A 126,500-nucleotide genomic window follows, 5' to 3' on the forward strand; every position below is an offset into this window, starting at 1 on the left:
TTTAGGTCTTATCTCTAAAAACCTATACCTTTCTGTACTGTTTGAAGCTGCCTTTTGCCTGCTGGAAGAGATGCTGCCCAAGTCACAAATCACTGACTGAAGCCAATAGACCTTACAGTGTCTTAGACTTAATTTTTGTTGTTTAACACGGACTTCTGTATTCTTCCTAACCAATTCCAAACTGACTATAACGTTTCGGGATACAAGCATTGATGAGCAACATCTTTCCAGCTATGTACTTTCATTTAATATATCTGGAGTGCTGTACGAAATGACATGTAATTTACCTAAATAAAAGGATTTGAGAGCATCTAAAATAATAGTGTCTTGGAAGCTGACCGAACTTCCAGGAGTCTGAAATTATGACCCTTCGCCTTTAACAAGAAGTGATGCTAGTCCCTCTGGGTAGCAGAAGCACTTTCCTGCAGCCCTCAGGATGCCACGTGACCTCCGCACCAGTACTACCCGGAAGAGGACCCCCCCGCCCCCACCGGAGGGTGCCTGAGCTCTCGGAACTACACCACCCGGAAGAGCCTGGGCACCGAAGGCGCACGAGGGGCCAATGAGGGCACAGGACGCGGCGTTACTACGCGGGCGCAATCCTCGGGGGCGGGACTTCCCGCCTCATCTCGCGTAGGTATTTTGCCTCTGGTTGAGTCCGTTTATCCTGTAAGGTTTGGGTTCAGAGTCGGGGTGACTAACCCTGAACACCCGAAGGCACGTGCTGTCTTCGTCGCACCCAATGGGGGCCGGGCCCCGGACCGCCTCTCGAGTCCAATGACAGCGGCCGCGCCCAGGGCCCCGACACAGTCGCTCATCCCCCGGACCCTCCCCGCGCTCCCTGCACCCAGACCCCTAAGGCCCGAGCGCGGGGCGCCTGCTCCTGGCCCTACGGCCCCGGCCCCGCCCCGGCGTTCCGGACAGGGAGGCGCCGGTGTGCGGGGTCCCCGCGGGTGAGCGCCTGCGGGCTGTATTGCTGGAGCGGGCAGCAGGGGAGGGGCGGGCAGGGGCTGACTGCGGGGTGGGGGTTCGTCAGCAGCGGGGAGCTGCACGGGTCCATTCTTTCTGTCAAAGCAGGTGCCGCGCGGCCAGTGAGCCTGCGCCCTCGCTGCCTGACGGGGCCGTCTGTCTTGGCGGTGCTGAGAGGGGGGCGACCCGCGTGTACATAGGCTTTATCTGGCCGCAGAGAAGGGCACGCCCCGCGGGGGTAAGCGAGGAGGAGGGACTCGCAGCAGTCGGTGGATTGTTGATGGACTCCGTGGCCAGTGGACGTGGGTGAACCGGTTGACCGGTCTATGTCTTGAGAAGGGCCGAGGCCGATTGTGGGTGTTGCAGGTGAGAAAAGGAAGGGAGGAGTCAGGGCAAACCCCAGGGCCTTCGTTACGCGAACCTTAAAAAGTGCCAGTTCCCCGCAAAAATGGATTGATGTGGGAGCGAAAGAGAACTGCGGTTTCCAATAAAGCAGCTGAGTCAAAATAGCGGGCCAGTGTGGAGAACAAGAGAGAGGTAGTCTATTTTAAGGGGAAAGGGGGGAAGTTGGGGAGGCTGTTGTAAACTACAAGTCCACAGGAGTAAGTTGGGAGTTGCGGCTTCTCATTGGCTGAGGTCTTGGGTGCGGTGATCAGGAAAGCCTGTCTTTTTGGGGTCTGAGGTAGTGAAGTCGGGTCCCATATAAGGTCAATCCCATCGCTTTCTGTTGGGCCTGCAGTTGATCACATTGGTAGTGCCTGAGAGCTCCCCGAAGTGCAACCTCCCGACTCCAGTTTAGTGAGGTTTTCCGTTATGAATAGCAGCGGAAGGGATTGAAGCTCCCGTGAACCTGATGGAAGTTGGCAGTATGTTGATTATCCCTTGGGGTGTCCTAACTTGTCTTGACATGGTTAAGCATCTTAGATGTCTTAGGGAAGTGTGAGTGATGGTGTGGAGTGGGCAGCTGGACAGGACATTTTGGGAAACTGGGGGGAAGTTGCAGATTGGAGGCTTCCCAAAGTGATGGCTGTTGTGCGGAGCAGGGGGAGAATTGGGTCCCATTTAGGAAGGGCATGCAGGGACGCCTGGGTGGCTCAGTGGTTTAGCGCCTGTCTTCGGCCCAGGGTGTGATCCTGGAGTCCCGGGATGGAGTCCCACATCAGGCTCCCTGCGTGGAGTCTGCTTCTCCCTCTGCCTATGCCTCTGCCTCTGTCTCTGTCTCTGTGTCTCTCATGAATAAGTAAAGAAAATCTTTTTTAAAAAAAAGGAAGGGAATGCAGAGAATATTGGCAGTGCTATTAGTAGGTCACCGGGTCCTACTAAACTGTGCTGAAGAGTGGTTCTGTTGTTCAGCGTGAGTTTGTATAGTTGCTGGGCATTGCGAACACAGGTGAAGGTAGAGAGAATGATCTGGCAGTCAGATGGGCAAGCCTTCCACGGGATGATGGATGGAACAAGAGATAGCAGAGGACAACTGGGAGTTTTGGAGTTTTTTTGTTTTTGTTTTTGTCTGTCTGTTTTAAGGCGGCCCCATGCCCTTGTGGAGCCCAAAATGAGACTTGACCTCTGGACTCTGAGATCAAGAGTCAAATGCTGAACCTACGAGTGTTTGGGAAACAGGGGCTACTATCTTACCAGTTTTGTAGGGCTTCACCAGAATTTTGGGATCAGCTTTTACCATATTTGGGGTCTTTCAAAGTCTTGCTGCTGGATAAGGTCTGGGCAGATGTGATCATTGCTGCTTCACTGTGCCTGGCAGGGAGACCTTTAGTGCTGGGGTCTTCACAACGGTTCAGTGGACAGTGCTGGGTTCTGATGGTTGAGGGACAGCATGGGCAGCACAGAAGTAGAAGAGGGTCTGTGAGTATCCTAAGTTGACATGTGCTTGTGAGTGCCTGTCATTGAAGGGAGGATTACAGGCAGGTTGAGGAGGGCTTCTCAGCAGCATCTGAGGCTTTCCCTCAGTTGGGATCCATGAGAGTCCTGGGGTGGTAGTGGAGCCATCAAACATCCTTTGGATGACCTGTGACGAGTACAAGAGTGAGTGGTGGGAGAATCGTGTGGTGTGGGGGCAGGAAGGCGTGGGCGTTCATCTGTGGGGTCTGAAGACAGGAGAGAGGTACAGTCTACAGAATCATGTGCACATGGATAGGAAGTGTGAGCCAAGGACCTCAGGGTCCTGATATTGAGGACTCTCTGGTAAAGCCAGGGCCCATACCTGGCTGTCTCAGGGCATAATCTGGGAGAGCCTGCATTGGGAATATCGTGACAGGAGGATGGGACCTTGCAGGCCACGCCCAGAGCTTAGATTGCACCTACATGTCCCGTGTCTGTTACTACTGAGGACTGAACAGTGATTGACGGGAAGGTGAGAGGAGTGCAGCATTAGCGGCACCAGGACCTGGCATTTATCTTACAGTGGGGAGCTGAGGTGGCAGGGGAGACTGGGGTGCTGTGGGGGGGGGGGTTGGGTTGTGGGTTTTCAGAGAGAGAGAGAATTTTCATGGTTCCATCTGTCGCTCTCCTGACAGGGTGGCGTGACCTTTGAGGACATTGCCGTGTACTTCTCCTGGAAGGAGTGGAGACTTCTGGATGAGGCTCAGAGACGGCTGTACCACCATGTGATGCTGGAGAACTTTACACTTATATCCTCACTGGGTAAGGCCTTCACCGTCCTCATTCACCTGGAGTAGTAGACTCTGTATTCCACATCCCCCTCCTCTCTTTTCCAGGGGATGGTTTGTCCTTCTCATGTGTGGCCTGTGGGCACTGCTTGCTTCCCCAGCTTTCTGGGTAGTTGCTTTTGTGGCTAGCTCTGAGTTGTTGGTGTGCCCTTTCCTCTGCCCTGCAGTCCCCGTACCCTGTGTACTGAACCCTGAGGGTGACATTGGAGGTCAGTAGTCCTGCAGTGAGGCTGATGGATTGCACCTGGCTTGTCCTCAGCCCAGCTGGGTACATGTGTTCAGATCCGTGCCATTTCTGTGGCCCGGCTTTTGATGCCTTGTTTTAGGTGACATTTCCTTGTGCCTGCCTGTGCCTGAAACTGCGGGCATTGGCATGTTTACTTCTTAAGTGGACCATGGGCTACTTCTCAAGAGTGTCCTCTATGGTTCTTTCTGTGGCGTTTACATCTCTTCTACTCTCCGCCTTCCCTTGAGCTTTAAGATATTATTGACAGATAAGATTATATCAATGAAATTACATTATATGATGATTTTTGGTATACTATATAAGATTGGTGTAGTTTTTTATAGATTTATGTATTTGAGAGAATGAGAGGGAAAAAGTGTGTGTACTTGTACTTGCACTTGCAAGCAGAGAGTAAAGGAAAGGAAGAGAGAAGCCTAAGCTGACTCAGTGCTGAGAACAGAGCCTATGGTGGGGCTCGATATGAGGACCCTGATATCACTACCTGTTCAGAAACCAAGAAATTGGATGCTTAAACCACTGCACTACCAGGCACCCCTACTTTATGAAATTATTAACAAAATGAGGGACACCTCGGTGGCCCAGGTGTTGAGCATCTGCCTTTAGCTCAGGGCGTGTTCCCACATTTCCAGGATCGAGTCCCACTTCGGGCTCCTTGCATGGAGTCTGCTTCTCCTTCTGCCTGTGTCTGTCTCTCTCTCTTTCTCTGTCTCTCATGAATAAATAATTCTTAAAAAAAAAAATGAAGCTATAACACACCATCACTTAACATAATTATCTTTTTTGATCGTGATAGTGAGTCAAGAACTTAATATCTATCCTGTTATCAAAATCAAGTGTCGAATGCAATATTAATGACTGTAATCAACCTGTTGTACATTAGAATCTCGGAACTTCCTTATCTTGTAAGTGAAAATGTGTATCCCTCACCAACATCTCCCCATTTCCCTGAGTCCCTAGCTTCTGGGTTTTTTTTTTAATTTTTATTTATTTATGATAGTCACAGAGAGAGAGAGAGGCAGAGACATAGGCAGAGGGAAAAGCAGGCTCCATGCACCGGGAACCCGGCGTGGGATTCGATCCTGGGTCTCCAGGATCGCGCCCTGGGACAAAGGCAGGCTCTAAACCGCTGCGCCACCCAGGGATCCCTAGCTTCTGGCTTTCTACTTTGTTTACAGGAGTTTGATTTATTTCTTTTTTATATAATACTTAGATAAGTGATACCCTACAATGTTTGTGTTTTGCTGTGTGCTGTTTTGACTTTGCATAATGTTTTCCAGGTCCATCTGTGGAAAGTGACTTGTTGCCTTCTTTTTTTTTATGGCTGAATATTCCTGTGTGTGTGTGTACTAAATTTTCCTTGTCTCTTTATTTCATTTATTCATTTAAATACAATTTATTTTTTTGGGCTGCCCCAGTGGCTCAGTGGTTTAGTACTGCCTTCAGCCCAGGGTGTGATCCTGGAGACCCCGGATCGAGTCCCACCCACATCAGGCTTCCTGCATGGAGCCTGCTTCTCCCTCTGCTTGTGTCTCTGCCCCCCCCCCCCCACTCTCTCTTTCTGTGTCTCTCATGAATAAATAAAATCTTAAAAAAAATTATTTTATTTTTTACATATACTCCATATACAGTGTGGGGCTTGCACTTATAATGCCAAGATCAAGAGTCACATACTTTATGGACAGAGGCAGCCAGGCTTGCCTCCCTTGTCACTTTAAACATTCATACACACTTACTGATGTTTCCATTTATTTACTGTTACGAATAATACTTCAGTGAATATCCATGTTCAGATACTTATGGAGATACCGATTTTGTTTCTTTGGGATACATAACTAGAAATGGCAATGGTGGACTATATGGTAATTGTATTTTTTTTTTAAGATTACTTATTCATTCAGAGAGTGAAGAGAGAGGCACAAAGGCAGGCTCTAAACCGCTGCGCCACCCAGGGATCCCTAGCTTCTGGCTTTCTACTTTGTTTACAGGAGTTTGCCTATTTTTTTATTGAAATATTCAGATTTCACAACAGTATTTTATTATTATTTTTAAAATACATTTTTTTATTTGAGAAAGAGCAATTGAATGCATGCACAAGGAAGGGAATGCCAGATGGGGAGAGAGAGAAAATCAAGCAGACTCTGACCTAAACACAGAGCATGAAGTTGGGCTTGATCCCACAACCATAATAAGATCACCACCTTGGCTGAGACCAAGTGTCAGATGTTTAATTAACTGTACCACTCAGGCGCCTATTTTTAAAAAATATTTTGCTTATTTATTTTAGAGAAAGAGAAAGAGGGACAGCAGGGAAAGGCTGAGGGAGACGGAGAATGATTCCAAAGCAGATTTTCTGCGGACCATGGAGTCCGATGCAGGCTCCATCTCACAACTGTGAGTTCATGATCTGAGCCGAAACCAAAAGTCGAACACTCAACAGACCGAGCCACCCAGGCACCCTTCACAATGGTATTTAAAGATTTGTTTATTGGGGTGCCTGGGTGTCTTAGTCGGATAAGCATCTGTCTTTGATTCAGGTCATGATTCCAGGGTCCTGGGATCAAGCTCTGCATCACTTCTCCCACTCCTCCCTGCTTGTGTTTTCTCTTTTTATCTCTGTTTCTCTCTCTTAAATAAATAAAGTCTTTAAAGAATAGTAATAATAGGGGGATCCCTGGGTGGCTCAGCTGTTTGGCGCCTGCCTTTGGCCCAGGGCGTGATCCTGGAGTCCCGAGATCGAGTCCCGTGTCGGGCTCCCGGCATGGAGCCTGCTTCTCCCTCTGCCTTTGTCTCTGCCTCTCTCTCTCTCTCTCTCTCTCTCTCTCTATGTCTATCATAGGTAAATAAATAAATCTTAAAAAAAAAGAATAGTAATAATAGTTAACTTATTTTTTTTTAAGATTTATTTATTTATTTGAGAGAGAGAGACCAAGATAGGAGAGGCAGAGGGAGAGGAAGATAGACAATCCCAAGCAGCTCCTAGCTAAACAATGTGGAGATTGCTCTCACCACCCTGAAATGAGAACCTGAGCTGAAACTAGGAATTGAAGCTGAATCAGCTGTGCCACCCAGGCTCCCCAGAGATTTCACAACATTATTAAAGAGATTTTTCTGCCCCATTGTGGGTTTTTGGCATAATTGTAAACAATTAGTTGACTATATATGTGTGTGTTTACTTCTGGGATTTTTCTTCTATTCCCATTGTCTGTTTTTAAGCCCGTACCCTATTATTTTGAATACTATAGCTTTATAATCTAGTTTTGGAATCGGAAATGTCCTGCCTTCAGATTTGATTTTCTTTCTCAAGATTGCTTTGGCTTGGAATATTACTCAGCCATTAGAAACGACAAATACCCACCTTTTACTTTGATGTGGATGGAACTGGAGGGTATTATGCTGAGTGAAATAAGCCAATCAGAGAAGGACAAACATTATATGGTCTCATTCATTTGGGGAATATAAAAAATAGTGAAAGGGAATAAAGGGGAAAGGAGAGAAAATGAGTGGGAAATATCAGAGAGGGAAACAGAACATGAGAGACTCCTAACTCTGGGAAACGAACAAGGGGTGGTGGAAAGGGAGTTGGGCGGGGGATGGGGGTGACTGGGTGACAGGCACTGAGGGGGGCGCTTGATGGGATGAGCACTGGGTGTTATGCTATATGTTGGCAAATTGAACTCCAATTAAAAAAAAAAAAAAGATTGCTTTGGCTTTAGCCTTTGGTTGAATTGGTGACAGTGATACTAGTGTCCCCTGTGGAGCAGGCAGCTGGAGTCTCTGTTGAGCAAGGATTCCAGTAGTATCTGCCCTGTGGCTGATGGAGATAGCCTCAGCCCTTATTTCCCACCCATCCCCATTTGTCTCTGCTAATACACTGTCCGGCTTTCTTTTCTGTGTCCTTGTGCCGTTTTTAAGCTCCACTGTGTACTACCCAGTCTTAATGGCACTTTTGAGCTCCCTGAGATAATGCTATTCATAGATGACTGTTGAATTAATTTTTCTTGGGGTGAAAGATGGTATCTCCTATTCTACCATCCTCTTTGGGACAGTTTGGTTGTCCATGTGCCTATTTTCCTACAGTATTTTTTTTTAAGATTTTATTTATTTATTCATGAGAAACGGAGAGAGGCAGACATAGGCAGGAGGAGTAACAGGCTCCTCGCAAGGAGCCTGATGCAGGACTCGATCCTCGACCCCAGGAAGATCCAGGATCTGAGCCACCCAGGCATCCCTCCTACAGTATTTCTATCATCATGGTACCGTGTGGTTTTCAGCTTGAGCTTCCAGGGTAGAATCCTGTGTGTATCATAGTATGGACATGCAGCAGACATGACAGGTGATCTCCTACGGGCCCTGTTTTTGGCAAATCTCAGCTGGGAAAGGCGTGAAATTAGGCTTCTATTCAGATCATACTGGGCACCTTTGTTCATCCAGAGTTTGGTGTGATTGCTGATGGACACACCCCTTTTCCATGTTTTCTTCTTTACTCTTGACAATTTGTGAATTCTGGGTTCTAATCCTTTGGTAACTACATAACTTCCGGTACAGGAGTAATTGGTGCTCCTCAGGCCTCCACATCTCATTCATTCCTCTCACTGGTCTTTCTGTGTACTCTAGCATTCACTGAATGTTTTACCATGAGACATTCACATGTCCTTATTTTTAAAAAATTTTTTCTAAAGATTTTCTTTATTAGAGCACAAGCAGGGCAGGGATCAGAGGGAGAGGAAGAAGCAGGTTCCCTGCTGAGCAGGGAGCCCAGTGTAGGGTTCAGTCCCACGTCTCTGGGACCATGACCTGAGCCGAAGACAGGTAAATAACTAAGCTACCCAGGTGCCCCATTTACCTGTTCTTAAACTGATATTGAACAGCTGCAAATTTAGTGTGATTGAATTCTTCTACAACTTTGTACTTGGATAAGTATCACCAGCAGAAGTGGTCCCAAACTAAGTTGTGGGAGGAGAAGTAAGGTTTAATTTTTTTAATTTATTTATGATAGTCACACAGAGAGAGAGAGAGAGAGAGGCAGAGACACAGGCAGAGGGAGAAGCAGGCTCCATGCACCGGGAGCCTGACGTGGGATTCGATCCTGGGTCTCCAGGATCGCGCCCTGGGCCAAAGGCAGGCGCCAAACCGCTGCGCCACCCAGGGATCCCGAGAAGTAAGGTTTAGACCCCTTGGCTCTCTTCCTTGTGTCATACCCTAGTTTGATATCCTTCTAGTGGGATCTCCATAACAGTTTGACTTTCAAGGCACAACAATGCACAGCAGCCACTCTTTCAACTGAATTTCATCTCCAGTGTCTGGAAACCATGCCATACACTCATTCTCAAGTGAGACAGTGGCATGTATATGATATGTATGTGACTGTCATGTATGTGACAGTGGCATGTGATAGGATGAGCCCCCTGCTATAGTCAACACATATTTTACCAGCATTTCCTTGCATTCAGGTTGCTGCTGTGGAGCAAAGGCTGTAGAGGCACCCATTGAACAGAGTGCTTCTGGAGGCGTGTCACAGACCAGGACACCCAGGGCAGCTCTGTCTTCCTGGATGACCCACCCCTGTGAAATGTGTGGTGCAGTCTTGAGAGACATTTTCCACTTGGCTGAGCATCAGAGAAAAGAAAAGAGTCAGAAACTGTTGAGGTGCAGGGCATGCGGGAAACAATTTTATTTCAGTATAAAGTTTCAACAACAGGAACATCACGTGAAACAAAAACCATAAACATGGACACAGTATCTTTTGTAAAGAGCTGGGGACTCCATGATTCTGGGAAGTCCTTTGCCTGTGTGGAGGTTCAGAAGGACTTCCTGTCTGGCTTAGGGCATCTACAGCAAGAGGCCACTGAGTGGGGAGAAGCCAAACACAATTACACAGTGCAGGACATCTTTACAAAGCAGAAAAAGTCGTTATCCTTGGGGAGAATGCAAGAATGCCTTCGGTTACAAACATTCACATATTCAGGACCAGAGTGTCCACCTTGGAAGACAGTACTTTATGTGCAGTGACTATGGGAAAATGTTCAGGTACACATCCTTATTTGTGATACACCAGAGATTTCATATTGGAAAAGGACATTATGAATTTGAAAAATATAGAAAATCCCTTTGGCAAATGTCAACCCATAGTCAAAATGGAGATATTCACAGTGGATCCAAGCAGTACACATGCAGCAAATGTGGGAAATCCTTAAACCACAAATTTGTCATTTATCCCCAGAAATGGCACAATGGGGTGAAGAGTAATGATTGCGTTACATGTGCAAAATCTTTAATCCATAGATCAGGTTTTATTACTTACAGGGTTCAGCCTAGAGAAAGGTTTTATAAGCGTAGTGGCTCCACAAAATATTTTACATTTATGTCAGCCCTCCATTATCATCAGAGATCTCACACAGGGAAAAGACTTTATGAGTGCAGTGAATGTGGGAAATCTTTTACCACTAATTCTGTCCTCCATGCTCATGGGAGAGTTCACACTGGAGAAAGACCTTATGAGTGCAGTGAATGTGGCAAGTCCTTTCTGTGAAAATACAGCCACAAAGTACATATAAATGTTCATTCAGGTGAAAAGCCTTGTAAGTATAATGAATGTGGCAAATCTTTTAAGTGGAAGTCAACACTGATTAAACACCATAGAATTCGGGATCCCTGGGCGGTGCAGCGGTTTGGCGCCTGCCTTTGGCCCAGGGCGCGATCCTGGAGACCCGGGATCGAATCCCACGTCGGGCTCTCGGTGCATGGAGCCTGCTTCTCCCTCTGCCTGTGTCTCTGCCTCTCTCTCTCTCTCTGTATGACTATCATAAATAAATAAAAAATATATTTTAAAAAAAAGGGTTTAAACACCATAGAATTCACACAGGAGAAAGGCCTAATGAGTGCAGTGAATGTAGGAAATCTTTTATCTATAGCACTCACCTCCATTATCACAGAATTCACATTGGAGAAAGGCCTTATGAGTACAATGAATGTGGCAAGTCCTTTATCTGATGAAATATCCACAGGTACACAGAAAGATTGACTCAGATGAAAGCCTTTATAAGTGAAATGATTGTGGGAAGTCTGTGAAATGTAAGTCAACATTGATTAAACACCAGAGAATTCACACTGGAGAAAGGCCTTATGAGTATAATGAATGTGGGAAGTCTTTTACTACTAATTTGGCCCTTTGTTAATCACCATAGAGTTCACACTGGAGAGAGACCTTATAAGTGCAGTTGAATGTGGCAAGTCCTTTGTCAGAAAAAATAGCCCGAGTATATGCCTAAAGGTTCACTCAGGTGAAAAGCCTTATAAATGTAATGAACGTGGGAAATCGTGGAGGTGTAAGTCAACATTCATTCAACACCAGAGAATTCACACAGGAGAGAGGCCTTATGAGTGCAGTGAATGTGGGAAATCCTTTACCAGTAGATCTGCCCTTCATTCTCACCAGAGAGTTCACACTGGTGAATGGCCTTATGAATGCACTGATTGTGGGAAATCTTTTACTACTACTTCTGACCTTCATTCTCACAAGAGAGTTCACAATAGTGAAAGGCCTTATTTGTGCAGTGAATGTGGCAAGTCCTTTATCCAAAGAAACACTCTCAATGTACACGAGAAGGTTTATGCCAGTGAAAGTCTTTATAAATGTAATGAATATGGCACATCTTTGAACTATAAGTCAACATTGATCCAACACCAGAGAATTCACACAGGAGAAAAGCCTTATCTGTGCAGTGAATGTAGGAAGTCTTTTAGTTATAGCCGTACCCTCCTATATCATTGTCAGAGTCACCTTGCAATAAGCCCTTATGATTGTAGTGAATGTGGGAAATCTTTTACTTGTAGTTCTTCTCTTTATGATCACAAGTGAGTTCACACTGGAGAAAGGCCTTACAAATGACACGAATGTGGGAAGTCTTTCACTGCTCGTTCCCTCCTCCGTTCTCACCAGAGACTTAACACTGGAAAAAGGCCTTATGAGTGCAGTGAATGTGTCAGGACCTTCCAAAGAAATATCCTCAATGTACACATAAAGGTTCATTTGGGTGAAAAGCCTTATTAAGTGTAATGAATGTGGGAAATTGTTGAAGTATAAGTCGACATTCGTTCAACACCAGAGAATTCACACAGGAGAGAGGCCTTATGGTTGCAGTGAGGGAAATCTTTTATTAGTTACAGTGCGCTTAGTTATCACAGAGTTCACAATGGAGAGAGACCTTAGGAATCCTGAAGATGTGGGAAAACTTTCAGCTAAATTTTTTTTAAAGGATTTTATTTATTTATTCATGATAGACGCAGAGAGAGAGAGAGAGGCAGAGACACAGGCAGAGAGAGAAGCAGGCTCCATGTAGGGTGTCCGATGTGGGACTTGATCCTGGGACTCAAGGATCACGCCCTGGGCTGAAGGCAGGCGCTAAACCGCTGAGCCACCCAGGGATCCCCTTCAGCTAAATTTCTAATCTCATTCAACTTGAGGGATCCCTGGGGATCGAATCCCACATCGGGCTCCCAGTGCCTGGAGCCTGCTTCTCCCTCTGCCTATGTCTCTGGCTCTCTCTCTGTGTGTGTGACTATCATAAATAAATAAAAATTTAAAAAAAATTTCTCATTCAACTTGAGAAAGTACACAGTAAAAGTTCTTAATAGGTGATAATATGAACTGAATGGTTATGTTCACTAATGGTGACATGTCGAATCCCTGTCCTCTAATGCAGTAGGAGTAGTAGGTGCTGTCTTTTGAAGGTAATATTTATTAGAATGGGTCATGTGTGTAGATCCCTAATGAATGGTATTGATGTTTTATAAGAATCTGAGATAGCTAGCTTCCCCTACCAATCATGTGAGGACCCTTTGAGAAGATCTCCAATCAATCAGGAAGCTGGTCCTTGCCAGACACAAAACCAGACCATATGGGGAATGTTATGTGAGGTATCCAGCTTCCATAACTGAGAAATAAATAAATGTTGCTTACAAGCCACCCAGTTTATCATATTTTGTTAGAGCAGCCTGCGCTCAGACAAACATGAAGAATATGGGTAATTCTTCGGGCAAAGATACTGTTTCAGAGAAATCAGAATACACCCTGGAGCAAGGCCACATGATTAAGGTGAAGGACACCATTCCTTTCACCAAACTTCTGTCTTTATTCCACATCTGAGAGTTCACACTGCAGAAAGGCTTTAAAATGGCAGGGAAGATGATATTTCCTTCCTTAGTATATGATGCTGAGAACCTTTATGAGGCAGCCATCTTCCCAATTTGAGCTTTGTTCACCTGAATGTCCACAATGGAATGACTTCCTTAGGTTCCAGGTATTTGAGAAAAATTTGGAAGTTGTACTCTGTGATCTGATGTATTCAAAGTCCTTGCTGGAAGTCACTGCCAGATCCTGTGGCAGACGTCCTTTCACCTCAGCCACCTTGATGGTCCCAATAGTGAACTTCTGTCACCACCCATATGCTCAACACCATATGCATTATCCATTAGTGATGCTGACCTTTGCTTTGTCATTTGCTGATGGCAATTATGGGTATTTGGAACTCCTTATTCCCTGCTATTTTAGGGCATGGATGTGAGCCAGTGTTGACCCTCAGTACCTCATCAATATTCTGCGTGGTGGTTTGCCGAGAATGAGTAAATCTGGTAGGGGCATTGTTGGTCTCCTGAGGATTGTGATAAATCTTTGTGGCTTCCAAGTCAGCAACACAGGAATTAGGTGCTAAGTGTTGCTCTCCTTTAGGTATTGCTAACTGTCTTTTTGATTGAATTACCATGAATCTTAGGTATCAGATTCACACTAAGGGGTGGTTTGAAATTAGAATTGGGCTCTGCCAGCACATAGGAGATTAATTGTCTCCCAAATTTACTTATCTCCGAACGGATGATTGCAAATAAATAATACATATGTACGTCAGTTCTACTCTTCAGCTTGGGCCTCAATTTGTTTTTTGTTTTTTGTTTTTTTTTTTTAAATTTTTTTTTTTTTTTTTTTTTTTTATTTATGATAGTTACAGAGAGAGAGAGAGGGAGGCAGAGACACAGGCAGAGGGAGAAGCAGGCTCCATGCACCGGGAGCCCGATGTGGGATTCGATCCTGGGTCTCCGGGATCACGCCCTGGGCCAAAGGCAGGCGCCAAACTGCTGCGCCACCCAGGGATCCCTTGGGCCTCAATTTGTATTGAAACTCAAGACCTTTGTTATGGGCTGAATTCTGTACCTAAAATTCACATGTTAAAGTTGTAACCCCCAGTACCTCACAATATGACTTTAGTTAGAGACTCTTTAAGGAGATGGTGAAGTTGATGGGTTATTAGGATGGACTCTTATGAGATATGACTGGCTTTGTGATAAGAGGAGATGAGGATACAGGCACACACAGCTGACCATGTGAAGATAGGGAGCCCCTCTATAAGCCAAGGAGTGGAGTCTCAAGGAGCTAACCTTGCTGACACCTTATATTCTATTTCTAGACTCCAGATTTGTGGGAAAATAAGTTTCTCTTATTTTCCCAGTGTGCAGTACTGTATTATAACACTTCTAGGAAATACAGCCTCTTAGGATCCACATCTGGGTTTTATGTTCTGGATGCCAGGAAGTTTTGAGTGCTCACAGGTCACCCTGAAGAGGGAGCAGCTGAGACCATCTCCAGTGCTTGTGGAGACCATGTGAATATTTTGCTTGTCCACAGCTGATAGCACATAGTGCCTTCCACTGTTGAGTGGAATTCTACCTCAGATCCTTCAGAGGAGTTATGTGACCTGATGTACAGTATTCACCTGTGACACCACAGGGGAAGGGGAACTGTAAGTGGTCATCTAGATGACTACGTAATTAGGTAATTAGAGGAGATATCAGGCCCCTAGTGGAGTACATATGGTGTCAAAGTGTATCCACAGATGTAGTGAGTAGCTGGGCAGGAACAGTGTGCACAGAAATTCATCACTTCAGACACAGGTATCCTGTGTAACAGATCATTGTCATAAAATAATCCAAAAGTCTCTGAATTATCCTATTTTCTGGGGTGCTTAACGTGTCCAGGCCATTGTGCAGGCAGGAAAAAGCTAAAGACCAGGGAGAACACATAGTCCAGGGAAGTAGCTTTTGTGACCCAATGGAGGGGAGGGGGGGACATCTTCCTTCCAGGTACACCCTAGCATCTACAGCAGAAAAAGGAAATGTTACTGGAGGTGGTGCAGAGGCCTACTCTTGCTTGGTCAAGATAATCAGTCCCGATGTCCATAAACAAACAATTTCTCCAAGGTGGACTTCTCAGCATTTTTCTCTGGTCTGAAGGCTTGGAGGTGGTTTTGCAAAGATGTCCTTTTAGTCAACACCCTTTTCTTCTTTGGACATATACCAGTATTGATCTCTTCATGTGTTTGAAACATTTGGGTTATTTCCAGGATTTGGGTTATTTTCAACTTTTGACTTTCACAAACCCCTCTGTATATTTTCATTACATTTCCTTATGCAGGGCATGTTGGTGGCTCAGTTGGTTAAGTGTTTGCCTTTGGCTCAGGTCATGAATCCATGGTTCTGGGATGGAGACCCCATCAGGCTCCCTGCTCAGCAGGGAGTCTGCTACTCCTTTTCCCTCTGCCCCTTACCCTACTTGTTTTGTCCCTTGCTCTCTCTTTCAAATAGATAGGGCAGCCCAGTGGCTCAGCGGTTTAGCACCGCCTTCCGCCCAGCGTGTGGTCCTGGAGACCCGGGATCAAATCCCATATCGGACTCCCTTTGTGGAGCCTGCTTCTCCCTTTGCCTGTGTCTCTGCTTCTCTCTCTCTCAGTGCCTCTCATGAATAAATAAAATCTTTTTAAAATTCCATATGCAAATAGTCTTCATTTCTCTTCTGTTAAAACTCAGAGCGTAATGCCTAAGTCACAGGTAGGTCAGTGTTAACATTTTCATGAATGGGGTCAATATGGGATTCTAAACTTCACTATTGTATTCTTACCAGGCATGTATGAGAGTTCCAGTATTTCCAGTCCCTGTCAATACCTGGTACCGCCAGTCTTTAACATCCGCCTTTTTATTATGTGTGTAGCACTGTGTTCTAATTGCATTTCCTAGGGATTTCTGATGTTGAATATTTTTTCATTTGTTTATTACCTATATGACTTCCTGGGTAAAATTCCAATTTGTATCATTTGCCTGTTTTCTCTCTCTCTTTCTCTCTTTTTTAAAGATTTTATTTATTCGAGAGAGAGAACATGTGAGAGAGAACACAAGCAGAGGGAGGGGCAGAGGGAGAAGCTAACTTCCCACTGAGCAGGGTGCTGGATACCTGGCTTGATCCCAGAACCCTGGGATCATGACCTGAACTGAACTCATGTGCTTAACCAGCTGAGCCACCCAAGTGTCCCTTGTCTATTTTCTTTTATGTGAGTTTCAGCTAGTTCCCTTTTCAATTACAAAAACTATATACATACGGGCAGCCTGGGTGGCTCAGTGGTTTAGCGCTGCCTTCGGCTCGGGTCGTGGTCTTGGGGTCCCAGGGTCGAGTCCTTGTCAGGCTCCCTGCATTGAGCCTGCTTCTCCCTCTGCCTGTATCTCTGCCTCTCTCTCTATCTCATGAATAAATACAATCTTAAAAAAAAAGACTATATACATACAACAAAGATAAATGTTAGAATTTTCTCATTCTTCCATGGTGTGACATTTTTCTCTATGGAGTCATGGTAATACTGGAAGGCTATTTCTTCATCATTTTTCCAGATTTTTTGTGTTTTGCTCAATATCATGGCCCAAAACACCTTACATGTATAAATCTAGGGTGCATTTTTACCATGACAGCGTCATTTTCTTAAGTTTAGGCATTCAGAAAAACAAAAATTCATCCCTGATGTGTAGTGTTTGCCAATATCCAGAGTGTAAATCCCACCCCACCCCCCCCTTATGAGAACAGGATATGCTCAGAGAAGGTTCTTAGAAACTGCATTTGGGTGTTTGGTAGGAAACCACTCACTGTGGAGGCTGCACGCTGGCTGGAGGTGTGTAGGAGCATCACAGGCAGGATAAATTAATCCTGACAGGCTGGAGGGACCTCCTTGAACACTCAGGGGTGACTGTAAGGCAGGGGTGTGGGGGACACACCCACACCCACTGGGTTCAGAGTTGCTTCCTCTGATCCCACCTGTACATTGGAAGGATTTCCCACTGTGGAGCACCAGCCTCCAATTAATTTAATTCCTTCTCTTTCTGTAATAGTTGACTGCTGGTCCCCAAAGAGTCGACATTCCGTGCATCTCACCACTGCTCTGGGCTTTGTTTCCAGACCACTGTCTCGGGAAGCTTGCAGGGCTGGCCACTTCCAGCCTCCCCTTGGCCGGAAAGGACTGAGAGACAGGTGGGACAGGGACTGTCCTGAGAAAGACAGGGATTCCCCCCTGGGCAAGACCTCACCCAGAACATCCGTATCAGTGCTGACCTCCCTCTCCACCTGAAGGGCCGGAGTCCAGGCAATATAGGGCCTTTACCATAAAGAAAAGGTTTCCTTGGTCAGGCTTGCAGGATCTGCGGAAGCCTTTTATTTCTTCCACACACACTTGGGATCATGGTCTCATCTAGCCAGGAAGGGGCTTGTGGGGTGGTCTGCTGCTGGGTGAGAGGGCAGGAGTGGCACAAAGACAAGACACCTGGCAGTTGTTGGAAGAACCCTCTGGGTTGAGTACCCGTAATTCACTGGAACTGACGTTTTCACCATCAATCCTTGAGGCATTGTCCTGCCCAGAGCTCTCTGGCCATTCTTGCTCTCCAGGGACACAGCACAGTCCACAGGTGATCCTACATTCCTCCCACATGCTCTATCGTGACCACTCTGGTACCTCCTGGCAGTGACGGGGTGTAGATGCCTGGACTAACTCAGCAGATTAGGTTGTCCACAATTCTCTTAAGGGGAAAAAAACCTCAGGAGCTGGTTTGTCAACAAATTCTGACTTCTGACTTTGCTGTAGTTTCGGGGCACAGGGGTGCGAGAGCACCTAACCTGGGAGTGCTTTGTTTGACAGATTACCTTTGGCCACTCTGTGGTGACAAAATCCAATGGCAGAGAAAGTTGTGGTGGTGAAACAAGAAAAGGAATCTCTTTCAGCCTGACCAACACAGGAAAGACAATGGACTAGCCTTTCAAAGACTGACTCCAGAGTGATGAACAAGAGTTTGAGGTTCACATAAGGAAATATGGGGCCAAGGTGGATAGGTACATGCAAGAAGGCAGTGAACATCAAACAGATCGTTGTCTTGGAGTCAGTGGATTGAGTTTGCTGGCTCAGGGCAATCATTAGTGGTTGAGGGGAGTAGTTTGGGTTCTCATCAGGGGATGCTTTGCCATAATGGTCAATGGTCTGCATCATGAGACCGCTGGAAAGAAGAACTCAACTGGAATGTGAGCTCAATCTGGTGGCAGCTGAGATTCACTTTTCAGTACTAAGAAAAACAGTATGTATGGTTGAAGCCACCTCAGGCCCTTGGGTGACCTAGTAATCTTACAGTTTAACAAGCATCCTTAGCCTACATGATTAACTTTTTGTTTATCTACAGATCATGCATTCTCTCCTAGAAAGAGCTGAGCACTTCTGCATGCCACAAAGCAAAACAGACCCTCTTGCACACACCCTTGCACCACTGCGATAACATCTATAACTAGAACCATCAAGTCTGCATGTTGTCAAAAAGTGTTAAGGACTGCTGTGCTCCCTTTACTGGCTAACTGCCCTAGAATCCTTTAAAAACGCCTGGGAGGGCAACCTGGGTAGTTTGGGCCACGGCATGATCCTGGAGACCCAGAATTCGAGTCCCATGTCGGGCTCCCTGCACGGAGCCTGCTTCTCCCTCTGCCTGTGTCTCTGACGCTGTCTCTGTCTCTCTCCTGAATAAATAAATGGAATCTTTAAAAAAAATAAAGAATGGTTTAAAAAATAATAAAAACTCCTGGGAGAGGTAGAAACCTTGAGGTTGATCTTTGTACAAGAGTCCACCTTCTCCCCAGGTGGCCAGCCTTCTGAATAAAGCTCATTTTCCTTTCCAATCAATACCTCTCTCTTGGGCAGCCCCAGTGGCGCAGCGGTTTAGCGCCGCCTGCAGCCCAGGGCGTGATCCTGGAGACCCTGGATCGAGTCCCACATCAGGCTCTCTTTATGATGCCTGCTTGTGTCTCTGCCTCTCTCTCTCTGTCTCTATGAATAAATAAATAAAATCTTTAAAAAAAAAAAAAAACCTCTCTCTTGAATATTGATTTCTGTAGTGCTAAGCAGCTGAAATTGGGATTTGGAAATATGGGATGTATGTGAACACAGGCACAGACAGAGCAATCCATCTGTGTGCCAAAGCAATTCTAAAAGGATATCATACGGGGATGCCTGGGTGGCTCAGTGGTTGAGTGTCTGCCTTTGGCTCAGGTCCTAATCTCGTGTCCTGAGGTAATCTGCCACATGATTGGGCCCTGTTACCCAAAAGTTGAGGCATACCCCTAGTAAGACTATTTTGCCTCACATTAAGGCGCCCTCACCTGATATAATCCTTTTTTTTTTTTCCTGTTTATAATGTATTTGTCCTATCTTTAAAAACCATTCTGGGGATCCCTGGGTGGCGCAGTCGTTTGGCGCCTGCCTTTGGCCCAGGGCGCGATCCTGGAGACCTGGGATCGAATCCCACGTCGAACTCCCGGTGCATGGAGCCTGCTTCTCCCTCTGCCTATGTCTCTGCCTCTCTCTCTCTCTCTGTGTTACTATCATATAAAAATTAAAAAAAAAATCTTAAAAAAAAAAAAACATTCTGGGTGCCCTGATGGCTCAGTCGGTTAAACATCTGCCTTCAGTTCACGTCATGATCCTAGAGTGTAGGATCCACCCCACATCCAGCTCCCTGCTCTGTGGGAGGCCTGCTTCTCCCTCTGCCCCTGCTCATGCTCTCTCAAATAACTAATTTTTAAAAGAACAACAAAAAACCCTTTCCCTTTCTGTACTGCTTCCTTGAGGCTGCCCTCTACTTGCTAGATGGGATGCTGCCCAAGTCAGAAATCGCTGAATAAAGCCAACAGCCCTTTAGGAGGCAGTGTTGAATTTTTATCATTTGGAAGGGAGGTTTCTATTGTTTTCTATTGTTCCTAACTACAAAACGTATTCTAATGCTTCAGGGCGCAAGAATTGATGAAAAACAACACCTCTCCAGCAACTCAAAACACACCTTTCTTTCTGAAGTACCTCAAGAAATGATAGGTCATTTACCTCTGCGAAAGGATTGGAGATTTGAGAGCATCGAAAATAATAGTTTTCTCCTTTGAAAACTGTTATGGAGTCTGAAATTATGGCTCTTCTTCACCCTTAATAAAGAAAAAAGCTGGTCCCGCTATAGAAGCAGGATTTCCCGGCAGACCTTAGGATGCCACCAAAAAAAGCCCTGAACCTCCAGGGTGTAGGACCCACTACCGGCGACAGCCAGACCTTCTGGGAACCACACCGCCTGGAAGTGCCTGGGCACTGAGGGAGCGGCGAGGAGCCAATGAGGGAATAGGAAGCGGCGTTTATGGGCGGGCGCCGGCCCCGGGGCGGGACTTCCGGCCCATTACGACCTTAGGCTTCTTTTTCCGTTTGTTTACTTTGCCTGGGTTCAGGAAAGCAATTTCGGAAGGATTACTGATCGAGAAGAGGTAAGGGCAGGCTGTCGCTCCAACGCAAGACTGGGGTCCGAGGCTCCGCAACGCTTCTCATGATGAAGCCTGGAAAAAGAATGATGGTCCGGGTGTCCGCTCCGCTCCCTCAGCTCTCGGCCCTACTCCGCCTCCCGAGTCCGATGGCGGCGGCCGCGCCCAGGGCCCCGGCGAAGGTAAACGCTAGTCCTCAGGACCCTCCCCGCCCTCCTCGCACCCAGACCCCTAAGGCCCGAGCGCGGGGCCCCTGCTCGTGGCCCTGCGGCTCCGGCCCCGGCGTTCCGGACAGGGAGGCGCCGGTGTGCAGGAACCCCACGTGTGAGCGCGGGTGCGCTGTATTGCAGGGGAGGGGTTGGCTGGGGCGGAGGCTGCGGGGGTGGGGGTTGGCTGCGCCAGCACCCGGGAGCTGCACGGGTCCATTCTTTCTGTCAAAGCAGGTGCCGCGCGGCCAGTGAGCCTGCGCCCTCGCTGCCTGACGGGGCCGTCTGTCTTGGCGGTGCTGAGAGGGGGGCGACCCGCGTGTACATAGGCTTTATCTGGCCGCAGAGAAGGGCACACCCCGCGGGGGTAAGCGAGGAGGAGAGAATCGCAGTAGTCGGTGGATTGTTGATGGACTCCGTGGCCACCGTGGACGTGGTGAACCGGTTGACTCTGGTCTATGTCTTGAGAAGGGCCGAGGCCGATTGTGAGTGTTGTAGGTGAGAAAAGGAAGGAAGGAGTCAGGGCAAACCCCAGGGCCTTCGTTACGTGAACCTTAAAAAGTGCCAGTTCCCCGCAAAAATGGATTGATGTAGGAGCGACAGAGAACTGCGGTTTGGAATAAAGCAGCTGAGTCAAAATAGCGGGCCAGTGTGGAGAACAAGAGAGAGGTAGTCTATTTTAAGGGGAAAGGGGGGAAGTTGGGGAGGCTGTTGTAAACTACAAGTCCACAGGAGTAAGTTGGGAGTTGCGGCTTCTCATTGGCTGAGGTCTTGGGTGCGGTGATCAGGAAAGCCTGTCTTTTTGGGGTCTGAGGTAGTGAAGTCAGGTCCCATATAAGGTCAATCTCATCGCTTTCTGTTGGGCCTGCAGTTGATCACATTGGTAGTGCCTGAGAGCTCCCCAAAGTGCAACCTCCCGACTCCAGTTTAGTGAGGTTTTCCGTTATGAATAGCAGCGGAAGGGATTGAAGCACCCGTGAACCTGATGGAAGTTGACAGTATGTTGATTATCCTTTGGGGTGTCCTAACTTGTCTTGACATGGTTAAGCATCTTAGATGTCTTAGGGAAGTGTGAGTGATGGTGTGGAGTGGGCAGCTGGACAGGACATTTTGGGAAACTGGGGGGAAAGTTGCAGATTGGAGGCTTCCGAAAGTGATGGCTGTTGTGCGGAGCAGGGGGAGAATTGGGTCCCATTTAGGAAGGGCATGCAGGGACGCCTGGGTGGCTCAGTGGTTTAGCGCCTGTCTTCGGCCCAGGGTGTGATCCTGGAGTCCCGGGATGGAGTCCCACATCAGGCTCCCTGCGTGGAGCCTGCTTCCCCCTCTGCCTATGCCTCTGCCTCTGTCTCTGTCTCTGTGTCTCTCATGAATAAGTAAAGAAAATCTTTTTTTAAAAAAAGGAAGGGAATGCAGAGAATATTGGCAGTGCTATTAGTAGGTCACTGGGTCCTACTAAACTGTGCTGAAGAGTGGTTCTGTTGTTCAGCGTGAGTTTGTATAGTTGCTGGGCATTGCGAACACAGGTGAAGGTAGAGAGAATGATCTGGCAGTCAGATGGGCAAGCCTTCCACGGGATGATGGATGGAACAAGAGATAGCAGAGGACAACTGGGAGTTTTGGAGTTTTTTTGTTTTTGTTTTTGTCTGTCTGATTTAAGGCGGCCCCATGCCCTTGTGGAGCTCAAAATGAGACTTGACCTCTGGACTCTGAGATCAAGAGTCAAATGCTGAACCTACGAGTGTTTGGGAAACAGGGGCTACTATCTTACCAGTTTTGTAGGGCTTCACCAGAATTTTGGGATCAGCTTTTACCATATTTGGGGTCTTTCAAAGTCTTGCTGCTGGATAAGGTCTGGGCAGATGTGATCATTGCTGCTTCACTGTGCCTGGCAGGGAGACCTTTAGTGCTGGGGTCTTCACAACGGTTCAGTGGACAGTGCTGGGTTCTGATGGTTGAGGGACAGCATGGGCAGCACAGAAGTAGAAGAGGGTCTGTGAGTATCCTAAGTTGACATGTGCTTGTGAGTGCCTGTCATTGAAGGGAGGATTACAGGCAGGTTGAGGAGGGCTTCTCAGCAGCATCTGAGGCTTTCCCTCAGTTGGGATCCATGAGAGTCCTGGGGTGGTAGTGGAGCCATCAAACATCCTTTGGATGACCTGTGACAAGTACAAGAGTGAGTGATGGGAGAATCGTGTGGTGTGGGGGCAGGAAGGCGTGGGCGTTCATCTGTGGGGTCTGAAGACAGGAGAGAGGTACAGTCTACAGAATCATGTGCACATGGATAGGAAGTGTGAGCCAAGGACCTCAGGGTCCTGATATTGAGGACTCTCTGGTAAAGCAGGGCCCATACCTGGCTGTCTCAGGGCATAATCTGGGAGAGCCTGCATTGGGAATATCGTGACAGGAGGATGGGACCTTGCAGGCCACGCCCAGAGCTTAGATTGCACCTACGTGTCCCGTGTCTGTTACTACTGAGGACTGAACAGTGATTGACGGGAAGGCGAGAGGAGTGCAGCATTAGCGGCACCAGGACCTGGCATTTATCTTACAGTGGGGAGCTGAGGTGGCAGGGGAGACTGGGGTGCTGTGGGGGGGTGGGGGTTGGGTTGTGGGTTTTCAGAGAGAGAGAGAATTTTCATGGTTCCATCTGTCGCTCTCCTGACAGGGTGGCGTGACCTTTGAGGACATTGCCGTGTACTTCTCCTGGAAGGAGTGGAGACTTCTGGATGAGGCTCAGAGACGGCTGTACCACCATGTGATGCTGGAGAACTTTACACTTATATCCTCACTGGGTAAGGCCTTCACCGTCCTCATTCACCTGGAGTAGTAGACTCTGTATTCCACATCCCCCTCCTCTCTTTTCCAGGGGATGGTTTGTCCTTCTCATGTGTGGCCTGTGGGCACTGCTTGCTTCCCCAGCTTTCTGGGTAGTTGCTTTTGTGGCTAGCTCTGAGTTGTTGGTGTGCCCTTTCCTCTGCCCTGCAGTCCCCGTACCCTGTGTACTGAACCCTGAGGGTGACATTGGAGGTCAGTAGTCCTGCAATGAGGCTGATGGATTGCACCTGGCTTGCCCTCTGCCCAGCTGGGTACATGTGTTCAGATCCGTGCCATTTCTGTGGCCCGGCTTTTGATGCCTTGTTTTAGGTGACATTTCCTTGTGCCTGCCCGTGCCTGAAACTGCGGGCATTGGCATGTTTATTTCTTAAGTGGACCATGGGCTACTTCTCAAGAGTGTCCTCTATGGTTCTTTCTGTGGCGTTTACATCTCTTCTACTCTTCGTCTTTCCTTGAGCTTTAAGATATTATTGACAGATAAGATTATATCAGTGAAATTACATTATATGATAATTTTTGATATACCTTATAAGATTGGTGTAGTTTTTTATAGATTTATGTATTTGAGAGAATGAGAGGGAAAAAGTGTGTGTACTTGCACGTGCAAGCAGAGAGTAAAGGAAAGGAAGAGAGAAGCCTAAGCTGACTCAGTGCTGAGAACAGAGCCTATGGTGGGGCTCGATATGAGGACCCTGATATCACTACATGTGCAGAAACCAAGAAATTGGATGCTTAAACCACTGCACTACCAGGCACCCCTACTTTATGAAATTATTAACAAAATGAGGGATGCCTGGGTGACTCAGTAGTTGAGTGTTGTCCTTTGGCCCGGGGATTGGCAAGTTTACTTCTTAAATGGACCATGGGCTACTTCTCAAGTCTGTCCTATATAGATCTTTTTATAGTGTTCACATCTCTTTTCTACCTGCCTGCCATGAGCTTTTTTGAGATATTAACTATTGAAATTATAGTACAGAATGACTTAATACATATGAAAATGTTTTTTTAAGTTTATTTTTGTATTTGAAAGTGAGAAAATGTGAGGCAGTGGGGGACACCTGAGGGAGATAGAAACTCAGCTGAGCACAGAGCCTCAGCAGGGTTTGATCTCTCAACCCAGACGTCAGTTCCAAACCAACCAAGAGCTGGACGTTAAATTGACTAGGCCAGGATGCCTGGGTGGCTCACCGGTTGAGTATCTATCTTTGACTCCGGGCATGATCCTGGGGTGGGATGGAGTCCCTCATCGGGTTCCTGGTGAGGAGCCTGCTTCTCCTTCAGCCTATGTCTCTGCCTCTCTCTCTGTCTCTCATGAGTAAATAAATAAAATCTTAAAACAAAAAATGACTAGGCCCTTCAGGTGCCCCAATATTATGAAATTATTAACAAAATGAACCTAATCAACACAGCATCAATTGACATAATTACATTTTTCTTCCCGGTGGTTTGAAAGCTTAATATATCTTATAGCAAATATAGCAAATTTCAAGTGTATAGTATAATATTAGCAACTATAGTCAACGTGCTGTATATGAGATCCTCAGAACTTATCTTGTAAATGAAAGGGTGTACTTCTGTCTGACATCTCCCCATTTCCCTCAGTCTACAGCTTCTGGCATTCTGCTTCCTATTTCTAGGAATTTAACTTATTTCTTTTCTTGATGAATATCCATATAAGTGGATTTTTAGCCTTTGTCCATATACAGAATTTGTATTTTGTTGTGTAGCTTAGTTGACCTAGCATAGTGTTTTCCAGATTTATATGTTTTACGGCAAGTGGCACTGTTGCCTTCTTTTTTATGGCTGAATATTCCTGTACACTCTTTTTTTTTTAAGATTATTTATTTATTTATTCATGAGACACACAGAGAGAAAGACAGGCAGAGACACAGGCAGAGGGAGAAGCAGGCTCGATGCATGGAACCTGACGCGGGACTCGATCCCAGTTCTCCAGGATCACGCCCTGGGTTGAAAGCAGCGCTAAACCGCTGAGCCACCCAGGCTGCCCCTGTACACTCTTTTATGGATGACTATTCCTGCCCTGTGTGTGCTAAATGTTCTTTGTCGCTTATTTATTTGTTTAGATAGTATTTATTTATTTATTTGTAGACTCCATGCCCAATGTGGGTCTTGAACTTAACTATCTTGAGAGCAAGAGTTGGATGCTCTACAGACTGTCATCCAGGTGCCCCATGTTTGTCACTATAAACACTCACACATGCTTGGTCATGTTTCCATATATTGGTTATGTGAACAATACTGCAGTGGATTTTCATATTCATATACTTTCTGGAGATACTGATTTTGTTTCCTTGGGATACATACCTAGAAATGGCAATGATGGACTATATATAGTTGCAATTTAAATTTTTGTGGGTCGGGACCCCTGGGTGGCTCAGCGATTTGGCTCCTGCCTTAGGCTCCCTGCATGGAGCCTGCTTCTCTCTCTCTGCCTCTCTCATGAATAAATAAATAAAATATTTTTAAAAAATAAAAAATAATAATAAGTTTTTGTGGGTCTCCCTAATACTTTCCTTTTTTTTTTTTTTTTAATGATAGTCACAGAGAGAGAGAGAGGCAGAGACACAGGCAGTGGGAGAAGCAGGCTCCATGCACCGGGAGCCTGACGTGGGACTCAATCCCAGGTCTCCAGGATTGCGCCCTGGGCCAAAGGCAGGCGCCAAACCGCTGCGCCACCCAGGGATCCCTCCCTAATACTTTCCATAATGACTTCCCTATTTACATTCTAGGTGGCAGTATTCAGTGTTTTTTTTTTTCTGCACATCCTGACCAACATGTTACCTCTTGTCTTTTTGGTAATAGTAATTGAACCATATAGAAGGTGATATCTTGTGGTTCAGTTTTCATTTCACTGATTTTTCCTGATTGTTAGCAAGTGTTACTCACTTATACATCCTTTTCACTCTCTTCTGTGTTTCTTTGGCTCTGCTGCAACTTTTAATTTGATATAGTTGTACTTGTTATTTTTTGCTTTTGTCATGTATGCTTTAGATGTCATATTCAAAAATTCATTGGTAGGAATAAGGTTAAGGAGGCTTTTTCCTATGTTTTTCTAGGAAATTTAGGGCTTGAGATCGTATGTCTAAGTCTTTAATCAGTTTTAAGTTCATTTCCTTGAGTAAGATGGGGATCCAGTTACATTGTGTCTTAATTTGGATATTCAGATTTCACTAAAGTAATAAAGAGATTCTTCTTTCCCCAGTATAGATTCTTGGCCTAATTGTCAAGATTACTTGTCTGTATATATATTGCTTTACTTCTGGGCTCTTTATTCAGTTTTACTGGTCTGTTTTTATGCCAGCACACTAATATTTTGAGAAGAATAGCTTTGTAATATAGTTCAAAATCAGAAGTGTGCTGCGTTCAGCTTGATCCTGTTTTTCAAATTGCTTTGGCTTCAGATATTAGTTATCTGGATGGCCAAAGATGCCAGTGTTCTCTTTGGAGCAGGCAGTAGGATTCTCTGCTGAGCAGGGACTGCGGTAGCACCTGTGCTATGGGTGATGGAGATAGCCTCAGACTGATTTCCTATCCATCCCTGCATGTCTATGCTCATACAGTCTCCAGCCATCTTTTCTGTGTGCTTATGCCCTCTTTTATGCTCCACTGTGTTCTAGTCAGTGTTATGGGCTCTTGAGCTGTCTGAGGTTAATGTCATTCATAGATGGCTGTTGAATTGATTTTTGTTGGGGTAAAGGATGGTTTCTGCTTTTCCACCATCCTGCTGACATCAGTCGTGTAGGGTGTTTTTCTTTCTTGTGTCCTGAGTGGCTCTAGGACAGTCTTAGTGGTTCAGCTGGCCTGTTTTCCTACAGTATTTGTATTGCCTGGGACCCTGTGTTGCTCAACTAGGGCTTATAGGGAAGAGGCCTTTGTGTAACATGGTATGGACATGCTTCTCACATGACCAGGTGGCCTCAGGGGAACCTGTTTCTGGTGAATAGAGCTGGAGAAGGTACGATATTAGGATTGTGTTTAGATCATACTGGGCACCTTTTGGTTTTTTTGACCAGAGTTTGGTGCTGTTGCCAATGGCCACACTTCATTTCTTTCTTTCCTTCCTTGCTGTTGACAATCTGTGGACTTCTGGGTTCTACTCCCTGGTAATTCCATAATGTCCAATGGAAGGGTTGTTGATCCTCCTCAGGCCTCCACATCTCACCCATTTCTCTCACTGCTATTTCTGTGTAGTTCAACATTCACCTCTGAAAATTTTGTCATGAGATATTCATATGCCCGTAAGCTGACCTTGAACGAAAGCAAATTTCTTGTAATTATATATTCCTGCAGCCTCTATTCAGCCAAATGGCAGCAGCAGCAATGGTCCTACACAAACCTTTGGGCAGAGAACAAGTTGCAGACCCTTTGTTCCTTGTGTCATACCCTAGTTTTTTATCTTTCTAGTGTGTTTTCCATGATACTTTGACCAGTTGGGCCCAGGAATATACAGCAACCTCTCATTCAAATAAATTCCATCTCATTTGTCTGTAAAAACAGACTGTACAGTCAGTAATGCCTAGGTGAGTGGGCTCACCTCTTCACTTTAGTTAACACATGTTTCGGGACACCTGGGTGGCTCAGCGGTTGAGCAGCTACCTTTGGCTCAGGGCATGATCTGCGGTCCTGGGATCGAGTCCCTCATCGGGCTTCCTGCGTGGAGCCTACTTCTCCCTCTGCCTGTGTCTCTGCCTCTCTCCCTGTGTCTCATAAATAAATAAATAAAATCCTTAAAAGAAAACAAAAAAACACACATGTTTCACCAGCCTTTCTTTGCGTTCAGGTTGCTGCTGTGGAGCAGAGGCTGTGGAGGCACCCATTGAACAGAATGCTTCTGGAGGTGTGTCACAGACCAGGACGCCCAGGGTAGCTCTGACTTCCCAGAAGACCCACCCCTGTGAGATGTGTGGTCCAGTCTTGAGAGACATTTTCCATTTGGCTGAGCAGCAGGGAAAAGAAAACAGCCAGAAACTGTTGAGGTGCGGAGCATGTGGGAAACGATTTTATTTCAGTATAAAGTTTGAACAGCAGCAGCACGTGGGAGAAACACTATGCAGAAACGGTGTGGATGGGGCCTGTGACGTGAAGAGCTGCGGAATCCATGATTCAGGAAAGTCCTTTACCTGTAGGGAAGTTCAGAAGGACTTCCTGTCTGGCTCGAGACATCTGCGGCAAGAGGCCACTGCGAGTGAGGAGAAGCCAAACACCATCACACAGTGCAGGGCAACTTTACAAAGCAGAAAAAGTCATTATCCTTGGGGAGAATGCAAGAACGCCTTTAGTCCCAAACATCCCCATGTTCAGGACCAGGGTGTCCACCCTGGAAGACAGTGCTTTGTGTGTAATGAATGTGGGAAAACATTCAGGTACAAATCATTATTTGCTATACACCAGAGATCTCATACTGGAGAAAGATATCATGAGTTTGGCAAATATGGAAAATACTCTAGGCAAAGATCAACCCTGAGTGAACATGGAAAGACTCACAGTGGATCCAGGCAATACACGTGTAGCAAATGTGGGAAATCCTTAGGTCCCAAAACTGTCCTCATTCATCCCCAGAGATGGCATCATGGAGTAAAGAGTTATGTGTGCAGTGAATGTGCAAAATCTTATAGCTGTAGCTCAGTGTCGATTACTCATAGAGTTCAACCTGGAGAAAGGTTTTATAAGTGTCGTGGCTGTGGAAAATCTTTTCCCTCTATGTCTGCCCTCTGTTATCATCGGAGATCTCACACAGGGGAAAGACCTTTTGAGTGCAGTGATTGTGGAAAGTGTTTTACTGCTCGTTCTGTCCTCCATTCTCACCAGAGGGTTCACACTGGAGAAAAGCCTTATGAGTGCAATGAATGTGGCAAGTCCTTTTTGCGAAGAAATAGCCTCAATGTACACATAAAGGTTCACTCAAGTGAAAGGCCTTATAAATGTAATGAATGTGGGAAATCTTTGAAGTGTAAGTCAGCATTCATTAAACACCAGAGAATTCACACAGGAGAAAGGCCTTTTGAGTGCAGAGAATGTGGCAAGTCCTTTCTCCGAAAAAATACTCTCAATGTACACATAAAGGTTCACTCAGGTGAAAGGCCTTATAAGTGCAATGAATGTGGGAAATCATTTAAGTTTAAGTCAACATTCATTAAACACCAGAGAATTCACACAGGAGAGAGGCCTTATGAGTGCAATGAATGTGGGAAATCTTTTATATCTAGGACTGACCTGCGTTATCATCAAAGAATTCACACTGGAGAAAGGCCTTATGAGTGCAGTGAATGTGGCAAGTCTTTTGTCCGACAAAATATCCTCAAAGTACACAGAAAGGTTCACTCAGGTGAAAGGCCTTATAAGTGTAATGAATGTGGGAAATCTTTGAAGTGTAAGTCATCGTTGATTAAACACCAGAGAATTCACACAGGAGAAAGGCCTTATGAGTGCAGTGAATGCGGGAAGTCTTTTATTACTAGTTCTGTCCTTCATTCTCATCAGAGAGTTCACACTGGAGAAAGGCCTTATGAGTGCAGTGAATGTGGGAAAACTTTTACCACTAGTTCTGTCCTCCGTGATCACCAGAGACTTCATACTGGAGAAAGGCCTTATGAGTGTAGTAAATGTGGGAAAACTTTTACCACAAGTTCTGCCCTCCATTATCATCACAGAGTTCACACTGGAGAAAGGCCTTATGAGTGCAGTGAATGTGGCAAGTCTTTTGTCCGAAGAAATAGCCTGAGTGTACACCTAAAGGTTCACTCAGGTGAAAAACCTTATAAATGTAATGAATGTGGGAAATCATTGAAGTGTAAGTCAACATTCATTCAACATCAGAGAATTCACACAGGAGAACGGCCTTATGAATGCAGTGAATGTGGGAAATCTTTTTCTGCTACTTCTGTCCTTCGTTCTCACCAGAGAGTTCACACGGGAGAAAGGCCTTATGAGTGCAATGAATGTCAAAAATCTTTTACCTCTAGTTCTGCCCTCCGTTCTCACCAAAGAGTACACACAGGAGAAAGACCTTATAAGTGCGATGACTGTGGCAAGTTCTTTCTCCACAGAAATAGCCTCAATGTACATATTAAGGTTCACTCAGGTGAAAGGCCTTATAAATGTAATGAATGTGGCAAATCTTTGAACTATAAGTCGACGTTCATCCAACACCAGAGAATTCACACAGGAGAAAAGCCTTATCTGTGCAATGAATGTGGGAAGTCTTTTAGTCATAGCTGTGCCCTCCGGTATCATCGTCAAAGTCACCTTGGAATAAGTCCTTATGACTGTAGTGAATGTGGGAAATCTTTTACCACTAGTTCTGTCCTCCGTGACCACCAGAGACTTCACACTGGAGAAAGGCCCTATGAGTGCAGTGAATGTGGGAAATCTTTTACCGCTCGCTCTGTCCTCCGTTCTCACCAGAGAGTTCACTCTCGGGAAAGGCCTTATGAATGCAGTGAATGTGGCAAGTCCTTTGTCAGAAGAAATAGCCTCAATGTACACATAAAGGTTCACTCAGGTGAAAAGCCTTATAAGTGTAATGAATGTGGGAAATCTTGGAAGTGCAAGTCAACATTCATAAAACACCAGAGAATTCACACAGGGGAAAAGTCTTTCACTTGCAGTGAATGTGGGAAATCTTTTATTAGTTACGGTGCTCTTGGCCATCATCACAGAGTTCACAGTGGTGACAGGCCTTAGGGGTCCTGGTATTGTGGGGAATCTTTCAGCTAAATCTTCAGTCTCCTTCAACATGAGGAAGTCCGTAGTAAATAAAGTCCTTGTGGGTGATATTACGAACCGAATGTTTATGTTCACTAAAATTGATTTGTTGAATCCCTGTCCTCTAATGCAATAGGATTAGCATGTAGTGTCTTGGGAGATCATTTAAAGATATAGTTTCATAAAAATCTGAATTCACCCTGGAGTGAAGCCTCATAAGTAGGTGAATAACAAAATTCCTTTAGCCAGTTATTTGTATTCATTCCCCCACTTGAGAGTTCACACTGCAGAAAGACTTAAAATAGCATAGAAACTGATATTTCCTTGCTTAGTATCTCTAGAGGAGAACCTTTATGAGTCCATCACCTTCTTGAATTCAGCTTTGTTTACCTGAATGTCCACAGTGAATTGACTGTCCGTAAGTTCTAGCCTTTTGGGAAAAATTCAGAATGTGCATATTGCGTTCTGATATGTTTGAAGTTATTGTTAGAAGTCACTGTTATATTCTGTGGCAGAAGTCATTTTACCTCTGCCACCAGGATGATCCTGATAATATACATTAGTCACTACCCAATATGCTTAACAGTGCTGACGTCTTTGTGTTGTCATTTGCTGATGGAAATTATGGGTAATTGGACCTCTTCATTTCCTTCTTTTTTTTTTTTTTAAAGATTTATTTATTTATTTATTTATTTATTTATTTATTTATTTATTCAGAGAGAGAGAGAGGCAGAGACACAGGCAGAGGAAGAAGCAGGCTCCATGCAGGAAGCCCAACGTGGGACTCGATCCCAGGTCTCCAGGATCACACCCCAGGCTGCAGGTGGCACTAAACCGCTGCGCCACCGGGGCTGCCCTCTTCGTTTCCTTCTAATTTTGGTCATGCATGTGACCTAGTTTTGATTATCAGTACCTGATCTGTGTCCTGGGTGGTTACTTGCACAGGAAGACTAAATCCCTTAGGGACTTTGTTGGTCTTTTAATGCTTTGGATTAAAGCATTAATGAAGCTTCCAAGTCAGTAATAGAGGAATTGGATGCCACTTGTTGCTCTGGTTTATGCATTAATAGGTCTTTTTATTTAATTACCTTTAATTGTAGGTGTTGTATCCATTCTTTTTTTTTTTTTTTAAGATTTTATTTATTCATGAGAGATTCAGAGAGAGAGAGGCAGAGACACAGGCAGAGGGAGAAACAGGCTCCATGCAGGGAGCCAGATGCGGGACTCGATCCTGGGTCTCCAGAATCACACCCAGGGCCGAAAGTGCGCTAAACCGCTGAGCCACCGGGGCTGCCCAGTTGTATCCATTTTAAGGAGTGGTTGGAAAGCAGAGTTGGGCTCTGCTGGCACTTAGGAGTGAACAGATTTCATTGCATCACAAATTTATTGTGCCTCAGAGAGGAGAATACCTACATATGTACATCTTTACTGTTCTCCATCCTGGGGAATTTGCATTAACTCTAACAACCTATCTGATGGGCTGAATGTGCACCCACAATTCCTATTTTGAAGTTGTAACCTGCCAGTACCACACAATGTGAGTATAGTTATACATGGCATCTTAAAAAAGATCATGAAGTTGAAATGGGTTATTAGGATGGACTCTTAGGCAGTCTAGCTGGTTTCATGATAAGAGATGAGGATATGGGTGCACATGGATGACCATCTGAAGACAGGGAATCCCCATCTACCAGCTAAGGAGAGGCCTTAGAAGAAACTAACCTTGCTGATGACACTTTATGTCCAATTTTTGGACTCCAGATTTGTGGGAAAATAAATTTCTCTTGTCTAATCACCCAGAGTGTGGTACTGTGTTACATCAGTTTTAGTTAATACAGCCTCCTAGGGGCCACATCTGGGTTTTGTGTTCTAGATGCCAGGAAGTTTTGCGTGTTCACGGGTCACCCTGAAGAGGGAGCAGCTGAGACCATCTCCAGTGCTTGTAGAGACAAGCTTGTCCACAGCAGATACCACATAGTGCCCTGCACTGTTGAGTGGAGTCTCTAACTCAGATTCTTCAGAGGATCCATGTGACCTTTGTACAGTATTCACTTGTACCACAGAGGCAGGGAAACTCTAATTGGTAATCTAAATGATTGGGTAATTAGGGAGTAGAGGAGTCATCAGGCCTGTTTATGGAATGTATCTATTATAAAAATGTATCACAGATATAGTGACTGGCTGGGCAGGATCAGTGTGCACAGAAATTCTTTAATTTCAGACACAGGTATCCTGTGTAACAGAGGTCATTGTCATAAAATTATCCAAAAGTCTCTGAATTATATCCTCTCTCTGGTGCTTACATGTCAAGGCTGTTGTGGTGCAGGCAAGGAAAGGATAAAAACAGGAGATTTCATAGGCTAGGGATGTAGTTTTGTAACCCTGCCTTGCCAGCATTCTTACAGTATCCTATACAACTATGGCAGACACCTGTTCTGAAACATCCATCTCCCAGGTTTTCTCCCAGATACTCCCCATCATCTAGGGCTGTAAATGCAGGTCTTAACTGCCAGTGGTGGTGTGGAGTTCTACTTCTGTTAAGATTGCCAAAGGTTTGCTTCTGTCCTGAAGTTCTTAAATAAACCATTCCTCCTCAGGCTGGAGTTCTCACCCTCTTTCTTTTTTGTTTTTTTAGGATTTTATTAGAGTACAAATTGGGGTAGGGGCAGAGGGAGAAGCAGATTGCCCACTGAGTAGGGAGCCTGATGTGGGGCTCCATTCCAGGACTCTGAGATGACGACCTGAGCCGAAAGCAGATACTTAACCGACTGAGCAACCCAAGTGCCCTCACACCCTTTTTCTTTGGTCATTCGGCTCTGACGTTTCACATATATGTCCCTTTGAGTCAACAGTACTGTTTTCTTCTCCAGATTTACACCCCTACTGATCTATTTCATTAGAGCATTTGGCACATTTGGCTTATTTCCAGCTTTTGACTTCCACAAACAAACCCCTCTATATGTTTTCATTATAATTCCTTATGCAGATAGAGGGTTCATTTCTCTTATGTTAAATCTCAAAGTGCAATGCCAAAGGCAGAGGTAGGCCGGAGTTAACATTTTCATGAAAGAGCCAAAATGGGATCTAAGCTGTTCACTATTGCATTCCCACCAGGCATGTCTGAGAGTTCCAGTATCTCCAGCCCCTGCCAATACTTGGTAGTGCCAGTCTTTAAGGTCAGCTCTTTTAATACATGTGTAGTGCTATGTTGTAATTGCATTTCCTAGGGATTTCTGATTTTGTTCATGTGTTTACCTTTACAAGCCCAGGCAGACAGCAGATTTGGGGACTGTGAGCTGACTGGAGGTGTCCAGGAGCCTCACAGGCAGGAGACATTAATCCTGACAGGCTGGAGGGGAGGGACCTGCCTGAACACCCTGAAGGGTGACTGTAAGTCAGGCTGGTCTCACATTAGTAAAGACAAGGTTGCTGTGCCCACCTGACAGAGTTGTTTCCTGCCATCCCATCCAGTACACGGGGAAGGATTTCTCACCGCAGAGCGCTAGCCTCCAAGTGATTTAATTCCTTCTCTTTCTGTAACAGTTGACGACTAATCCCCAAAGGAAACTGCTCTGGGCTTTGTTTCCCGTCAGCTGTCTCAGGGGAAGTCTTCTGGGCCTGGGAAGGGCAGGCGCTGGGGTCGCATCCCGCCTCCCCCTGACCTGGAAGGACTGGGAGCAGGAGGGTGTGGGAGGAAGTGAAGCCTATCTTAGAATAGATCTGGGGTCCGTGTTCTTTTCTTTTTTTTTTAATTTATTTTTTAGATTTTATTTATTAATGAGAGACACACACACGGAGAGGGAGAGAGACAGAGACACAGGCAGAGGGAGAAGCAGGCTCCATGCAGGGAGCCTGATGTGGGACTCGATCCGGGATCTCCAGGACCACGCCCCAGGCTGCAGGCGGCGCTAAACTGCTGCGCCCCTGGAGCTGCCCTGGGGTCAGTGTTGGTGCGGTTTTTGTTTGCTACCTCCAGGTGGTGACTTTGGCATTTGGTTTGAACTATCCCTCTTGACCTTGTGCCTGTTTTGATCCACTTTCGGGCCAAGCAGCACCCTCTCCACCTGAGGGCTCCCATGTCAGAAAGATCCTTTGCAGTTGCTGACTGGGAGATACACAGGAAGGTCCGGTTTCCTGGTTCAACATGAATCTGCCACCTGGGTTCCGACAGGTCTCGGCTCCTCTACACTGTCAGCTTAGTGGCCAAAACAGGGAACCCTCACCTATAGTGCACTACTTCTGGGATTTGAGAAGTCTGGCACTGACTTCTGGACTTTTACTGGCTATGCATAATAGTGGAGGACAGGAAGACAGCCAGTGTAAATCTCTTTAAGGCTGCCCTTAAACGAACAAGGGGTGGTGGAAAGGGAGGTGGACGGGGGCGGGGGTGGGGGTGGGGGTGACTGGGTGTCGGGCACTGAGGGGGGCACTTGATGGGATGAGCACTGGGTCTTATGCTATATGTTGGAAAATTGAACTCCAATAAAATAAATAAAGAAAGTTAGGGTATGTAGGCATAAAAAAAAAAAAAAAAAAAAAAAGGCTGCCGGGATCCCTGGGTGGCGCGGCGGTTTGGCGCCTGCCTTTGGCCCAGGGCGCTCGATCCTGGAAACCCGGGATCGAATCCCACATCGGGCTTCCAGTGCATGGAGCCTGCTTCTCCCTCTGCCTGTGTCTCTGCCTCTCTCTCTGTGTGTGTGACTATCATAAATAAAAAAAAAAAAAAAAAAAAAAAAAAAGGCTGCCCTTAATGCCTGCGGGCTTTAATGTCAGTGGCTTAAAAGCAATCTATTTCACCTACTAGCATTTTTATTTTTGAAAAACAAAAATAAAAAAAAAAGAAAAACAAAAATAGAGAAAGAGGGAAAGGAAGGGAAGGAAAAAAAGGAAGGAAGGAAAGAAAGAGGAGAGAAGGAAGGCCAGGATGGGTACAGCCCATCTTGCAAGGAAGAGGGTACCCAGATTAAGTGCTTTAATATGGGAACCTGGAGAGGCCTTTTATTCTATGGACCCTTGCATGAGCATGATGGCATCTTGGGGAGTCAGCGAGAAAGGGGCTGAGCACGTGGAGATTGGGATGCGGTCTCCTGAGGACCTCAGTACCAGGCAGAAGGGTAGGGGTGGCACAGGGACAGAGGAGACACCTGGAGGGAGTTAGGACCCTGGGTAGCAGATTTAGGAAGGACTCTCTGGGCTGAGTCCCCATACTTCCTCTGGAGCCTAAGCTCCCACCACTGATACTTATGGCAAATGCCCTCCCAGAGTGTTGACCTGGTAGATCCCTCAGGGACACAGCACAGTCCACAGGTGATCCCTCCATTCCTCTTACATGCACCATCATGACCGCTCTGGCACCTCCTGGCGGTGTCAGAGTATATATGTCTGGACTAAACTCAGCAGATGGTTGCCCACGATTATCTTAAAGGAAAAAAACCTCAGGAGCAGGTTTGTCAACAAATTCGGACTTTGTTGTACTGTCAGGGCACAGGGGTGCAAGAGCACCTAACCTGAGGGTCCCAGACAAACTAGGTTTGGCCACTGCCTGGTGACAAAATCCAAAGACAGAGGAAGAGGTGGTGATGAAACAGGCATCAGGGTCTTCCATCTGAGACAGGGGACAAGCCTGAAAAAAGAACCCAACTGGAAGATTTGAGGTCAAAATAGGGGCAGCCAAGGTCCTCTTTCAGTACTAGGAAAACCAGTATGTATGGGTGAAGCCACCTCGGGCCCTTGGGTGACCTTGTAATCTTAAGGTTAAAGAAGCACCATTAGCCCATGTGATTGGTTGTTTCTCTGTCTACAGACCATGCATTCTCTCCTAGAAAGAGCTGAGTACTCTGCATGCCACAAAACAAACCAGATCCCCTTGCACAACCTCCCAGCACTGTGATAACATCTATAGCTAGCACTCTGGAGTCTGCACGTTGTCAAGAAGTGTTAAGTACTGCTGTGCTCCATTTACTGGCTAACTGACCCAAACGCCTCTAAAAACCTCTTCATGAGGCAGAGACTTTGGAGTTTTTCTTTGTACAGTGGTCTGCCTTCTTTCCACACGGCCAGCCTCCTCATTAAAGCTCTTGTATCAAAAAAAAAAAAAAGCTCCTGTATCTTTCCAGTCAGCACCTGTCTCTTGATTATTGGCTTTATAGTGATGTGCAGCCAAACTTGGGTTTTGCTAACAACATATTTGAACACAGATCCCCACAGAAACATTGCAATCCTTCCATGTGCCGAAGCAATTTTAAAAGGATACCATACTGGGATGCCGGAGTGGCTCAGTGGTTGAGTATCTGCCTTTAGCTCAGGGTGTAATCCTGGAGTCCTGGGATCGAGTCCCGCATCGGGCTCTCTGCATGGAGCCTGCTTCTCTCTCTGCCTATTCTCTGCCTCTCTCTGTGTCTCTCATGAATAAATAAAATCTTAAAAAAAAATAAATAAAAGGATACCATACTGCTGATAATTGTTTTTCTGCATTGAGGTAGTTGATGTGAAATGTCAGGGTGAGGGATCACACAGTCAAGAAAGAATTTCTTGACTCAGGAAAGGATTTGGTGAGAAAAAAGTGATTGATTAAAGCATGGTGACAGGATCCATGGTCAGAAAGAGCTGCACTGTGACTGATTATATAATTTTCAGTTGGGACTGGGGTAGGGAAAATGTTAACCTGTAAAGTATTTTAGAAGCAAGGTTTCCAGGACCTTGAGAGGTAGCTGTTGTTAGGTCAAGGTCATTTGCTGCTGTCTACTAAAATCTTAGTACTGAGAGCCCCTTCAAATGTAGATTAGTTGGCTCTTTGTTTAGAGAACGATTGCTCTTGTATACCTTGAGGGAATAGGTAGAACTAAAGGAAGTTTCCAAAGGGATATTCATATGGTAAAGAAGATCTACCGGATCTTGGCATTTGGGCTAAAATTGTCTTTTTCCTTTAGGAAAGTGCTAACAAAAAAAAAAAAGGAAAGAGCTAACGCTGAGGGAGTTACCTTCCTGGAAGGTCACCCTCCCTGTCTCAAGTAGTTGTCAATGGGGAGTAAGTTGTAAAGAATTTTAATTTTTTTTCTTTTCCCTTGTTCTCCACATCAGAGTGATTAGCCGGTTTTCATTTTTATGTTCACAACGGAGTAATAATCTGTTACTAAAAGCAAAACCAGACATTCTAGACATTCCACTTTTTTTTTTAAAGATTTCATTTATTTATTCATGAGAGACAGAGACAGAGAGAGAGAAAGGCAGAGACACAGGAAGAGGGAGAAGCAGGCTCCATGCAGGGAGCTCAATGTGGAACTCAATCCTAGGACTCCAGGATCACACCCTAGGGCTGAAGGCAGGCGCTCAACCACTGAGCCACCCAGGTGTCCCTAGACACTCCACTTTTAATGAAAGAAACAAATGTGTGCTGATAAATTTTCTGCCTAGGTTATGAAATCCTGCAGCCGTAGAGGACATTTGTGTGAATCACAAGAATATCAGGTGCCTTGTCCACAGGAACCACAGCAAGCAGATGGAATTTGTGTGTCTCTCTCACCTGGAGGCTTTTTAAAATACTCATTCTAAAAAAAAATAATAAAATAAAATAAAATAAAATAAATAAAATAAATAAAATAAAATAAAATAAAATAAAATAAAATAAAATAAATACTCATTCTATGGCTACCCCCAAAGGCCCTGAGTCAATAGGTGTGTCTTGTGGGGCTGAGAATGAGCATTTCTAATGAGTTGAGGTGAAGCCGATGGAGAGCTCAGTGCAGAGATGAAACTGTAAAAACAGGTTATTTAGGGAAGGTCAGACTGCATGCCCCAGGCTCCAGTACAGAGAGGCTGTAGATGTACAGGCTGTGATGAGCAGCAGAGTCAAAGGTTCTTTTTTTTTTTTTTTTTAAGATTTTATTTATTTATTCATGAGACACAGAGAGAGAGAGAGAGAGAGAGAGAGGCAGAGACACAGGCAGAAGGAGAAGCAGGCTCCATGCAGGGATCCCGATGCAGGACTCGATCCCGGGTCTCCAGGATTGCGCCCTGGGCCAAAGGCAGGCGCTAAACCGCTGCGCCAACCAGGGTTCCCTAGTATTTCTGCTTTCATGTTTCCTATGTTTTCTTGAACCTCATAAAAGCCACAGGAAGGCAAGACTGCATGTCTTGTGCCTACATTTCTCCCATGCACCTACCAAAGTTCCTGAAAACCCCGTATGCGCTCAGTGCACTTTGTTAGAAGAGTGGATAAACATGGGCTTTCAATTTCCTGGTCATTTTAAGTCTTCAGGTACCCTAAATGTACTCTTCTAAGTTTCTCCAAAGTAGTGTGAAAATTAGAAGAGAGAACTCATGGAAGATGTATTAAGGAATCACAGTACAAACCGGCATGAGAAGCATAATCAGCAGTTAAGAAGGAAGACAATTTTTATCTTGACAAAGGAGACTTTCTAGGGATGATTTTAATCTCTTGCTTTTTTTTTTTTTTTTTTAAGAATTTACTTATTCAGGGATCCCTGGTTGGCGCAGCGGTTTGGCGCCTGCCTTTGGCCCAGGGTGCGATCCTGGAGACCTGGGATCGAATCCCACGTCGGGCTCCCTGTGCATGGAGCCTGCTTCTCCCTCTGCCTGTGTCTCTGCCTCTCTCTCTCTCTCTCTCTCTCTGTGACTATCATAAATAAATAAAAATTAAAAAAAAAAGAATTTACTTATTCATGAGACACACTGAGAGAGACAGAGACAGAGATAGAGACAGAGACAGAGACAGAGAAGCAGGCTCCATGCAGGGAGCCTGACATGGGACTGGATCCCAAGACTCCAGGATCAGGTCCTGGTCTGAAGGCAGCGCTAAACCACTGAGCCACCTGGGCTGCCCAATCTCCTGTTTGTTTGTGTTTTTTTTTTTTTTTTTTTTAATTTATTTATGATAGTCATACAGAGAGAGAGAGAGAGGCAGAGACAGAGGCAGAGGGAGAAGCAGGCTCCATGCACAGGGAGCCCGACGTGGGATTCGATCCCAGGTCTCCAGGATCGCGCCCTGGGTCAAAGTCAGGCGCCAAACCGCTGCGCCACCCAGGGATCCCCCCAATCTCCTGTTTTTAACAAAAGAAAGTATGATCTCTCCTTGCCCCAGCAATCACACTCTAACCAGGGCATGCAGCCAATAAGAGACTGCCAAACTCAGTCTTGTGTTTCTCAAGGACATTTTATTGAAAGTTATCCTCCCCAATCTTCTCCTAAGACCTAATAAAAGCTGACTTTTGTTTTTTTTAATTGTGGTTTGCCATAGTGTGCTTATCCATAGTTGAAATTTCGCCATTATTCTAGAATAAACTCAGTTTGCTTATAAATAACTGGCTATTTATTTAAGGTTGACCGGTAGCATAGCTCAATGTTTTCAGGAATGAAAAAAAAAAACACATTTTCAAGATAAAAGCCTCACAGTGTCAGGCACATTTTTAGCACAATGATATGCTGTTTGATTCTATCTTTTCTCAGACTTCTTAAGCCTTCTCCTAAAAGTTCTCTGAAGTCATAATGCTTTTTTAGCTTTTACTGATATGTAGGAAGATGGAATGTGGGTTTCCCCAGAGCTATTTCTAACACTGTCTTTAAACATCTGAAATGTGTTTCACTGCTGTTTTTTGGAGATAATTTTAATTCCTAAAGCAACACTACTGCCAGGGCCTGAAAAAGATAGAATCATTTCCCCACAAGAAGTTGAGATCATTGGGTTCAGATAACCCATTATTTCAGTGTTTAGATTCTTTCTTTGCACACATGCTCCAACTGGAAATGGCAACTTGTTCTATACCAAAACCAGCAATCATTAAGTTGCTCTGTGTTTGACATGTCAGACTCTTATTTTTTTTTTTAATATATTTTTTTTAAGATTTTATTTATTTATTCATGAGAGACACACAGAGAGAGGCAGAGACACAGGCAGAGGGAGAAGCAGGCTCCATGCAGGGAGTCCGATGCAGGACTCGATCCCAGGTCCCCGGGGTCACACCCTGGGCCCAAGGTGGGCGCTCAACCTCTGAGCCACCGAGGCGTCCCTGACATGTCAGACTCTTAAAAGGAAATGAATATATCTGAGAATATGGAGCAAGAAATATATGAATAAAAGTGTCCCTCAATAGTTGGGACAGAATCAGTATGCAGGCAAGAGAGGTTTAATTTTTTTTTTAAATTTTCATTTATTTATGATAGTCACAGAGAGAGAGAGAGGCAAAGACACAGGCAGAGGGAGAAGCAGGCTCCATGCACCGGAAGCAGGCTCCATGCACCGGGAGCCGGATGTGGGATTTGATCCTGGGTCTCCAGGATCACGCCCGGGGCCAAAGACAGGCGCTAAACCGCTGTGCCACCCAAGGATCCCGGCAAGAGAGGTTTAGTGTGGAACCAGAGTCTTACTTCATCATTGTCCCCATAATTCTGGGTGACCTACCATCCCTCATCCCCATTCATGTAACCAACCTGTATAGGGTATGAAAAAGGAAACAATTGGGTTCCAAATGGAATCGCTTCTGCTAGGTAGGCCATGTCACCAAACCGCGGCAGAATACTGAAACTCATTGCATTTACAACCTCCCCCAGGAATTTAGTTCCCACTGCTAGGAATTTTCTGGCAAGCAATAAAAAGGTAATCTGTCATATGGATGGGCCCTCTCCATCTCCCAAAAGATGAGGGATTCCTCTAATAAGTCTCTTTTGTTCCCACAATATGGTGAATCTATTCTTTTCTGTTTTTGATGCTGTTGTACTACCTTTAAAAACCTTTTCCTTTCTGTAGCTTTTTGGAGCTGCACTCATCCCATCCCTTAGATGGGATGCTGCCCAATTCACAAATTGCTGAATAAAGCCAAGAGAGCTTTACAATGTGATGAGTTGAATTTTTGTTAACTGGAAATTATAGTTCCCAATCAAGCCTACTGAAACTTACAAAACTGACTTTAATGCTTCAGGGTGAAAACTTTTGAGGAGCAGCAATATATTCCCAGTTATGTAAAGTCTCATTTATTTCGGAACTGCTGTCCAGAAGTAATGTCATCTCAGTAGAAGAATTTGGGACTATCAAAAATAGTTTTCTCCTTTGGAAGCTGGGCCTCATGGAGTCTGCATTCATGACTCCTCTCTACCTTTAAGAAGGGGTAAAGCCAGGAGTCCAGGGTGGCTCAGTTGGTCAAGCCCCTACCTTAGGTTGGGGTCACGGGGAATCCAGGGTCCCATAAGACTCTGCTCACCAGAGAGCCTGCTTCTCCCACTCCCTCTGCTATTCCCCTGCTTGTGCTCTGTCAAGTAAATAAAATCTAAAAAAAAAAAAAAAATCAATGCTCATATACTTCTGCATAAGAGCACCACTTTCCTGCAGCCTTCAGGATGCCACGTGACCTATGCTTCAGTACTCCAGGGTGGAGGATCCCTACCGGAGACCGCCTGAGATCAGGGAACCACACCACCCGGAAGAACCTGGGCAAGGGCGCAGCGAGGAGCCAATGAGGGAATAGGACGCGGGGTTTCTAGGCGGGCACCATCTGCTGGGGCGGGACTTCCGGTCTGAGGCCCTGGCGGTCTTTTTACCCCCGCTAGGTCCGTCTGTCTCCTAAGGTTTCAGAGTGCCGGTTCAGAGTCGGGGTGGCTAGTGAAGACGCAAGGGGAGGCACTGTCCTCGCCGCACACACTAGGACCGGGCCTCGCTCCGCCCCATGAGTCCAATGGCGGCGGCCGCGCCCAGGGCCCTAGCGCAGGTAAACGCTCATCCCCCGGACCCTCCCCGCCCCCCTCCCCCGCCCCCCCGATTATCAAGGCCCGAGCGCGGGGCGCCTGCTTGTGTCCCTGAGACCCCGCATCGGTGTGCTGGGACCCCCGTGTGAGCGCCGGCGCGCTGCGGTGGGGAGCGGACCGCAGAGGCGGGGCGGGCTGGGGCAGAGGCTGCGGGGATAGCGGTGCGGGGTGGCTGCGTCAGCAGCGGCGAGCTGCAAGTGTCCATTCTTTCAGGAGCAGTGACGGCCAGTGAGGCCTGCACCCTCGCTGCCTGACGGGGCCATCTGTCCTAGCGATGCTGAGTGGGGGGAGACCCGGGTGTACATAGGCTTTATCTGGCCGCAGAAGGGCACGCCCCGCGGGGGTAAGCGAGGAGGAGGGACTCGCAGTAGTCGGTGGATTGTTGATGGACTCCGTGGCCACCGTGGACGTGGGTGAACCGGTTGACTGGTCTATGTTTTGAGAAGGGCCGAGGCCGATTGTGGGTGTTGCAGGTGAGAAAAGGAAGGGAGGAGTCAGGGCAAACCCCAGGGCCTTAGTTACGTGAACCTTAAAAAAGTGCCAGTTCCCCGCAAAAATGGATTAATGTGGGAGCGAAAGAGAACTGCGGTTTGGAATAAAGCAGCTGAGTCAAAATAGCGGGCCAGTGTGGAGAACAAGAGAGAGGTAGTCTATTTTAAGGGGAAAGGGGAGAAGTTGGGGAAGCTGTTGTAAACTACAAGTCCACAGGAGTAAGTTGGGAGTTGCGGCTTCTCATTGGCTGAGCTGTTGGGTGCGGTGATCAGGAAAGCCTGTCTTTTGGGGTCTGAGGTAGTGAAGTCCTGTCCCATATAAGGTCAATCCCATCGCTTTCTGTTGGGCCTGCAGTTGATCACATTGGTAATGCCTGAGAGCTCCCCGAAGTGCAATCTCCCGACTCCACAGTTTAGTGAGGTTTTCCGTTATGAATAGCAGCGGAAGGGATTGAAGCTCCCGTGAACCTGATGGAAGTTGGCAGTATGTTGATTATCCCTTGGGGTGTCCTAACTTGTCTTGACATGGTTAAGCATCTTAGATGTTTTAGGGAAGTGTGAGTGATGGTGTGGAGTGGGCAGCTGGACAGGACATTTTGGGAAACTGGGGGAAAGTTGCAGATTGGAGGCTTCCAAAAATGATGGCTGTTGTGCGGAGTAGGTGGAAATTTGGGTCCCATATAGGAAAGGCATGCAGGGACGCCTGGGTGGCTCAGCAGTTTAGCGCCTGTCTTCGGCCCAGGGTGTGATCCTGGAGTTCCGGGATGGAGTCCCACATCAGGCTCCCTGTGTGGAGCCTGCTTCTCCCTCTGCCTATGCCTCTGCCTCTCTCTCTCTGTGTCTTTCATGCATAAATAAAGACGAATCTTTTTTTTTTTTTTTTTTTTTTTATTTATGGTAGTCACACAGAGAGAGGGAGAGGCAGAGACACAGGCAGAGGGAGAAGCAGGCTCCATGCACCGGGAGCCCGACGTGGGATTCGATCCCGGGTCTCCAGGATCGCGCCCTGGGCCAAAGGCAGGCGCTAAACCGTTGCGCCACCCAGGGATCCCATAAATACGAATCTTTAAAATAAAAAAAGAAGAGGGTCTGTGAGTATCCTAGGTTGACATGTGCTTGTGAGTGTCTGTTATTGAAGGGAGGATTACAGGCAGGTTGAGGAGGGCTTCTCAGCAGCATCTGAGGCTTTCCCTCAGTTGGGATCCATGAGAGTCCTGGGGTGGTAGTGGAGCCTGTGTGAATCTGTCAAACATCCTTTGGATGACCTGTGACAAGTACAAGAGTGAGTGGTGGGAGAATCGTGTAGTATGGGGGCAGGAAGGCGTGGGCGTTCATCTGCGGTCTGAAGACAGGAGAGAGGTACAGTCTACAGAATCATGTGCACATGGAGAGGAAGTATGAGCCAAGGACCTCAGGGTCCTGATATTGAGGACTCTCTGGTAAAGCAGGGCCCATACCTGGCTGTCTCAGGGCATAATCTGGGAGAGCCTGCATTGGTAATATCGTGACATGGGACCTTGCAGGCCACACCCAGAGCTTAGATTGCACCTACATGTCCTGTGTCTGTTACTACTGAGGGCTGAACAGTGATTGATGGGAAGAGGAGAGGAGTGCAGCATTAGCGGCACCAGGACCTGGCATTTATCCTACGGTGGGGAGCTGGGGTGGCAGGGGAGACTGGGGTGCTGTGTGGGGGATTGGATTGTAGGTTCTCAGAGAGAGAGAGAGAGAGAATGTTCATGGTTCCATCTGTCGCTCTCCTGACAGGGTGGCGTGACCTTTGAGGACATTGCCGTGTACTTCTCCTGGAAGGAGTGGAGACTTCTGGATGAGGCTCAGAGACGGCTGTACCACCATGTGATGCTGGAGAACTTTACACTTATATCCTCACTGGGTAAGGCCTTCACCGTCCTCATTCACCTGGAGTAGTAGACTCTGTATTCCACATCCCCCTCCTCCTTTTTCCAGGGGATGGTTTGTCCTTCTCATGCGTGGCCTGTGGGCACTGCTTGCTTCCCCAGCTTTCTGGGTAGTTGCTTTTGTGGCTAGCTCTGAGTTGTTGGTGTGCCCTTTCCTCTGCCCTGCAGTCCCCGTACCCTGTGTACTGAACCCTGAGGGTGACATTGGAGGTCAGTAGTCCTGCAGTGAGGCTGATGGATTGCACCTGGCTTGTCCTCAGCCCAGCTGGGTACATGTGTTCAGATCCGTGCCATTTCTGTGGCCTGCCTTTTGATACCTTGCGACATTTCCTTGTGCCTGTCTGTGCCTGAAACTGCAGGCATTGGCATGTTTACTTCTTAAGTGGACCATGGGCTACTTCTCAAGAGCGTCCTCTGTGTTTCTTTCTGTAGTGTTTACATCTCTTTTTCTACCCGCCCCCTTCCCTTCAGGTTTGTGAGGAATGATTGACAGATAAAGTTATATTATTTAATATGTAATGTATTATGTAGTATAATTATTTCATTTACTCACACATTATGAAATTAATACCGATATGTAGCTAATGACACACCCATCACTTGGCATAGTACATTTTTTGTTTTTGATGGTAAGAAGGCTTAATATCTTCCCTCTTAGCAAATTTCAACTGTAAATGCAATATTAAGTGTACTCTACATGCTGTATGTTAGTTCCTCCGAAATTTCTCATCTTTTAATTGAAAGTGTGAACCCCTGAGCACCCGCTGTCCCCTCCTGTAATTCTTTGTAGCATTCTACTTTTTGTCTCTGAGTCTGAGTTTTTTTTTTTTTTTTAATGGGTACATGCAAGGCTGGATGCCTGGGTAGCTTAGTCTACTTAGTGCCTTCCTTTGGCTCAGATTGTGATCCTAGGGCCCTGGGATCCAGTCCCACATCGGGCTACCTTCTCAGTGGGGAGTCTGCTATCCTTATCCCTTCCCCTCTGACTATGCTAGCTCATGCTGTCTCAAATAAACACTTTTTTTTTTTAAAGATTTTATTTATTTATTCATGAGAGAGAGAGAGACAGAGAGAGTCTCCATGAGGTGGGTCTGATGTGGGACTTGATCCCAGGTCTCCAGGATCACACCTTGGGCTGAAGGCAGGCGCTAAACCGCTGTGCCACCCAGGGATCCCCATATACAAACACCATTTTAAAAAATTTAAAAACAAAAAATAAAAAAATAAAAAAAATAAAAATAAAAAAATTTAACAACATAATATCTAGGGCACTTGGTGGCTTGCTTGGTTAAGCATATGACTCTTTTTTATTTATTTATTTTTATTATTTTAAAGATTTTATTTATTTATTCATGAGAGACACACAGCGAGAGGCAGAGACACAGGCAGAGGGAGAAGCAGGCTCCACCCAGGGAACCCGGATTCGGGACTGGATCCCAGGTCTCCAGGATCTCATCCTGGGCTGAAGGCGGCACTAAACCCCTGAGCCACCCACACTGCCCCTGACTCTTGGTTTTGGCTTGTGTCGTGATCCTAGGTTGTAGGTTTGAGCCCTGTGTCTGTCCCTGCTCAGTGAAGAGTGTGCTTGAAGATTCTCTCCCCATGCTCCTTCCCCCACTTACAAACTGTCTTGTGCATGTGGGCTCTCTGTCTCTCAAATAAGGCTTTTTATTTTATTTTATTTTATTTTATTTTTTTTAAAGATTTTATTTATTTATTCATGAGAGACACAGAGAGAGAGAGAGAGGCAGAGACGCAGGCAGAGGGAGGGAGAAGCAGGCTCCATGCAGGGAGCCCGACCTGGGACTTGATCCCAGGTCTCCAGGATCATGCCCTGGGCAGAAGGCAGGCGCCAAACCGCTGAGCCATCCAGGGATCCCAAGGCTTTTTAAAAAAGGGATATCCATGTTAGCAATGCCATACAGTATTTGTCTTTTTTTTTTTTTTTTTAAGATTTTATTTATTTATTCATGATAGACACATAGAGAGAGAGAGGCAGAGACACAGGCTGAGGGAGAAGCAGGGTCCATGCAGGGAGACTGATGTGGGACTATATCCCCGGACTCCAATATCAGGCCCTGGGTCAAAGGCAGGCACTAAACCGCTGCGCCACCCAGGGATCCCCAAGTATTTGTCTTTTGCTCTGTGATGATGTCACTTAGCATAATGTTTTCCATGTTCATCCATGTTGTGTCGAGTGGTAATGTTCCCATTTTTATGTCTGAGTATTCCTGCATTTGTTCTTTGTCACCTTACTATTTTGTTTAAGGTTTTATTTTTTTTTCGTAATCTACACTCTGTGTGAGGCTAGAAATTACAGCCCCATGATCAAATGTCCCATGCTGTACCTACTGAGCTAGCCAGGCACTCCCTAACTTTTCTTTGTCATTTTAAACCCTAAAAGATACCGAGAGTTTGTAGAGATACTGATTTTGTTTCCTTGAGATACATAATTAGAAATGGCAACAGTAGGGGCACCTGGGTGGTTCAGTGGTTGTTGAGCGTCTGTCTTTGGCTCAGGTCCTAGTTCTGGGATCAGGCTCTCTGCAAGGAGCCTGCTTCTCCCTCTCCCTATCCCTCTGCCTCTCTGTGTGTCTCATGAATAATAATAAAAAACCGGGGAACCCTGGGTGGCGCAGTGGTTTAGCGCCTGCCTTTGGCCCAGGGCGCAATCCTGGAGACGCGGGATCGAATCCCACATCGGGCTCCTGGTGCATGGAGCCTGCTTCTCCCTCTGCCTATGTCTCTGCCTCTCTCTCTCTCTCTGTGACTATCATAAATAAATAAAAATTAAAAAAAATTCTTTAAAAAAACCTACAAAAAAGAAATGGCAATGGTAGCCGATACAGTATTTCTATTTTTAATTTTTTGTGTCTTCCCCAATGTGTTCCATCATGACTTCTGTAATTTATATGCCTAGCAATAGTATTCAAGGGTTCAATTTTCTCCACTTCCTCACCACATGTCTTGTCTTTTTGGTAATAACCATTGTAACAGCTATGAGGTAATACATTATGGTTTTGTTTCATTTCTCTGATGATCAGTGATTGTGAGCTCGTCTTGGGCACTTACATCTTCTTTTCACTTTTTTTTTTCCTTTTCACTCTTTTTTGTTTCTTTGGCTCTGCTGCAACATTTCAATTCAATATGGTTTGGTTGTATTTGCTTTTGAAAGCAAATAGGACATGCTTTGGATGTCTGATTCAAAAATTATTGCCAGGTGCAAGGTTAAAGGGGTTTTTCCCTTTGTTTTTGCTAGGAGTTTTGGGATTTCAGGTCATATATTTCAGTCTTTAATCAATGCATGTGCATTTCAAGGAGTGCTATAAGGTGGAGTCACTTTTATTTTTTCATTTGGATATTTAGATTTCACAGCAGTAGGAAAGAAGTTTTTTTTCCCCACTGTAGTTTCTTAGCAGAAATGTGCTGCCTAGGGTCACCTGGGTGTCTCAGTCGGTTAAGTGTCTGCAGTTGGCCTTTGGCTCAGGTCATGGTCTCGAGATCCTGGGATTGAACCCCGAGTTGGGCTCCCTGCTCTGCAGGAAGTATGCTTCTTCCCCTCCCCTGCTTATGCATTCTCTCTCTCTCTCTTTCTCTGTCTTTCTCTCAAATAATAAATTTTTAAAAAAAGAAAGGAAAGAAAACATTTAAAGATATGTGCTACCTAAAACTGATCTTTCTCAAGATGACTTCATGTTTCAGCTTTTTTTTTTTTTTAAGATTTTATTTATTCATTCATGAGAGACACGGGGGGGGCGGTCAGAGACACAGGCTGAGAGAGAAGCAGGCTTCACGTAGGGAACTCAATGTGGGACTAGATCCTGAGTTCCCAGGATTACACCCTGGACTGAAGGCAGTGCTAAACCCTGAGCCACCCGGACTGCCCAGTGTTTCAGCTTTTGTAAAGTTGGTGACAAATATTCCAATGTCCTCTGTGGACCAGGTAGTAGGAGTCTCTGCTCATCAGGGACTGCAGTAGCACCCACCATGTGGCTGATGGAGATAGCCCCAGCTTTATTTCCTACCCATCCCTATGTGTCTCTGCTAATATAGCCTTCAGCCATCTTTTCTATGTGCTTGTGCCCTCTTATGTTCTACTGTACAGTAGTCAGTCTTAATAGGACTACTGAGCCCTCCAAGGCTAATGTCATCTATGGACAGCTATTGAATTGATTTTTGTTGGAGTGAGTAATGGTATCTCATAATCTGCCTTCTTGCTGATAACAGTCCGTTAGGCTATTTTTCTGTGTTCGTTGTGTCCTGAGTAACTCAGGGACAGTGTTGGTGCTCCAATTGGCCTGTTTTCCTGCAGTATTTATATCCTTTTCATACTCTAGTTGCACTGCTAGGGCTTCCAGGGAAGAGTCTTTTGTGTTTCAGAGAGTGGTTATGCTCTAGACGTGACCACGTCGACTAGAGGACCTGTTTCTTGTGAATGGTGGTTGGCAAAGTTGTGACATCAGGGCTGTGTTTAGGTTATACTGGGCACCTTTTGTTTGTTAAACACCAGAGTTTGGTGCCATTGCTGATGGCCACACCCCATTTCTGTCTTTCCGTCCTCACTGTTGACAATTTGTTTTATGGATTCTATTCCTTTGGTAATTCAGTGATGTCTAGTGCAAGGGTTATTAATGCTTTTCGGGCCTCCTTATCTCACCCATTCCTCTCACTGCACTTTATGTGTAGTCCAACATTCACCAGTGAACATTTTGCCATAAGATATTGATATTAAGCTGACCTTGAACAAAAACAAATTTCTTGTAATTGGATTTTCCTCCAGTCTTCTAGTCAGCCAAGTACCAGTAGCAGAAATGGTCCTATATGAAGCTGCTGTCAGAGAACAAGTTGTAGACTCTGGTTCTCTTCCTTACGTTATACCCTAGTTTTTTAGCCTTCTAGTGTGTTCTCCAAAACACTTTGACCAGTTGGGCCCAGGAATGCACAGCAGCCATTCTTTCAAATGAATCTTTTGTATTTGGAAAATCAAGCTATACACTCATGCCTACATGAGTGGGTTGCTTACATGTTATGTGCTCACTGCTTTGCTTTAGTCAACACGTGTTTTACCAGCCTTTCTTTGCGTTCAGGTTGCTGCTGTGGAGCAGAGGCTGTGGAGGCACCCATTGAACAGAGTGCTTCTGGAGGTGTGTCACAGACCAGGACGCCCAGAGTAGCTCTGACTTCCCAGAAGACCCACCCCTGTGAGATGTGTGGTCCAGTCTTGAGAGACATTTTCCATATGGCTGAGCAGCAGGGAAAAGAAAACAGCCAGAAACTGTTGAGGTGCGGAGCATGTGGGAAACGATTTTATTTCAGTATAAAGTTTGAACAGCAGCAGCACGTGGGAGAAACACTATGCAGAAACGGTGTGGATGGGGCCTGTGACGTGAAGAGCTGCGGAATCCATGATTCAGGAAAGCCCTTTACCTGTAGGGAAGTTCGGAAGGACTTCCTGTCTGGCTCGAGACATCTGCGGCAAGAGGCCACTGCGAGTGGGGAGAAGCCAAACACCATCACACAGTACAGGGCAACTTCACAAAGCAGAAAAAGTCATTATCCTTGGGGAGAATGCAAGAACGCCTTTAGTCCCAAACATCCCCATGTTCAGGACCAGGGTGTCCACCCTGGAAGACAGTGCTTTGTGTGTAGTGAATGTGGGAAAACGTTCAGGTATAAATCGTTACTTGCTATACATCAGAGGTTCCATACTGAAGAAAGATACCATGAGTTTGGCAAATATGGAAAATACTCTAGGCAAAGATCAACCCTGAGTGAACATGGAAAGACTCATAGTGGATCCAGGCAATACACGTGTAGTAAATGTGGGAAATCCTTAGGTCCCAAAACTGTCCTCATTCATCCCCAGAGATGGCACAATGGAGTAAAGAGTTATGTGTGCAGTGAATGTGAAAAATCTTTTAGCTGTAACTCAGTGTTGATTACTCATAATGTTCAACCTGAAGAAAGGTTTTATAAGTGTCATGCCTGTGGAAAATCTTTTCCCTCTATGTCTGCCCTCTGTTATCATCGGAGATCTCACACGGGAGAAAGACCTTATGAGTGCCGTGAATGTGGGAAGTCTTTTACGAGTAATTCTGTCCTCCGTTCTCACCAGAGACTTCATACTGGAGAAAGGCATTATGAGTGCCGTGAATGTGGGAAATCTTTTATCAGTAATTCTGTCCTCCGTTCTCACCAAAGACTTCATACTGGAGAAAGGCCTTATGAATGCCATGAATGTGGGAAATCCTTTACTTTTAGTTCTACCCTCCGTTATCACCAGAGAGTTCATACTGGACAAAAGCCTTATAAGTGCCGAGAATGTGGGAAATCTTTTATTACTAGTAATCAGTGCCGTTCTCACCAAACAGTTCACAGTGGAGAAAAGCCTCATGAATGCAGTGAATGTGGCAAATCCTTTCCCCGAAAATATAGCCTTGTTGAACACAAAAAGATTCACTCACAAGAACGGCCTTATGAGTGTAAGGAATGTGGGAAATCTTTTATTACTAGTAGCCAATGTCGTTCTCACCAGAGAGTTCATACTGGAGAAAGGCCTTATGAGTGCCATGAATGTGGGAAATCTTACACAGTTAGTTCTGGCCTCCACGTTCACCAGAGAGTTCACACTGGAGAAAGACCTTATGAATGCCATGAATGTGGAAAGTCCTTTACCAGTAGTTCTAACCTACGTTATCACCAGGCAGTTCACAGTGGAGAGAGGCCTTATGAATGCAGTGAATGTGGCAAATCCTTTTCCCGAAAATATAGCCTTGTTGAACACAGAAAGATTCACTCACAAGAACGGCCTTATGAGTGTAATGAATGTGGGAAATCTTTTATTACTAGTAGCCAATATCGTTCTCACCAAAGACTTCACACTGGAGAAAGGCCTTATGAGTGCCATGAATGTGGGAAATCTTTTACCAGTAATTCTGCCCTCCGTTCTCACCAAAGACTTCACACTGGAGAAAGGCCTTATGAGTGCCGTGACTGTGGGAAATCTTACATTGTTAGTTCTGCCCTCCGTGTTCACCAGAGAGTTCATACTGGACAAAGGCCTTATAAGTGCCGTGAATGTGGGAAATCTTACACTGTTAGTTCTGCCCTCCGTGTTCACCAGAGAATTCATACTGGACAGAAGCCTTACAAGTGCCGTGAATGTGGGAAATCTTTTGTCAGTAATCCTGCTCTCCGTTATCACCACAGAGTTCACACTGGAGAAAGGCCTTATGTGTGTCATGAATGTGGGAAATCTTTTACCAGTAATTCTGCCCTCCGTTCTCACCAAAGACTTCACACTGGAGAAAGGCCTTATGAGTGCCATGACTGTGGGAAATCTTACACTGTTAGTTCTGCCCTCCGTGTTCACCAGAGAGTTCATACTGGACAAAGGCCTTATAAGTGCCGTGAATGTGGGAAATCCTTTACCACTAATTCTATCCTACGTTATCACCAGGCAGTTCACACTGGACAAAAGCCTTATAAGTGCCATGAATGTGGGAAATCTTTTATCAGTAATCCTGCTCTCCGTTATCACCACAGAGTTCACACTGGACAAAAGCCCTATGAATGCCGTGAACGTGGGAAATCTTTTACCAGTGATTCTGCCCTACGTTATCAGAGAGTTCTCAATGGAAAAAGGCCTTATGAATGCAACGAATGTGGGAAATCTTTTGCTGGTAGTTCTCCTTTCCGTTATCACCAGAGATGTCATACAGGAGAAAGGCCTTATAAGTGCAGTGAATGTGGGAAATCTTTTACTGCTAGTTCTGCCTTCCGTTCTCACCAGAGAATTCACACTGGAGAGAGGCCTTATAAGTGCAGTGAATGTGGGAAATCTTTTACTGCTAATTCTGCCCTCTATTATCACCGCATACGTCATACTGGACAAAAGCCTCATCAGTGTCCTGAATGTGGCAAATCTTTTATTTTTAGTTCTGCCCTCCGTTCTCACCAGAGATGTCATACAGGAGAAAGGCCTTATAAGTGCAGTGAATGTGGGAAATCTTTTACTACTAGTTCTGCCTTCCGTTCTCACCAGAGAATTCACACTGGAGAGAAGCCTTATAAGTGCAGTGAATGTGGGAAATCTTTTGCTGCTAGTTCTGCCCTCTATTCTCACCGTATACGTCATACTGGACAAAAGCCTCATGAGTGCCCTGAGTGTGGGAAATCTTTTACTTTTAGTTCTGCCCTCCGTTGTCACCAGAGACGTCATACAGGAGAAAGGCCTTATAAGTGCAGTGAATGTGAGAAATCTTTTATTGCTAGTTCTGCCCTCCGTATTCATCAGAGAGTTCACACTGGACAAAACTGTTCTAAGTGCAATGAATGTGGGAAATCTTTTCTCACAAGTACCCGCCTTCGAGCTCACCAGAGCGTCCACAGTGGAGAGAGACCTTACCAATGCAGTCAATGTGGCAAATCCTTTCCCCGAAAAGATACCCTCGTTGTTCATCAAAAGGTTCACTCAGGTGAACGGCCTTATGAGTGTAATGAATGTGGGAAATCATTTACTTTTAGTTCTGCCCTCCGTACTCACCAGAGAGTTCACACTGGAGAAAGGCCTTATGAGTGCCGTGAATGTGGGAAATCATTTATATGTAGTTCTTCTCTCCGTTCTCACCAGAGACTTCACACTGGAGAAAAGCCTTATGAATGCCATGAATGTGGAAAATCATTCACTGGTAATTCTTCCCTCCGTTCTCACCAGAGACTTCACACTGGAGAAAGGCCTTATGAGTGCCGTGAATGTGGGAAATCATATATGAGTAGTAATGGTTTTAAATATCATAACAATCTTCACACTGCAGGAAGGATTTAAAATAGGACAGAATGTGATACTTCTTACTTAGTATAGTTTAGGCTGGAGGACAACCTCTGTGAGGCAATTACCTACCTGTACTGAACTTGGTTCACCTCAATGCTATGGAGTGACTTCTGATGTGTTCCAGTTGGGAAAAATTCAGAACCTGTGTTGTACTTTCTGATATGCATGCAGTCATTACAAAATTAAAGTCACTGTCAGTTCCTGTGGCAGATGTCCTTTCACCTCTGCCACCTGGCATTTCCTGATAATGTGCATAGGTCAACACCCCAACATGTTTAATGCTGACTTTGCCTTTTCATTTGCTGATGTAAATTATGGGTAATTAGAACTCATTCCCTTCTAAGTTAGGGCATGGATGTGACCCAGTGTTGATCTAGTGTGTGATCTGAGTTCTGGGTGGTAACTTGCATAGGAAGACAAAATCCCATAGGGATGTTGTTGGTCTCATGATGCTTTGGTAAGTATTTGCAGCTTCCAAGTCACCACACGGGGATTGTGTTCCACATGTTTTTCTGATGTATATATTAGTAAATGCCATCTTTGTTTAATTACCTTTAGTCTTTGACATTGTATGTACTCTAGGGGTGGTTTGAAAGCCGGATTGGGGAAATAAATAAATAAATAGCAAGCAAGCAGGATTGGGCTCTCCCAACATAAAGGAATGAACAGATTGCATTGCATCCCAACCTGGATGTGTCTCTAAGAGGATAATTGCAAATAAATCAATAATATGTACATAGATATATCCATAAATACACTAGCTTGTTTGTTAATTTGCATTATAACCCAAACTTTTCTGATAGGCTGAATTCTGTACCTAAAATTCATATTTTGAAGTAATCCCCAGTACCTCACAATTTCACTATAGTTAGACATAGCACCTTTAAAGAAATGATGAAGTTAAGATGGGTTATTAGGATGGACTCTCAGGCAGTATGGATGGTTTCATGATAAGAGATGAGTGTATGGGAACATATGGATGACCACCTGAAGACAGGGAATCTCCATCTACCAGCCAAGGAGAGGCCTCAGAAGAAACTAACCCTGCTGATGACACTTTATGTCTGATTTCTAGACTCCAGATTTGTGGGAAAATTAATTTCTCTTGTCTAATCACCCAGTGTGCGGTACTGGTACATCAGTTTTAGCTAATACATCCTCCTAGGGGCCACATTTGGGTTTTGTGTTCTAGATGCCAGGAAGTTTTGCGTGTTCACAGGTCACCCTGAAGAGGGAGCAGCTGAGACCATCTCCAGTGCTTATGGAGACCATGTGAATATTTTGCTTGCCCACAGCTGATACCACATAGTGCCCTGCACTGTTGAGTGGAATCTCTACCTCAGATCCTTCAGAGGAGCCATGTGACCTGATGTACAGTATTCACTTGTGACACCACAGGGGAAAGGGAACTGTAAGTGGTCCTCTAGATGACTGCATAATTAGGTAATTAGAGGAGATATCAGGCCCCTAATGGAAGGTATGTATTTTTTTTTTCTTTTAGTTTTAGGATTTTATTTACCCATGAGAGACATAGGCAGTAGGAGAAGCAGGCTCCCCAGAGGGACCCTCGGATCACGACCTGAGCCAAAGGCAGACACTCAACCACTGAGTCACCCAGGTGTCCCAGAATATGTCTTATAAAAGTGTATCCACAAATACTGTAGTGGCTGAGTGGGCAGGATCAGTGTTCACAAATTCTCCACTTTCAGATACATATCCTGTGTAACAGGTCATTATCAAAATAATCCAAGGTACCTGATTTCTCATTTCTTCTTTGGTGCTTGCTTAATGTCAAGGAAATTGTAGTGCAGGCAGAAAAAAGATAAGGAACAGGGAGAATTCATAGGGATGTAGCTCTTTTTTTTTTTTTTTTTTTTTTAGATTTTATTTATTTATTCATGAGAGACAGGCAGAGGGAGAAGCAGGCTGCATGCAGAAGCCTGATGTGGGACTTGGTTCCAGGACTCCAAGATCACACCCTGGGCCAAAGGCAGATGCTAAACCACTGAGCCACCCAGGGATCCCTGGGATGTAGCTTTTGTGATCCTGCCTAGACAGTATTGTTGGTATATCAAACTGGCAGGCACCTCTTCTGAAACCTCTTCCCAAGTACACCCCAGTGTTTAAAGAAAAAAAAAAAAAATCTTACTGGATGTGGTGGTGCAGAGACCTACTCCTAGTGTTGTTTCTCAAATTATATTTCTGTCCCAAAGACCTTGAATTAACCATTTCTAATCAAGGTGGACTTCAGACTTTTTCATTGGTCTGAAGGCTCAGGTGTTTTGCAAAGACGTTCCTTTCAACACTACTGTTTTCTTCTCTGGACATACAGCACTATTAATTTCTTCATGTGTAAAAAAATAAAAAGTTTCTTTATGTGTTTGGAGCATTTGGGTTATTTCCAGCTTTTGGCTTTGGGAAACAAACCCATCTATATGTTTTCATTGTAACTCCTTATGCAGATAGAGGTTTCATTTCTCTTAAAACTCAAAGCACAGGACTCCTGGGTGGCCCAGTGATTGAGTGCCTGCCTTTGGCCCAGGGCATGATCCTGGGTCTGGGGATCGAGTCCCTCATTGGGGTCCCTGTGAGGAGCCTGCTTCTCCCTCCGTCTATGTCTTTGCCTCTCTGTCTCTCATGAATAAATACATAAAATCTCTTAAAAACAAAACAAAACAGGGCAGCCCGGGTGGCTCAGCAGTTTAGCGCTGGCTTCATCTCAGGGCATGATCCTGGAAGACCCGGGATCGAGTCCCACATCGGGCTCCCTGCATGGAGCCTGCTCTCCCTCTGCCTGTGTCTCTGCCTCTGTGTGTCTTTCATGAATAAATAAAATCTAAAAACAAAACAAAAACACCCCTCCAAGTCCAATGCCTAAGTCGAAGCAGGTCAGTGTAAACATATGAAATGGGATCTAAACTGTTCACTATTGCATTCCACTAGGCTTGTATGAGAGTTCCAGTATTTCCAGCCTCTGCCAATACTTAGTAGGGCCAGTCTTTAATGTCAGCTCTTTTTTTTAAATTTTTATTTATGATAGTCACACACACACAGAGAGAGAGGGAGAGACATATGCAGAGGGAGAAGCAGGCTCCATGCACCGGGAGCCCAACGTGGGATTCGATCCCGGGTCTCCAGGATCGCGCCCTGGGTCAAAGGCAGGCGCCAAACCGCTGTGCCACCCAGGGATCCCAATGTCAGCTCTTTTAATACACATGTAGTACTATGTTGTGATTGCATTTCCTAGGAATTTCTGACTTCGAGCTTTTTTTTTTTTTTTTTTTTTTAAGATTTTTATTTATTCATGAGGGAGAGAGAGGCAGAGACACAGGCAGAGGGAGAAGCAGGCTCCATGCAGGGAGCCCGACATGGGACTTGATCCCAGGTCTCCAGGATCACACCCTGGGCTGAAGGCAGCGCTAAACCACTGAGCCACCCAGGCTGCCCTTGAGCATTTTTCTTAATGTGGTTTTTAAATTTTTTTATTTTTTTTTATTCATAGAGACAGAGAGAGAGGCAGAGACACAGGAAGAGGGAGAAGCAGGCTCCATGCAGAGAGCCTGACGTGGGACTCCATCCAGGATTTCCAGGATCACGCCCTAGGCTGCTGGCGGCGCTAAACTGCTGCGCCACCAGGGCTGCCCTTTAATGTGTTATTTACCACCTATATGTCGTCTTTGGTAAAATTTCTGTTTGTATCATTTGTGTATTTCATATGAATTTTGACTATTCCTTGTCATTTACAAATAAGATGTGTACAACAAAGGTATATTTTGGAATTCTCATTCTTTCATGGTGTGACATTTTTCTCAATGGAATCATAGTAATACTGGAAGGGCATTTCCTTATGTTTTCTCGGATTTTTTTGTGTCCCGTATGATATGGCCCCACTGTTAAGTGTAGAGTGCATTCCTACCATTATGTAATGTCTTTCTGAAGTCCAGGCATTCAGACTTGCCTGGGTGGCTCACTTGGCTAAGCATCTATCTGCCTTTGGCTCTGATCATGATCTCAGGGTCCTTGAATCAAGCTCCAGGTATGTCTTCTTGCTCTGTGGGGGGCGGGGATCTTCTCCCACCCCTCACCCTTGAGTGCATGCTCTCTCTCTCTCTTACCCTCTCTCTCTTAAATAATCTTGAGGAAAAAAAAAAAAAAAGTCCAGGCATTCAGAAATACAAAAATCCATCCTGATTTGTAGTGTTAGCCAGTTTCCAGAGTGCTTATTATCCCATTCTGAGTGCAGGATGTGCTGAAAAACCGTATTTGGGTGTTAGGTAGGAAGCGACTCATTGTGAGTCGCTGTGAGCTGGCTAGATGTGTGCAGGAGCCACGCAGGCTGTGAGCTGGCTAGATGTGTGCAGGAGCCACGCAGGCGGGAGCAGTTAATCCTGACAGTGGACGGGAGGGACCTCCCTGAATACCCTGAGGGGTGACTGTAAGTCAGGCTGGTCTCTAGTAGATACAAGGTTGTGACACCCACTCAGTTCAGAGTCACTTCCTCTGATCCCACACTGTACACTGGAAGGACTTCCCCATTCACATAATCACCTCCAAATGATATAATTCCTTTTCTTCCTGGAATAGTTGACTACTCGTCTCCAAAGGAGTCTACCTTCTGTGCATCTCACCACTGCTCTGGGCAATTTCCAGATAGCTGTTTGGGGAAGATTGTGAAGGGACACTAGGGCCACTTACGGTATTCCCCTTGCCTGGAAGGACTGGGAGCCAGGTGGAATGGGGCCTCACCAGGAAGATTGGGGTAGTGCTCTACCATAAGGAAAAGGATCCCAGGTCAGGCACTTTAGTGTGGGAATCTGCTGAGACCTTTTTGTCATGTACCCAGGTGAGATAGGGTCTCCTCTGTGAGGATCAGCCAGGAAGAGGCCTGCCTGCAGGGGGACCATGATGCTGGGTAGGAGGGCAAGTGTAGTGCAGGAGCGGGGAACACCTGATGTATGGCAACACTGCTGGAGGCAATTTAGGAAGGACCCTCTGGGCTGAGTCCCTTACTTCCTCTGGAGCTGATGTTCCCACACTTGGATCCTCAAGGTAATGCCCTGTTCAGAGCTCTGCCCGTTCTTGTCCAGGTATGGGATACAGCATAGTTCACAGGTGAGTCCTTAATTCTACCCACTCGCCCCAATATGACCACTGGTGCCTTCTGGTGGAGATGCAGGGTAGAAGTCGACTAAGCAGATTTAGGTTGTCCACATTATCTTTGCCCCAGCAAAGACACATTAACTTTGACATGCGCCAATAAAACACTGCCAAAAACCTCAAACTTTTCTTTTTTTAAAATATTTTATTTATATTTATATTTTATTTATTCATGAGAAACACAGTGAGAGAAGCAGAGGCACAGACAGAGGGAGAAGCAGGCTCCTCACAGGGATCCCGATGCAGGATTCGATCCCCAAAATGCTGGGATCATGCCCTGAGCCTAAGGCAGATGTGTGACCACTCAGCCACCCAGGCGTCCTTCAAACTTTTCTTGAATAACCTTTAATTAAAGCTACCCTCCCCAATCGCCTTCTAAGACCTATAAAAGCTGACTTTCCCTTTTTCTCTTCAGACTTAGTTGTGGTTTACCATCCTGTGCTTATCCCGAGTTGAAATTCCCGTTATTCCTGAATAAACTCAGTCTGCTTGTAAAATAGCTGGCTATTTATACTTATGGTTGACAACAGTATGCCTCAATGTTTTCAGGAATGCAAGTCACATTTTGGAGAGAACAACCTCACAATGTCCAGGCCCATTGGTCTAGCACGGTGACATGCTTTGATTCTATCTTTTCTCAGACTTAAGTCTTCTCCTAGTAGGTCTCTGGGGTGATAATGGTTTTCCTTTTTTAGCTTTTACCGACGTCTAGGAAAAACTATGCTCAAGAACTCCTGGAGGGAGCACCCACGACGGGAGACAGCCAGAGTTCTGCGAGCCACACCACCCGGAAGAGCCTGGGCAACAGGGCGCAGTGAGGAGCCAATGAGGGAACAGGACGCCGCATTTCTAGGCGGGCGCCACCCCAGGGGGGTGGGACTTCCTGCCTCAGCCCCGCCTCATCTCCGTGGCGGTTTTTTTTTTTTGCCTCCTGTTAGATCCGTCTGTCTCCTAAGGTTCCAGAGCGCCGGATTCAGAGGATTCTAGCTCCGAGCCCAGCAGGGAGGCAGCTTGAAGATTCTATTTGCCAATCTCCATTTGTTCTATTCCTCTTTGAAATACATTTTAAAATCTTTGGGGAAAAAATAACACACTTCCCACAATCACTACACTTATAAGGCTGTTCACCTGAGTGAACCTTTACATGCACATTGAGGCTCCTTCTATGGAGAAAGGGCTTTCCACATTTACTGCACACATAAGGACTTTCTCCAGTGGGAATTCTCTCATGAGAAAAAAAAGCCAGTACTGGTGATGAGTGAGTGGTGGGAGAATCGTGTGATGTGGGGGCAGGAAGGCGTGGGCGTTCATCTGTGGGGTCTGAAGACAGGAGAGAGGTACAGTCTACAGAATCATGTGCACATGGAGAGGAAGTGTGAGCCAAGGACCTCAGGGTCCTGATATTGAGGACTCTCTGGTAAAGCAGGGCCCATACCTGGCTGTCTCAGGGCATAATCTGGGAGCCTGCATTGGGAATATCGTGACAGGAGGATGGGACCTTGCAGGCCACACCCAGAGCTTAGATTGCACCTACATGTCCCGTGTCTGTTACTACTGAGGACTGAACAGTGATTGACGGGAAGGCGAGAGGAGTGCAGCATTAGCGGCACCAGGACCTGGCATGTATCCCGCGGTGGGGAGCTGAGGTGGCAGGGGAGACTGGGGTGCTGTGTGTGGGGTTGGATTGTGGGTTCTCAGAGAGAGAGAGAGAATGTTCATGGTTCCATCTGTCCCTTTCCTGACAGGGTGGCGTGACCTTTGAGGACATTGCTGTGTCCTTCTCCTGTCCTCGTCATCTTCAGAGATGGCACAATGAAGAAAACTGTGTGCAGTGGTTGTGCAAAATATCTTAACCATAGCTCAGTGATGATTACTCATAGGGTTCATCCTTGAGAAAGGCCTTATTAGTGTAGTGACTGTGTCAAGTCTTTTACCTCTATCTCTGCCCCCCATTATCATTGAAGATCTCATACAGGGGAAATACTTTATGTGTGCAGTGAATGTGGGAAGTGTTTCATCACCAGTACTGGCTTTTTTTCTCACGAGAGAATTCCCACTGGAGAAAGTCCTTATGGGGTAAGCGAGGAGGAGGGAATTGCAGTAGTCGGTGGATTGTTGAGGGACTCCGTGGCCACCGTGGATGTGGAACCGGTTGACTCTGGTCTATGTTTTGAGAAGGGCCGAGGCCGATTGTGGGTGTTGCAGGTGAGAAAAGGAAGGGAGGAGTCAGGGCAAACCCCAGAGCTTGCCTTATGTGAACCTTAAGAAGTGCCAGTTCCCCGCAATAATGGATTGATGTGGGAGCGAAAGAGAAGTGCAATTTGGAACAAAGCAGCTGAGTCAAAATAGCAGGCCAGTGTGGAAAACAAAAGAGGTAGTCTTTTTAAGGGGAAAGGGAGGAAGTTGGGGAGGCTGTTGTAAACTACAAGTCCACTGGAGTAAGTTGGGAGTTGTGGCTTCTTGTGGCTTCTCATTGGCTGAGCTGTTGGGTGTGGTAATCAGGAAAGCCTGTCTTTTGGGGTTTGCCATAATGAAGTATCACATATAAAGTCAATCCACAGCTAGAATCCAGGCTTAATCCCCTGACTATGAAGTCAGACCTGAGCCCAAACTAAGTTTGGACACTTAACTGACTGAGCCATCTAGGCACCCCAAGTGGAGGAAATCTTTTAAGTAGAGGGCAACATTCATTCGCCACTAGAGAATTCACACAGAAGAAAGGCCTTATGAATGTAAGAAATGTTATCAAAGAGTTCACACTGGAGAAAGGCCGCAGGAGTGCTAGGAATGTGGACCGTCTTTCAGCCAAAGCTCCAGTCTCATTCAACCATGAAGTACATAGTAGATCAAGTCCTTATGAGTGATACTATGAACTGAATCTTTATGTTCACTAAAATTCATATGTTAAAATCTATCCTCTAATGCGATAGGATTAGGAGGTGAGGTGATATCTTTGGCAAGGAATTGGAATTAGAATGAGTCATGAGTGTGGAGCCCTTGTGAATGGGGTTATTGTCCTCAAAAAAGTTTTTTTTTTTCCTCCAAAGAGTTCTGTTAGCGGTTGCTTCCTCTATATATCATGTGAGGACCTTTTTTGAAGACCATCTATAAATCAGGACCTTCCCAGACACAGAACCAGTCCTTATAAGGACTGTAATGCCAGATACCCAGCATTTTATTTCTCAGTTTTATTTTTCATTCTATTTCTCTGAGAAATAAAACTGTGGTTTTACAAGCCACCTAGATTATGATTTTTTATTATTATTATTATTTTTAGAGAAGCCTGAGGTAGAACAAATGTAAAGAATATAGGTAATCGTTTGGCCAAAGGTATAGGTTCAGAAAAATCACAATTCATGCTGGAGTAAGGTCTCATGAGTGAGGTTAATGATACTATTCTTTATCTAGTCATCTGTCTTCATTCTAAACTGGAGAGTCGGGATCCCTGGGTGGCGCAGCGGTTTGGCGCCTGCCTTTGACCCAGGGCGTGATCCTGGAGACCCAGGATCGAATCCCACATCGGGCTCCCGGTGCATGGAACCTGCTTCTCCCTCTGCCTGTGTCTCTGCCTCTCTCTCTCTGTGTGTGTGACTATCATAAATAAATAAAAATTAAAAAAATAATAAACTGGAGAGTTGACACTGCAAAAAGGCTTTAGAGCACAGAAGGTGATATTTCCTTGTTTAGTATAATTACACAGGGAAAGAACCTTTGTGAGGCAGCCACCTTCCTGAATTGAACTTTGTTCACCTGAATGTCCACAGTGGTGTGACTTCCCATAAGTTCCAGGTATGTGGGAAAATTGAGAAGTGCATTGTGCTTTATGATGTGTGCCGAGTCCTTGCTAGATTGAAGACACTGACATTTCTTTGGAAGATGTCATTTAACCTCTGCCACCTGGCAGGTCCCAATAATGTACATCAGTCACACTCCAATATGCTTAAGGATGCTGAGTTCTGTGTTTGTCATTGCTGATGGAAATTATGTGCAACTGGAACTTCTCATTCCCTTATAAGTTAGGACATGGATGTAACCTGGTATTTATCAGTATGTGATCTGAGTTCTGAGTGGTGTCTTGCAGAAGATGACTAAATCTCTTAGGGATATTGTTGGTCTTGTGATGCCCAATTGGTTAGGTAAGGCAGGATCTCAACCAGGAGGAGGGGATGGTGGTAGGGTACTGCACAGCAACCTGGTGAGGTCTTTTCCTTTGCAGATCCAAGTGTGAGTGTGATCACATCTTAGTGGGGACAGAGAGAAGGGGCTCTAGCCATGTGGAGTGCAGGTGGGAGGGCAGGGGTGGGGAGTGGGGACTGGAGTAGACACCTGGAGGGAGGTGGCACACTTAGGGATGCAATTTAGGTAGGACCCTATGGGCTGAGTCTCCCTTCTTCTGTAGGTCGGTTCCCCACTGTGGGCCCCTAAAGCAATGCCCTGCCTAGAGCTCCAGCCGCTCTTTACCCATCAGTCCCCTGAGGGACACATGACAGGCCTTGTGGCCTGGAGGTCCTTGACGCAACCCACATGTGCTAGGTGATGGCATGTACAAATGGTATTCAGTCTTTGGAGCCAGTTAGGCACTCAGTCTCCATAATGATTATATTTTTTTCAAAATACATTGTTAAGAGACAAATTAATATCAGGAAATGAACCACAGGTCGAGAAGGTTTAGAGAACACTAAGCAGGATAAATGCCACAAAAACCCACGTGTAGGCATATTATTTTCAACTTCCTTGAAATCCTAAATAAAGTTTTGAAAAAAGCTGAGGAAAAAAAATACCTTAGCTCCAGAAGAACCAAGTTGAGACTTAATGCATTGTCTCAGAAACCACACAAACAAGAAGAGAGAAGGCTTAAATATTTACAGCGTTGAGAGAAAAACTGATCAGGCTAGAATTCTGTTTGTTGCAAAATTATCCTTCAACAGTGCAGAGCAAACAGCCTTTCTGAAAGAAAAATTAGGAAATTTGTTGCCAGTAGACCTGCCATCTTAGTTCTTGGGGTGATATAACAAAATACTAGAGACTGGGTAATTTATAGAAAGGTAAATATTCATTTCTCACAGTTCTGAAGGCTGGGAAGTCCAAGGTCAGGATGCCAGCATGGATGAGTTATCTGGTTAGGATCCTCCTCCTGGTTCATAGTTGACTTTTCTTGCTGTGTCTTTCCATGATTGAAGAAATTATGGATCTTGATGAAAACTTTATATTTTTAAAAAAATTTTTAAAGACTTATTTTTTTTAAAGATTTTATTTATTTATTCATGAGAGACAGAGGCAGAGGGAGAAGCAGGCTCCATGCAGGGAGGGAGCCCAATGTGAGACTCAATCCTGGGACTCCAGGATCACGCCCTGGCCCCAAGGCAGGCGCTAAACCATGGAGTCACCCAAGGATCCCCATGGCACCTTTTTAATTAATTGAAATTTTTTTGAGAGAGAAGGGAGCGCAAGCAGGGGGAGGGGGGGAGGGAAAGGGTGAAGTAGACACCCTGTTGAGCAAGATGCCTGATGTGGGCCTGGATCCCAGGACCCTGAGATCATGACCTGAGCCAAAGGCAGATGCTTTATCAACTGAGCCACCCAGGCACTCAGGTGGAATCTCTTTTATAAAGGCAGTAGCCCATTCATGAGGACTCCAACATCATGACCTAAGTATCTCCCAAAGCCCCACCCCCCCTTTTTTTTTTAAGATCTTATTTATTCATTCATGAGAGACACACAGAGAGAGGCAGAGACACAGGCAGAGAGAGAAACAGGCTCCCGGTGGGGAGCCTGATGTGAGACTCAATCCCAGAACCCTAGGATCACAACCCCCCCGCCAAAGGCAGATGTTCAACTACTGGGCCACCCAGGTGCCCCTCACCTCTTAATAATATATTTAGGGGTTAGAATTTCATCATAAATTTGGGGGAAGGGGGGTGGTTATGAGATCTTTCTTGTAAGAATTGTTAAAAGAAGTTCTTTAGAGATAAAATGATATAGGTCAGAAACTTTGGTCTACATAAAGAAAGGAAGAGTGTTGCAGGAGGAATAAGTGAAGGCCAAATAAAAAGTATTTTTCTTTTATTATTACATTTGAAAGATTTATTTATTTGTTTGTTTGTTTGTTTGTTTATGAAAGAAAGAGAGAGTAGGTTGGAGGAGGCAGAGGGGGAGAGAATCTCAAGCAGACCCCCCACTTAGCCTGATGGTGGAGCTCGATCTCAGGACCCTGAGATCATGATCTGAGCTGAAATCAAGAGCTGAACACCTAACTGAGTTTTAAGTGGGCTCCTCACTAAATATGGGGCTTGAACTCCTGACCTGAGGTTAAGAGTTGCATGCTCAGTTAACTGAACCAAACAACTGCCCCCAAACTATTATTTTTATAATTCCTTTTTTTTTTTTAAGATTTTATTGATTTATTCATGAGAGACACAGAGAGAGAGGCAGAGACATAGGCAGAGGGAGAAAGAGGCTCCATGCAGGGAGCCCAATGCGGGACTCAATCCCTTGACTCCAAGATCATGACCTGAGCCAAAGGCAGACGTTCAACCACTAAGCCACCCAGGCCTCCTTATTTTTCTAATTTTTAATTGATCTAATAGGACAATTTTTTGAAATAGTAGCAGCAAAAATATATTCTGTTATGATTATCTTAGTGTGTATGTGTACTTTTATTATGCTTTTATATTTGTATAATGAGTGACATCAATGATACAAGGGACTGGAGGAAGGAAGTGAGATTTTTTTTTTATTATAAGGTACTCATATTACCCATGAAGAGGTATAGTATTTGAAACTAGATATTGATTACTGGTCAATGTTTATTGAAAACTGTAGGACAGCTTAGCTCAGTGGTTGAATATCTGTCTTTGGCTCAGGTCGTGATCCCAGGGTCCTGAGATCAAGTCTTGCATTGGGCTCCTCATAGGGAGCCTGCTTCTCCCTCTGCCTGTGTCTCTGCCTTTCTGTATGTGGATAGATAGATAGATAGATAGATAGATAGACTAACTGTAGGACAGCCAATTTAAAAAGTTAAAGAAAAGAAGTATAACTGATATGCTAAGAAACAAAAGAAAATCGAATCACATAAAATACTCAAAACCACAAAAAACAGAAAGTGGAAGAGAAATTGAAACTCAAAAAAGGGTGACAAATAGTAATAAATATGCTATAAATCTATCATTAATCATTTTGGTTTTGGTTTGATTTTGTTTTTAAATTTTTATTTATTTGTTTGAGAGAGAGTGAGAGAGCACAAGATGGGGAAGGGTCAGAGAGAGAAGCAACCTCCCTGCTGAGCAGTGAGCCTGATGTGGGGCTTGATCTCAGGACTCCAGGATCATGACCTGAGCCAAAGGTGTATGCTTAACTGACTGATCCACCCAGGTGCCCCCAATAATCACTCTGAATGGCAAAAAAAACAATAAAAGATTTTCAGAATGGGCCCCAAACCAAGATCCTACTATGTATTTTCTACAGAAACTCTGCAATACATATGCACTGTTTTAAGCCTCTAAGTTTGTAGTAATTTGTTATAGGAACAATAGAAAAGGAATAGAAGAATAGGCATGCAAAGAAATTAAGTAATTGAGAAAGACATGGAGCAAGTCATGGAGCGAGAGGTCACTCTTTTTTTTATATATATTTTATTTATTTATTCATCAGAGACAGAGAGAGAGTGAGAGGCAGAGACATAGGCAGAGAGAGAAGCAGACTCCATGCAGGGAGCCCAATGTGGGACTCGATCCTGGGACTTCAAGATCTTGCCCTGAGCTGAAGGCAGACGTTCAACCGCCAAGCCACCCAGGTGTCCCAGGGGTCACTTCTTTATGAAGGTTCTCCCTGTGTGTGACGTGGTAGTGTCAGTGTGGGTAAGTAAACAGCTTTATTTACTGTGGCTTCATTGCTTAACAGCATCCATTAACTGTCATCAGGGAAAAGTATGACTTTATATTGATATTTCATCATAAAATTATGCAGGTATGACTGAGTCAGAAATGACCTTAGTATTATAGAGTGTAAAAGTCAATTAGTTGGTAACCTATTTAGCTACTTGGAAAGCATTCAAATCATTGTGTTTTAATGATAACTGATTTATTTATTCATGAGCGATACAGACTGAGAGAGAGAGAGGCAGAGACACAGGGAGAGGGAGAAGCAGGCTCCCTGCAGAGAGCCCAATGTGGGACTCAATCCCAGATCCTGGGATCACGACTGAAGGCAGAGGTTCACCCACTGAGACACTCAGGAGTCCCAGAGTATTGCATGAAATTAACCTGATAAATAGTTATAGGATATATAGTGTTTTATAAATATGATATCATACTTCAAGAATATGAGGGTTTGGAATTAAACAACCTTTTTAAAAAAATATTTTATTTATTCATAGACACAGAGAGAGAGAGAGAGAGAGGCAGAGACACAGGCAGAGGGAGAAGCAGGCTCTATGCAGGGAGCCCAATGTGGGAGCCGATCCGGTTCTCCAGGAACACACCCCAGGCTGCAGGTGGCGCCAAACCGCTGTGCCACCGAGGCTGCCCAAACTTTTATTTTTTTAAGATTTTATTTATTCATGAGTGACACATGGAGAGAGGCAGAGACAGAGGCAGAGGAAGAAGCAGACTCCCCGTGGGGAGACTGATGTGGGACTTGAACCCAAGACCCTGGGATCACAACCTGAGCCCAAGGCAGTCGCTCAACCATTGAGCCACCCAGGCAACCCTGAAGCAAGCTTTTAAATCTCATCATTGGTGTAGAAATGCACAAAGATCAGTGGAACAGAATATAGCTCCCAGAAATAAACTTGTGTATATATGGGTTTGTCAATTTAGTTAGACAAAGGAGCCAGGAATGTACAATTTAGAAAGGATAGTCTCTTCAATAAATTATGTTGGCAAAACTGGGCAATCAAATGCAAAAGAATGTGGAACCCAGTCTTATAAGTGAAGATTAAGTCAAAATGAGTGAAAGATTTGAATGTAAGACCTGAAACCATAATTTCCTAGAAGAAAATGTGTGGGTAATCTCCTTGCCATTGGTGTTGGTAATGATCTTTTTGGATTTGACACCAAATATATGGTGGTAGCTACACAAGTGCAAACGTTTGTCAAAACTCAATAAATTGTATATTTGAAATTGATACACTTTATTGTTTTTCAATTGTACTTCAATGAAGTGAGAAAAACTAGCTTATTTTTTTTAAAGATTTATTTATTTATTCATCAGAGACATAGAGAGAAGCAGAAACATAGGAGAGGGAGAAGCAGGCTCCCTGAGGGGAGCCCAATGTGGGACTCTATCTTGGATCCCAGGATCACGCCCTGAGCTGAAGGCAGACACTCAACCACTGAGCGAGCCACCAAGGTGTCCCAAAACTAGCTTATTTAAATCATCACTAAGATCAACAACCTAGCCTTCTTGTACAGAATGGGAAACAGGTCTACCTTCCTTTTTTTTTTTTTTTAAGATGTTATTTATTTATTCATGAGAGACACACAGAGAAGCAGAGACACAGGCAGAAGGAGAAGCAAGCTCCCTGCAGGGAGCCTGATGTGGGACTCGATCCCTGGGGATCATGACCTGAGCCCAAGGCAGACACTCAACCTTGGAGCCACCCAGGCATCCTGAGGTCTACCTTCATGTGGGAGAATGGGGAATGGGCTTCCCCAACATCATGCAAGTTACGTCAGACCTGAAGCCAGAGTACAGGATGCCTGATGCCCAAGCGGGGTTTTTTCTTTTCTTTTTTTTTTTTTAAGACTTTATTTATTCATGAAAGACACACACAGAGAGGCAGAGACACAGGCAGAGAGAGAAGCAGGCTCCATGTAGGGAGCCCGACGTGGGACCCGATCCTGGAACTCCAGGATCAGGCCCCAGGATGGAGGCAGGTGCTTAACCCCTGAGTCACCCAGGCGTCCCAGCAAGCAGGGTTTCTTTCACACCTCTGTCTTCCATATAAAGGCAACGTTTGACTTCCTTGAATGAACATAGGCACATCCCTTGAAAGACAGGCTCTGGTTCAGGGGCCATTGAGCAGCTGTCTACTTTCAGCTCCAGGTGACCATGGTCGCTGAACTACTAGGTGACTTGTCCAGTAGTTTGCTCTTGAGAATAAGTTCTGCCTGCCTGGGTGGGAAGGAGAGTTGTCCTCCAGGATTCTTTTACCTGGCCCTCAGGCTGGTCTCCAGTCACTCAGAGACAGAATATTGAACGTATTCAAGCATGAGGTCTAAGGGGGCACTGAAAAGAGTCAGAAGAGTTCAAACTTCTTCATTTCTCCAAGTTAGAATTTTTATTTTCTCTTGAATTATCAAGGGGAGAACCTCACCTTTTAGATAAGTTCTTCATTTTTTGTAAGTTCTTTGGACCATGACATCCTCAGAGGGAAAAGTGAGTATGTGAAAGAACTTATAAATGAGGCTTCCACTCATCTTTGGAAGAAGTTAATAATCGAGTGGGTAAAAAGAAATACTTTTGCAGGTATCTATTGTTGTGTAAAAACATGAACACCAAACTTAAGTGGTTTCAAATAGCAAATAAGGCATTAATTCAATTTTGGCTTCTGAAAACTGAATGGGTTTCACTTGGGTAATTCTACTCTTCAACGTATCAGGGGAATTCATCTGGAGATTGGGTGGTGGGTGGGTTGGTTTAGGGGGTCTGGGATGACCTCACTTACATTCCTGTGCTGCCTTATAGATGGATGGAAAGTGGATTCAGCAGGAACTCTGAACTAGAGCACTTACATACACATGGTTTCTTACATGGAAGTCCAGGGTGTATCAGGAAGTTTACAGACAAGCTGTAAACTCTTTGTATCTTGTTCTCAGAGATTTAAAAAAAAAAAATCACACCCACTAATTCTTTTAATCAACAAGTCCTCCAGTTAAAGATCAGGTGAAATAGAGTAACTTTTCAGTGGGAGGAATCACAGGGAATTTGCTGTCTTCCTTATTACATCATGAACGTCTAGTGGGAGTTCTGTGGCAACGGGGATGCCGATTTACTGGCCAAAGACCAAAATAATCCTAATATGATGCCACATATATGGCATCCACATAAATGTTAGAGATTGGGCTGTTATGAGAACTTTGAACATGAGCAAGGGTTAGGAAAGCTGTTGAGTTAATAGGAAAGGGTTCTCAGAGATAACCTTGGAGGATAGGTGAGATGCCTGAGTGAAGAACGGAGGGCAGGTGTCAGTTCGGTCATACTTGCCTCTTTCTGCAGCGTGCAAGATACATTTGAGCAAAGGCTTTGTTTCTGTTCTGCCCATGCTACAGCCACAGAGCTTCACTCAGGGTGTCCTTTGTTCACTAAGTGTCCATGAGCAAAGATAAGCAGATCTGGAAATGCACAAAATTACAGATATATAGAATATTTCAGGAAAGTGAGTAGATCTCTGAGGCTGAAAATTTCTGTGCAGGGAGAAGGTAAAAAGGGGGTGAAGCTGCAGACAGAAGGTTAACACTATGCCTTACTATTTAGAAAATAATAAAATAACATATTCATAATACTTCCAATAGTGTAGGGCAGCCCATGTGGCTCAGCGGTTTAGCGCCACCTTCAGCCCAGGGCGTGATCCTGGAGACCCAGGATTGAGTCCCACATCAGGCTCCCTGCTTGGAGCCTGCTTCTCCCTCTGCCTGTGTCTCTTTCTCTCTCTGTGTGTCTCTCGTGAATAAATAAATAAAATCTTAAAAAAAAATACTTCCAGTTGTAACATAAGATGTTCGTAATACAATATTACATGTAAATGGGAAAGTTTACAATTACTATGATTTTAATCAGTGGTAAAATGTATCTACATTGAGTAGTATTTCTCTGTTGTGTGATATTCACGGACATGTGACCTGTTCTGGCCAGCCTTCCCAACCTCAGTTCATGCCAGCTTCATCCTTCTGGTTGGAGAGCCCACAAACCCAGGAACCATCTTTGATTCATTTGTTTTCACTCCCCACATCCAGTCCTACAGAACATCCTACTGGTTCTGTCTTCAGAATGTATCAGAAATGTGAATGCTTTCCATCATTGTCCCTATGACTGGCTTGGGCAGAGCCACCATCTCCATATACTTGGCTTTCCTCGTTGGTTGTCTGGTGGTTCTCCCTCTCCCTAACCTTCTTTGAAGGGTAATTTCTACCCACCAGTCAACATGAACCTGTGAAAAGACAAATCAGATAATGTCCATACTTTGGTCAAACCTTGTAATGGCTCCCATTTTATTTGGAGGAAATTCAAAATTCTTACAGAAACCTAGACAGCCTTACAGTCCTTTCTCCTATGTTTTTCTCTGACCTCCTCCTTGGACTCTGACCCACATTTAGTTCCATGTGCACTACTAGCACTTGGCTTTGTCTGAGACATGATGCTGGCTGGTTCCTGTGTTTGGATAATATAATATGCAATGCAATACATGCATGGCTTAGTCCTTTGGCTTTTTTTTTTTTTTTCCAAATACTGCCTGTGATAATCTTGTCAGTGAGGTTCTCCATTACTACCCAGTTTATATTGCTTCCTCCTTCATTCCCTGCTCATTCCTCGAACCATCTCTCTCACTCTCTCTTTGCAATGTGCTATTCATTTTATATTCAATATTTTGTTATCATCTATCTTTCTTATCTATATCAATTGTTTCTATAGAGGTAGGTTCTTCAAAAGTTTTTCTCGTGGCACCTCTCACACACCAAAAATACTGTGTGATGCTTCACCTGTGTCTGTTGAAGCAGTGAGTAAAAGTTTATCCACTTTCTCCAGTTCGTTTCTGACATTCTGACAATTTGTTCCTAATCAATTCTTTCTTTTCCCTTTCAGGCTGCAACAGTGCAAAGTTAGCAGAATTGAAAAATAATCACATTTTGGAAGCAAAATACCTCAGGTTGGCAAGAAACAAAGCCCAGCCTTGTTCTCAGGTTCCCTCGCTCAGTTCTAGACCTCAGTGTCCTTGTCCTCCCTGTCACTTTTACCTGGTTTCTTCCAGGCATCTGGGATGTATTTTCTTTTACCTGCTTCTCTGTCTCTGTCTCTCTTTAATTGGTTAATCACTACAAATTGCTACTACTAGCTTTAAGTAATTTTCATATTTCACATTTGTTTTTTCTGAGACAATTGTCACTCCCCATACAGATACTCACTAAACTTACAAATGAAATTATAATCACTCGCCAGCAAGGAGTTGAGGTCATATTGCCCCTAGCCTTTATCTTGTGGATAAGGCTTGTGCTCTGCACTTGTGCTCAGACTGAGACCATAGTAGCTGCTGTCCCAGCAAGAAAAGGTATTTGGTGAGTGGACCTTCATTTTAGACAGATTCTTAGAGAAGTAGAATGTTTCTTTAGAAAACTCTTAAGAAATACAATGTAGACAGACATTTCTCTCTCCCCCCATTGTTGAAACTGAACACAGAGATATATGTAGTGGTATTTTCTGACAGTTCACATAGAGTGAACATGGTGAGACAGAGTCACCCCAGCCTTCCTGTCCCAGGGTTGCTTGGCATCTCCTGTGCACCTTCTCTGTCACAGCTCTGAAGTCCTCTCCCTAAGTGAGCACACACACCCTCACAGCCCTCTGTCCTGCTTATACAGTTGGTATGAGTGTGTTTAGCTCTTGGGGTTTCTGCTTAGACACCTGGTATCTGATGGCACCTACTACATATGACTTTTAAAACATCTGTGGTGGGGCGGCCTGGGTGGCTCAGTGGTTTGGCGCCTGCCTTCATTCCAGGGCGTGACCCTGGAGACCCCTGATTGAGTCCCACGTCCGGCTCCCTGCATGAAGCCTGCTTCTCCCTCTGCCTCTCTCTCTGTCTCCTCTCTGTGTATTCTCATGAATAAATAATAAAATTTTAAAAAAAATCAAAAATAAAACATCTGTGGTGGCATGTTGTGCTGATTGGCTATAACAGTATGTCTGTGAAAACTCTCTGTGATCAGTGTAATTCTCCATTTCCTTTATTATGGGCTGTGGGGAGTAGGATGTATTTTATTGCACCAGTAATTTCATCTCTGCGAAATTTCTGTGATCAGTGTGAAGTAAACTATATCCCCCACTTATTTTTTAAAGAGTTTATTTATTTATTTGCAAGAGACACCGAAAGAGAAACAGAGACATAGGCAGAGAGAGAAGCAGGCTCCGTGCAAGGCGCCCGATGTGGGATTCAATCCCGGGAACCCAGGATCATGCTCTGGGCCCAAGGCAGATGCTCAACCGCTGAGCTACCCAGGCATCCCTATATCCCCCATTTAATGAATTAGAAATCTCTCTCTCTCAGAGAGATTGCCAGGTTTAGTGAGGAGGAATAACCAGGGATTAAAGTGTGTTGATGTCTTAATGCCACTCTGACATGTAACCAGACTTAGAAATTTTTTTTAAATTTTTATTTATTTATGATAGTCACAGAGAGAGAGAGAGAGAGAGAGAGAGGCAGAGACACAGGCAGAGGGAGAAGCAGGCTCCATGCACCGGGAGCCCGACGTGGGATTCGATCCTGGGTCTCCAGGATCGCGCCCTGGGCCAAAGGCAAGCGCCAAACCGCTGCGCCACCCAGGGATCCCTAGAAATGTTTTGATAGCCTGGAAACCTCTGCATCTGCCCCAGATCTGTTAAGATTTCTGAATTTGTCACCCCATTCAGTCATTGAGCATTGAAAACTTCATCTGTTCCAAGCCAGAAGACCTGTGGAGCAGGTATTTTCCTGTCACTGTGCCAGGAAGGAAAACTTAATCCCAAATTTAATTCCTAATTGTGCCTCCATAGAAAGAAAATGGTCTTTATTTTTCTATGGGTAACTGCTGTTCTGAAGGGCACCCAGATCCATAACCACAGCTGATCCAGGATTCAAATATTTTCTTGTTTGAAAACACTGACCAAAATTTTGTTGTTTTCCCTTTTACTCAGATTCATGATTTCTGAAAAGGGAAATTTAATTCCTACCTATATTCCTCTATAGGTAAGGTATTTTTTTCTTTCAGGACTTTTTTCTTTATCTTTGATTTTCTGTAAACTGAAAATAATACGCTGACATTTAGATTTTTTGGGCATTGATCTTGCTTAGTGTTCTCTGAGCTTTCTTTCCTTCCTCTCTCCCCTCCCTTCCTCTCCTCTTCCTCTTTCTCCTGTTACCAGTACAGGATATTTGATGGTGTTGCACTTACTTACAAATTACATTGTTTTTACAGAATTCTATTTAACTGATAAAATTATTTGTTTATTTAAGGTAGGCTTCACACCCAGTGTAGAGCCCAGTGTAGCGTTTGAACTCAAGACTGAGATCAAGACTTGCTGAGATCAAGAGTCAGACACTTAATCGACTGAGCCACCCAGGCTCTCCAGTCAAATTATTTAAATATTGAAGCATTTTATGCAAGATAGTTGTTTCCCTGTGCATTTCTTTAGACCTTGTCTTAAGTTACTTTCTTGAAATATTTATTCCATATTTATTTAATTCTGTAGATCTGTCATTTTTTTTAAAGATTTTGTTTATTTGAGAGAGCACGAGAGAGAGAGAGAGAGAGCACAAGCAGGAGGAAGGGCAGAGGGAGAGGGAGCATCAGACTTTCCACGGAGCAGGGAGCCCAACATGGGGCTCAGTCCCAGGACCGTGAGATCATGACCTGAGCTGAAGACAGATGCTTAACCTACTGCGCTACTCAGACACCATGTGGTTCTGTACATTTATACGCATTTTCTCAAAGCACTTTTTTCCCCATATTTTCAAATACAATACTATATCTACACAGAAACATCTATAAATTACTCATTTTACCTTAGCATTTGTATATTTTCTAAATCCATAAATATTAACTCTTTTTTTCCATTTACTAATTGCCTATTTATTCAGCAAGTAGTCAATTGTATAATCTCCACAGATTAAAAGGTAAATTTGTGATTGCCAAGAAATTCCATATGGTTATACTTTTGCCTTGTCTTTGCTAGAGATATGTTAATCTTAAAAATGGTGGATTTCAACATTGTGGTCATATTTCTGGAAATTTTTCATATGCTGCTAGTTATAACTGCTTTAATAACTCTATACCGCTCTAATAATAATAAAGGATGCTCTTTATTTTTATTTATTGTAAATAAAATTTAATTAATATATACTGTATTATTAGTTTCAGAAGTAGAATTTAGTGATTCATCAGTTGCATATAATATACAGTGCTCATTCTATCAAATGTCCTCCTTAATGCCCATCACCCAGTTACCCCATCCCCTCACCAACCTCCCCTCCCACAAGAGGATGCCCTTTTTTTTTTAAAGGTTATTTATTTATTTATTTATTCATGAGAGACACAGCTGCTCTGTTTATTTTGATGTTAAAGCAAAATTAAAAGATCTTAGTTTTTCCCACAGAACTTTTATATGTCAAAAGCCATATCGTCTAAATGTGATTCTTAAACAAATAGTGAATAATGTTTTAAATTTAGAAATTGGGTTTCTATTGTGGAAACATAGGAATGACTAATATTCTTTTTTAAAAAATAAGAGCATTTTGTAACATTTCTTGCAAGTCAGGTCTCCTGGCAACAAATTCCCTCGATTTTTGTCTGAGAAAGTCTTTATTTCTCTTTTACTTATTTTATTTTATTTTATTTTATTTTATTTATTTGAGAGAGTGAGTAAGCAAGAGAAAGAGAAAGAGAGAGCTAGCATGAGCTGGGAGAGAGGGAGAAGCAGGGAGCCCCATGTGGTGCTGGATCCCAGAATTCCAGGATCATGACCTGAGCTAAAGGCAAACATTTAACCAACTGAGTCACTCAGGCACCCCTCTTTTACTTTTTAAAAAAATGGTTTATTTATTTTAGGGAGAGGGAGAGAGACAGTTTAGGGAGAGAGAGGGAATCTCAAGCAGACTCCCTGCTGAGCATGGAGCTCAAGATGCTGGGCTCTTATCTGGGGACCCTGAGATCATGATCTGAGTTGAAATCAAGAGATGAACACTGACTGAGCCACCCAGGTCACTTTAATGATGGAAAGATTTATTTGCATTTTCTAAGCATACTAAGTGAAGGTCCTTTCAAATGGAAAGAAAAGCAATAGGAATATCCAGATTGTAGAGGCTTCTAAAGACTTCACAAAACTGAAAGGAGTTTAAAAATGTGTGTGTGTGTGTGTGAGAGAGAGAGACAGAGAGAGAGAGAGAGAGAGATAAAGCAGAGAAAGTGGTGATCATTTCCCTCTTAGGTTTTTTTTTTTTATTTTAATAAATGTCTATTTCAACTTTTTTTACAGTAGAATAAATGTCTTGATGACTGTAGATATGTAAGGCTGTTTGGTAGCATCCAGAACCACAACAATGATGGTCTTCCTGACAGGTGTGTAGTCTTCAGTAATTATAAGGGATTACTTGTCAAACTGCTGTTAAACCAGCAGGACTGCATTTATGCATCCATCATTTTCAGGATTGTTGGTAACCTGGGCATGTTTTCCCCAAATAACTTTGCCTCCTTGTGTCACAAGGCCCAACTCACTCACGTTCACTTCAATGACAGTACCTTTGGTAATAACACCCAAAGTTGTATATAGTGGGGATGAGGGATTCTTTTTTACATCGAGTATTGGCAGGCAAAAGGTGGCTTTCAATTCAGGATGTGTTACATGGGCCTTTTTGAAACGTAAGCCCATTGGCCTAATGAATCTTTCGTATTTAGGTGGTTTTCTAGTAAAGCCATCTCCAACAAAGCAGACTTTAGTGACCATCCTCTTCCATGCTTTCTTTTTTCTCTTTCCTGTTCGAATGACTTTTAATACTTCTGTTTCTCCCTGAGCACGAACTTTGGGTAAAGGAACTTCCCACTTTCCCGCTTTCTCTTTTCACTTTTGTTTAATCATATTGGAAAGTACTTTATTTCGGGACTGCCCCTCCCTCTCCAGTAGATATGCAGGTACTGCTCCCTGTGGAGTCTTTTCATCATTCTTTTGTTTGGTGTTTCTCTTTTCATGCATCTTGATAGTCTTTTTCATTTGTATTTTCTCAGCATGGCGCTGTTTATGGTAGAGCTTAGCTTTCAGACCAATCATCTTTTTTGCTTTTTTTTAACGTTCATGAGCCTCTCGACCTTCTTTCTTTCTCTTTTTCTCATGGTAATCCAAACGATAGCCATAGCGCTTCCGGTGTAACTCAATATATTCATTTTGTGGCATGGTGACGGCCGCCGGGCCGCCGCGAGCAGCCGCCCGGCGCCAAGAGGCTCTTAGCTTCGGGCTCCCGGCCCGTGAGCCCCTCTTAGGTTTTGATAGATATGCCAAAGATGAGAAACTTTACAGAGGAGACATGATGGGTCACTGAGTGTTTATTTACATAGGTGAAATGATTGGGTTTCTTTATAAAATTCAATTGAAATAAATTTATTTTATTGACTATTGCATTTTCCACCAATAAACTTCGATTTAAAATACTAAAGGTGGGGCACCCGGGTGGCTCAGCGGTTTAGCGCCGCCTTCGGCCGGGGGCCTGATCCTGGAGACCCTGGATGAGTCCCGCGTCGGGCTTCCTGCAGGGAGCCTGCTTCTCCCTCTGCCTGTGTTTCTGCCTCTCTCTCTCTCTCTCTCTCTCTCTCTCATGAATAAATAAATAAATTAATTAATTAATTTAAAAAAATACTAAAGGTGGGGGCAGCCCAAGTGGCTCGGTGGTTTAGCCCCGCCTTCAGCCCAGGGTGTGATCCTGGAGACTGGGGATCGAGTTTCACTCGGGCACCCTGCATGGAGCCTGCTTCTCCCTTTGCCTGTGTCTCTGCCTCTCCCTCTCTCTCTCTCTCTCTCTTTCTCTCTCTGTGTGTCTCCCATGAATAAATAAATAAAATCTTTAAAAAATAATAAAATAGAATCCTGAAGGTGGGACGCCTGGGTGGCTCAGCAGTTGAGTAGCTGCCTTGGAATTTTTTTTATGAAATGAAAAGAACTTTTAGAAAATTTTTGACAGTCATTGGCACATAATGGCAACTTTCAAACAGCTGAATTTTCATTCATTATTCATATTTTATAACCATTTGTCTTTCTTTTATGACTAACAAAACTAATGGTTGGTTGGGGCACCTGGGTGACTTGGTCGGTTAGGTTAAGCACTGGGCTCTTGTTTTTCCGCTCAGTTTGTGATCTCAAGGTTATGAGATGGAGCCTTGCATTGGCTCTGTGCTGACTGTGGAGAGCCTGCTCTGGGTTCCCTCTCCCTCTCCCTTTGCCTCTCCCCAGTTTGTGCACACCTCCGTGCATGGTCTTTAAATTTCAAAATAAAAAATTTTTTTTATCTTATTTATTCATGAGAGAGAGAAAGAGAGAGAGAGGCAGAGACACAGGCAGAGAGAGAAGCAGGCTCTGTGCCGGGAGCCCGATGCGGGACTCCATCCCGGGACTCCAGGATCACACCCTAGGCTTGAAGGCAGGTGATAAACTGCTGAGCCACCCTGGAATCTCCTAAAAATAAACTCTTAAAAGAAAATAATGTTTGGTCATTGAAAAATAATGTACCTGTCTTACCTGTAGCTAAAGGTAGTTCTATGATGTCTGCTTTAAAAAATTGATTCGAAAATTAATTTTAATTTTTAACATTTAATTATGTAGATTACTGTTTAATAGAAAATATGAAGCACATCATTGCCTAAATAACACTTTTATCCAGTATATTTATGTAACATGGATGTTATAAATGATAAATTATGGTGATTTAAGTTATATTTCTTATTTCTGGTAAACAATATATTATTTTCCGTAGTAAGAGCTGTTTTTCTTTTTCTTTTTTTTTTTTACTATATTCCCATAGTAAATTTTATTTATTTATTCATGACAGACAGAGAGGCAGACACATAGGCAGAGGGAGAAGCAGGCTCCCTACAGGGAGCCTGACTCAGAACTTGATTCCAGGACCCTAGGATCACACCAGTGTTCAACCACTAAGCCACCCAGGCGTCCTGCACAGTCTGAGAGTTTTTAGTAAGTTCTTAGTGCCTTATGTAGATGGCATCTGAATGGTATGCCATTATTTTGAAATGTTGAATCTTTTCATTGTTTTCACAAATATTGACTTTAAAATCTGGCCTGGGGCTGGCCATAGGATCGCACCCTGCATGGAGCCTGCTTCTCCCTATGCCTGTGTCTCTGCCTCTCTCTCTCTCTGTCTGTCTCTCATGAATAAATAAATGAAATATTAAAATAAAATAAAATCTGGCCTAATTCAAGATCCTTAAAATTATCTCTTGTTCATGTATTGCATTTTTCAAAAGTACATATATTATGTGAGGATTTTTTGTGCCTATGGATCATGTCTGTTAGAATCCAAAACTTGGGGCAGCTGGCTGGCTCATTTGGTAGACCATGCAGCTCTTGATCTGGAGAGTTAGAGCCTCACATTGGGTGTAGTGATTACTTAAATCTTTAAAACCAAAACAAGGGGATCCCTGGGTGGCTCAGCAGTTTGGCGCCTGCCTTTGGCCCAGGGCGTGATCCTGGAGTCCGGGGATCGAGTCTCACCTCGGGCTCCTGGCAGGGAGCCTGCTTGTCCCTCTGCCTGTGTCTCTGCCTCTCTCTATCATAAATCAATCAATCAATCAATCAATCAATCAATCATGGAGCCTGCTTGTCCCTCTGCCTGTGTCTCTGCCTCTCTCTATCATAAATAAATAAATAAATAAATAAATAAATAAATAAATAAATAAATAAATCTTTAAAAAATAAAATAGGGCAGTCCCGGTGGCGGCGCCGCGCTTTAGCGCCGCCTGCAGCCCCGGGTTTGATCCTGGGGACCCTGGATCGAGTCCCACGTCAGCTCCCTGCATGGAGCCGGCTTCTTCCTCTGCCTGTGCCTCTGCCTCTCTCTCTCTCTCTCTGTGTCTCTATGAATAAATAAATAAAATCTTTTAAAAAAATAAAGAAATAAAAAATAAAATAAAACCAAAACAATGGTCATCTCTGGGTGGCTCAGTGGTTTGGCGCCTGCCTTCCGCCCACGGTGTGATCCTGGAGTCCCAGGATTGAGTCCGGCATCGGGCTCCCTGGATGGAGCCTACTTCTCCCTCTGCCTGTATCTGTGCCCCTCTCTCTGTGTCTCTCATGAATAAATAAATAAAATCTTTAAAAACAAAACAAAATCCCACTTTATCTAAATGTAAACAAAGCCCCACTTGAAGGATTGGTTTATGAAACTCTCAGAATCACTTTTCTTTTCCTCAAATGTAGGTTCTGGTTTTGGTAGAGCAACAGGGTCTGAGTGACACCCTGCACAGTAGAGAGCAGATGATGGGGTTAAGAGAGGAAGTAGGGGCCGAGAAGGACGTTCCTGCAATAGTCCAGGTAAACTGGTTATTGAGCAAGATGGTGGCTGTAGAAGTGAGGGAAGCGATTGGATTCTGGGTCCATTTTTAAAGAAGGGCCTAGTAGGGATACCTGGGTGGCTGGCTCAGTGGTTAAGCATCTGCCTCCAGCTCAGGGCGTGGTCCTGGGATCGAGCCCCTCACCGGGCTCCCTGCATGAAGCCTGCTTCTCCCTCTGCCTATGTTTCTCTGTCTCTGTGTTACTTATGAATGGATAAATAAAAGCTTTAAAAAAGGGGGAGGGGGCCAAGTAGACTTGGATGTTGTAGGTGAGAGAGAGAAAGGAGGAGTCAGAAAGTACCCCAGGTGTTTTGGTTCCAGCATCTGAAGCAATGGAAGCTCTGTCAACCTGGATGGTGAAGTTGGTGAATGGTTAGTTTTCTTTGGGACTTTCAGGAGTTTTGTTTGGCCTGGTAAGAATCTGTGTTTCAGAGAATGGTGATTGAAGTCATCAAATAGCTGGGCACACAGGACTGGAAATCTGGGGAGCAGTTCAGGAGAGAGGTGTTCAAAAGTGGTGGCTCTGGGGACACCTGGGTGTCTCAGCAGTTGAGCATCTGCCTTTGGCTAAGGGTATGATCCCGGAGTCCCGGGATCCAGTCCCACATTGGACTCCTTGTGGGGAGCCTGCTTCTCCCTTTGCCTGTGTCTCTGCCTCTCATTCTCTCTGTCTCTCATGAATAAATAAATAAAATCTTAAAAAAAATGGCTCTGGTGTGGACCAGGGTGGATCTTTTTTATCACATGAAGGAGGGGAAATTCATGTTATGCTGTTGATGCTCTTAATAGGTTAGGAAAATGGTAAAGAGGACTGAGTCTGTTGCTCAGGCACATGGCTGAGGGTGGTGGGCACACAAAGATAAAAGGCTTGTTTGGCAGGTGGCCAAGGCTTCCATGGAATGAGTGGACATGAGATGGCTATGGAGGCATGGGAGTCATTAAGACAAGAGGACGCTGAGGCCAGGCTCCTGCTTATTCAAAGCTGTACAAAATTAGAATTTTGTGGTGAGATTTGGTGGGGCCTGGGGTGTTTCAGTCTTGCTGGTAGATAGGGTCTGGAGCCAAGGTTGTCCTCTGTGAGATCACTCTACTTGGCAGGAAGGTCAGCGGTGCTGGGAGTTTATTTCATTTTTTTAAATTTTTATTTATTTATGATAGTCACACAAAGAGAGAGAGAGAGAGAGGCAGAGACACAGGCAGAAGGAGAAGCAGGCTCCATGCACCGGGATGCCCGACATGGAATTCGATCCCGGGTCTCCAGGATCGCGCCCTGGGCCAAAGGCAGGCGCTAAACTGCTGCGCCACCCAGGGATCCCAGTGCTGGGATTTTAATGAAAACTTCTTAGAGAACGTGGATAATGGCTGCTGAGGGGAGAGCAAGTGCAGCACAGAAATAAAGAGGGAATGGGTATCTTAAAACTCACATGTAGGTCTGGGTAGTTAATATTGCAGAAAGGTTCAGAGGAAGGCTATGAGGCCTTCAAAACAGCATTCAGGGCTTTCCCGGGCCATGGGATCCATCAGAGGTCTGGGATTGTGCTGGATCATGTTTGAATTGGTCAAGCACTGTGGATGCCTTGTGCCGAGTACTTGAGTGAGTCCAGCTCTCCCTGATGAGTGGGGCAGGGGGAGATGATGGTGACTGTTAAAATGGGACTGTGGTGCCCAGAGATGTGAGATGTATGGTCCATAGAATGATGTGCCTATAGAAAGGAAGTGTTATCTGATGCTCCAGGGCCTTGCTGTTGGGGACTGAAGGTAGAGTTGTGAAGCCAGGTTTGGTTGTATCTGGGAGTCATGATCTTGGGGGCCCCAAGGTTATGACTGGCAGTAGGGTTTAGGCCCTGAAGGCCAGGTCCAGTTTTTAGGTAGCATCTGCCAACCTGCCTGTTGTTGTGAGGTCTGAGCTGAGTATCAGTGTAACCATTTTTTTTTTTTAAGATTTTATTTACTTATTCATGAGAGACACACAGAGAGGCAGAGACAGGAGAAGCAGACTCAATCCAAGGAGCCTGATATGGGACTCAATCCTGGGACTCTGGGATCACACCCTGAGCTGAAAGCAGACGTGCCCAACCGCTGAGCCACCCAGGTGTCCCTCAGTGTAACCATTAGGAGAGCACTGGCATCAATGGGACCAAGGACTGGTATTTCCTCTGAGATGTGGATCCCTGGAAGAAGATGATTTTTTTTTTAAGATTTTTATTTATTTATTCATGAGAGACACCAAAAGAGAGGCAGAGACATAGGCTAAGGGAGAAGCAGGCTTCATGCAGGGAGCCCTATGCGGGACTCAATCCCGGGATTCCAGGATCACATCCTGGGCTGAAGGCAGATGCGCCCAATCACTGAGGTGTCCCAAGAAGATGAGTTTGTATTGTATTGTGGGACGTCAGAGAGGCTACTCCTGATTTCATCTGTCCCTATCATGACAGGTGCTATGAAATTTGAGGCCATGCTTGTATATTTGTGGGAGGAACGGGTTTCCTGGATGAGGTTCAGAGATGCCTGTACCACAATATGAATCTGAAGAACTTTGCACTTATATCCTGAAAGGGCAAGGTACTCATACCATTCCCAGTGCCTTGATCTAGGCTTCATATCGCCCCCCTCCCCAGCCTTACTTTCCCCACAGGGTGCTCTGTCCTTCTCACATTGGCACCACAGACATTGTTTCTTTTTTTTTTAATATGTTTTTTTTAAAGATTTTATTTATTTATTCATGAGCAACACAGAGAGAGAGACAGAGAGAGAGGCTGAGACACAAGCAGGCTCCATGCAGGGAGCCCGACGTGGGACTCGATTCCGGGTCTCCAGGATCACTCCCTGGGCCATACGCGGCGCTAAACCGCTGAGCCACCCGGCTGCCTGACCTCTGCATAGCCTTAAATGTCACCAGCAGGTGGAAGAAGTTGTACATTTGCCTTGCTTCCCTGTGCCACACCCTGTCCTTGTGTTCTCCTGGTGAGGTCACTACCATTCTGTGACCTTATGGGTCCAGTAATACACAGCAGTCTTCTGCAACCAGAAACCCACTCCCATTTCTTGAAAAGCATCCCCTGGTTACATTTCAGTTGAGTAATTCAATTGATTCTAATTCAACAAATCAGTGTAGATGCATTCCTCCAGTAACATCAACACATACTATGTCAGTTTTAATCCGATCCGTAGTGAAATGAAATAGGCCAGGCAAAAGTTGGTCTAAACAGGCTTTTAATGGGACACGCTCTTGGGCAAGGTTCTGCGGTCCACCAGGAAGGGAGAGAGCAGAGGAAGTCTTGGGCAGGGGACTGCAAGCGGGCTTTTTTAGGGAGGGGTAAGGGGTTGTGAGCCTGTATGGGATGATAGGTATTAGGCATATTACTGGTGAAATCGGCCTGGGCAATAACTGCCCATGCCCTTATATGGGGTCTGGGTAAATTATGGTTCAGGTTTCCTGCATAGGTCCTGTCTCCCCCGATGACGTGCATGGAGCCTGCTTCTCCCTCTGCCTATCTCTGCCTCTCTCTCTTTCTCTCTGTGTCTATTCTCATGAATAAATAAATAAAATCTTAAAAAAAAAAGCCTCTGTGGGTAGTCATCTGCCTGTTTGAATCTCATACATCTAAACCTCCATAAAGGGAAAATTCCCCATAAATTTCATTTATGTAGGAAGCATGTATGGCTATGTTGCACTTTCTAACTTGCCCAGGGCTTTTTGCATATTAATGTCACTTCCAGTGTCTGCAGCCAGACCTACTTCATCTCTGCCACCTGGCAGGTCCCCACAGTGTCAGTCACCACCACAGTGCACTCAGGGAAACTGACATCTGTCTTGTATTGGAGCAAAGTAGGAATAACATGATCCCTTAGAAGGTCCATGTTCCCTTCCCTCTGACTAGTTGGCAAGGACCTCACCCAGTTTTGGCCAAGAAACCAAATGAATTTTACTGGCAGCTCACTCAAAACTATCTTTTTCAGGCATGTTTGTCTCACATGATATACCTGTAGTGCATTTTTCCAGTTCCCAAGTCTCCAACCTGAGAATAGCCTACCACACTTTGGTTTGTACAGAAAGAAAGTCCTTATCATTTATTTTTTTAAAAGATTTTATTTATTCATTAGAGAGAAAGGGAGAGAGGAGCAGAGACACAGGTAGAGGGAGAAGCAGGCTCTATGTAGGGAGCCCGAGGCGGGACTCCATCCCGGGACTCCAGGATCATGGGCCCTGGGCCAAAGGCAGGCGCTAAACCGCTGAGCCACCCAGGGATCCCTGAAAGCCCTTATCATTTAAATCCTCTCTAAATTTGGGGGGTTCTAGTCACTATGCAGTGCTTTATAATAGGTTTGGGCCCTGCACGCATTATAATTTTTTGTCAGTATGGCAGAAAATGGCACCTCTGGACGCCTGGGCAGCTCAGTGGTTGAGCATCTGCCTTCAGATCAGGGCTTGATCCCAGGGTCCTGGGATCAAGTCCCGCATTGGGCTCCCCGCAGGAAGCCTGCTTCTCCCTCTATGTCTCTGCTTCTCCCTGTGTCTCTCATGAATAAATAAAAAATCAATAGAGAAAGAAAGAAAGAAAGAAAGAAAGAAAGAAAGAAAGAAAAGAGAAAGAAAAGAGAAAGAAAGAAAGAAAAGAAAAGAAAAGAAAGAAAAGAAAGAAAAAAAGAAAAGAAAAGAAAAAAGAAAGAAAGAGAAAGAAAGAAAAGAAAGAAAGAAAGAAAGAAGAAAGAAAGAAAGAAAGAAAGAAAGAAAGAAAGAAAGAAAGAAAGAAAGAAAGAAAGAAAGAAAGAAAGAAAGAAAAGAAAACGCACTATTTTGGGCAAATTTGCATTGCTGCACAGGGCCTCCTGGTAGAGATTTGTCATTGTCATTCATGGCCTGGACGCCTAGGTGATGAGTCTCCAGATACCTGCATATGGCCCCTTTAAAGAACGGCAGCCAATCCTTAACCTTTGAGCAATGGCCTTCCATTTCCCAAAGCCCCTCTCAGTAAATGTTGGCCTTTTCTCCTGGGGCCAGATGGGGAACCCTCTTACTTAGACCTTGGGAATATATGGAAACTACATTTCCCAGAACGCCCTGCGTTGAAGGCAGCGTCGCTGAGCCAATGAAGGCTTAGAAAAGAGGTTTCCCATTCCCCAAAGGGTGAGGGTGGGGCTTCCGGCGTCCCGCTGGCTTCTTGCTGATTTCTTCACCGCGTGGGAGGTTGCGGAGGGCGAGGTCGGAGGCTAAAGGAGGCTTTGTCCCCACTGTAAGGAGGTGGGTCTAGTGTCGGGCACATTCACTGCCTGCTACGCCGGCCTGGAAACCTTGGTGCCCGGGACTGACCGGGTCGCTCAGCTGTCATCACTTCACTCCGCCCCCCGAGTCCGATGGGGGCAGTCGCGCCCAGGGCCCAGGCGCAGGTAAACGCTGGTCCCCCGGACCCTCCCACCCTGCCCCCAACCCAGATCCTCAAGGCCCGAGCGCGGGGCGCCTGCTCGCGTCCCTGCGGCTCCGGCCCGGGTGTCCGGGACAGGGAGGCGCCGGTGTGCGGGGACCCCGCGTGTGAGCGCGGGCGCCCTGGCGTGAGGGAGCCGGCTGCGGAGGAGCGTGAGGCGAGGTCACGCCGCGACTGGCGGCCCGAGATGTGCGGTACCTTCCGGTGAGGACTCTGAACGCCAGGAGTTGTGGCCAAAGGAGGGACAGGATCTCTGTGAGGGGTGAGGAGTGATGAGGACATTGAGGCCCTGGGAAGGTTAGTCTTTGTTCAAAGTCACACTACTGATAAAAGGCAAAATTAAGTACTTAGGCACAGAGAGTAGAAACCAGCCTGCGATAAGCTGGCTGATCAGAGTCAGGCAGAGATACAGTGAGTCTGTGGAATCCCACCATGGACACATTTCTTAAAGGCCTGCCTCAACAAACGTTCTCGTGGCTGGAGAAGTGCTTGGAACTTATAGAAGGAAGTGGATAATGCCCCAGTCCCTCACTGGCCCCAACCTCCCGCCCTCATGTTCTCTGGATTGTGGTGTCCTGGGGTTTTTAGTCCCATTCCTCCCTCCTTGAGTCTGGTGGGCATGGAGAATCCCTAAGCCCAGGGTCCTAAGTCTGTGTCAGCTGTTATATGCGGGCATTCCCTTTTCTAGTAACCATCGTATGTTCAAAAGCCACAGATCTCCTTTCTTTCAGGTAGGAATAAATAGCAAATGGATAGGAGTCCTGTCAAGAGCGACTGCCTGAGATGTTAGGTGTGTAATCTAGAAGTAATAAGAGTTTTCAGTCACAGGAAGGAGGTGATGTTACCAGAGTCTTAAAAGGCTTCATCTGGCTTTACAGTGGAAAACAGACTATGGGCTTGAGAGAGTAAGAACAATCATTGTGCAGGCTACTGCTATAGTCCAGGTGAGAGTTAATGGACCAGGGTTGTTGCTTAGGAAATGGTTGTATTCTGGCTGTTTTTAAAAGGGGCAGCCATCGGCTCAGGACATGATCCTGGGGTCCTGGGATCGAGTCCTGCACTGGGCTCCCTGCATGGAGCCTGCTTCTCCTCCCTCGGCCTATGTCTCGCCTCTAACTCTCTGTCTCTCATGAATAAGTAAATAATATCTTTTAAAAAATAAAAAAAGGGGCAGCTAGACTTTCTGATATGGACAGTGAGGGAAGGACAGAGATAATCAGGGATGATCTCAGAGCTTTTGGTCTTAAGTAGCTGTAGGAATGGAAGTTGCATCATTGTGTGTGTACTGGACTCCGGTCCTTGGACACAGTGACAGTAGAAACGAGGCTGGACCTACAATTTAAAAACAGACAAGGCTTTATTGGGGCAACAGCTGCAACAGAATGGAGACTTAGTCACAACAAAGGTGTCAGATTGGCTCTCCAAAAATAGGGAAAGTTTTAAGGACCTAGGGCAGAGGAAGAGTGACATCCAAGCATGTAGAGGTAATGAATTACAAGGAGTTAGGTGCTCAAGCATAGTTGTCAGAACATGCTTCTTCATACGTTGTTTCATTTGCAATTGTCTCCACCTCTGAGCATGATTTATAGCATTGTAATGAAGTAAAGTTAACTGTTGATCACTCTCTAGCCCATCTGCACAGGCATGAGTCCGGAGTTAAGCTCAAATTGGTCTGGGTGGTCTGAGCCACCAGAGAGGCCAGAACTCTTTAGTCCAGGCAGTTGTTATTACTTGAGAGGTAGTTTGGTTTCCATCCTGGGATGTTATGCCCCTTGGGTCTTTTGCCTGAGATAGGACATCAGCTAAGAGAAGACTAAGGAAAAATGTGGGACAAAGTTTGGTGGTTAGAAGCAGGTGAGAAGTAAAGTTAGGTCTTGGGATCTAGGTGGTGGAAAATTCAAATGGGCAAGTCAGTATTCACTGAGGATATCAGGAGCTTTGTTTTGACCATTTTAAGCGTCTGAGGTGTTTCAAAAATCACTGATCAGAGGCATCAGATGAACAACTAATATACAGGGTGGGAAGTCTGGGGAGGGATTCAGGTTAGACACACCCAAAATGTGGTAACTACAGTGTGGACCAATATGAGTAAGCATTGAGGCAAATTTGAGGTTGTTGTGGCAAAGCTCTTCAAGAGCCAGGTGTAGAGAGTGGGGGCCCAGGCCTGGATCTCTTGCTTTGTTACCTGGGTTACCTTGGAGCCCTGGGTATGGGGCTTCACAAATGTAGGTAAGTGGACATGAAGTTTTGGTGTATCAGACAGGAAAGTCTGGTAGGTGGCCAAAGCTTCCAGGGGGAGAGTAGCTTTGCGATGGATGCAGAGACAAGGGGTAATGGACAAAAGATGACACTTAGGACAGAGCTGGTACTTCTTAGCCACTCTTTAGACTTAGCATGATATTGTGGGGACTTTGGTGGGACATGAAGTGTTTCAGCCTGGTCAGAGAAAAAATAGAATCACTTCTGAGAATCACTAGGCCTCCAATGGGCAATTAATGGGAGTGGTCTTGGAATGATGGTTGGGGGCAGAGATAATTTTTATTTGCTGAGGTGACAGCAAATGCATTAAGAAAATAGAATTGAACTATGCATATCTGAGATCCATACATAGTTCTGTGTATCTAAATCTAAGGCAAGGATCAAAGCCACAGAGTGAGGCCTTCATAAAATGATTTGGGACCCATGGGATCCTCTTTGAATTTGCCAAGTATACTGTGGATGCTATCTAGCAAATTGTGGCATAAGACCTAAACCCTATATGATGTGCTTCCTTGATGTTTGGTGATACCAAATGCTCTCAGATGGCCTGAGTGCCATCTCCCTGCACTGCTTCATGGGTAACATTTCCTAGCCTCATGACCTTTTTCAAAAAGGGAACATGGTGCTGTTCCTGGTCATCTCTTTGTAGCAGGTTCCAGTCCCCCACCAGCAAACAGACTTATTCAAAAAAACCAGTCACATCTTCCTGAGGGATTCAGAGCACTCCCAACCTTTTCATTCTTCAAGGAGAGCATCTCACATCCCCAGTTTGTTCACTCTTTTTCAGAATCCAGCTCCCTTGTGGGCCTTTATGGTGAGCAATATCCTATTCTTGGAGGTGTGAATTTATGTGATAAATAAACTACTGTCAGGCTTATCTTTCTAGTCTTAGGTGTCATGTGTTTGGCCATCACTATAATCTAAGAGTTGGGTCAGGAGGAAGCAGTAACATCTGGGTAGGTCAGGCAGATGCATATGGAAGAGGGTAAGGTGGCGGCAGCCGTGGTCAGTCAGCTGTAGGATATGGACATTGAGGGATATGCAGTCTAAAGAATGATGTATACTTGGAGAGGGAGCATTGTCAGATGGTCCCAGGGCCCTGCACTGATAGATACATGACAGTGACTGTATCAGGAGAATTGCTTGTCAGGAGGTCATGGATCCCTATATGCCAGGCCCACAGCTTAGATATGTATCTGTCCACCTGTTTCTTGCTGGTGGTTGAACCCAGTGTTCAATGGGACCATGGGACCATGAGAAAACAAAAACAGTGTTGATACCACAGCATGATTTCTAAGCTGAGAGGCTTGGGAGATGGATGGTCATTGGGTAGATGTGTGGGGGAAGGAATTATGGCTCCTCGGAAGTAGACTGTGATTTTTATCTGTCATCATCATAGCAGGACAGTGTGACCTTTCAAGATGTGGCTTATAGTTGTCTACACTATAAGCAAGATGAAACAGATTTACTATCACTGTTATTGAATTTTGAATCGAATTATCCTAGAAGACTAACTGACATGAAATGTGAGTCGATAAATATATAAAGTTGATTAAATAAATAGTAGGATGTTCTAGAGGGAACTTGAGCCTAGAGACTACTTGGAACATTTGTTTTTCTTACCCAGCAGGTAAAGCAGAACTGAGAGACCCATGTGTCACTGTCAAAGAGCATGAAGGGATGAATGTCGGGGAGCCTGAAGAGAACAGTGTAGAGGTGTTTGTCAGACCATGTTATAGGTTCATAACCAGGGTTATTCAAAAAGATAAGTGGAAGAAAGTAAAAGACCAACATATTCATCAGGATGAGATTGGCTTTTTTTTTTTTTTAAGATTTTATTGATTTATTCATGAGAGACAGAGAGAGAGAGGCGCAGAGACACAGGCAGAGGGAGAAGCAGGCAGAGGGAGAAGCAGGCTTCATGCAGGGAGCCCAATGTGGGACTCTATCCCCGGTCTCCAGGATCAGGCTCTGGGCTTAAAGGTGGCGCTAAACCGCTAAGCCACCTGGGCTGCCCGAGATTGGCTTTTGTTCCATTAATATGGTAATGGAGCTTGAGGCTTTGGTTTCACAGAAAGGTCTGGGGAAATAGCCATGGCTATGAATGTGTTGGGTTTGTGCTTGTGCATGAGCAGAACAAGGAGTTGGCGCCATTTGGTAGTTGAGGCCAGAAAATATAATGTCAATGGAGGACAACATACATAAATGCAGTGAGATACTATTTCTGGAATATCCGATGAACAGTACTGTATGTTTTTCATTAGTTTTTTGTTTGTTATTTTGGAGCCATTTGCTTTCATAGCAGTAAATTTATTTAATGGAGACGCAGGGTGCAGGAGAGGAAACAGCAGAAGCCAATGACACTTTGGGAACATCATTCTAAGCTCCATCCACTGCAAAGTATTGTGGCAATGCCTAAGGTTCTGAAAGCCACACAGAAAGCAGGTAATGCTGAGAAAAATCTGCCCTTTCTCTGAAAATAAAGATAAGTTAATATCCAACATCATTCCAGAAAATATTTCTGTTCAAAAGCTGCCATTGGCCGAGAAATCTAGTTAGAGGGAAATACGCAGATTTTAAAGTGAAATTGGCTTGGGGCATCTGGCTGGCTCAGTTGGTGGAACATAGGACTCTTGATCTCAGGGTCATGAATTTAACCCCATGTTGGGTGTAGAGCTTACTTAAAAAATATATTAATTAGAGACACCTGGGTGGCTCAGTGTTTGAGCGTTTGCCTTTGGCTGAGGGCGTGATGCCAGATTCCAGAGATCGAGTCCCGAGATCGAGTCCCGCATCAGGCTCCCTGCATGGAGCCTGCTTCTCCCTCTGCCTGTGTCTCTGCCTCTCTCATGAATAAATAAATAAAGCCTTTAAAATATGTATATTATATATTAAATTAAAAAATATTTTTATAATATACATATTAATAAAATAAAATTGGCTTATTATTTCTTAAAGATTTTATTTAGGGATGCCTGGGTGGCTCAGCGGTTGAACGTCTGCCTTCAGCCCAGGGCCTGATCCCGGAGTCCTGGGATTGAGTCCCACATAGGGCTCCCTGCATGGAGCCTGCTTCTCCCTCTGTCTCTCTCTGTGTCCCTCATGAATAAATAAATAAAATCTTAAAAAAAAAAAGATTTTATTTATTTTAATAAATAAAAATAATATTTTATAATATATAAATATATAATAATAAAATTATATATTTTAATAAATCTTTAAAATATATATTTTATAATATGCATTAATAAAATAACATTGGCTTATTATTTTTAAAAAGATTTTACTTATTTATTCATGAGAGATGCAGAGAGAGGCAGAGACACAGGCAGAGGGAGGAGAAGCAGGCTGCATGTAGGGAGCCCAATGGGAGACTCTATCCCGGGTCTCCAGGATCAGGCCCTGGGCTGAAGGTGGCACTAAACCACTGAGCCACCCGGGCCGCCCTTATTTTGTATTTATGATCAATTTTTTACATTGCTAAGAAGATCATCAAATCCATATTATTATTTTTTTAAATTAGACTTTTTTTTTTTTTTTTTTTTAGACTTTATTTTTTTAGGACAGTTTTAGGTTCACTGCAAAATTGCATGGAAACTACAGAGGTTTCTCATATATCCCTCCCCCACCTCCACTTAAACACAGACTCCCTTACTCTCAACATCCTACATCAAAATGGTATATTTGTTACAATCTATGAATCTGCACTGATACATCATTTTCACTCAAATTCCACAATTAACATTGGGATTCATTCTTGGTGTTGTGCATTCTGTGGATTTTGACAAATGTATCTACCATTACAGTATCATACATAGTTTCACTGTCCCCAAAATCAGTGCTCTGCCTGAATTCAGCTCTCTCTCCCTGCTAGCCCCTAGGAAACACCCATCCTTTTACTGTCTCCATAGTTCACCCTTTTCCAGAATGTCATATACTTGCAATTATAACAGTATATGCTCTTTTTAGATTGGCTTCTTTGACTTAGTAACATGCATTCAGGTTTCCTCCATGCCTTTTCATGATTTGGTAACTTCACTCCTTTCATATGTTTGTTTGCCATCCATATGTCATCTTTGGTGAGGTATCTGTTCATGGTTATGTTAAAAGAAACAATAACATAGTTTTAATAACCGCATTTAAGTTAATAGCACCTAAGCCATCTAAAATTTAGATGATTTCAGGGATCCCTGGGTGGCGCAGCGGTTTGGCGCCTGCCTTTGGCCCAGGGCGTGATCCCGGAGACCCGGGATCGAATCCCACGTCGGGCTCCCGGTGCATGGAGCCTGCTTCTCCCTCTGCCTGTGTCTCTGCCTCTCTCTCTCTCTCTCTCTCTCTGTAACTATCATAAATAAATAAAAAAAAAAAAAGCAAAAAAATAAAATAAAATAAAATAAAATTTAGATGATTTCAGAGAATCAAATTAGGATTCATCATAGCTTCACTTACTTCAAATCTATAATAGTATTTTACTTGTTTAGAATAGTCAATAAATTATTAAATAACATTATTTTTTTTAAAGATTTTATTTATTTATTCATAGAGACAGAGAGAGAGAGAGGCAGAGACACAGGCAGAGGGAGAAGCAGGCATCATGCAGACGGCCTGACGTGGGACTCGATGCAGGGTCTCCAGGATCACGCTCTGGGCTGCAGGCGGCACTAAACCACTGCGCCACCGGGGCTGCCCCTATTAAATAACATTATTAATTGGAATTAGACGCAGGGACCATTAGACATGTAAACTACAGATTAGTTATTCTGTATGCTAACAAATACATTGGGGGCATGCTCAACAATTGATAAAATTTAACTCTTGCATTCTAGAGGATGAGGAATGGAATAGGAGAAAGGAAATACCATCTCTTGTACGTATATGCAAATAAATCTCAAAATTTTCCAAACTACTATTTTATACATATTGAAGAAAATAAGGAAAACTGATAAAATGTGTATGAAATTGACACATACAAATAAAAAATTATAGAGGAATTCTAAGAAATTACAAAATGAATTTAAATAATCAGATATCATTTAAATGGGAGTCGGAACCACAAAATGTGGGTAAATAATGGAGATCACAGTAGATCTTTGACTCTTGGACTAGTTGTGGTTGTGTCTCACCCCCATTTAGAACTGCAGTCATTTGCGAAAAAAATCAAGCTTGTCTCTTGTCTTTTTTTTTTTTTTAATTTTGTTTATTTATTCATGAGAGAGAGAGAGAGAGGGCGGCAGAGACACAGGCAGAGGGAGAAGCAGGCCCCATGCAGGGAACCTGACTCGATCCCGGGACTCCAGGATCACACCTGGGGCTGGAGGCGGCGCTAAACCGCTGAGCCACCCAGGGCTGCCCGTCTCTGGTCTTTATCATACAGTTTCTGTGGAAGGACACTTAGGGACTAAACTGACACCTCTTATTTTCAGTGGAAGTGATGGGAGAATCCCTACCTCACAGCTTTGTAGTTTAAATTTTGGAGGTCAGATCAGACCAAGTTGTCAGTGCTCAAAGAATGGGGCAATTGCTTTAGAAATCCTAACAAATGTGGAGCAGGTGCTGATGTTCAGGGACCATCAAAGCACTTTTATATCTACCAGAGAAACACTTAGACCTTAATACCATTATACACCTTTATTATTCCTGCCTTCTAAGTTTGGCAATCTCATTCATTATTTTATCAAATGAAGTATTTATTTATTTTTTTAAGATTTACTTATTTGAGAGACAGAGAGGAAAAGAGAATCTCAAGCAGACTCTGTGGTAAGCATAGAGCCTGGCATGGGTCTTGATTTCAAGACCCTGAGATAACCTGAGCTGAAATCAAGAGTAGGACACTTAACCGAATGAGCCACGCAGATGTCCCTCAAATGAAGTGTTTATTATTCTAAGTGAGAAGCACATTTGGGTTTTGTTTTTGTTTTTTTTTTTTAAGATTTTATTTATTCATGAGAGACACAGAGAGGCAGAGACACAGATAGTGAGAAGCATTCTCCCTGCAGGGAGCCTGATGTGGTCTTGATCCCCGGACCTGGGACCATGACCTGAGCCAAAGGCAGACGCTCAACTGCTGAGCCACCCAGGCATCCCGAGAAGCACATTTGCAACCACTTCAGCTGGTCCTAAGGGTTAAGTTTCTTCAAGTTCACACATTCCTTACTGACTTGAGGTCCTTGATCTGTAACAGAACTAATGTATTTGAGATTTGCAGACCACTAACCTTGAGGAGTGAAGAGCCAGAACTTCCCAGGCCACAGAGGCCAGCAAGCCTGTTTGAAGCCTACCAGTTTTTTTTAGTATACTGTTTTCTTTTAGGTCATAGAAATGACTATACTGACCTCCATTTGTTCATCTGTAGAACTTGCCTTCCTTTGCAGAGTGAACAGAGTACTCCTACATATCATGAACCAAGAATTGGACTCTTCACACAACTCTCGAGCACTGAGATAACATTTGTAACTGGCACCGTCAAGTCTGCCTGTAACTAAGAAATGTTGCAGGCCACAGCACTCCCTTTGCTTCATAACTACCTTAAAACCCTCTAAAGAACCCCTGGGCCAGGCAGAAACCTCAGAATTGGCTTTGGGACAAGAGTCCACTTTCTCTGCAGGTTGCCAGCCTCCTAAATAAAACTCAAATTCTTATCCAATCGAAACTTCTTTCATGAGTAATGGTCTTTCAGGTGACTGGCAGGTGAACTTGGGTTTAGTAACTCTTTGTACGGATCCCAGAAATTTGCTATAGACATTAAATTATTTTTTTTTAATTTTTATTTATTTATGATAGTCATACAGAGAGAGAGAGAGGCAGAGACATAGACAGAGGGAGAAGCAGGCTCCATGCACCGGGAGCCCGATGTGGGATTCGATCCCGGGTCTCCAGGATCGCGCCCTGGGCCAAAGGCAGGCGCTAAACCGCTGCGCCACCCAGGGATCCCGACATGAAATTATTGATGAAATAAAGTATAGCCTGCTCCCCAGAACCAATAAGAAAGTACATGGGATGTACAGTTTTGTACTGATCATAGAGAGTTTTCAAAGACTATTCATCAGGGTTCTCCAGAATAACAGAACAAATATATAGACAGGGAAAGAGAAAATTGATATTTTTTTCCTTCAATAATATTGGCTTAATAGAGACACAAGAGAGAAAGGGAGAGAGATTTTTAATGAATTGACTTGCAAAAATGTGGAGGCTAGAAAGTCCAAATCTGGGGGGAAACTGGCAATCTGGAGATCCATGGAATAGAGGATATTCAGCTCTAGTCTGAAGACAATCTAGAGATGGAATTCCCTCTATGGAATTCCTGTCTATGCCCTTGTCAACTGAAAATATATTGCATATTGTTGTTTTTTTTTCTATTTTCACCCTTTATTGGAAATACAAGGCAACATTACAGTTTCAGATCATTAAATAAATGTGGTGATACGGTACTGACAACAATCATGACCTGAATCCTGTAAGTAGTTTTCCAGTTCAGAGGGTAGGGAAGAACCACATTACTCAGCTACCAGAGGAGTTTGGGCTTCCACTCTGGCTAGAAGGAGGCATAGAACCTTACATGATCTTCACCACAGCAAACTGGAATCTCCAATTTTTAAAACTAATTGTAGGAAGAGAGAGCAACTCCAGACTGACATATAAATTGATCTGGATGACTACTAAAGTGTCCTCCACTCATAAGCTGGCGAAATCTTCAGAGTGACTGTTGGAGTAAGGAGCCTTTCATGTACTCCCAGTTGTTACATAGTGCATAGAGGCTGGTAAGCGTTAGTCCTGCTAGCCCACCTCGTGCTACCCCTTGTAGACCACCTGTACATTTATACAACATGCCTGTCATGGTTCCAGCTGCTACTGTGTTAAGGTCATCTTCTGCACCTCGTGTTTTCTCAATGATGACACCAAATGCACTATAAAGCAAAGCTAGAAAACCCAGAGTATTAGCCCAAAGTGCCCCTTGCCTAGTCACCATGTTCAAAATCTGTACATTTCTTGGTTTGGACCAGGACATGTTCTGGGTTTCCTTCAATCCTAGCCGTAGACAGTTCATTGTTCCAAATGCAGCCCCTGCCATACAACATCCTCCCATGGTAAAGAAGGCCAGTTCAAATCTGCCCCAGGTTTTATTAGCTCCAGTGGGTAAAATAAACTCATCAGTATCCTGTACCAGGTATCGTGGATCCACATTTAAATAAGGAGACAGAGGGTTCATACCAGTCAGCAGGACTCTGGCCAAATCCGTGTGCCAGAGTCCTGCCCCGCCGGCTCCGAAGAAGCCAGCCAAGCCCCCGGTGGTTTTGTTCCCGCTTCCCTGGCTGCTCTCCATGGTGTCGCAGCAAACTGCCCGTCTGCTTATCACCACTGCCTTAGGCCGGGTTCATCTGCTTGGCCCTTGCTCCCCTAAAACAGCAGGCATGGTGACCTTCCAGGAGCCCTATATTGCATATTGTATTTACAATTTGTTTTTCCTGAAGTTTGTCTTTCCTGATGATAACATCAGCTTAATAGAGTCAGGTTCTTTGTCAGATACTTTTCTTCCTGATACTACTCATATACAAGAATAATGTTTGATACACACATTACATGATTAATATGTACCTATTGAAGCAATGAATAAAAGTATAGCTACTTTGTCCGTGCTCATTTTTAAAAATATATATTTTTAAAAGATTTTATTTTTTTGACAGAGTGCATAAGCAGGGGGAGCAGCAGGCAGAAGGAGAGGGAAAAGCAGAGAGCCCTACGCAGGGCTCAGTCCCAGGACCCTGGGGTCATGACCTGAGTTAAAGGCAGACACTTAACTGACTGAGCCACCCAGGCGCCCCTCCAGGCATTTTAGATATGTTCTAACCTGGCAGTTTCTCTCTCAATAAATGACTTAATCACTTCTAATAGTTCTCAATAATGTGATCATTTTACAAGTGTCTCAGATCATCTCAAGTCCCGAAAACACTGCCATGGCATTGACATGAAATAATCTCTTCCCAGAAAGGAGATGACCTCCTGTTGTCCCAAAGCTTTATTTAAGGGGTAAAATGCTCCCTTTGCACATATTCAGAAATAGAAATTTGGAGGGTTAAAAAAAAAAAAAAAAAGAAATTTGGAGGGTTTTGGCTTATAGTGGTATTTGTGCCATGACATTGGTTGAAATCACCAATAAAATGTGTATAGATTTTGAAGACAGAGATGACTAAAAATGGAGCCCTCAGGAATTCCATTACTACCGTTTGGGAGAAAAATGAAGAATCAGCAAAAGTAAGTTAAAAATTAAAATAAAGTTATTAAGAGTGTCAAGATCTGGTGAGAGGAGTTTTTAACCAAAATCTTTTTTTTTAACATTTTTTAAAAATTTTTATTTATTTATGATAGTCACACAGAGAGAGAGAGAGAGAGAGAGAGGCAGAGACACAGGCAGAGGGAGAAGCAGGCTCCATGCACCGGGAGCCCGATGTGGGATTCGATCCCGGGTCTCCAGGATAGCACCCTGGGCCAAAGGCAGGCGCTAAACCGCTGCGCCACCCAGGGATCCCTAACCAAAATCTTTTTTTTTTTTTTTTTTAATTTTTATTTATTTATGATAGTCACAGAGGGAGAAGCAGGCTCCATGCACCGGGAGCCCAACGTGGGATTCGATCCCGGGTCTCCAGGATTGCACACTGGGCCAAAGGCAGGCGCCAAACCACTGCGCCACCCAGGGATCCCCCTAACCAAAATCTTAAATGTGATTGTTCTGCTTAGAAGTTTGCTCATGACATTTGATCTGTGAAGATGAAGGTGTAAATAGAATTATACAGGAATTGAGATAACAGAGGGAAAAATACTCTTTTTTTTTTTTTAATTTTTTTTTTTATTTATTTATGATAGGCACACAGTGAGAGAGAGAGAGGCAGAGACACAGGCAGAGGGAGAAGCAGGGTCCATGCACCGGGAGCCCGATGTGGGATTCGATCCCGGGTCTCCAGGATCGCGCCCTGGGCCAAAGGCAGGCGCCAAACCGCTGCGCCACCCAGGGATCTCCGGGAAAAATACTCTTAAAAAGTTAAGTTGTAAAAAAAAAAAGAGTTGTAAAGGGAGTGAATGAGAAGTGGTAGAAGCAGGAAATGTACTGGATGGAAGAGTGAAGTGTAATTGTTTCAAAGTGTCCAACATACGGGGGCCTGGGTGGCTCAGTCTTTTGGGCATCTGCCTGTGGTTCAGGTCCTGATCTCAGGGTCCTAGCGTTGAGCTCCAAGTCGGGCTCCCTGCTCAGTGGGGAGCCTGCTTCTCCCTCTCCTTCTGCCCCAGCCACTCACTCATGCTCTCTCTCTTTCTCAATGAATAAATAAAATCTTAAAAAAAAAAAAAAAGATGTCCAACAAAGTTATTTTCTTGTTTTTATTTGAGTAATTCTACACCCAACATGGGGCTCAAACTCATGACCCCAAGGTGAAGAGTTGCATGTTCTTCCAACTGAGCTAGCCAGATACCGCCAACATGAAGGTACTTTAAAAGATTCAAAGGAGGGATCCCTGGGTGGCGCAGCGGTTTGGCGCCTGCCTTTGGCCCAGGGCGCGATCCTGGAGACCCGGGATCGAGTCCCACGTCGGGCTCCCGGTGCATGGAGCCTGCTTCTCCCTCTGCCTGTGTCTCTGCCTCCCTCTCTCTCTCTGTCTCTCATGAATAAATAAATAAAATATTAAAAAAAAAAAAAAAAAAAAAAAAGATTCAAAGGAAAAAAAAAAAAAAGATTCAAAGGGACTGAATACCAATGATACCTGTTAAGAGATTTGATTAAACAATTTGTTTTTGCCAACTCCTTAGGGCTTCTCTCCAAGGAGTTCCTTAAGACAATGGCATCTTTGGAAGGAAATATTTTCTGAGTGATGTTGGACATATACTTGTCCTTTATTTTCACAGAGGGCCAGAAGAATCTGTCTCAGGTGGCTTCCGGGCCAGTAGGCTTTGCCTCAGTATTATGAAGTGGGTGGAGCTAAGAATGATGTCCCCAAAATGCACTGGATTTTACTCTTTCCTCTGCTGGGTCCTGTAACTGCTACTAAATTCATGTATTGCTATGAATGGACTGGACTAATACAAAGGAAAAATACCAAAAAAAAATTCATGGATATTGTCTTTCAGGCATTCCAGAAAGATGTATCATCACAGTATATGCATTTATGTTCTTTTAAGATTTTATTTATTTTTGTGAGAGAGAGCACAAGCAGGGGAGGGGCAGAGAGAGATGGAGAAGCAGACTCTGCTCTGAGCAAGGAGCCCAATGTGGGACTCCAACCCAGGACCCTGGGATCATGACCTGAGCAGAAGACAGACACTTAACTGACTGAGACACCCAGGCACCCACATTCATGTTGTTCTTTGTGAACATTTCATGTTCTTGCTTCATGATCTACCAAGTAGTCCAAAGTACTTCTGTACAGACACAAGCGGAGAACCCAACACATACATAACATCCTTTCCCCTAGACTTTCCCATAAGCAGCATTCTTATCCTGTGAGACAAAAGCCACTTAACCATTCTCATCCTGGTGAATGTTTGTTGTTTTATACTGTTCTATTTTTTTTTTAATAACCCTAATAATGAACCTATACCATGGTTTGATGAATACCTACTCTTGTCTCTTCAGGCTCTTTAACATTCATTCCTTCATGCTCTTTGGCAGTGACACCCAGGTCTTTCAGTTATATTTTGCTTGCTGGGCAAGAAAACCAAATGCTTCAAGTGTAGTTCCTAAAGTTCTCTCTAGGACATCTGCCATTTTTTCAGTAAACTTTATATATTTGTGGGCTCAGACTTTATGTCATTTAATATTCTGGGATATTTTGGTGCGTGGGTGGCTCAGTGAATTAAGCATCTGCCTTGGGCTCAGGTCATGATCTCAGGACCCTGGGATTGAGCCCCATATCGAGCTTCCTGATCAGTGGGGATCCTGCTTCTCTCTCTGCCTGCCACTCCCATGCTTGTGTTCTAATAAATCTTTTAAAAAACATTCTGGGATATTTTGATTCAAAGGTGAATAACAAAGATCATGATACTGCTCTATATTGCTTATAGTGTATAAAACAGGAATGCTACTCATTCAAAAATAATTTTCTAAAATTGTATAATGTTATTCACTAGAGTTCAAGTAATTTTATGATACAGCATTGGGAATACTTAGAATATAGAACTTGAGAGTATAATACCACTTCTGATTAGAAATTTATGCTGACACTTAAAAGATTCATTCTAATTAACAAAGCATAGTTGGCAGGAAGGGGGGATATCATTTAGAGAGGCAAAAAAAGACCTGGGAATACTCTGAGTTGGAAGGGCACATATGGAATTCAAAGAGCTGAAGGAAGATCAGTGCATTCATAGTACAATGTATGGTGGGGACAGTGGTGAAAATAACATCATAGAAAGTAGTTGAGGCTTTACCAGGTATCAGAGTACACCTGAACTGTCAGAATGATCAAAACTTTTGGTAAAGGAGATGATGGGTTTGTGAAGGATTAATCAGGTGAGATAAACAGTACTGTTAATGATACAATTTTAAGTATTCAATTAAATTTATTAAACTACATTTTACCACTTTTTAATATCTGTTTTAATTGAAGGTTTGTTTTAAATCTTAAAAGAGCATTTACAGTATTTATGGGAAGTTTTTGGAAATTATATTTTTATCAAAGTCGATTTTAGTAATTATTGTGAACCACTGGCACCTGGATGATACTTTCAAAAAGTTGCTCTTTATTACATGCCTTTAGTAAGTCATTTGCCTTTCATTACCACTAAAACATTAACGTAATATTAATATGTTGAAACCCTAAGCCAGAATATATATTTGGAGAAAGAGCATTTGTAGAGGCAAAGTTAAATGAAATCATAAGGGTGGGGCATTATTTCATGAGGACCTATTTCCTTCTAAGAAGAATAGACACCAGGGGTATGTTCACAGGGAAGAAAGGGCCCTATGAGAGCACAAGAAGATGGTCATCCACAAGCCAAGGAGAGAGGCCTCAGGAGAAACCAAACCTGTTGACACCTTCAACTTCTAACATCCAGAATGTAAGAAAATTTCTGTTGATTAAACTACTTCAGTCCATAATATTTTGTTATAGCAGTCCTAGTAGACTAACACAATTGTCATTTAATGTGTTTTCCTCACCAAATAAAGTGGACATCCAAAAAGATACAGTTAGGGGACATACTTGATACAATTATAAAAAGGCTACAAGCACACCTACCTAGTTGGCTCAGTCAGTGGAGCATGTGACTTTTGACCTTATGGTTGTGGGTTCCAGCCCTACCTTGGGTGTAGAGATTACTTAAAAATAAAATTGGGATCCCTGGTGGCTCAGCGGTTTAGCACCTGCCTTTGGCCCAGGGCATGATCCTGGAATCCCAGGATCGAGTCCCACATCGGGCTTCCTGCATGGGGCCTGCTTTTCCCTCTGCCCGTGTCCCTGCCTCTCTCTCTCTCTCTCTCTCTCTCTCTGTGTCTCTCATGAATAAATAAAATCTTTTTTAAAATAAAATATATTTTTTTAATCCCTAGCCGACTCCAGGATGAGAGTGAGCCCCAGTCAGGACTGGATCTCAGGACCCTGAGATCATTACCTAAGCCAACACAATAGCAGGGGATGTCAACCAACTGCCCTACCCAGGTGCCCCTAAAAATAAAATCTTTTTTTTTTTAAAGGCTACACAGTATAAATTAGCTTTTTACAAAATTTAGAGGATTTATTATAGAGCTTCTAATTTTGCTTCCACTTGTCAAAATCACTGAAGACGTAGGTAGTGGACTTTTTTGTGGGAACCAGAAATAAATCCTGTTTGCCCACCAGCGTGAGGGCAGCAGCCTAACATGCCTTTTCTTCCTCTTCTGTTATGGGCCTGGGTTAAGTCTTTTTTTTTTCCTTCCTAACAAACACAATACAAAACTGAGTAATGCTTCAGGCTATATACATTTGAAGAACAATACTAGAACGTTTCCAGCCACGGGTGAACTCTTAAAGTCTGAACGTCTGAACGATTCTACGGAATGAGATGTAGGTAGAGGATTTCGGAGCATCTTAAATATTTTTATCCTCTGGGAGCAGGCTGAACTCTATAGAGTCGAAAAACGTCTCCAAGCCTTGTTTAACAACCAGCAAAATCCCTCCTTGCTTTGACGCAGGAGTACCACTAGCATTCTCAGGCTGCCTCCTGGAACATCTGGTAGAACGCCCTTTGCAAGTACTACAACTCCCAGAAGACTCTGCGATGGGAGGCCGCAGTCATGAGCCAATGAGGGACCAATATGAGGGATTTCCGAGCGTGCGCACTAATTCGGGGCGGGACTTCTGGCTTATCGTCATCCTGGTCTGCTTCTCGTTGATTCTTTCACTCGGTCAGAGGTTCTGGAGCTCCGGGTTTGGATTGTGGTAACGGGACCAGAGAAAGGGCGGGAGGAGGCGCTGTCCCCGCCTCACATCTTTGGGTCCACAGCTCGGCGACGCCGCCCGGGCTGCTCCGCACGTGGGCTCGGACAGGGATCTCCAGCCCCGGTGTCCGCCGTACCTCCTCCCCCCCCCACCGGCCCCGAGTCCAATGGCGGCAGCCGCGCCCAGGGCTCCAGCGCAGGTAAACGCTCGTCCCCGGGGCCCTCCCCACCTGGACCCTCAAGGCCGGAGCGCGGGACGCCTACTCGCGTCCCTGCGGCCCAGGCCCGGGTGCCCTGGACAGGCAGGCGCCGGTGGGCGGGGTCCTCGTGTGTGAGCGCCGGCGCGTTGGCGTGCGGGAGCCGCCTGCGGTGGAGGGGCTGGCTGAGGCAGAGGTTGGGAGGGGGTGCTAAGGCGGGAGGACTCTGCAGTCGGGGAACAGGGAGTGTGAGGCGGGGTCACCCCGGGCCTGGCGGCCCGAGGTGTGGTACTTTTTTCCGAGGACCCTGGAGAGTTGTGAAGAGAAGAGGGACACAGTTTGGGTGAGGCTGTAAACAGCTTTCCAAAAGCTGCTAAAGAGAGAGAACGGATTGGAATGGGCGTGATGAAGACAAGCAGGCCCTGGGAGTGGAGTCTTGTCCAAGGTCGCAGATCTGGTAGGAGGAAAACCGAGGCACAGAGGTTAGTCCATTAGCAGGTCAGCTGGTTGCCTTCCTCTTCCTACAGTTTCTGGAGGCTGAAAAGGCACTTATGGCACCTACACAAGGAGGGAGAGGGTTTCCCAGTCCTTCGCTTGCTCTGAGACCACCCGCATGATGTATTAGATTGTGGTAGCCTGAAACTTTCAAGTATTTTCCTAGCAATTGGGTCTGGGACCTTCGAGATATCCCGAGTTCAGGGTCCTGAATGCAGGCCAAGGGTTAATGGAGGTGTTCCCGGTTTGTCAGCCGATGTAAACAGGTGTAAAATGTTATCCCAGGAACAGATACCTGTTTGTAAATACTTGGTGTGCCTGAGTTAGAAATAGTATAGCAGGTCTTCATTCTTTCTATTAAGAACAAAGAGAAGGAGATCAAGAATCAGGCCTGTAATGTGGGTGCCTGAGAATCTGAGCATCTGTTAGGGAAGTCATAAACTTAGGAGGAAAGAGTTGGTGATACCCAGGTTTAACAGGCTCCATGTGGCTGCACAGTGGAGAACGGATTATGGGGTTAAAGAAGGAGACAGGGATCCCAGGAGGAGACAATTGCTATAATCCAGGCGAGTACTGATGGATAGAAGTGGTGGTTGTGGAGGTGGAAGGAGTTGGACTTCTGTCCATTTTTTAAGAAGGGCCAAGTAGACTTTTGGATGTTGTAGATGAGGGAGAGAGAGGAGTCAGGGAGGATCTCTGGGCTTTTTGGTCCTAGCAGCTGAAGGTATGGAATGTCCATCAACTGGGATGGGAAGTTGGTGGTAGGTTATTTTCATTGGGAATATCTTAAAGTTTTTGGCTCTGTTCAGAGTCTGAGACATTTCAAAGAACTGAGTAAAAGCATCAAATGGGCCATTGAACATACAGGTCGGGAATCGGGGGAGAGGTCCAGGTTGGAGATGTCCAAGAATAATGGTTATAGTGTGGAGGAGGGTGGAGATTTGGATTACATATAGGAGGGATTATGCAGGTTCTGGTGTCATGGTGGCAATGCTATTAGTGAGTTAGAAAGAAGAGGGTGCATGTCAAGAGAGAAATTTGATAGTGGGAACAGTGTGGGAGAGGATGATCTGGCAGGCGGCCAAGACTTCCCTGGGATGAGTGGACGAGAGATGGCTATGGAGGCAGAGTAGAAATTGAATCAAGATGATGCTGCGTCCAGACCTGCTGTTTATTCACTACTGTTCAGGTTCACCAGAGTTTTGTGGTGAACTTTTATGGCGTCTGTGGTGTTCTAGTATTGCTGGTGGATAAGGTGTGGGGAAATTTGTTCATTTGTGAGGGTCTCTGTGCCTAGCATGGAGACCAATGGGGTTTTGATATGCTTTTAATGAAGGTTACATGAAGGAAGGAGGGTAATTGCTGCTGAGGGGACAGCAAGAGCAGCACAGAGGTCACAGGTATCTAAAATTTACTTGTGGTTCTGTGTGACTGATATAGAAATAGAAACAAAGATCACAGGTAGATGGGCAGGCCTTCAAAGCAGCCCTTAGGCCTTTCTTTGTCAGTGGGATCTATCGAAGGATAGGGGCTATATTAGATTATGTTTGAAGTTTTCAGGCACCCTGGATGCAGTGTGCCCAGTGCATGGGTGAGTCCAGGGTCATGCCTGTGGTGTGGGGTATGGAGAAGGCAGAGCAGTGAGAGTGCATTTGAGGGATCCAAAGATGTGAGATAGGTTTGGCCTACTGAATGATGTGTACATTGACAGTAAGTATGAGCTGAAGACCCTAGAGCCCTAGTATTGGGGACCTCAGGGTGAAGCATGAGCCCACATGGCTGTATCTTGCATGTATAATCTGTGAGATGTAGGGAAATTGGTTTGTAGAAGGGACGGAGCCCTCCAGGCCAGGCCCAGAGCTTACATGGCATTTCTCTGCCTCCTTGCCTATTGTTGCTGAGGGCTATGTACAGTGGTGAATTAGATCATGAAGAGAGAAGAGGCATCAGTGGTGATAGGGCCTGGTACCTCCTCTGGGGTAGGGAGTTCCAGAGGATACATGTGGAATAGATGTATGGGAGATGGATTATGCGTTCTCAGAGAGAGAATGTTCATGGTTTTGTCCCATTCTTGACAGGGTGGCATGACCTTTGAGGATGTTGCTGTGTATTTCTCCCAGGAGGAGTGGGATCTCCTTGATGAGGCTCAGAGACTCCTGTACCACGATGTAATGCTGGAGAACTTTGTACTTATATCCTCACTAGGTAAGACCCTCCCTTTCTCCAGTGATGTAAACGAAGTTTCACATTTCCCCAGACCCTTCTTTTCTCAGGGGTGCTCTGTTCTTTTCAGTATGTAGACCATAGATACTGCTTCCTTCAGCAGTTTCTTGGATAGATGCTGTCCTTTGTAGGGTTGTGTTTTTTGCTCTGTCCTCTTCTCTCCCCAACACTGTCTGTACTGAACCCTCACAGGAAGAATTTGAGTTCAGTAGTCTTGGAGTGAGACTAGTGGATGGCATCTTGTTTATCCCCTCCCTGGCCAGGTTATTTCTCTAGGTCTTTTGTGTCCCTGGTTTTGTTTCCTTTTTTTTTATCTGACATTTCATTGTGTTTCCCTGTGCTGGGAATTATCATGGTCATTACCTATCTGGGCCATGGACTGTCTTTTAAGACTATTCTGTACTGTTCTATTTATGGTGTTTAGATTTCTTTTTTTTTTTTTTTCCAGCTCTATAAAGGTATAATTGACAAATAATATTGTATATATTTAAAGTATACAGTGTTATGACCTGATATCATATACATTATAAAATAAGTATTACAATGAACTTAAACATATCCATCACTTTACATAATTTACCTTTTGTGTATGTGTAAGAACACTTGCTATTCTCTTAGCAAATTTAAGTATACAACATAGCATTATTATTAACTATAATCATCATGCTGTACATTAGATTCACAGAGCTTAATCATCTTGTAACTGACCAGTATCTCCAGCCCCTGGCATTCCACTCTTTGCTTCTAGGTGTTGAACTTTTTTTTTTTAATTCCACATATAAGTAATAACATATAGTATTTGTCTTTTCCTGACTTATTTCACTTTGCATTATGTTCTCCAAGTTTATCCATGTTATCATAAATGCATGATTTCCTTTTTTATGGCTGAACCATACTCCATTGTGTATATATACCAGGCTTTGTCTGTTCATCCATAGAAAGATACTTAGATTGTTTCCATACCTTGGCTATTGTGAATAATGCTGCAATTAACACAGGAGTGCAAATATCTGATTTCAGTTCCTTTGGACATGTACAGAGAAGTGGGATTGTTGAACCATATGATCTACTTTTAATTTTTTTTAAGATTTTTTACATTATTTTTAAGTAATCTCTATACCCAGTGTGGGGCTCAAACTCAAAATCCAGAGATCAAAAGTCACATGGTCTTCCAGCTAAGCCAGCCAGGCACCCCTATTTTTATTTCTTAAAGATCTTCCGTTCTTTACCAATGCCTGTACCAATTTATCTTACCGACTTTATATAAGGATTTCCTTTTTTTCACATTCCTCACCAACACTTGTTATATCTTGCTTTTTGATAATAGCCATCCTAATAGGCGTGAGGCATATTGTTATTTAGATTTGCATTTTTCTTATATTAGTGGTGTTGAGCATCTTTTCATGTACCTGTTGGCCATTTGTGTATCTTTGAATAAAGGTTTTTTGAGGTCCTTTGCCCATTTTTGTTTTTAGTTTTTTATTTTATTTAAGACTTTATTCATTCATTCATGAAAGACACAGAGAGAGAGAGGTAGAGGGAGAAGCAGGCTCCATGCAGGAAGCCCGATGTGGGACTCGGTCCCGGAACCCCAGGATCACACCCTGAGCTGAAGGCAGACGCTCAACCGCTGAGCCACGCAGGAGTCCCAACACTAGGATTTATTAAGCTGTGTCTTAGTAGAGGCTCTGGGTCTTGCCCATGGTGCTCTTAATGTATAAAGCCCAAATGTTCTGCCAATTCTTCTTGAGCGTTGACTTCAGAAAAGTGGCAGCTAAGTGGATGTTGTACACAAGCTCATATCTTCATATGGCCATTACCACTGCCAGACAAGGACCTTCTTCATCTAGAATTTTTTTTTTTTTTTTTTTTTCATCTAGAATTTGATTGTGGATTTAACTTCATCCACATTGGCCACCGTGTTCCCATTGTGAGTTAGCAAGGAAGGGAACTTGTTAGCCTTATTTAGGCCTCAGCCCAGGATTTGTGGGATCTGCTTGATCAGAGATTCTGAAGGCAAAAATGCATCATATTTCTAGGCCAGCTTCTTGGCTAATCTTTTATTCTTTTTTTTAAATTTTTTATTTATTTATGATAGGCACACAGTGAGAGAGAGAGAGGCAGAGACACAGGCAGAGGGAGAAGCAGGCTCCATGCACCGGGAGCCTCACGTGGGATTCGATCGCGGATCTCCAGGATCGCGCCCTGGGCCAAAGGCAGGCGCTAAACCGCTGCGCCACCCAGGGATCCCTAATCTTTTATTCTTGTTAAGCTTCTTCAGTGCCTCAGTGTCTGTGTGGGGAATATCGACAGCCTTGGCTTCATCACAGTGCTCTGGTCCCCCAAAATACATATGGAAATCTTGGTGGTGGAGTGAATGTAAGCCTAGAATGTCCACATTTACCAATAGGTAGTCTAGCTTCTCAAGTTAGCTGGGCTTGGCCAAGTTTTCCCTACACCTTCCCTCTTATTTTAAGAGCCAAAGTGGGGATCTCCTTTTTTCTTTTTCCATGTAGATACCCAGTTTTTCCATCACCATTTATTTATTTTATTATTGTTTTTTAAGATTTTATTTCTTCATGAGAAACAAAGAGGCAGAGACGTAGGCAGAGGGAGAAGCAGGCTTCCCGTGGGGAGCCTGATGCGGGATTCGATCCCAGGACCCTGGGACCACAACCAGAGATGAAGGCAGATGCCCAACCACTGGGCCATCCAGGTGTCCTGAGTATTTTACTCTTTTTGATACTACTTTAAGTGGGATTGTTTTCTCAATTTGTTTTCGGAGAGCTTTATTTTAGTGTATATAAATGCAGCTTAGTTTTGTATATTGATTTTTTTTTTTTTTTTATCCTGCAACTATACTGAATTCATTTATTCTAACAGTGTTTTGGTAGATTCTTTAGTTTTCTATATGTAAGATTATGTCACTGGAAAAAGACAGTTTTACTTCTTCCATTCTGATTTGGATACCTTTATCTCTTTTTCTTCTTCTTCTTTTTTTTTTTTTTTTCTTTTTCTTCTTTTTTTAAAAAAAATATTTGAGAGGGGGAGCAAGAGTACAAGTGAGGATGAGCAGGGGTAAAGGGGGGTAGAGGGTGAAGCAGATTTTCCACTGAGCAGGGAGCTGGACATGAGGCTTAGTCCTAGGACCCTGGAATCATGACACGAGCGGAAGGTAGATACTTAACTAAGCCCACCCAGGTGCCTTTCTTTTTCTTAATTACTCAGGGCTAGGACTTTCAGTATTATGTTGAATAAAAGTGAAGAGAGTGGGCACCTTGTCTTGTTCTGATGCTGGGGGTGGGGAGGTTTGGGAGGGATATCTTAGCTTTTGATAATAGAATATGATGCTAGCTGTGGGCGTGTCAGGTATGTTGAGGTTCTTTGCTTATTTGGTGGCTCAGTCTGTTAAGCATTTGTCTCTGGCTCGGTTCATGATTCCAGGATCCTGGGATCTAGTCCCATATTGAGCTCCCTGCTCCACGGGGAGCCTGCTTCTTCCTCTGTCTCTGCCTCTCTCTCTCTCTCTCTTTCCTATTTCAAATGATCTCTTTATTTGGCATCCCATCTCTCTGTCTCTCGTGAATAAATAAAATATTAAATATGTATCTGATTTGTTGATGATTTTCATTATAAAAGGATATTGAATTTTGCCAGGTGCTTTTTCTACATTTGTTGATATGGTTATATGATTTTTACCCTTTAAACCATTATTTACTTAAGGTGGTGTATCTTGTTTTGATTTGCACATGTCGATCTCTCCTTGGATCTCAGGGATAAGTCCTGATTATTGTAGTATATATTGTGTAATGTGCTTTTGGATTTGGTTTGCAAGAGTTTTGCATTTATGTTCATCAGAGATATTAGCCTGATTTTCTTCTTTTGTGTTGTCTTAAAATGGCTTTGATATCAGGCCTTATAAAATGAGTTTAGAAGTGTTCCCTCTTCAGTTTTCTTGTTGTTGTTGTTGTTGTTGTTGTTGTTGTTGTTGTTGTTGCTTTTTGAGACCTTTAAGAAGGATGGTGGGGAACCTGGGCGGGTCAGTTGGTTGAGCATATGACTGTTGATTGCAACTCCGGTCATGATCTCAGGGTCATGAGATTGAGTTTGGCGTCAGGCTCCATGCTCAGTGGAGAGTCTGCCTGATATTCTCTGTTGCCCTCTCCCTCTGTCCCTCTTCCTGCTCATGCTTTCTTTCTCTCTCTAAAATAAATAGATATTTAGGATCCCTGGGTGGCTCAGTGGTTTAGCACCTGCCTTCAGCTTAGGGCGTGATCCTGGAGTCCCGGGATCGAGTCCTACATCATGCTCCCTGCATGTGTCTCTGCCCCTCTCTCTCACTCTCGCTGTGTGTGTCTCTTATGAATAAATAAATAAAATCTTTAAAAAAATAAAATAAATAGATCTTTTTTTTTTAAAGGATGAAAAAAAATAAAAAATAAAAAAATAAAAAGGATGGTGTTAATTCTTTAAATACGTAGTAGAATTCTCCATGGTTCTGTTTGTTTGGTCCTGGGCTTTTCTTTGTTAGGAGATTTCTCCTACCAGTTACGAATCTATTCACGTTTTCTATTTCTTCATTATTTAGTATTGGCATGTTGTATGTTTCTTTCTTTTGAGAGGGAGGTGGAGGTTTGGCAGGTTGTATGTTTCTGTGAATTTATCCATTTCTTTTAGGTTATCCAATTTGTTGGCATGTAATTCTTCATTGTGGTCTCTTGATTGTATTCCTGCAGTATCAATTGTGATGTTTCCTCTTTTCCTCTTTCATTTCTGATTTTGAGTCTTTTCGCTTTTATTCTTAGTCTAACTAAAGGTTGTCAATTTGTTTATATTCTCCAAAACCCAACTCTTAGTTTCATGGGTCTTTTCTATTGTTTTTTTTTGTTGTTGTTGTTGTTGTTTGTTTGTTTTTAAGATTTATTCATGAGAGAGAGAGAGAGAGAGAGAGACATAGGTTGAGGGAGTCAGACTCCTCACAGGTAGCCTGATGCAGGACTTGATCCCAGGACCCCAGGATCATGACCTGTACCAAAGGGAGATGCTCAACCACTGAGCCACCTAGGTGCTTCTTCTATTGTTTGTCTAGTGTCTATTTCATTTATTTCTGCTCTGGTGTTTGTTATTTTCTTCTTTTTGCTTTGACCTTAGTTTGTTTGTTTTTTTTCTCATACATTGAGATATTAAGTTGTTTTGAGATTTTTCTTTTTTCTTAATGTAGACGTTTATTACTGTAAGCTTCCCTCTTATAACTGATTTTCTTGCCTCTTATAAATTTTCATGTGTTGTGTTTCTATTTTTCTATTTTCATTTGTCTTCATATATTTTTTAATTTCTTCTTTGACCTGTTGTTCAGAATGTTGTTTAAATTCCACATGTTTGTGATATTTTCCAGCCTTCCTTTTGTTAATGACTTCTAGTTTCATATCTTGTAGTTGGAAAAGAAACTTGATATAATTTTAGTCTTCTTAAATGTTAAAAATTTTTTCATGACCTAACAGGTAAGAGTCTAGAGAATCTTCTATGTGTAATTGAAAAGAATGTATATTCTGCTACAGCTGAAAGGCATCTGTTTTATGTCTATTAGATGCCTTTGGTATTAAGTGCAGTTCAAATCCAACATTTCCTTACTGATTTTTTGTCTGAATCATCTGTCTATTATTGCTACTGGGTTGTTGAAGTCCTCTACTGTTACTGCATTGCTGTCTATTTCTGAATTCCGATGTTAGTATTTGCTTAATAGGTGCTTGGATTTTTGGTACATATACTTATTATATCCTCTTGATGAATTTACTTCTTTATCATTCTGAAATGACCTTTTTTGTCTCTTGTGATAGTTTTTGACTTTTTTTATTTTAAATATTTCTTATTATTTTTAAGATTTTATTTATTTATTCATGAGAGGCAGAGACAGAGGGAGAAGCAGACTCCATGCAGGGAGCCCGATGTGGGACTCAATTCTGGGACCACGGGATCATGCCCTGAGCTGAAGGCAGATGCTCAACCACTGAGCCACCCAGGCGTCCCAGTTTTTTACTTTAAAGTATACTTTTTTTTTTTTTTTTAAGTCTGCTTTGACATAAGAATAGTTACTGTGGGGATCCCTGGGTGGCGCAGCGGTTTAGCACCTGCCTTTAGCCTAGGGCGCGATCCTGGAGACCCGGGATCAAATCCCACGTCGGGCTCCCGGTGCATGGAGCCTGCTTCTCCCTCTGCCTATGTCTCTGCCTCTCTCTCTCTCTCTCTCTCTGTGACTATCATAAATAAATAAATAAAAATTATTATTATTTTTTTTTAAATAAAAATTATTTAAAAAAACAAATAAAAAGAATAGTTACTGTGTTTGTTTTTGGTTTCCTTTTTTTTATTTTTTTGGTTTTCATTTATATATTCATAATTGGGTTGCCCTCTTCCAGTAAAGTCAATGTGTTCTTCACAAGTGTTTCTTTGTATTTAGGTTGCTGCTGTGGAGTAGAGGATGCAGAGGCAATCTTTGAACAAAGCATTTCTGTAGGTGTGTCACAGCCTTGGACTCAGAAGGAACCTCGGTCTCCCCAGAAGACCTACCCCTGTGAGATGTGTAGTTCAGTCTTGAGAAATATTTTCCACTTGGTTGGGCACCAGGGAAAACAAAAGAGTCAGAAAATTTTCAAATATGGGACATGTGTGAAACAAATTTATTCCAGTGCACACCTTCAGCAGCATGAGAAGCAGCAGGTGGGAGAAAAACCCTTTGTAAGCAGTGTGGACAGGGCATCATTTGTGAAGAGCAGCAATTTCCATGATTCAGGAAAGTCCTTCACCTGTGAGGTAGTTGAAGAGGACCTCTTGGCCCCCTCAGAACATCTCGAACACCAGTCCACTCATACTGGGGAGAATAAAATCACTGAGTCTGGGGTGTCTTCTCAAAGCTTAAAACATCATAACACCTGGGAAGAATGCAGGAAACCCTTTGGTCCCAAACACACACTTGGTCAGGACGAGGGTGTCCACACTGGAAGACAGTGTTTTGTGTGCCCTGAATGTGGAAAAACATTCAGGTACAAGTCCTCACTTATAATTCATCAGAGGGTCCACAATGGTGATAGGCTTCATGTGTGTAGTGACTGTGGAAAATCCTTTAGGGGAAGCTCAACCCTTAGTCAACATCGAAGAATTCATACTGGGCCAAGGCAGTACAAATGCAGCAAATGTGGGAAATCCTTTAGCCAAAAATTTGTCCTCATTTATCCTCAGAGAAATCACACTGAAGAAAATTGTTACGTGTGCCGTATATGTGCTCAGTCTTTTAGCCAGAACTCCATCCTTATTCGACAACGTACAATTCACACTGGAGAAGTGAGTTATGAGTGTACTGAATGTGAGAAATCTTTTAGACGAAAATCTGATCTTATTGAACATTGGAGAGTACATACAGGAGAAAGGCCTTATGAGTGTAGTGAATGTGGAAAATCTTTTACTTCTAGCTCTGCACTCCGTTATCATCAGAGAATTCACACTGGAGAAAAACCTTATAAGTGTAGTGAATGTGGGAAGTCTTTTACGTCTAGTTCTGGCCTCCGTTATCATCAAAGAATTCATACAGGAGAGAGACCATATGAGTGTAATGATTGTGGGAAATCTTTTACCCAAATAAATCACCTCATCATACACCGAAGAGTTCATACTGGAGAAAGGCCTTATGAATGTAGTGAATGTGGAAAATCTTTTAGCCACAAATCTTACCTCTCTCAACACCAGAGAGTTCACACCGGAGAAAGGCCCTATGAATGTAGTGAATGTGGAAAATCTTTTACCTCTGGCTCTGCCCTCTGTTATCATCAGAGAGTTCACACTGGAGAAAAACCTTATGAGTGTAGTGAATGTGGGAAATCTTTTACCAATGGACCAATACTTATTCGACACCGTAGAGTTCACACAGGAGAAAGACCTTATGAGTGCAGTGAATGTGGGAAATCCTTTACCCAAAGAAATCACCTCAATATACACCAGAGAGTTCACACAGGAGAAAGGCCTTATGAGTGCAATGAATGTGGAAAATCATTTACATCTGGCTCTGCCCTCCGTTATCATCAGAAGGTTCACATTGGAGAAAGGCCTTACGAGTGCAGAGAATGTGAGAAGTCTTTTACTTCTACCTCTGCCCTCCGTTGTCATCAGAGAGTTCACACAGGAGAAAGGCCTTTTGACTGCAGTGAATGTGGGAAATCTTTTAGGGATAGTTCCCAGTTGAATCAACACCAGAGAGTTCACACTGGAGAAAAGCCTTATGAGTGTAGTGATTGTGGGAGATCATTTAGTCAAAATTCATACCTCTCTAAACACCGGAGAGTTCACACTGGAGAAAGGCCTTATGAGTGCAGTGAATGTGGGAAATCTTTTACTTCTGTCTCTGCCCTTGGTTATCATCAGAGAGTTCACACTGGAGAAAGGCCTTACGAGTGTAGTGAATGTGGGAAATCTTTTACCAATAGCTCTATACTGATTCGACATCGCAGAGTTCACACAGGAGAAAGGCCTCATGAGTGCAGTGAATGTGGAAAATCCTTTACCCAAAGAATTCATCTCATTATTCACCGGAGAGTTCACACAGGAGAAAGGCCTTTTGAATGCAATGAGTGTGGGAAATCTTTTACCTCTCGTTCCACCCTACATTATCATCAAAGAGTTCACACAGGAGAGAGGCCTTATGACTGCAGTGAATGTGGGAAATCTTTTAGTCGAAAATCTAATCTTTCTCAGCATCGGAGAGTTCACACTGGAGAAAGGCCTTAGATGCATAGGAATGGAGTTTCCTTCTTCAGAGTAATGATACCAGAGGAAACTCTGTGAGGCACCATTTGTCTGAATTCAATCTACTACATCCAAATGCCAATAGTAAGGAGATTTCCCTTAAGTTTCAGTTATGTGGGAAGCATTGTGGCTATGTTGCATTTTCTAAACTGCCTAGGGCTCTTTCCAGATTTACATTACTGCCAGTCTTTGGCCAAAGCAATGTACTTCTACCATTTGGCATGTCTCCACAACATGCATCAGTCATCACCCCATTGTGCTCAGGGAAGATGACCTCTGCTTTCATTTGTTGAAGGAAATTAGGAGTAACCTGAGTCCTTAGGGGGACCCACATTTCCTTTTTTCTGACTAACTGGCATGGACCTGACCCATACTGTCCTAGAGAACCACCATATTGTCCTAGGACCACCGTTTGCAGGGACATGGTCTCCAGAGATATGTGTGATTAATTTTCCAGCTTCCAAGTCACTAACTCAAAAACTGCTAGCCCCTATTGGTTTGGTTTGTATAGTAACAAGTCCTTATTGTTTAAGTCCTCTTTAATTTTGGGTGTTCTCTTTACCATGTATGTGGTTTATTAAACATTTTGAGGTCTACAAGAATGCAGGAGTAAACAACTTTCATTGGGGAGGAGGGTCTCAAACTTTCGTATCTCAAGGTGTCAATATGGTGGCATAAATTAGCTTACCAGTTTTTGCTAAATTTGTATTCCCTGTGGCTTCCTAGGGAAAACTGCAGGGTTTTCTGGTCCTGATTTGAGACCGGATGCAATGAGTTTTGGGAGTCTCCGAGGTCACCCCCAGGAGATCAGGTGTGAGAACCTCAGTTCCTTCTAGGAGCAGCATGAAAGTTTTTCCCTTGTTCACAGAGGATATCATAGAGGACGCCAGCACTGTTGAGGGGAACTTCTTCCCCAGGTCCTGCAAAGAGCCATTTGCCCTGATGTCCGCATTTCTGTAGGTGATGGTCACTGGTTGTAAGGCCATAAGGGTCAGGGGGAAACCAGAACTACTGCAGAAACACTGGCTTAATAGTGGAGGGGACTACAGCCAATTATATGGAATGTGCCTCTTCTAAAAGTGCACACAGAAATACTTCTGCAGTGAGGACTGCAGAGCTGGTGTGTGCACAAATCTGTGGACCTCCAGGTATATCTATTTTGTGTAGCTTATGTCATCATTGGAAAGAATTGAAAGGTATTTTGGATTCCTGTAGCCTAGTGATGTTCACCTCAAGACCATTGCTGCACAGGGAGGAAAACAGATCGAGAAAGCAGGGATCTGTAGTCCAGGGATGCGGCTTTCGTGACCCAGTCAGCAGTCTTTTTGGCTGTAGTGGAAAGTCTTTAATTGCTATATTTTCTTTCACTGAGCAAAACTGGCCTCCACAATGCAAAAATGTGTGGTGAATGTAGGGTTGCAAAACCTATTTTCCAAAAAGAGTTGGACAGATTTTTAATCTTGAATCATTTTTTAAAGCTTTATTAAAGTATAATTTACATGTAATAAATTGTACATATTGGAAATGTAGTCTTCAGTAAGTTTTGACCTACTGATGACCCTGAAACATCATAGTCATGATAGTGAGCATATGTGTCATTGCATATTTACCTCATGTTCTTAGTAATTTCTCTACCTGTCTCCCCAGTCCTCTGAGTCACCATTGACTTACTTTCCATTGTAATAGAAAACTCTTATTTTCTATGATTTATATAATAGGAGTCTGAACTATTTCCTTCCTGTTTTTATGTTGCATAAATAATTGTAGAATCATCAGTGATATATAAGTAGCTTGTTTTGTGTTTGGTGGTTTGTGGTTTTTGTTTTGTTTTTTTGCTGAGAAATATTCTTGTTTTTGAGTATAACACTATTAGTTTACCCATTAATTTGTTAATGGACATTTGGGTATTTCTAATTTTTGCCTATGGAAAATAAAGATACAAACATTTGTGTGTAATTATTTATATGGACATGTGTTTCACTTAATCTTTTGTCAATAACTCAGTGGAAAGTCTGAGTCATAGAGTAGATCAGTGTTTAACTTAAATTAGTAAATTGTGATCTAAACGATTATACCTTTTTGCATTCTCACCAGCAGTGTATGAGAGTTGCATTTCCTGCATATCCTAGTGAGTGGTTTAGTTTGATCAGTTGTTCTTAATTTTGACCCTTTTTATAAATGTGTAGTGCTGTCTTAGTGTTTGAACTGCATTTCTGTAAGGAGTCACCGTGACTATTTCAGATGTGCATTTGCTATCTATATTTTTGCTAAAATGTCTGTTCATATTTTCTGCCTATTCTATGAATTGTGAGTATTCTTTTACAAAAGAATGTGAAACAAAGATATGTTGGAATTTCACTCATTTTGTGACTTTTTTAACTTTTTGGAGTCCTTTTTAATACTGGAAGTGTATGTTCTCATTGTTTTCAGTTTTTTTATGCTATGTATAACGTAATGGACATATATATACTTTTAATTTTAATCTGCATTATTGACATTTTTGCTTTTAAAGTCCAGACATTTAAAAATACAATAAACCGTTGCTTTGTAGTGTTCACCCATTTTCCTGGTCTATTATGGAGGTTAGTGGGTTGGTTAGCAGGACTCTGGGGGCACCAGATAGACTCAAGATGGAGAAAGTGTTTTCGGAGTCCCAAACCCCAACAGAGACAGAAATAAAATGCTGATCAGGATCTTCAAGCCCTGGGTCCAGGCACCCTGGGCTTGAATACCAGATCCCCAGGACACACGGGCAAACTACCCACCCTCTGTGGGCCTCAGGTTCCGCCTGTGTAAAACGCATGTAAGGGGTAGTGTTTGGAGGTCAAGAGCTGAGGTACCCCTTCGCTGTGCAATGGCTGCACCTGTGGCCTCTCTAGGCCTGAGCAGCTTCAGTCTCTGCAGTGACGTGCCTAGGCCAAGCAATCTATTTCCCCAGTGCCCCAAAGGCCTTCTACCCCTGAGTATTTGAGAAAGAAATGGTGCTTCTTCAAACCTGCTGACCCACCCGTTGGGGAGGCCAGGGCTTCTCCACCAGGGAATCGGGGCAACTTGCTATTGTTCCCTAAGTCTTAGCTCCCTGACTGATGCCGAGGTGATGATGGTGCTTACACTGGCCCCCGTGAAGGTTACAAGGACTTGCACTCAGCACTTACTGGTGTCAGGACTCGAGGGTATGTGTTGTGAGCATCTTCTCTCATTCTCACAGCAACCTGAGAAGGTGGGAATAGGAATGATTATTTATTGTATTTCTAGGGAAGTCCAGGGTCAGAAAGATGAAGTTGGCTCCCCAAGGCCATACAAGAGACAGGCAATAGATTCCAGTAACCAGACTCAAACCTGAATGATTGGCTCCAGACCTGGGTGTTTAATCCTGTTAGCACAGCTCATGAAGCCCTCAGCCCAGGGAAGATGAAGGGCAAGGACCAAGGAGGCACTGCTGCTGTTGTTCTCTGTGGAATTACCATCATGAGCATATTCCCCACTTGCCCTCTGCCCACACAGTCCTTATGGGGAAGCCATGTTCATCTGCAGTGGCCTCCCCTGGGGGAGGGCTGTTCTCTTGGCCACAGCATTATGTACAGTGGCTGTGCCATGCTCCTCCTTGAGCCCAGCAGAGAGCCCAAACCTCAAGATGCCTTCGTGATTCAGGGTTCCATCTCTGCGTCGTTTATCAGCAATGGAGTGACAGCTCTGACCCCCACCCACCAACCCAAAGATCAATATGATGTCTTAGGTTTAGTTTTTCAGGTGTTTATGACTTTAGCTCTGGTGAGCTGTACACAGCCCAAAGGATCTGGTAAGTGGAAGTGATGCTGGAGACCTTTGGGTTTCTGGTCTCGCTTAGGTAAGGGCTCACTTCTCCCAACGGGCATCTCTCTCCCTTGCTCCATCTCTGCTTTTTCCATAGGAGGCAGCACCGAGCTCTGGAAAGAACCAGAGGGGTAGCCAAATGAGTGAGGTCCCAATGCAGTCTCTATCTTTCTATAGCTGTGTGACCTTGACACACACTTGGTCCACTAAAGAACTGGGCAGCAGCTTCTGAGGTTCCACCATCAGTAACTTGCTGTGCCTCAGAGCCTACAACACTGACATATAGAAGATGGAGGTCAAGGCTGTAATAGCAAAACATCAGGCCACAATGGCAGCAAGACAATACCCGGGGTAAAGTTGGAGATTATAAAATCAACAAATATTGGCTGTCACTTGCCTTAGATAAGGTTTGGGAAATCAGAAGTGCACAAGGGATACTGCAAGGGGTAGTGGAACCAAGTATAGAATCAAGCAGCAGAAGACTCATGCCCTCTCTGGGCCATGCTGCTTGCTTGCTGTGTGACTGCAAGTAACTTACTTAGCCCCTCTAAACTTTGCTTCCTCATCTGCCCGGTGGAGATTATGCCTCTGCCCCCATCTACCTCACATGGCCATTATGAGAAAGTGAAGATGATGGTTGCAAAAGTTCCAAACCAGTATTAGTTATCCTTTTTTGCTACAACTTTGGTTTTAAGATCTGGTACTTGACCTGAAGGAGTTCACAGTCTCTTGTAAAAGACAAAGCATTTGCAGCAAGGAGAAAGCACAGAAGTCAAATCACTATGTTGTACACCTGATATTAAGGTAACATTGTATGTCAACTATACTCAGATTTTAAAAATTGAAAAGAAGGAAAGGAAGGACAGAATAGAGAGGAAAGAAGCAAGGGAGGGTGAGAGGGAAGCAGGGAGGGAGGAAGGAAGACAGACAGACACAGCACAGTTTCAGTGCCAGAGAAATGACATTGATAGTGTGTCCAACAGTTGCAGTCTGGGCCAGCGGGGTGATCCGGGTGGCTTAATGCATAACCTAACTGTAGTTTCAATCCCTGGAGGGATGTTACTTTTAACCAAACAGGAATTTCCTGGCCAGCACTAGGAATTAATCCCCTGATAGGCCCCTGTATTTCCCCTTAGAAGGGCAAGCTTTCCTAAAACAATGCATTCCTTGCTAATAAATTTCCATTTTCTGCACCATCTCTGCCTTTAAAAACTTTCCATTTTGTATATCTCCGGAGCTGCCCTCTACTTCCTAGATGGAATGCTGCCTCATTCATAAATCTTTAATAAAGCCAATTAGATCTTCAAATTTACTTGGTCAAAAAATTTTTTTTTTTAATTTTTATTTATTTATGATAGTCACAGAGAGAGAGAGAGGCACAGAGACACAGGCAGAGGGAGAAGCAGGCTCCATGCACCGGGAGCCCAATGTGGGACTCGATCCCAGGTCTCCAGGATCGCGCCCTGGGCCAAAGGCAGGCGCCAAACCGCTGCGCCACCCAGGGATCCCTTGGTCAAAATTTTTAAACAGTTTTAACCCTATCAATATCTATTTTATTTTTAAGATTTTATGTATTTATTCATGAGACACAGAGGCAGAGAGAGAAGCAGGCTCCCTGCGGGCCCTGGGATCACAACCTGAGCCAAAGGCAGATCTCAAACACTGAGTCACCCAGGTGCCCCAATACCACTTTAAAATAATAATCCTGGGGGATCCCTGGGTGGTGCAGTGGTTTGGCGCCTGCCTTTGGCCCAGGGCACGATCCTGGAGACCCGGGATTGAATCCCACGTCGGGCTCCCGGTGCATGGAGCCTGCTTTTCTCTCTGCCTGTGTCTCTGCCTCTCTCTCTCTCTCTGTGTGACTATCATAAATAAATAAAGAAAAAAATATTTTAAAATAATAATCCTGGGCAGCCCCGGTGGCTCAGGGCAGCCTGGGTGGCTCAGCGGTTTAGCGCCGCCTTCTGCCCAGGGTGTGATCCTGGAGACCTGGGATGAGTCCCACATCGGGCTCCCTGCATGGAGCCTGCTTCTCCCTCTGCCTTTGTCTCTGCCTCTCTCTCTGTCTCTATGTGTGTCTCTCATGAATAAATAAGTAAAGTCTTTAAAAAATAAAAAAAATAATAATCCTTTTTTGTTCCATTCCTATCAATATTTGTTTTGTTCAAAAAAAAATATTTGTTTTGTTCACTTTATTCCTTAATAACTGTTTAAAAATTTCTGCCCTGCTAAAACGTCTACTGATTCTGTCTTCTGCTTTTTCCTACTTTTGTTAATTAATGTAATGTTTTTGTTATCGATAAGACCCACGAGGAAAAGCTGAAACAGCATTTTGATAAGGCTTCCTGACTTGTGCTTTGGTTTTAACAACAGTAGGTCTGTATGGGGTGTCCATATGAAAGGAGTCCCTTAAGCACAGCATTTACCATGACCTAGGCAACAGGCATAATTCAGTGTGTGAGTATCCCAAAGTCAGGCCCACATGGCTTGCATACCAAGTGTATCAGCTGCTTCACCTGGGTCGCTCCACTTGGCATTCATAGGAGGAAACAGACCCCTTCTCAGGACTAACACACCTTTCAGTGACTTATTCTGGTCCATCAGTTGGCTTTGCCCTAAGGAATACCTTCTGTGTCTCTATCACATACAGCCATCTGTGATTATTTCACAGTGAGCCATGGGTCCTGTATCAACAAAACATGCTCTTCCATTCTGCAGCATTCAAATCAGAGACATAGCCCCCAACTTATTCTCATCAGCCATTTAGGTACAGGTTCTCATGATACTGATCTATAAAATGAAGGAATTGGGGCAGCCCCGGTGGCGCAGTGGTTTAGCGCAGTCTGCAGCCCAGGGCGTGATCCTGGAGAACCTGGATCGAGTCCCACATCAGGCTCTCTGTATGATGCCTGCTTCTCCCTCTGCCTCTCTCTCTCTCTCTCTGTCTCTATGAATAAATAAATAAAATCTTTAAAAAAATAAAATGAAGGAACTTCTTTATATTATGCCCCCTTGGTTTCAAGTTTCTTGGTTTTGCCCCTCCACCATGATGATGAACATGGTGACCAGAGATCTTAGAATTACTTTGTTATCCCTGCACAATTTTTCCCTTGGGAGGCCGATTTGAGGCCAGGGAGCAGAGCTTAGACTCACTGAAATATGAGCTTGGTCTAGCATCGAAGTCTGACCCAGTATTCTCCTTTATTTTTAGTTTAACTCTATTTTGCCTGTTTCTTATTAGTTTGCACTTCCTTATGCATGCAATGAACCAATTCCTCAGGAGTTGGATCCGTCTCTGAATTCCTTTGCTAAGTCTTACCGTTAGTAACTGATTACAGCACAGCTGCTGCTCCATATCACGTTGACCACTGTGACCATGTGTCCATTCAGGAATCAAAGGTTATTTATCCCTGACCCTTTCATCCTTTCTCTTCCCAAACCACATGTTTCCATGAGCAAGCACTGTCCTAGCAAATCCCATTTCATGACACCAACTACATTCTGCACCAACAGTTCCAATGAAAGGAACAAGAAGTCTCCAACACCAACTGGGTGTCCTAAAATTCAGCTCAATTATGACACTACCTGGAGATAACCCAGATCCCACAAGTTAAAGGCTCAGGTCCAAGGGACTGCCTCCCGCTTCAAATGCCAATTACAGGTGTAGTTTGTTACTTTTACTTCTGAGTGATCAGCTGTAAACCTGAGGTTCCTATGATGCCCCTATTCAAGTTGGATTAATTTTCTGGAGTGGCTCACAGAACTCAGGAAAACACATGTACCAGTTTATTAAAAGATGTGATACAAGACAAAGAGGAATAGCCAGATGAAGAGATACAGGGGATAAAGTCTGGGAGGGTTCCAAGTGCAAGAGCTTCCGTACCCATGGATATGGGATACTTCATTCTCCCAGGACATGGATATGCTGACTGACCTGGGAGCTCTCCCAACTCCATACTATTGGGATTTTTATGGAGGCTTCATCACATAGGCATGATCGATTATGAACTCCATTTCCAGCCCCTCTCTCCTCTCTGGAGAATGGGAACTCAGGCTGAAAACTCCAAGCTTTTGATTATGGCTTAGTTTTTCTGGTGGCTAGACCCCATCCAGGAGCCCACCAAGAGTCACTTATTAGAACAAAAGACTATCCTGATGCAAAGCTCCTAAAACCGTCATTACCAGGTAATTATAACGGTTTTAGGAGCTTTGCATCAGGAACCAGGGGCAGAGACTCTGTGTGTGTGTGTGTGTGTGTGTGTGTGTGTGTGTGTATTATTTTAGGTGTGAAGGTAGTATTGGATAAAGTCACCAAGAAGACATGACCACTAGGGATGCATGGGGGCTCAGCTGTTGAGCCTTTGCCTTTGGCTCAGGGTGTGATCCCGGAGTCCCAGGATCAAGTCCTACATCGGGCTCCCTGCATGGATCCTGCTTCTCCCTCTGACTGTGTCTCTGCCTCTCTCGCTTTCTGTGTCTGTCATGAATAAATAAAATCTTAAAAAAAAAAAAAAAAAAAAGACCTGACCACTGATTGATGCAAGAGCTAGATCGGGGCAATCAGAGGCTTCTTACCCTCTCCCCTGTCCTTGGAATGTCCATTCTGCTTGCCTTCCCTGAACTAGAAGCTGCCCAAGGACACAGCCTTGAGATAATAAGGTGGTGTTGCTACCATCTGGATGGTATATCCAACTGAACCCAGTTAAAGCTTCTATGTAATTTTTTTTGCTTCTATATAAATTTTAAGATTCTGGCAGGCAGGTACAGAGATCTACTCATCTTGCAGTCACCCAAGTTAAGCTTCATATGTAAGTTCCCCTGCTTAAACCTGCCACCTACCAATGTGGAGTAGTTTGCCTCTGTCTTCCATGTATGGGGGCCAGTTTCAGATTCTACCCAGGAAGTTCCCAAAATAATGAACGAAAAGGTAGAAGCAATAAGTGTACTGGATGGAAGAATGAAAATGTAACTGCCTCAATGTGTCCAATATTATAAAGATATTTTAAAAAGAAACTCAGAGACCAAAAAACAAAACAAAACAAAACAAACAAACAAACAAAAAAACCTCAGAGACAGAATAGCAATAATGGGGAGCTTACTTGTCAAGAGATTTGGTTAAACAGGGACCAGGTAGCTCAGTGGTTGAGCATCTGCCTTCAGCTCAAGGCTGGTCCCAGAGTCCCAGGATCAAGTCTCACATCGGGCTCTGCTTGGGGAGCCTGCTTCTCCCTCTGCCTCTCTCTCTGTGTCTCTAATAAATAAATAAATAAATAAATAAATAAATAAATAAATAATTTTAAAAAGATTTGGTTAAACAACTTGCCTTTGCCAACTACTTAGGGCTTCTCTCTAAGGAGTTCCTTAAGACAATGGCAATTTTGGAAGGAAATATTTTCTGAGTGATGTTGGACATAAACTTGTCCTTTATTTTCACAGAGGGCCAGAAGGATCTGTCTCAGCACTACCTGCTCTTAAGTGGCTTCTGGGCCAGTAAGCTTTGCCCCAGTATTACGAGGTGGGTGGAGCTAAGAATGATGTCCCCAAAGTGCATTAAATTTTACTCTTCCCTCTGCTGGGTCCTGTAACCGCTACTAAATTCATGTATTGCTATGAATGGACTAGACCAATACAAAGGAAAAATAACTACCAAAAAAAAAAAAATTCATGGATATTGTCTTTCAGGCATTCCAGAGAGATGTACTGTTCCAGGGTACACATTCATGTTGTTCTTCATTAACATGTGTTCCAACTTCATGGTTAACCAAGTGGCTTCAGGATCTTTGACCTGCACTGGCATAGGCAGCAAGGCCATCAAATTCACAGCAACAGCTTTTCCCCCAGCCTTTCCCCTGGGGCTGGAGTCCTCAGCACAGCTCTCATCGTGGTGGGTGTTTGTCTCCTCTTACTCTGTCTTCTATTTTATATTTTTACATAACCCTGATTATAAAGACACACCAGGTGTGATGAACAGCTCTGCCCTGGTGTCTTCAGGCCCCTTGACATTCATCCCTTCATGCTTTGGCAATGACACCCAGGTCTCTTGTTTTGCAAGCTGGGCAAAAAAACAAATGTTCTAAATGCAGTTTCTGGGCTACAAGTCCCCTCTAGAACACCCTATCATTTGTTTAGTCAACTTTATATATTTGTAGGCTCTCATTTTACATGATTTAATCTTCCAGGACATTTTGATTCAAAATTGAGTAATAATGTGGGCAGCCCGAGTGACTCAGCGGTTTAGCTCTGTGTTCAACCCAGGGCCTGATCCTAGAGTCCTGGGATCGAGTCCTACATCAGGCTCCCTGCATGGAGCCTGCTTCTCCCTCTGTGTCTCTGCCTCCCTCTCTCTCTCTCTCTCTCTCTCTCTCATGAAGATTATTAATAACTTTAAATTTTTAAAAATTAATTTACTAGAGAGAGAGAGCTTGAAGAGTGGCAGGGAAGGACAGGGAGAGGGAGAGAGCATTTATTATGCAGGCTCCAGACTCAGTGTGGAGCCTGATGACGGGCTCAATCTCACAACCCTGAGATTATGACCTGAGCCAAAGTCAAGAGTCAGATGCTTAACCAACTGAGCCATCCAGGCACCCCTTGATGATTATTTTTAAATAATTTTCTAAAATTGGGTGCCCGGGTGGCTTGGTGGTTGAGTGTCTGTCTTTGGCCCGGGTTTTGATCCTGGGGTCCTGGGATAGAGCCCCACATCAAGTTCCCCACAGGGAGCCTGTTTCTCCCTCGGCCTGTCTCTGCCTGTGTGTCTCTCATGAATAAATAAATAAAATCTTTAAAAAAAAAAATAATTTTCTGGGATCCCTGGGTGGCGCAGTGGTTTGGCGCCTGCCTTTGGCCCGGGGCGCGATCCTGGAGACCCGGGATCGAATCCCACATCGGGCTCCCAGCATGGAGCCTGCTTCTCCCTCTGCCTGTGTCTCTGCCTCTCTGCCTCTCTCTTTGTGACTATCATGAATGAATAAATAAAATCTTTAAAAAAAAATAATAATTTTCTAAAATTGAATAATGTTAATCACTAAAGAGATTCGGGAAATTTTATGATAATGTAGGGAATCATTATACTAAATAAAACTGGAACAAACTTGAATTACTGGAAACTGAATTTATTCAGAAATAAGAAAGAAATGGAAATTCAGACACACAAAAGTAGCAAGATATAGGCAAGGCCATTGGGGGTTTTGAGCAGGCTGTATTTACCGGCATACTGTACAAAGACAGAGTCCAGCCAGAGTTCAAGCAGTAAGTTAATTGTCTTCAGGATGGAAAACATTCTTGGAGGATGTTCATTGGTCAGGTGATAAGTCTTCTGTAAATTGAACACTTAAAGGAAACGAGTCTCAGTCGTTTTTTTCCTGGGTAGCTCAGCGGTTTAGTGCCGCCTTTGGCCCAGGGCGTGATCCTGGAGACCTGGGATCGCGTCCCACGTAGGGCTCCCTGCATGGAGCCTGCTTCTCCCTCTGCCTGTGTCTCTACATCTGTCTCTCTGTTTCTCATGAATAAATAAATAAAATCTTTAAAAAAGATAAACAATATTTGTTTTAAAAAAGATTTTATTTTTTTGACTGAGAGAGATCACGGAGGGAGAGGAAGAGAGGAAATCAGACTTGCCGCTGAACAGGAAGCCTGATATGAGACTAGATCCCAGGACCCCAAGATCATGACCTGAGCTGAAGGCAGATGCTCAACCAACTGAGCCACTCAGGTGCCCCTAGTCTCAGTTCTTAAGTTCCATTCTCAGAGTGTGTACGTGAGATTCTCCATTTCATATCTTCCAGTTCCATTTGAAATTGAAATCCTTTCACAGAATGTTCATGATTTTGGAGCTTAGGGTGGAAAACCACTTCTGATTTGAAATTTATGCAGACACTTATATATAGACTTGTTTCAATTTACAGACCATAGTGGGGAAAAGTGTTTTAACACTTAACTTTCTTCAGTATCCCTTTATATTTCCCCAGAGGTATTTCTGACACTATCTTTTTTTTTTTTTTCTGACACTATCTTTAAACAGTATAAACATTATTACTAATTTTCTGAAATTTCCATTTCAAAACTGTTCTTCTAAAATAATCTTAATTCTCTATGCAGAACTGTACCGGCAATCACTGATACGTGATGCCTCTAATCACTTACAGGCAAGG

General features: G+C 44.2%; 3 protein-coding genes, 1 long non-coding RNA gene and 2 pseudogenes across 9 annotated transcripts; 4 read left to right on the forward strand and 2 right to left on the reverse strand.

The window, feature by feature from the left end:
• Positions 1-447: 447 nt before the first annotated feature.
• Positions 448-31,379, forward strand: LOC140631032 (uncharacterized). 5 transcript variants are annotated; one of them, XM_072822285.1, is made up of 5 exons: positions 448-633; positions 3,501-3,627; positions 20,501-20,712; positions 23,402-23,528; positions 28,373-31,379. In XM_072822285.1, exons 3-5 carry the CDS (start codon positions 20,596-20,598, stop codon positions 31,273-31,275), a joined length of 3,147 nt encoding a protein of 1,048 aa, XP_072678386.1. In that variant the 5' UTR covers positions 448-633; positions 3,501-3,627; positions 20,501-20,595; the 3' UTR covers positions 31,276-31,379. The 5 variants fall into 5 exon arrangements, with proteins under 5 accessions (XP_072678386.1, XP_072678465.1, XP_072678525.1 ...); XM_072822364.1 differs by having other exon boundaries at positions 449-633; positions 20,024-20,536; XM_072822201.1 differs by having other exon boundaries at positions 617-953; positions 20,024-20,712.
• Positions 31,380-42,801: 11,422 nt separating this feature from the next.
• On the forward strand, positions 42,802-56,682 carry LOC140630953 (uncharacterized). 2 transcript variants are annotated; one of them, XM_072822013.1, is made up of 3 exons: positions 42,802-43,013; positions 45,309-45,435; positions 50,548-56,682. In XM_072822013.1, the coding sequence occupies exons 1-3, from the start codon at positions 42,972-42,974 to the stop codon at positions 54,285-54,287; spliced, it is 3,909 nt and encodes a 1,302-aa protein (XP_072678114.1). In that variant the 5' UTR covers positions 42,802-42,971; the 3' UTR covers positions 54,288-56,682. The 2 variants fall into 2 exon arrangements, with proteins under 2 accessions (XP_072678114.1, XP_072678197.1); XM_072822096.1 differs by lacking the exon at positions 42,802-43,013 and adding an exon at positions 44,487-44,632.
• Positions 56,683-76,651: 19,969 nt separating this feature from the next.
• Positions 76,652-77,630, reverse strand: LOC140633814 (ribosome biogenesis protein NSA2 homolog pseudogene; annotated as a pseudogene).
• An 8,005-nt stretch (positions 77,631-85,635) lies between these two features.
• Positions 85,636-95,080, forward strand: LOC140634155 (uncharacterized). Its single transcript, XR_012031687.1, has 2 exons — positions 85,636-86,137; positions 94,803-95,080. It is a non-coding gene; the product is annotated as an uncharacterized lncRNA (long non-coding RNA).
• Positions 95,081-95,984: 904 nt separating this feature from the next.
• LOC140633874 (mitochondrial import inner membrane translocase subunit Tim23 pseudogene) lies at positions 95,985-96,751 on the reverse strand (annotated as a pseudogene).
• A 5,973-nt stretch (positions 96,752-102,724) lies between these two features.
• LOC140631332 (uncharacterized) lies at positions 102,725-117,094 on the forward strand. The gene is made up of 3 exons (XM_072822824.1): positions 102,725-103,029; positions 105,600-105,726; positions 112,202-117,094. Exons 1-3 carry the CDS (start codon positions 102,997-102,999, stop codon positions 114,517-114,519), a joined length of 2,478 nt encoding a protein of 825 aa, XP_072678925.1. The 5' UTR covers positions 102,725-102,996; the 3' UTR covers positions 114,520-117,094.
• The last annotated feature ends 9,406 nt before the right edge of the window (positions 117,095-126,500 follow it).

This window comes from Canis lupus, chromosome 1, assembly GCF_048164855.1.
Source record: "Canis lupus baileyi chromosome 1, mCanLup2.hap1, whole genome shotgun sequence".
Classification (NCBI taxonomy): domain Eukaryota; kingdom Metazoa; phylum Chordata; class Mammalia; order Carnivora; family Canidae; genus Canis; species Canis lupus.

What these genes read in the sequence shown, in the direction of transcription:
- LOC140631032 (XM_072822285.1), top strand. Translation starts at nt 20,596, where the DNA reads ATGATGAAGCCTGGAAAAAGAATGATGGTCCGGGTGTCCGCTCCGCTC. An exon ending in CGCCCAGGGCCCCGGCGAAG is followed by an intron (nt 20,713 to 23,401) that starts GTAAACGCTAGT and finishes CTCTCCTGACAG; the next exon opens with GGTGGCGTGACCTTTGAGGA. An exon ending in TACACTTATATCCTCACTGG is followed by an intron (nt 23,529 to 28,372) that starts GTAAGGCCTTCA and finishes CTTTGCGTTCAG; the next exon opens with GTTGCTGCTGTGGAGCAGAG.
- LOC140630953 (XM_072822013.1), top strand. Translation starts at nt 42,972, where the DNA reads ATGAGTCCAATGGCGGCGGCCGCGCCCAGGGCCCTAGCGCAG. An exon ending in CGCCCAGGGCCCTAGCGCAG is followed by an intron (nt 43,014 to 45,308) that starts GTAAACGCTCAT and finishes CTCTCCTGACAG; the next exon opens with GGTGGCGTGACCTTTGAGGA. An exon ending in TACACTTATATCCTCACTGG is followed by an intron (nt 45,436 to 50,547) that starts GTAAGGCCTTCA and finishes CTTTGCGTTCAG; the next exon opens with GTTGCTGCTGTGGAGCAGAG.
- LOC140631332 (XM_072822824.1), top strand. Translation starts at nt 102,997, where the DNA reads ATGGCGGCAGCCGCGCCCAGGGCTCCAGCGCAG. An exon ending in CGCCCAGGGCTCCAGCGCAG is followed by an intron (nt 103,030 to 105,599) that starts GTAAACGCTCGT and finishes CATTCTTGACAG; the next exon opens with GGTGGCATGACCTTTGAGGA. An exon ending in TGTACTTATATCCTCACTAG is followed by an intron (nt 105,727 to 112,201) that starts GTAAGACCCTCC and finishes CTTTGTATTTAG; the next exon opens with GTTGCTGCTGTGGAGTAGAG.